This window comes from Bufo bufo, chromosome 2 (assembly GCF_905171765.1).
Source record: "Bufo bufo chromosome 2, aBufBuf1.1, whole genome shotgun sequence".
Classification (NCBI taxonomy): Eukaryota; Metazoa; Chordata; class Amphibia; order Anura; family Bufonidae; genus Bufo; species Bufo bufo.
Window position 1 is genome coordinate 242,653,175 of NC_053390.1, and position 144,179 is coordinate 242,797,353.

The following is a 144,179-nucleotide window of genomic DNA, read 5'->3' on the forward strand; positions in this document are numbered from 1 at the left end:
TGTGATACAGCCTGCTGAGCTGTGTATCTAATCCCATCGTTGACCGTCTGCAGGCTCTTCCCTCACCATCTCCAGAGTGTGAAAAACAGCTTGAATCAGAAAGCGTATCCAATCATATCTGTATCTAATCCTATCCTGTGTGATACAGTCTGCTGAGCGGTGTATCTAATCCCATCACTGACAGTCCACTGGCTCTTCCCTCACTATCTCCAGAGTTTGATAAACAGCTTGAATCAGAAAGCGTATCCAATCACATCTGTATCTAATCCTATCCTGTATGTGTGCCTGATATACACCCTGTTGTGTGCGATACTGCCTGCTGAAGTGTATATCTAATCCCATCTCCTATGACACTGCCTGCTGGTGTGTATCTAATCCCATCTTCTATGATACAGCGTGCTAAAATGTGTATCTAATCCCATTTTGTATGATACAGCCTGCTAAGTGGTGTATCTAATACTATCTTCTTTGATACTGCCTGCTGAGCTGTGTATCTAATCCCATTTTGTATGACCCAGCCTGCCGAGTGGTGTATCTAAGCCTATCTTGTATGATCCTGTCTGCTGAGCTGTTTATCTAAACCCTTATGCACACGACCGTATCCATTTTGCGATCCGCATTTTTTGCAGTCCCATTAAATTCTATGGATTTGAGGTTCTCATTTTGAAGACCAGAATAGGACATGTTCTGTCTTTAGTGGAACTGACATACGGATGTAAAAAACACACTGATGACGTCCCTGTGCTTTTCACATGCGTATGTCAGTTCTGCGAAAGATAGAACATGTCCTATTCTGGTCCTCATAATGCAGATCTAAACCCCATAGCACTCGATGGGACTGCAAAAAAAATGTGAATTGCACACGGACAGTAACCATATTTAGTGGATCCGCGACTTGCAGATCGCAAAACAGATACGGTTCTGTGCACGAGCCTTATCACTTATACTCAGTGCCCATAACAATGACATCCACAGTGCCCCCATAACAGTGACATCCACAGTGCATCCATAACAGTGACGTCCACAGTGCCCCCATAACAGTGAAATCCACATTGCTCCTATAACAATGACATCCACAGTGCCCCCATAACAGTGACATCCACAGTGCTCCCATAACAGTGCCATCCACAGTGCCCCCATAACAGTGACATCCACAGTGCCCCCATAACAGTGCCATCCAGTGCCCCTAGTGCCATCCAATGCCCCTTGTGCCATCCATTGCCCCATTGTGCCAATTATTACCCCCCTTGGGCCACCCAGTGCCTCCTGTTTGTCATACAGTAAACCCTTGTGCCATCCAGTTCCCCTATTGTGCCAACCATTGCCCCCTTGTGCCATTCAGTGCCCCCTTGTGCCATCCAGTGCCCCCTTGTGCCATCCAGTGCCCCACTTGTGCCATCAATTTACCCCCTTGTGTCATCCAGTTCCCCTATTGTGCCAACCATTGCCCAATTGTGCCATCCATTGCCCCTATGTGCCATCCATTGCCCCCATTGTGCCATTCATTACCCCCTTGTGCCATCCAGTTCACCTATTGTGCCAATCATTGCCCCCTTGTGCCATCCAGTGCCCCCCTTGTGCCATCCAGTGCCCCCTGTGACATGCGCAGCATAGCGATAAGCCTCTGTGGCGTCAGTACAGGCTTCACCTAGAAGCCTGTACGATACAGAGAGGCTGATCACGGTCCTGCAGATGCGCACTAGCATTCGGCCTAGTGCAGACTGCCGGCCCATCACTTTCTCCAGCAGGAGGCGGTGACGTCACTCGTGACTATCCATCTCCTGCTGCAGAAAGGAAGAGAAGACAGGAAGATAAGAAGACGGACTTCGGCCGTAAGCACTGAAAAGCTATCTGGAGGACCACGTGACCGGGAGGCAGATCTCAAGAATGGCTGCACTCTGGAAGGTAAGTATGGGACCAATAATCTTTCCTCCACAGGTTAGCATGTATTAGCCAAAAAAAGGTTAAGCCCGGAGAACCCCTTTAAGGAAAAGAGTTAGAGAGCATGTGAGAGATATCGAAAAGGCACGGGAAGAGGAATATTTGAACAACTTAAAAACAATTCCCAAACATTTCAAGGTATTTCATAGAAACAATCCAAATCTTCTGAGATTTAAAGGCATCGATAGAATCCATTTGGGAACAAGAGGAGGAAATAAAGGGAAAAAGTTGGCGCAGTTAGAAAGTAGGTGGATCTTCAGATTGGGCATTTTGGCACCAAAAGGGTTAAACAAAAATTTGGGGTTTGGTTCCTTCCTATGATAGTGGTATCTTTTAATAGGGTATATGGGGCTGTATGATTTTATTCAGATTATTGATATTTTTTATGTTCTCATAGTAATCAATATTGTTTTATACACTGCTCAAAAAAATAAAGGGAACACAAAAATAACACATCCTAGATCTGAATTAATTAAATATTCTTCTGAAATACTTTGTTCTTTACATAGTTGAATGTGCTGACAACAAAATCACACAAAAATTAAAAAATGGAAATCAAATTTTTCAACCAGTGGAGGTCTGGATTTGGAGTCACACTCAAAATTAAAGTGGAAAAACACACTACAGGCTGATCCAAGTTTGATGTAATGTCCTTAAAACAAGTCAAAATGAGGCTCAGTAGTGTGTGTGGCCTCCACGTGCCTGTATGACCTCCCTACAACGCCTGTGCATGCTCCTGATGTGGTGGTGGACGGTCTCCTGAGGGATCTCCTCCCAGATCTGGACTAAAGCATCTGCCAACTCCTGGACAGTCTGTGGTGCAACGTGACGTTGTTGGATAGAGTGAGACATGATGTCTCAGATGTGCTCAATTGGATTCAGGTCTGGGGAACGGGCGGGCCAGTCCATAGCATCAATGCCTTCGTCTTGCAGGAACTGCTGACACACTCCAGCCACATGAGGTCTAGCATTGTCTTGCATTAGGAGGAACCCAGGGCCAATCACACCAGCATATGGTCTGACAAGGGGTCTGAGGATCTCATCTCGGTACCTAATGGCAGTCAGGCCACCTCTGGTGAGCACATGCGGCCCTCCAAAGAAATGCCACCCCACACCATTACTGACCCAATGCCAAACCGGTCATGCTGGAGGATGTTGCAGGCAGCAGAACGTTCTCCACATGTGCTCAGTGTGAACATGCTTTCATCTGTGAAGAGCACAGGGCGCCAGTGGCGAATTTGCCAATCTTGGTGTTCTCTGGCAAATGCCAAACGTCCTGCACGGTGTTGGGCTGTAAGCACAACCCCCACCTGTGGACGTCGGGCCCTCATATCACCCTCATGGAGTCTGTTTCTGACCGTTTGAGCAGACACATGCACATGTGTGGCCTTCTGGAGGTCATTTTGCAGGGCTCTGGCAGTGCTCCTCCTGTTCCTCCTTGCACAAAGGCAGAGGTAGCGGTCCTGCTGCTGGGTTGTTGCCCTCCTACGGCCTCCTCCACGTCTCCTGATGTACTGGCCTGTCTCCTGGTAGCGCCTCCATGCTCTGGACACTACGCTGACAGACTGTCACGGCTGTATGTGAGCAACAAGAGTATACACAGTAAAAAGAGCTACTGACCGGACCCAAACTAGGGAGGATAAAGGGTGACACCTGTCAGACCCTCAAAGCTCTCCCTATGCTGCTAAAGCACATGCCCGGATCCAAATGGCGGAACGAGGCATGCCCGCGTACCTAAGACTGATGACCACTGTAACCCCTACAATAGTGGAAGGGGCACGGCCACCGGTGCCCTGCTCAGTATATGGAGGGAACCGTGGCCACCTCAGATCCAGTCAGAAAATAACCAGGTACACAACAATGTCTGCACACTTAGCTGAAGGAGCTGCAGCCGCAGAGAAGACGGATCCAAGGACAGCTGGCAATATCCGGAGTGCTTGCTGCAGCAGAACACAGGTCCAGTGAACTGATAGCTACAAGTGAAGATACTCAAGCAAGAGCTACAACTGAAATGAGAAATATAATCCACACCCTACAATAGGAGGAGGGGTGATTTAAAGGCAGGGAAATCAAACGCAGGAGGAACAGCTGGGAGGAAGGAAACAGAAAGTAAAGACTTCATCACAGGGGCGGAGAAACAGAGCAGTGAGAACTCCTCCAAGCTCTAGTAGTGACATCATCACAGGGGTGGAGAAACAGAGCTGTGAGAACGTCCCAAAGCTCTGGTAGTGACACAGACACAGCAAACCTTCTTGCCACAGCTCGCATTGATGTGCCATCCTGAATAAGCTGCACTACCTGAGCCACTTGTGTGGGTTGTAGACTCCGTCTCATGCTACCACTAGAGTGAAAGCACCGCCAGTATTCAAAAGTGACCAAAACATCAGCCAGGAAGCATAGGAACTGAGAAGTGGTCTGTTGTCACCACCTGCAGAACCACTCCTTTATTGGGGGTGTCTTGCTAATTGCCTATAATTTCCACCTGTTGTCTATCCCATTTGCACAACAGCATGTGAAATTGATTGTCACTCAGTGTTGCTTCCTAAGTGGACAGTTTGATTTCACAGAAGTGTGATTGACTTGGAGTTACATTGTGTTGTTTAAGTGTTCCCTTTATTTTTTTGAGCAGTGTATATTTTTTAGATAACTAATATGGGTATTAGCGGATGGACACTTCAACGAATATGAAGATATTTGGCAACTATCTGTTCCATTTTAAGCGAGGATTTCATTGAAGGGAAAAATAAGAAGAAAGCAAATAAGGAGGGATTTAAAATCCTCTTTTCTATTTTTTTGCACATTAACACGGAAGTCTAGCTATTAAATCAAGGTATTGGTTTTTAGTACACTCCATATGAACAATTACGTGACAACTGGCCACCGTTTTTATATTGCTCCCAATTTTAAATTTTTGTTATTTTTTAAATTTTTGTTATTTTTTCTTATTTTTTTATTGCACTACTGTTACTTTAATATGTTTATTATGTCTGGCATAATGGTAATAATGTATTTTTCACTTAATTTATTGCACTGAAAGCACTTTTATTGGGTGAATTTATTGCACCACTAGCACTTTAACTATTGACTTATTATTTGTGTATAAGTCAAGTTAGTTATATAGGTTTGCACTGATAGTAATAAGCACAGATTTTTAGCCATTAATAGATTCAATAAGTGTTAAAGTATCTCACTAGTAACTTATATTACAGGATTAATCCCTGTCCTCCTTCTGTACCCTATTCAGTTTATCCTCTGCACGGTACTTTTATTTAAACAGTTGGGAGCGCATGACCATCTCGCGGCCCGTCAGCTTCCATCCATCTCCAAGGAGACCAGGCGCAGGCGATGACAATCCCCGTTATCATTTGGGGATTGCCCTCTCCAGCGTCGGACTTGGGAAAGGGCGGAAGCAGATATAGCGTGGCAGGCTAGGATAGGTCATGCGCCGCGAGTATGACTGTAACGTCTTATCATCACATGATTTTGAATATGGCCCATAATTGGCTAGTTCGCCCCTTTAATTAGATCCTTTGACCTAAGTTAAACCCCTCCTCCTGAAGAAGCGAGGAGAGTTTTCACCATCATCCCCGTTACATTTAGGTAAGATATCATCGCATTTCACAGCGCATTGTTATGTCTACACCACGGACAGTTATAGAGACTACTAGAGCACAATATAGGTTTGAGGTATAACATGCCCTATATCTATTTCGATTAATACAATTGTAACTGATAACTGGTCTGCATCGTATGAATAGGTAGTTCCTGTAGTATCACTAGTGCAGACTGCAGATGTCACATTACAGTATGAATTAGATAGGGGTGTATATGTTGGTGAAATGTATGTGTTTTTCCCAATGATAATATGGTATATGTATCACGACGATATTATAATTATTATTTTTAATCATGTTTAATAAAGAGTATTTATTTCACTCATTTTTTCTGGAGCATTATTAATTATTGAGTGTTCCGGTTAGGCTAACTATTATCGGATTTGGGCCTACTGTGGTGTTAATTATAAATCTTTCTGTTTTATAGCAGAACATTGGTCTGCGAGATGGATATAGGGGCCAGAGAACAAGCATGGCTTACACAAGCAGATAATATATTCAGTAGGGAATCACATTTGGTTTTAAATGATACTACTGTTAAGGTGAAGGAATTACAAAGAAAATATGAAAATCTGTGTCATAAGAAGATCAAGGTCTGATGGAATAAAGCATCCCTAGACAATTATAAAAATAAAAGAATTATTCCCAAAAGGTTAAGAATTCAAAAATTTCCCAATTTTGGATTTGATGATGTGGATTTAAAAGAAAAATGGGAGGAAGTTGCTACAAGGTGTTCCTTTGAGTTTATAGAGATCATAATGGAAGCAAACAGCAGGAAACTCAGAAGTTTAGAAAATGAGGTTGAGGTTTTACAAACAGATGAAGAACTGCAGAAAGTATAAAAAAATTTGAGGAAGAGATAAATAATATTTTTTTAACATGGGACAAAAAATTAAAAAATTCCAACGGGACGTCACAGATTATAATAAAAAAAGTGTATAGATGGCAACAACCAACCGAAGAGTGAGGTTCTCGTTTGCAAATATCCTCTCTCTCCTCAATAAGATCAGCTCTTGAAACAAGTTCCAGATGTGGGGATGAACAATTTTTAAGATCAGGGAGGGTTAAAGCCAATTGGACCCAGAGAAATCAGGGCGAAAAACGCAAGAATGAAAACAAAATGGAAATAAAACCAAAAGGGAAAAGAGGATATGTTGCAGGTAATTAACTTATCGCATATTCAGTTGACATCGGACCAGATTAATGTATTGGGAAAAGGATTAAGTTTTTGTCCTACAACTAATATGGATCTATTCACAGTAACAAAAGATGTACACCTTTTGGCCAGGAAATTGCTTTTAAAGAAATTACATATTCAGGAGAATGATGGGGATTTATTTGGAACAAAGGAGGAAAGAGATACTTTGAAAATATTGGAGTGTCTGGCAAGAGAAAATGAAGAAGATGAAAAAGTAAGTGTGATACCCAAGGAAATTATTAAAAAATCTCAAACCTTTCCCCCTTTTAATATTTGTCCTGCCATAGACATCTTCGTGAAATTGGTATGTGAGGATCTCAGTAAACTGAGAAAAGGATCAGTTAAGAATAATTGCAGTAGGGCTCATTCAGACGGCCGTATGCTGTCCGTTTTTTTTGCAGATTAGATGCTGTCCCATTCACTTCTATGGGGCCTTTTTCTTCCATTACACGGCTCAGCAAAATAATTTAACATGTCCTATACTTGTCAGTGAAAATCTGTTGTTTTGCATGCATTTTACAGTGAAAACAGAAAAAGACATCCCATTGGTTCTTTTCCGTCAGATTTCCATTGCTCTTTCACAGGGAAAACATTGAGCATGCTATACTATTCTATTGAATAAACGGAAACCTGAGGGTCTGTTGTAAGTCAATGGGATAATAAAATACGACATATCCATCATGCCTGATTTGAAAAAAATGCAATGATATCAGTGTGAACAGAGCCTTAATCTACAGATGTAGCCATTTCTAACTTGACTCTTAGCACATTAATTAAACTATTGCAGCAAACTTTAAACTTACAACCAAATAAAAGCCATTGGAAATCAAGTTGAAGCTTGCTGCACCTATTTAAATGCATTATGAATGTGAAGCTAGCTGTGGCTATATCTGTAATTATATTGTTGTGATTAAATCTTGGGTTTTGTTCTATTAACATGGCTCATAGTAGTGCAGTCCTAGAAACTAAATGGTTAGACCAGATATTCCTCCATGAATGCAGTGTCTGATAGCAAAGTTTTTTAATTATAGTAAACAAGAGAGTCGGCCATACTTGAATTAGGCTACTTTCACACTAGCGTTGTTTTAATCCGGCGTTCAATTCCGACACCGGAACTGCCCGCCGGATCCGGAAAAACGTGTGAAAACGGATTACATTTGAATCCTGATCAGGATTTTGATCACAATGAAAAAATTCATTGGAAAAAACGGATCCGCCATTTAGGGACTTTAACTTTTTTTTCACATTTTTCGGGTTTAACATGCAAAAGCCGGATCCGTTTTGACTGAACACACAGTGCCAGATCCGGCGTTAATGCAAGTCAATGGGAAAAAGGCCTGATCCGGCGTTCAGTCAAAGTGTTCAGGCTTTTTGGCCGGAGGTAAAAATACTGCATGCTACGTTTTTCTGAAAAGCCTGATCAGTCAAAAAGACTGAACTGAAGACATCCTGATGCATCCTGAAGGACTGACTCTCCATTCAGAATGCATGGGGATAAAACTGATCAGTTCTTTTCCGGATTTGAGTCCCTAGGACGGAACTCAGCGCCGGAAAAGAAAAACGCTAGTGTGAAAGTACCCTTAGTATTAACCAACAAACCTGACAGAACAACAGATGTGCATGTTGGGGGACACATGGGAAATAGTAACCATAATATAAAACATTTTCATTGGTCATTCAATGGTGTTTTACCGAGAAGGCACGCAAACTCTTAACTTCAGAAAGGCAAATTTTTATCAGCTTAGAGTGGCCATTAACCTTACTACTTTGTATAATGTCCTCAAAAATAAGAATAAAGACACAAAAGGGGATATTTTAAAAAGCATCCTAAAATTTCATTGGGAGGGGTGCACACTTTATGGTAATAAAATGGTTAGGAACAGGGGAAAAAAAACTATGTGGATTGCTAGAAATGTAAAAGGACCAAATAAATAACACAAAGAAAGCACTAAAGCAGAAAGATTTTGAAGATGCACTAAAAAGGAAGCGAAAAGAATATGTAAAAATCAGATAAAGGCAGCCAGGCTGGAGACAGAAAGGCTCATCTCCAAAAAAACTCTAAAATGTACTCTAAGTATATAAATTGTAAAAATGTTAAACCTGAAAGTGCTGGCCATTTAAAGATTGATAAGGGAGAAGTTGTAGAGGGCAATGAGGAGAAAGTGAATTAATTAAATATATTTTTTCTCCATTGTAAAAATGGAGGAAGCTGAAATGTCAGATGAAATGCAGTGTCACACTAAACTCCCATTAAAGGGACTCTGTCATCAAAGTTTCACCTTTTTTTTAACCCTTCCCATAGCTTTCTAGCAGCCTTACAGTTAATAAAAACGTTACCTTTATGAGCAATCCTGGACTTATAAAACCGGCAAAAAACAACTTAGTAGTATATGCAAATGAGGGCTCGCAAGTGCCCAGGGGCGGCGTTACCCTCGTAGGTGCCCAGCTAGCTCAGCCTTATCGTCGCTTCCCCCCGCCCATTCTTTCCCTCTGACCGCCCATCTACTTACTTCTTGTTTCGCCAAGATCCCGCGCCTGCGCACTCAGTCCGTCGGCCGGCGCATGCGCACTGCGATGCCAATTCCTTGTACGGCATCACAGTAATTAATGCACATGCGCCGTTAGCCGGCGCATGCGCATTAATTACTGTGATGCCGTACAAGGAATGGGCATCGCAGTGCGCATGCGCCGGCCGACGGATTGAGTGCGCAGGCGCGGGATCTTGGCGAAACAAGAAGTAAGTAGATGGGCGGTCAGAGGGAAAGGATGGGCGGGCAGAGGGAAAGAATGGGCGGGGGAAGCGACGATAAGGCTGAGCTAGCTGGGCACCTACGAGGGTAACGCCGCCCCTGGGCACTTGTGAGCCCTCATTTGCATATGCTACTAAGTTGTTTTTTGCCGGTCCAGGATTGCTCATAAAGGTAACGTTTTTATTAACTGTAAGGCTGCTAGAAAGCTATGGGAAGGGTTAAAAAGGTGAAACTTTGATGACAGACTCCCTTTAAAGGATCACTAGGATCTTGGAAAATTACCTACAGTAATACATGAGACCATTTCTGATACTTAACCCCTTCACTACCGAGCCACTTTTCACCTTAAATCCCAAGCCGATTTTAAAAAATCTGACATGTGTCACTTTATGTGGTAATAACTTTAAAACACTTTTACTTATCCAGGCCATTCTGAGATTGTTTTCTCATCACATATTGTACTTCATGACAGTGGTAAAATTGAGTCAAAAAATTTACCATAAATTTGGAAAAATTAATTATCTTGTAGAAGGCTTGCACAGTAAAATATACATTTTTGCTGACGATATTAAACTGTGTAAAGTAATTAACATAAAAGAGGACAGTATACTGGTACATACTTGCCAACAATTTAGCTGGTAAAATCGTGGCATATAAGCTCCGCCCTGAGAATGCCCCAGACTCGTCCAGATACACCGATTTGTGGGCAGGGCTTATGTTAGCCCTGCCCATATTTTGATAATTTGCCTGAACTGTCTCTGAAAATCAGGGACAGTCGCAGCAAATTCGGGGCAGTTGGCAGCTATGCTGCTACAGATGGATCTGGATTGATTGGAGGCTTGGGCAAAGAAGTAGCAGATGGGGTTTAATAATGACAAATGTAAGGTTATGCACATGGAAAGGAAAAATACAAGTCTCCAGTACATACTAAACTTAAAGGTAAACTGTCATATTTTTATTTTATTTGCTAGTTTATTAGAGCTAGGCATGTATACCTGAGTTAGTCTGTCAATGATTGCCAAAAGATCTGTAATTACCTTATAATAACAGCTTTCATTAATGTGTCCTTTCCCTTTCCACAGCACCCTTAAAAGACCATTGCTATGGCTCATCTGTCTCCAGCTATGAAGACAGAGGGGTGGTCCTTCACACGGCATGCCTGCATTAGGCTTCAGAGTGAGGAGGCGTGTCTCTCATTAATCCAATCTGATTGACTGGCAGGAAGCTGCTGGCTACAGCAAGTTTGTATGTGACCTGAGGAAATGCAGTTTTGGCCTCAGAGAACTGGCAGAGGAGCCATCTTAAGAAGATCCTCATAATGTAGGATTCAAAACAGCCGAAACTAAGGGGAAAACTCAAGGAAAACAGTGGTAATTGAAGAAACTAAAGATTGCTTTATGCATAATGCTGCTGCAGCAGTAACATATGCTAAAATTGATTTTTGATGAAAATATGACATATATCCTTTAACTGTAGAAACCAGTGTCAGGCAGCTGCTGCCAAGGTCAATAAGATAATGGACTACATCAAAAGGGGCATAGATGCCAGTGATGAGAACATAGTCCTGCCACTTTACACATCACTAGTCAGACCACACATGGAGTACTGTGTACAGTTCTGGGCTCGTGTGAACAAGGCAGACATAGCAGAGCTGGAGAAGGTTCAGAGAAGGGCAACTAAAGTAATAACTGGAATTGATGGACTATACTACTCAGAAAGATTATCAAATTTAGGGTTTTTCACTTTAGAAAAAAAACGACTAAGGGGAGATCTAATAACTATGTATAAATACATTAGGGGTCAGTACAGAGATCTCTCCCATCATCTATTTTTACTCAGGACTGTGAATGTGACGAGGGGACATCCGCTACGTCTAAAGGAAAGAATGTATCTCCATCAGCATAGAAGTTGATTCTTTACTGTAAGAGCAGAGACTATGGAGGTGGTGATGGTGAATCCACTAAAAGATGTATTTCTGGGGTGTAATATTATTACATGTTATAGTAACTAGCAATCTGGAGAAGCGTCATTGATCCAGGGAGTTATTCTGATTGCCTGATTGGAGTTGGGAAATAACTTTTTCCCCTAAAGTGAGAAAATTTGGCTGTTAGCTCATGAGGGTTTTTTCCTTTCCCGTGAATCAACTTTTCTGAATAATATGCTGAACTGGATGGACATACCGTATGTCTTATTTCAGCCTTACAAACTATGTTATTATGCTGTATGGTACTATAAAGATTTATATTTGATCGAATGTTACTCCCATAAAAGCACTGAAGTGTATTGAAAAGTTAATCACAGAGAACAGATTAGGATATGGCCACATGTTCAGGTTTCGTGATTCAGTTTTGGAACCCAAAACCCGAGGTGGATCATAAAAGGAGAGAAAGTATAAAAGACAGCTCTGACTTCTCCACTCATTTGATTTCACTCCCAGTTTTGGCTTCGAAAAACTGAATCAGGAAACCTAAACAAGTGACCGTGCCCTAACTGATAAAGTCAAATTACCAATCTAGTAATCCTAGGTATTCTGTCACTTTTATGAAGTAGGTGACTGCATGTATTCCAAGTTAGCCTTGAGTTATACTGCAATCATGGCTGCGACACCTGTCACATGACCAAAGATCACTGTGTAGCAGTGCAACCATTGCAATGAATGTAATCACTGCACAACTCGCAAGTTACTGTAATTCTGGGAATGTAGTCAAAGCAACATGAAAGTCGCACTACAACCCCAATCAGTTCAATGGCTGTTTGGTCGCTCTACAGGCTTTGCAGCCAAAATTCCTGTGTAGCTCCAGCATTATTGATCAGGAACTATTTTGCAAACAGAAAAAATAGCAGTTAGCAGAGATCTGTGCGTTCACATGAGACTAAAATGTGAATGTAGATTTGCATGCAGCAGATCCACAGCATTTCACAGAACTAGCAAAGTGGATGAGATCTCATCCACATGCTAAATCCACAGCATGTCAATTTTGGCAATGTGAACATTGAGGTGTTGTTTGCACCAGGAGCGTGTCACCAAGGGGCCCGGCCTTGGTGGAGTAAAAGCCCTAGTCCAGGTGTCCACTAAAGTAGTTGGGGAACACCATATAGATAGTGTAGCTGGTTCAGCTATTTCAGGGCGGGCTTTTACTGGGAACAGGCAATGTGTTGGGTGGGTGCCTGTTCCCCATGCTCCAGTCCGGGACTTAGGACATGCTCATGTCCAGGGATCCTATTTAATCCTACTACTGGATCTTGGGTGTGGCTCACTCTGGAGTATCTTGTGAAGCAGGGTCCTGGTGAGGCTCTGTGTGAGTGGTCTCAGCTGGGTGGGCTGAGGGGCCACGAGGCTAGGCGATAGCCTGAACTTTGGGGGACGTGGTGACGCCTGTGAAACAAGGATCACGAGGCCAGAGTCGGGAGGACTACTGGGCCACAATCCCCCAAAAGGTATTGAAGTGTCACAGCCTGGAGGTTGTTATTTTGTGTGAATGTCACACGTGATAAGTTGAAGCTGCGACTTCTTAACCTGTGCTTTGCTAAAGTGTCTGAAATAAAGCAAGAGTTTGGACATTATAATCGGATGTGCGAAGATATCTGTGAGTGTGACCCCCTGAAAAGAGACGATCCCTTACAATTGGTGTCGGATGCGGGCAAGTTGTCCATGAGAGACTAAGGTGGTTACTAGTAGCGACCAGTTATACCTGACGGGACGAGAGCTGACTGGGGAGACGGCAGCCTATTGTCTGAGACCCATACCCAGGCAGGGGTAGATGACCTGACAGGTCAATACAGCTACAAACTTGAAGATGTTTTCCCTCGCTTCGCACAGTCCCTAGATACACTAGAGAAGGGACTAGCGGTAATCGCAGAGAAACTGCAGAAAGCTCCAGAGGAGTCACAGGAAGAGACTCAGAAAGAGATGAATGAACTGAAGGATCTAGAGTCACAAATAAAAGCAGAAATTCTCCAACTTCAAGAGGAACTTATAGCTTCTGACCGATCCAGACGTCATGCAGAGCAGGAAAGGGATGAGCTGGCTGATGAGGTCTTAAACAGCGCCTCCGAAAAATCTGCTCTCTTGGAGGAAAAAAGACCTTTGGAAGCCAGGATGGCTCAACTCGATCAAGGGTTGCGTGATCGGTAGTGATGAGCGGCAGGGGCAATATTCGAATTCACGATATTTCGCGAATATTTGCCATATATTCACGAATTCGCGAATTCATGATCTCTAAGCATTATTTTCTTGATTGCGAAAATTCGCATAAAATTTGCCTAAAGAATTTGCATAAAAATGCATGAACTGGTATTTTTAAAAAAATTGAATATTCGCGATTACAAATATATTTTGCGATATTCTAAATATTCGCGAATTCTCAAAGTGCCGATATTCACGATTAAAATTCGCAATTTGAATATTTGTGATCAACACTAGTGATCGGATGGTGGACCTGGACCACCAGAGACAAACTGTGTCTAGATTGGAGAAGAAACAGAAGAAGTTTGACCAGCTCCTGGTTGAAGAGAAATACATATCGGCTCGATACCGAAGAACGTGACCGAGCGGAGGCTGATGCTCGGGAGAAGGAGACCAAAGCCCTCTCCTTGGCCAGAGCCCTTGGAAAAGTGCTTGAGGAGCGAGATAAATTTGAGAGGCTGAACAGGCAACTCAGAGCAGAGATGAAAAATCTCATGAGCTCAAAAGATGACGTCGGGAAGAACGTCTTTGAGTTGGAGAAATCTAAGTGTGCTCTCGAGCAACAGGTGGAAAATGAGAAACCTGAAGAGGAGAGTCCTCTGAAAGACGTCAAGAAGTCTAAGCCAGAGCCTGTTAAGAATGAGACTGGAGATGGTGGCGCCGTGGTGCCGGCTGATGCAGAGAAGAAGATAGAAGATGTATCTGCTGAACCAGTTGATGGGGCTGATGTGAATGCAGAAGACAAGAGATTCATGGCAGTGTGTGGCCAGGACCTGGTCATGAAAGACATTTCCTCTGTTGTCAATGCCCTCCAGAAAGCCAGTAGTCTTCTGGGGAAGAAATACGGGGAGACGGATGACCAGTATGAGGATCCTGTCTACTACAATGGACTGGCTCTCCTGAATCCTGCCCGAAAGGAGAATAATATCCTGGGTGATGAGCCTATGGAGAAAATACCAGAAGACGACAAGTCTAGTGAAGACCCTGGTGTCCCCAGTACCTCCAACCTTGATGAGAAAGAGGAGGAGGGGTTTAGATTGGAAGTATATGATGCCGTGTCTGAGAAAGATGAGAAAGCTAACAAAGTGAATGAAGACTCCAAAGGAGACTCAAAGGCTGAAGAAGCTAAGGCCGATGAGTTGGAGTGTGAGAAATCCTCAGATGTTCCAAAGACCAAGGATAAGGCTGAAGAGGGGTCTGCCGAAGTGGGGAGAGCCACTGAAGAAGCAGAAGACTCTGATACTGAAGCCAAACCTGAGGTAACCCCTGTGGGGACTAAAGAAAAAAGAGAAGTGCTATCTGGTGATGTAATAAAGAAACAAAGTGAGTGGGAACACCAGGTGACATTAGAGCGGCTGAAGGTGGTTTAAAACTGACCAACCGGATCTCCAACAAAAGGAGGAGGCAGGAGCTCCCCGTGGAAAACGCGGCTGTAAAGGTTGCGGAAGTTAAAGGTTGTGAGCCTAAGAAGAAATCTAGAAAAGAAGCAAGCCAGAAAGCTAAGTTCTCCAGCGAAGAGGAGATGGAGGAGGCCCTTAGACACTGTAGTCTAGGTAGGAAGGCAGTGTTTATGACAAACCAAGCTCTGATGGCCAGGTTCTGGCAAAATAAAGGGAAGCATGTGACGCTGGCCATCTCTTCCAGGGGGGACGTTGAGCCGGAAGATGGCAGTATAATGCGGATGCCCTGTCACAAGCATCCAGTTGGTACATGTGTTCACCCCCACAGGTTTCAACAGAGGGGAGGGATATGTGGCAATGTGAACATTGAGGTGTTGTTTGCACCAGGAGCGTGTCACCAAGGGGCCCGGCCTTGGTGGAGTAAAAGCCCTAGTCCAGGTGTCCACTAAAGTAGTTGGGGGACACCATATAGATAGTGTAGCTAGTTCAGCTATTTCAGGGCGGGCTTTTACTGGAAACAGGCAATGTGTTGGGTGGGTGCCTGTTCCCCATGCTCCAGTCCGGGACTTGCTCATGTCCAGCGATCCTATTTAATCCTGCTACTGGATCTTGGGTGTGGCTCACTCTGGAGTGTCTTGTGAAGAAGAGTCCTGGTGAGGCTCTGTGTGAGTGGTCTCAACCGGGTGGGCTGAGGGGCCACGAGGCTAGGCGATAGCCGGAACTTTGGGGGACGTGGTGACGCCTATGAAACAAGGATCACGAGGCCAGAGTCGGGAGGACTACTGGGCCACAATCCCCCAAAAGGTATTGAAGTGTCACAGCCTGGAGGTTGCTGGACTGAATGGCTGAGGAAAGCCGCGTTTGTGTTCCATGTGTGAACTGGGCTCTCTAGATGAGTCAGGGATATGCTTATGTGTTTAGCTAGAGCCTAGCCGGGCAAGGGTTTGTTATTTTATGTGGATGTCACACGTGATAAGTTGAAGCTGCGACTTCTTAACCTGTGCTTTGCTAAAGTGTCTGAAATAAAGCAAGAGTTTGGACATTATAATCGTGTCTGCGAAGATATCTGTGAGTGTGACCCCCTGAAAAGAGACGATCCCTTACACAATGTATACTGTGGATTTCACCCTTTGCAACGCACAAGGTAAAATCCACGGCAAATCTGGTGAAAAATCCATGACAAATCTGCATATAAATCTCACAGGGTTTGCTTTAGATTGGTTGCAGATTTTGCCATACATTACATCCGCCTTGAGGGTATATTCACACATGGGACATTTCTGTTAAATGCTATCTGTTCCATGTATACTTTGCTTTTTTTCTTAGGTGTTAAAATTGACCTTCTGTGTGGACTTTGAAATCTGCAGCATGTCAATTATTGTTGTATTTTTTGTGCAGATTTCACTTTTTTGAATAGAAGGATGAGATCTGCAGCAAAAATACACCAAATATCACATAAAAACCACACAAACAATGCGCCACAACCACGATAAATAGTGTGGAATTATGTGCTGTTTTTTTTGTGCAGTTTTGGTGGGGATTTCACGCATATACATATACATGTACATAAATCTGCGCTGTGTGCAGCCACCATTAAATATATAAACTTTCATAGCTTATTCAAAAACCATGTGAGTAAAAGCAGGGTTTCAGAAGTCTCTCTAGTTTTGGTTACCATAGATTTCTATTTTATAAAGATTTTACAGCTATAACAGAGATCAGCGAAAACTTTAGATTTTTAAATTGCTAGGTAAGATTTACAGTTTTGCGCATTGCATAGAAAATCTGTCCTAAGTTCTTCAGGATAATGACTGACAATTCTCGGTAATTTGGCAAACATAGTTACTTGCAGTAATCACCTTTCAGCTGACAGTGTAATCACTACACATTATGCAGCAATCAAACAGAAAACAAGAAACAATAGAAAAATGCTCAAAAGGCTCAATTTCCAGCGATTAAGCTTCTTATCCCCTCTCACACTGTTAAAAATAAATGAGCATTTGAGAAATTTCAAATCAGTGTAAATAAATTTTCAGCATTTTTTTTCACTTTAATGTTTTTGGGAGGAGAGAATTCATTATTGGCGACAACTAAACCAGAGGGAAATTTGTAGAGAATTCAGTTCTGATAATCACATAAGCTAAATTTGCTTAAAACGTTCAGAAGTTTTTAAGTGTGAGTTGTTCTTTGTAGTGTTTCTCTGTAAACTTTAAAAATCCCAGTTTATAAAAGTACTCATTCTCATGATTCATTTTATTTATTTTTTTACATCTAATGCTACTTTGTCAGTTGAACCCATACATTTTGAACCATTGTGTTATCGGTATCTGGTCAGGTAATATAAGGTCTGACCACTAGTCCAGTGCATAGTTTCCAGTCTCTCCTGTGTGCCTAATTTCCTGTGAACTAAAGGATTACATCATCACCTCCTGGCAGCTCTCAGACACCTCCCCACCCATCTCTACTCTCCTTATTCTCTGTATGTTATCTCATACATAGATTTCTGCCAATGATATCATTTCTGCAATACCTTAGAGACCAGAGGTGTAAGTTCCTTTTACATGGACCAGTTATCAAGCCCATTCTCATGAATGAATGTTCTTATGTAGGGGCGTAGCTAAACGCTCATGGGCCCTGGTGCAAGAGTTCAGCTTGGGCCCCCCTTCCTTCAGTACTTTGTGGCAAAGGGAAGGGGAGCACATAACCTTCCTGCTGCCTGAGACAAAAATTGAAAAGGGAACCCCCCCTCCCCCTCATGCCACATTCTTGATCCTCCAGTCAGAGGTGTAACTTGAAGATTCTGGGCCCAGTGCAAAATCTATAACACAGCCCTCCCAGTATGCACTTTCTATAATACTGGTGTCTTCTGTTGAGGCACAAGGGTCTTTGGGCCCCCTCAGGCTCCTGGGCCAGGTAGCGTATGCTACACCCCTGTTCATATGAATGCTCGTTCCCAATAATTGCCCTGTGTAAAGATGCTACAATGATCACTCAATGATCGAGGAATTGCTTCTTTATCAAGTGAAAGCATAGTTGATGCTGCAATCAAAATCATTTTTTCTGGGAAGAAGATTATGCTGTGTAGACAAGGATCTGCTGTCCCAAAACAATTAATCTGTATGAGGACAAGTGATTGTAGTAGTGATCGCTCAACCCACTGCATGTAAATACAGCGCTCACCTCCACTCACAATCGAGCAATTATTGGAAATGAAGATTGTGCCAACGTAAGGTGGTCTTAGCTGTCTATATTATCTTTGCATAGACTCTCTAGTATATATAATACTGTCACGATCCCTACTCAATAGGTCACGTCACTGGGGTGAATTATACTAGTGAGCTCATCAAGTTACCACAGAAATTCCCACCCACCTATTCTAGATGACGGAATTATGCTAACTTACTCCCCCAGAGTCTAACACCCCAATATTTTTGATCACAATAGCTGCCACCACCTATACTATAAGGCAATAGGGGCCTATACTCAGATATTCTCTAGACCCAAATTTAACACAGTAACACAGGTTATCTATATGGGACCTAAAATCCTCTGAAACACTACTGGTAACGTTATTCCCTCCGAAAGAGCAAGTTCTATAAGACCACAAGGAAGGGACTTATTAATGTTTAAATTTAATACACAGTAGTGCAGTGCAATACAAAAATAAAGTGTCAGATAAAAGATAAAAACAAAATATACATACAATAACAATGCAGTGAACAGATAAAATAAACTGGATAAAATACAGAATATTGGCTTACTGAGATGCAGCAGTTATATTCCGGCTGTGGGGACAGCTGAGGATACGGGCAGTTACTCCAAACGATGTGGATCCCCAAAATGACTGACAATTACCTGTTCCCAAACACCCATTTTTATCCCCCCTCATCCGAGGGGTGGGCTGTGAGGGAACCTCCCTCCTTTCAGTCTGGCCTTCTGGGACATCTGATATTATTCAGGTTTCTGCCCCACCTTCCCAGAAGACTGACTGAGGTGGCAATATGAATCACGGCGAATCCTCGCCGTATGACATGGACTGCGGGTACAGGTAAGATCCCATAATCTGAGGCGCTTTGTCGCTGTCATACAGACACCAAATATGATTGCGTTATGATTTCCAGAAGGCCAGATCCTGAATACTGAGAAATGCCTCCTGTCCAGTATGACGCGCATAGACTCTGCCCGAAGCCCATGTCAGGCTGAACACAATTATTAGGGTTCTGAGGCTGTGGGTGCCATGAGGTCAAAATTATGGCTTCTGATATTATTTCATTCATCTACTGAATGGGTTAGACCACCCACTGGTCTAGCAGCCAACATGTCTAGGGTGGCTGTGCATTTTAAGTATCCCCCTCCCAGGTCTTCATTAGGATGCCCAAATGGTTTGCAATTAGAAGGCCTGTGCTAAATGGGGGGCTTCCTCTGAGAATGTGGAGATTCTCACCTAGTCTTCAGACGGGCTGGCATCTAGAGGCACCATGTGCATTTGCTGAATAGATCAATTAGCCACTGCTATACAATTAGCTATTGATAATGTAAGTTTAGGAGAATATGAGATCTATCTATCTGTCTATATATCTGTCTGTCTATCTATCTGTCTATTCACCTCAGATTTAGTTACAGATACCCCTTCACATTGCCCTTCTTCTTGTAAAAGCACACAGGGAGAAATCACTCACAAGAAGTAGGCAATGGAGACAGGCCGAAGCTGCTTCACAAAGGATACGCCGAGACTCTGCAGTGTCAGATAGGGGGCAGCAGTTCTATGTCATTGATCAATCACTTGCTTCCCTTAGGGTCCATTCACACGTCCGTTGTTTCTTTCCTGATGTGTTCCGTTTTTTGCGGAACAGATCTGGACCAGATCTGGACCCATTCATTTTCAATGGGTCCTGAAAAAAATCGGACAGCTCAATGTCAGATTTTTTTTCAGGACCCATTGAAAATGAATGGGTCCAGATCTGGTCCAGATCTGTTCCGCAAAAAACGGAACAGATCAGGAAAGAAACAACGGACGTGTGAATGGACCCTTAATGTGATACATCTCTACCTCTTGTGTCTCTGCACAAGGGGTATGGAGTCAGAGGCATGATGTAGAGTGAAGACTGTTTTTGGGAAGCAATATCTGAGGGGAAGAAGAAATCAAGAAGGCAGGTAATCCACAAATGGCACATCAACTAAAACCGGTATACACAAGGCATACACAAGGATCTCTACATTATTGTTTAATAATAGCCTATGCTGGAGTGCTTCTTGAAGGCTGGAATCACTACAGACAAAGCAAGTTTTTATCCTGGTATTTTTTTGTGTTTGCTTGGGCATTGTTATTGTTTGTGGTGTTCTTTCATTTTAATATGTAGTATGCTCTAGATATAGCATTTTTCTGCTTGTTCACCCTTAGGCTTCTCTATAGAACTGGAGAAACACTAGAATAAATGCATGGTTAAATTGTTACAATAAAAAAATGTCATGATATAATTTTACTACCAAAAAAGGTGGAAAAAAAACAATGTGCGAAGGAAGCCTAAAAGAGTTTTCCCATGAAAGACATTTATACCATTTTGCTTATCTCTCAGCGACTGAAAGAGTTTAGTACAGACTATTAGGGCTCATGCACACAAACGTATTTTTGGTCCACAGTTGATCCACATGTTTTGTATGTCGGATGTGGACAAATTCACTTCAATGGGGTCGCAAAAGATGCGGACAGCACACCCAATGTCCGTTTTGCAGCCCTTTAAAAAAATAGAACATATCCTATTTTAGGTAAATAAATGGAATAGACGGCTCCACCACTCAGGTAAATGATAGAGGTGCAGAGCTGCTTAATCTGACTCACCCAGTCAGAAGCATGAAATTATAGATAGGAAAAAGGATAAAGCAGGCACACTCTAATCTGGGTACAATATGTTAATTTATTTGTATTCTAGTGGTTGTGAGATCTGATATGGAGATTGTAAAAATTGTGAGTTGAAAAATGTCCTTTTTAATAAATAGTAAAATGTAAAAGGATGTAAAAAGATGTAGAATAATAGGTGATCACCACTGGGTAGGAGGTGATGGGTATCGTGGAAAAATACCTAGATAAAAAAATATATCTAGATGAAAGTGTTCATAAAAGTCTTTCATAGGCAGTTTTCATGTAATAGTAATCACTGGTCAGCAGATAAAATCGGAAGATAAAATCAAGTAAAAGATGTATAGGATAGTCCTTCATAAAATATAGTCACTGTATAGTGGATGGTGCCCCTTTGTGTGCTTGTGGCTCCGTTTGTGGGGTATATTATAAATATCAATCGCCGCTCCACAGAGGTTAAATAATGCGCCTTTTCAATATATTTGGTAAAAAAGCAGGCAAGTATATGTAGTTGTAATTCAGAGCTAATGACAATATGTAACTAATTATAGTTATATTTCATATGTCAAGCTGTGGAGGAAAGGGATGTTCTGTGCCTGAGTGCGGCGTCCCGCACTGTCTCTGGCTACAGAAGTCACTTACCCTTCCGCTAGTTGTATTGGATCCTCTGATGGTAGTCGGCTGTTCCTGGGAGGCTGTTTCAATCCAGTCCGGTTCTCAGGATTCAGCGGCGTGCCTCGTGTTGCCTAGGACGCTGGGGGTGTGGTTCGCGCGGCTGGGGGGTGACGTAAGCGGTCACGTGATCGCAACCTTTTCCAGGCTTGTTCACAGTGTTTCTCCTGCTCTATTTAGAGTGGTGAAAGTTCAATAATCCTCAGCTTCTTAAACGCATTTCGGGAGTCATTGAAACAGCCTCCCAGGAACAGCCGACTACCATCAGAGGATCCAATACAACTAGCGCCGGGAAGGGTAAGTGACTTCTGTAGCCAGAGACAGTGCGGGACGCCGCACTCAGGCACAGAACATCCCTTTCCTCCACACCTTGACATATGAAATATAACTATAATTAGTTACATATTGTCATTAGCTCTGAATTACAACTACATATACTTGCCTGCTTTTTTACCAAATATATTGAAAAGGCGCATTATTTAACCTCTGTGGAGCGGCGATTGATATTTATAATATACCCCACAAACTGAGCCACAAGCACACAAAGGGGCACCATCCTCTATACAGTGACTATATTTTATGAAGGACTATCCTATACATCTTTTACTTGATTTTATCTTCCGATTTTATCTGCTGACCAGTGATTACTATTACATGAAAACTGCCTATGAAATACTTTTATGAACACTTTCATCTAGATATATTTTTTATCTAGGTATTTTTTCAGGATACCCATCACCTCCTACCCAGTGGTGATCACCTATTATTCTACATCTTTTTACATCCTTTTACATTTTACTATTTATTAAAAAGGACATTTTTCAACTCACAATTTTTACAATCTCCATACCAGATCTCACAACCACTAGAATACAAATAAATTAACATATTGTACCCAGATTAGAGTGTGCCTGCTTTATCCTTTTTCATATCCTATTTTGTCCATTTTAGAACTGTTCTATTAGGGGCCAGCCATTCCATTATGCAAAATGCGGAATGCGGAATGCACACAGCCTGTGTGCATGATCCCTTAGGCTGAATTCAGTTTTCAGTGCAGTGTTTGGTGTACTGTTTAATGCAGCTTTTAGAGCTAAACATAGCAGACAATGTATGCTTGTATATTTTTTCTTTCCTCTTGAAAGAAAATTTTTGCTCCAAAAAAATAGGTAAAAAAAATGACGTCTGATTGACTTACTACACACAGCCAACTCTTTGACAAGAGGAGGATGCTAATTAGACATGTCCTGAATGAGGGAGTCAAGTAAGACTGCCTGCCGTACTTGTCCAAACAAAGATGAAATTAACGTACCAGGACAGAAAGTAGAATACACGGAGTGACTTAAAAAAAATTATATCCAGAAAACCATCCACCCATGTTTCACAAAACAAAGTGAATAAAATATTCATCATATTCAAAATGCAATTTGATAGAATTGCCCTTTTAAGGATGGGCCTAAATGTTTCTGCATATATTTGGATAACCAATGCATTGTACCCATATGTTTAATTTATGAATCATTAAAGACTAGTGTTGAGCGCGAATATTCGAATAGCGAATATTAATCGCGAATATCGCAACTTCGCTAATTCGTGAATATTTCGAATATAGTGCTATATATTCGCTATATCGAATATTCATAATTTTTTAACATCTGAAAACATGATTCCTCCCTGCTTCTTTCTTGTAGGTCAATGAGTCATTGGCCCACAAGCAACTTAAAGAGAACCTGTCACCAGGATTTTGTGCATAGAGCTGGGGACATGGGCTGCTAGATGGCCACTAGCACATCTGCAATACCCAGTCCCCATAGCTCTCTGCGCTTTTATTGTGTTAAAAAACTGTTTTGATCCATATGCAAATGACCTGATATGAGTCCTGTATCCGGAGATGAGTCAAGCGGAAAGGAGCCCAGCACCGCCCCGCGTCCTCCAAATCTCCTCCTTGCTGGCTGACGTCACAGAGCTGGAGCGCCGAAATCTCGCGATGCGCGAGCTAGCGCATGCGCAATGTCGGCATCATGTTAATTCCTTGTACTGGCATCAGCACAGGGAACGAACTACGCATGCGCTAGCTCGCGCATCGCGGGATTTCGGCGCTCCAGCTCTGTGACGTCAGCCAGCAAGGAGGAGATTCGGAGGACGCGGGGCGGTGCTAGGCTCCTTTCTGCTTGACTCATCTCCGGATACAGGACTCATATCAGGTTCATTTGCATATTGATCAAAACGTTTTTTTAACACAATAAAAGCGCAGAGAGCTGTGGGGACTGGGTATTGCAGATGAGCTAGTGGCCATCTAGCAGCCCATGTCCCCAGCTCTATGCACAAAATCCTGGTGGCAGGTTCCATTTAAGCAGGAAGGAATCATGCTTTCATATGGCAAATAAAATGACGAATATTCTAAAAAACTAATATATAGCAATTTAGGGAATATAGTCGTTATTTTGAATATTTACATTTTTTTTCCAATCTGTACAGTTGTTTGCATACTCCTCCCCGACAAGCGTCCCCGTCACCATGGGAACACCTGTGGGTTAGAAAATACCATCGGATCTGAGTTTTCCCTGAGATCGTGAAAACTCAGATCCGATGATATATTCTAACCCACAGGCGTTCCCATGGTGACGGGGATGCTTGTCGGGGAGGAGTATGCCAAAGTGGAATAACAGTACAGATTGAAAAAAAAAAAAGACGAATACTCTAAATAATATATTCGCCATATTGCTATAACTTCGTTTTTTTGAATATTCGTCATATTCTAAAACACAAAGTTATAGCAATATAGCGAATATTCGTGAAATACACATATAGACTGCAATTTAGCTAATATAGTGCTATAGTATTTTTTTTTAATAGTGTACATTTTTTCCAAATCTGAACTTCATAAGAGACAAAAAAATTAGACAATAAAAAAAGATTATAGCACTATATTAGCTAAATTGCAGTCTATATGTGTATTTTACGAATATTCGCTATATTGCTATAACTTAGTTTTTTAGAATATTTGTAATATTCTAAAACAAGAATATATAGCAATATAGCGAATATTCGTAAAATACACATATTAGCCATAGCCATAGCCAACCAGTAGGAAAGTTGCCTTATACAGTTAAAAGAAAATCGCAATACGCAAATTAAATCGCATATTATTCGCGATAAATAGAATAATGACGAATATTCGATTTCAACTAATATAAGATGAATATTCAATCGAATATTCGCGAAATATCGTGAAATCGAATATGGCACCTGCCGCTCATCACTATTAAAGACTGCCTTTCACTTTCCGGTAAGGTAAATAAAATATGTTTCCCCTCCAATGCAATACCTTTCATCAGTTTGCTACTAGGTTTTAACTAGGGAGCACTGAAATGCACAGAGTCTTTATGTACACCTATACATGGGTTATCTTGTCCCTCTGAGGTTAACCATCATCCTAATGAGATCTTTAGAAGGCCAGTGACCGTTAACGTACTATATTAGAGACCAGTAGTTAACTTTAAAAGGGTTGTCTCGCTTCAGCAAATGGTATTTATCATGTAGATAAAGTGAATACAAGGCACTTACTAATGTATTGTCATTGTCATATTGCTAGTTGGCTTAATTCATTTTTCCATCAAATTATACACTGCTCATTTCCAGGGGTTATGACCACCCTGCAATCCAGCAGAGGTGGCTGTGCTTGCATATTCTAGAAAAAAGTGCCAGCCTCTCTGGTGGCTGGCACTGTGGGAGTGTGCATTGGCATGCATGCACAGCAGCTCCTATTCCGACCACCATGTATCTGCACTAGTGGCCATAACCCCTGGATACAAGCAGTGTATAATGTGATGGAAAAATTAATCAAGCCAGTAAAGGAGGCAATATGGACAATCACAATATATTAGTAAGGGCCTTGCATTGACTTGCATGATAAATGCAATTTGTTGAAGTGAGACATCCCCTTTAAGCCCAGAGACTTCAGGAATGTCTGACTTCATTACAAATTCAGTTGGATCATTATGAAACACTGTGGCTTTTCTTTGAAAGTATAGCTTGTACACATTAGAATGCATCCAGAAAGGTACAAATAAGAATTTAAAAACATACAAAAATACAACAGCTGAGATTACTATAGAAGTGAGGATTAAAGGGGTTGTTGTCATGCTCGTGTGTGGGAGGAAAACACCACACTGTGCATAGGAGGGAAAAAGGGATACTGGAATAAGGCCTGGAAACTAGGGAAGGAAAATGGACACCTGTTAGAGAAAACACTAACTCCAGTCCTGACAGACTACTAGTATGAAAAGGCCCCAAAGGTAGGCAAGTTCATACACCAGATACCTAGAATCCTATCTTGCCCTATAGGACCCTGGAACTAATGTCCGGACTGAGTCTACCTGTTCCTCCAAAGGGAAGGACGAACAGGAGTCTCCCTCAGGCCTAATGACAAACAACAGGGAAAGGCAGCACACACATATATAAACAAAATACAAAAGGGAAAGGACACACTTATCTTCAATGAAGCTTTGGTAGCACCAGGAACTCAGGCGAGAACAAACGCAGGCTATCCACAAATCCAACAGAAGCTATAACCACATAGCATAGTGGGAGAAACAACAATAAGTAGAGAAGTTAACCTTCAATAGCCACACCTGGGGAAAGAAGGTGTGGCAAGCACCAGAAACAACACAGACATCATTTGATCCAAAAGGAAAACATGTCAGATCAAACCATGTGTTGCCAGTCTAAAAGATCTACTGCCACCTGTGCCGGGAACGTCCGTATGTCTCGGTACGTCCGTGGTAGTAGTTTCACCTCATACATTGGGGGCATATCGTTAGCATATGCCTCTAATGTCTGACAGGTGCGGGTCCTATCTTTAGAACGGAGCTCACAAAGTAAAGGAGTGCACATGCGCGAACGCCCTCCATTCATTCATATGGGAGTGCTGAAAATAGCCAAGTGGCACGCTCGGCTATTTTCAGCAGTCCCATTGAAATGAATGGGAAGTGCACCATGCAAGTGCGTCTACCACTCTATTCGCTTCTATAGGGCTGACGGAAATAGCTGAGTGAGTGCTCATAAATGAATGTGGGGCAGCTACACATGCGTGGTGCATCCTCCTTCACTTTGCGGGCTCCGTTCTAAAGAAAGGTGAAGGTTACCAGATGTGGCACCTGCACCTATCAGACATTGGGAGCACATACTAATGTCTGAGGTGAGACAACCACTTTAACTATGTCAAAAGAAGGAGATAGAATTCAATAGTGAAGGTCACTAGTCAAGGGTGACGGTAAAAGAGAACAGTATATGGCAGAGTTTGTTCTTGGAAAACTAACTACAGATCTTCTGTGGATGTAGGCTTACTTAAACCCTTCTGTCTCTTTGTGTAATTCCAGACAGACTCGATGTTGAGATCAGGGCTTTGAGGGGACAATATCATCACTTCCAGGCCTCTTGTTCTTCTTTATACTAAAGATAGTTCTTAATTACATTGGCTGCATGTTTGGAGTTGTTGTCCTGCTGAAGAATAAATTTGAAGCCAATCAGACCCCTCAATGATGGTATTGCATGATGGATAAGTATCTGTCTGGTTTATTATCCTTACCAAATCATACAATAAATACAGGGGTGGGACACATGCTCAATGATCTCTCCCTGAACGAGAAGAAATATGGAAGATCCATCAGGCTAATGCAGCAGTCACTGTTAGTACCAGGGGTCTCGTTTCCATGCCAAGTGACAGTGCAGCTATGTGAAGGTCCAGGCAGGTTGTGTGTTTATTAGTGAAGCTGCAAACAGAAGCCCATGATAGTAGCTGCTCCACCAATTAGTGCTCACTCTCTGCAGTGCTGCCAATGAACTGATGCAGGATGTAGTGCTTGCAACTCAAGGCTGAAGGGGGAGGTGGTGGCAGTGCCCATTTCTTGGCTTAGGGGCAAGAGGTTTTCACATGCTGGACTTGTAAGGTAAACCAGCTCACCTGCCACATGTATTGCAGTCCTTGGGTGCACAGGAAACCATGGTGAGACCTCAGGAGTCTATATATATTTTACATGGACTAAAGTTCCACATGGAGTCATGAATAAGAACTGCTTAGTTCGAAACGCGTAGACTGCGAATGACACATATGGAGGTTGTACCATTGTACGAATTTTTATCACCGCAAAAATTTATCCTCAAAAATTTCAGGAGTGCTGGATCGTTTTTCTCTTTTTTCCTAGCCTCAAGAGGATTCACATGTTCCCTGGCTGAGCAAGTCTGGGCCTGTAACCAGTCAGTTGGCATATGAGACCTGAAATCTGATTTAAAGGAAAACTCAACTTTTATGTTACAGTTCACTCTAAAGTATACAGAAACTTTTAGTACTTTGCCTCACTTGTACTGATTTTGTGTTACATAAGGCTCCCTTTTCCATTTACGTCTTTAGCAGAATTAAGGGTATTTCCAGTAACTAAAGCAATGCTTTGTGGTATTTGTTCTTGTGTGCATATTTTTTTTCCTCTGTTCATTGTCTAAGGCCAATTTCCCATGAGCATATTTAGGTAGTCTTTTTCATCACCCAAAAACAGAAGTTAGACCAAAACTTTGAAGCGGTCCTTCTATTATACCTTTTTCTCTGTGTAGGTTACACTCCTGGTTTTGGCATACAAATACTGAGGCAAAATACTGCTAAAAAACACTGCTAAGTGAAAATGAAATACTGTAAGCAGTAATATTTAACAGGGTGTGTATTCAATAATGAAATCCAAAGTAAATTCAGCTTTGGAACCCGCGCTGCCGTACAGAGGAAGAGGTGATACTGCACAGATTGACACTCCGTGGGAGTGCACCGCTACTGGGTCGACAGAGGGTTAATTGCCAAAATAACCTCCAAGTTAGATTAATATCAAAAAGGGTAAAGGGTTCGACCCGCGCTGAAAGGTGCAGTATTATAAAATAAAATTGCTGCAAAGATATAATAATCCCCCTAGAATTGTAGTGTCGCTAGTGATAATAGTAACCACGATAATGCGCTTCAATATTCAGTATACATAAGACTAAGATGCATCACTTGCCTATTTATGTGATTTCTGATGTACCTCACAAGGATAGTAGCGACATCTTGCTGTAGGGTCAGGTCAGTCTTCAGCTTCTACTCTCAGCGCGCGAGGTCCCGGCCGGTGATGCTCGCACGCGAGGGAAGCCTGCAATAGTAATCCAGGAAGGGAATCCTCCAGAATCCTCTGTGTGACGTCACACTAGGTACGGGTACCTGCTTGGACCAAAAATACCAACGCGTTTTGGAACTATCGAGTTCCTTCCTCAGGGTTAGTTTTAGGTTCCGCCTGCTGATGATTAAGTAGGCGTCCGTTTCCATGGTTACTACTCCTGATTACCCCGCCACTCTTAGACGTCAGACTATCTGTTTAGATTCCAATTGTCCCATATGAATTAAGGGGGATCTTCTCACTTTTTATGTCAAGTGTTTAAGTGCCTTTTCGTCCAATACTTCAAGTAAATGTACTGATCCCCTGGGGGACAGAGGGGTAAAACTTAGCATTTAATGTGGGTAATTCTAAAATAAATGGACGCTAGAGGATGGACATCTGTAACATACAACATGAAAAACAGCCCTAGGAGCCTAGACTGAACACACACAAACAGTATGGGAAAGATGGTGTAAATAAACAAGAACGTTCTCACCCGGTTGTAGATGTAGACCGAGGGTTCCCTCAGAGGTTGTTGAGAATGGAGACGGACCTGTGTTGGTGGATCGCCATACTGGAAGGTACCAGGCGTATGTGCCCCGTTGCGTAGTAGGGTGACAGGGTGGGTTAATCCTAGACAACCCTAAGTAAGGGGCAGGGGCTAGTACGCCCTACCTATCTACACGAGGAACTTGCCCCGCAAGGGGCGTCCCCGTCCGGATGCCTGACCCTGTAGGGGCGGAATCCCTAATAAACCCTATGAGGGTGTTCCCTACGTGTCATGTTTCAATTCGTGAAGGAAAATCATCAGGGGAGAAATGGAAATAACAAGGCTGTCCCTATTTAACAATCGCCTGTCCCTATTTAAAATCTGGGAAAGTATTCAGCAGTGCGGCCACAGGCAGGGAATACCGCATACATCATTTTATCAACTGCAGGACTCGCGGTGTCATCTACCTCCTGTCATGCGAGTGTGGCAGGGGTATGTGGGTAAAACCATAAGGGAGCTCCGCAGACGTATTGGGAAAAACCTTAGCGACATAGCAAAGGCTAAAGATATCCCTGTCGCCAATCACGTCCACAGTGAACATAACGGTAAAGCCCGCATCTCTGTGATGGGCATTGACCGTATCTTGCCCCCAAATCGAGGAGGGGACTGGGATCGCGCCATACTGCAGCGAGAATTATGCTGGATTTATTATTTGAAAACCATGGCCCCTATGGGCTTAAATGAACAGCTCAATTTCAGTTGCTTTATTTAGACCCTTTTCTTTTCTTTCTCTTATGCCTTTAATATGCCAGATATATTTCTCCTGCTGCCGGTGTCCTCTGAGAGCCTGCCTCTAATAGTTTGGTCTATCAATGATTATGTGTTACCATGGGATCCCTCTAACTATGGGCCCCATCTGCAATCATGTCGGTCTGCATTCACTTTGCGACAACATTATTGCCTGGTGCTTAATCCCGCCCCCGGTTCACACCAATGACCGCTCCCATTATGATACCTGGGCGGTGGGCGTTCTTTTCTAGGTCTGACGTGCTCCGTGGTCAGCCCTCTGATCATGTGATCCCCCGCATGATGTGTGACGTCACCCGTTGGCGCCGCGCACCACGGACCGCGTCTCCCTGGAACGCATGCCCACTTCCCTGCGTTCCACCGCATATGTGACTTCCTTTTACCTGAGTCACATGACCGGAAGTGGGGCGGTACAGGGCAACTGGCGCGATTTCCTGCATCTTCAAAAGACGCTGACAGGTGAGCACACTCTGCTGACAGCCCCCCCTGGATTTTGACTATCCTGTGGTCTTTTTCTGTCCATTATAGATGTCACCCACTGGTGCACCTATACCCTAAAGAGGAGGTTTTTGTTGCGGTCTTTTTGGGTGTTCTTGTCTGACTGACTCCACACCTATGTCCTATTTTTGACATTTACTGACCCTTACATCCCCTCCTCTACCATCTCCCTTTTTTTGGTTATACAAGCCCCATCCATAGCCTTGTTATTTCCATTTCTCCCCTGATGATTTTCCTTCACGAATTGAAACATGACACGTAGGGAGCACCCTCATAGGGTTTATTAGGGATTCCGCCCCTACAGGGTCAGTCATCCGGACGGGTTCCTCATGTAGATAGGTAGGGCGTACTAGCCCCTGCCCCTTACTTAGGGTTGTCTAGGGTTAATCCACCCCGTCACCCTACTACGCAAAGGGGCACATACGCCTGGTACCTTCCAGTATGGCGATCCACCAACACAGGTCCGTCTCCATTCTCAACAACCTCTGAGAGAACCCTCGGTCTACATCTACAACCGGGTGAAAACGTTCTTGTTTATTTACACCATCTTTCCCATACTGTTTGTGTGTGTTCAGTCTAGGCCCCTAGGGCTGTTTTTCATGTTGTATGTTACAGTGGTCCATCCTCTAGCGTCCATTTATTTTAGAATTACCCACATTAAATGCTAAGTTTTACCCCTCTGTCCCCCAGGGGATCAGTACATTTACCTTAATAATTTTGGGAGTAAATAGGTCCAGTCGTCAAACCCGGCCTCTCTGTGTTTCAATAGTTCAAGTAAATGCAAACAGTTCAATTTCATGGTTGAGGCCTGCAGGTGCCAGCGTATTTAATCTGTAGATCCATCTTGTTTTTTTATTTTTGGACATCAATTTAATGAAGTCCCCTCCTCTGGAATCTGATATAATCTGTTCTAATGCCCCAAATTTTGACCCTTCAAACCTCCCTCTATGTTTTTCTTTGTAATGGCGTGAAAGTGGATGACCATCAAACTTTTTATTTATGTTTCTAATGTGTTCCCCTATTCTGATGACTATTGTCTTTTTTGTCCTCCCCACATAGAGTTTTGAGCATGGGCATTTTATAAAATAAATCACACCCCTGCTTTGGCACGTTAGATGTTGCTCTATTTTGTGGGTGTTGTGTGCAGTCTCTATTGTTTTTAATGGTTCAGTCTGTCTTGACAAATGGCATGCTTTGCATACCTTGCAGGGAAAGAAACCGGCTCTATCATTTCGGCTTTTTTGAGTTTGTGATTCCCTAATCCTATTTTTAATAATGGAAGGAGCGATAAAATTGCCCAGGTTTTGCGCCTTTTTAAATATAAACGTGGGAAGAGGGGGTATTTTATCCCCTATGATTTTATCCTGTTTGAGGATTTCCCAATGTTGTCTCACGATTTTTATTAGGATAAACTCACCCTGGTTGCATTGGGTGATGATAGGGACTCTCCACTCCTTCTCATCTTCCATATTCATTTGGTCTATCTGTTTTTTATTGGATTTATTCAGTAATATTTTTCTGTCTATTATTGTGACTTCCTCTTTGAGTTTTGTCAAAATTGTTTTTTTATATCCTTTCTCCTCAAACTTCTGTTCTAACACTTCCGCCTCTTTACCAAATTGTTCTATTGTGGTGCAGTTACTGCTCAATCTTATAAATTGACTGCGAGGAATATTAGTCAGCCAACCCGGTAAATGGCAACTATCTAGTCATATAAAGCTATTGCTATCGGTTGGTTTAGAGTAGGTCTGGGTCTGAATTTGATTATTTTCAATATTGATTGTTAAATCTAAAAAGTTTACCCTTTCTGAACTGAAGGCTGGAGTGAATTGTAGATAAAATTCGTTTTTATTTATTTAAATTAAAAATTTGAGGAGGGTGTCCTCGCCCCCACTCCATATAAAAACAATGTCATCGATGAATCTCCGCCAGAAGACCAGATTCACACGGATCTCGCCATTGGGATAGATGGTAGACTCTTCCCATCTTCCCATATATAAATTTGCAAAACTCGGTGCGAATCTGGGCCCCATAGCGGTCCCCCACGTCTGTAGGTAAAAATTCTCCTCGAATTTAAAAAAATTATGGTTTAAATTAAATAATATGCATTCACCAATGAAGTCAATTTGCTTCATTGGTAGTTCCCCTCCTTTCTGTAGGAAGTACTCGACTGCTTCTTTGCCTCTGTTTTTTTCAATCACCGTATATAAAGACGTCACATCCAGGGTCCCTAAGATTTCCATTTTATGTTTTTTTTATATTTGTAAAATGTGTTGAGTATCCTTCAAATAGGCCGGTAGTCCTTGTACATACTTCTGAAGGATAACATCAACATATTTTGACAAATTTGATGTAAGGCCACCAATGCCAGATATTATAGGCCTCCCTGGTGGTTGGGTTTCACTTTTGTGAACCTTAAGCAAGTAACAGAAGATTGGTATTCTGGGGGCCTGTATATTTATAAACTTTGCCTCTTCTATGGTGATTATACCTTGATTTTTTTTTCCTTTTTGGACTTTTTGTATGTTTTCTGGTCGTCTAAGATTCTCATAGATTCTTTTAAATATTGTGCATAATCCAATATAACAATGCCACCGCCCTTGTCCGCTGGGGGGATGACAATGTCATTATTCTTTTGTATTCCTTTTATACTTTCTCGTTCCCCCTTACTTAAATTATACTGATATCTTTGCCTTTTCTTTTTCCTGTTATTTTCTATTTTTCTCAGATCTCTTAATATTAATGTTTCAAATGTTTTAAATGCCTCTGAGTACTCATCAATGGGGTTAAAGTTGGATTTTTCCCTCAAGTGTTTGTTAAAAATTGTATTTTTATTCGTAATTTTATTCATAGTATTTTTACTAGAAGTATTGGACAAAAAAGCACTTAAACACTTGACATAAAAAGTGAGAAGATCCCCGATTAATTCAAATGGGACGATTGGAATCTAAACAGATAGTCTGACGTCTGAGAGTAGCGGGGTAATCAGGAGTAGTAACCATGGAAACGGACGCCTACTTAATCATCAGCAGGCGGGACCTAAAACTAACCCTGAGGAAGGAACTCGATAGTTCCGAAACACGTTGGTATTTTTGGTCCAAGCAGGTACCCGTACCTAGTGTGACGTCGCAACGAGGATTCTGGAGCATTCCCTTCCTGGATTACTATTGCAGACTTCCCTCGCGCGCGAGCGTCACCGGCTGGGACCAAGCGCACTGAGAGTAGAAGCTAAAAACTGACCTGACCTACCCTACAGCAAGACGTCGCTACTATCCTTGTGAGGAAGATCAGAAATCACATAAATAGGCAAGTGATGCATCTTAGTCTTATGTATACTGAATATTGAAGCGCATTATCGTGGTTACTATTATCACTAGCGACACTACAATTCTAGGGGGAGCACATATCTTTGCAGCAATTTTATTTTATAATACTGCACCTTTCAGCACGGGTCGAACCTTTTACCCTTTTTGACAATAATGAAATCCAATTTAAAACAATTCCAAAAAGGGAAAATATTGTTTTTGAAATGATGTACTATTATGTTAATTGGAAAGGCAAAAAACATGTATGTGCTTTATTGCTAGGTAAATAGGCCTTGATTTACCAAGACTGGCATGGGATACACCGGTCTTGATATCCCTTGCAACACTAGAGGATTCAATTTGTGATGAGATGCACACTTCATCACAAATGTTTCCCCCAACAGTCCAGTCCGTGCAGCTGATTGAAATCTACACCCGCCAATGACCCCGTCCTTGCCATGCACACTTTCTGGAAACAGGCGAGGGTAGCGGAAAAACTCCAGTTAGAAATAAATTTCTATTCAATAGATGTTTAAAAAGTCGCAAACTTGTGACCTTATAATGCCAAAACACAGGCGTAGGGGGAAGATAAATCTCCCCCATAGTCTGTGAAATATGTTACAGTACAAAGCTGATTTATTTCATAGATAGATAAAACCCGAAATGCCTGTATTCCATTACACCTGAACAGTTTTAAGACTTTACCAGAGTCTTCTTCAGATGTGTTTTCTTGATCCTGACATTGATGAATTCAAAGGAAAGAATCTGTCTTGAGGCAAGTAGATTAATGGTGAAGCCTTTTTCTAAAATGTACTTTGACATGATGGTCACAAGATAATGCAAAGTCTAATTCATAAATGCATACCTCCAGTTCTAGATGTAGTATGCAGGTCGGGCTGCAGTGACCTGACTTTATTTGTTAAATGACAGCCTCACAATCAGGAGCAGATGAATTGTTTTGCAATAATAGCCCTGCTTGGCCAAGCCTACTGAACAAACTAAATCTGTCACTCCAATGGAAAGTACTGACAGAGAAATTTATTACCTTTCATGCATTCAAACAGCAACTCAATTTCCATTACTCCCAGCGGTAGCACTGCTGACAGCCCAATACAATGCTGTGCCTAGCAGGTAAAGCTAAAACATTATTAACACTCTCAGTGCCATTACTGATGACATGTAGTTTAGTCATTGATTATTATCACTGCGGGAATTAAGTCCAACTAAAATGTGATTGATATATTGAAGTGTAACATTGTGTAGCCTTTTAGCATGCTGCATTCCTCATCAATTCAAGTGTTACCTAATCTACATTTCTTTTGTATTTTTTAAAATCAAAATTCATAGAAAAAATTTTTTAAGAATTTTGGGATGCTTTTATTTTTCATTTTGGTAGTACTGTGCCATTGAAAATTAAATGCAAAATATTGTTCTTCTGTACCAGTCAGCACAGAAAGATAAAGATATAAAACTTTTCTATAGTTAGGGAAAGCATTTTCAGTTTACTTCTGCTGTGAGAGGAATATGCTATCTGGAAACTAACAATTGCTTTGTTATTCTCTTAAAAGGCTTAGATAAAGATGTCCACAGAAGAGCATTGTACTTATCAGTGTAATATATGATGCTTTAACTGAGTCACTCATCCTCCTTCCCTTTCTAGCCAAAGTTAATGGTCTGAAAGGGAAAGTCAAGCGAGGATATTTGTCGTGATAAAAGGCCAAACTAAATTATAAGTTACAGTGCCAGGACATGAAGTAGAACTTCAAAAAATGATATCCTGAAAACCAGACACCAGTTTTTTGTAAAGAAAAAAAAATACATAGTGTACAATATTGATATATAGGCTGTTAATCCGCGATAAAAAATGTTGATGCAAGTTTCCCTTTATTGGGCATTTTCTAAGTACTTTTTTTTATTGTAGCAAAGTGTTAGGGAACTTGTTATTTGTGCAACACTGAGGACAGTTATTTGCTTCGGTGGTATATGGGACATTACCGGTACAGCCCAAAAAAATTTCATGGTTACAGCACAGGGAAGAGGACAGTGCATCAGTGCTGCATCAGAGGGAACTTGGGAAGGTAAGGTAAGTTTTGCTATTTTAACAGGCACTCCAGTACTTTGCTACAAAAAAAAAAAGTATTCTAAAACCCCCTGTGACAAAAGCACCTTCGTCACTGAGAGTTAGAGAGGCCTGCTTGCCAGCCTCTTGCCCTGTGACTATGGCCCCTGGGACACTATTTGGGCATATTGGATTTCAAAGGCTCTGTTTCTGCCCCGTGGACTTGTTACTAGAACTATTTGGGGCATGTGACCATGTGCACGGTGGGGCAAAAATAAGACTTCCAGAAAATTCCTGAACCACTGAACCAATCTAGGTGATTTTTGGATAGTTTGTTCACCCAGATCAGGGCTATCAGGGGATGTAACTTTATGGGGATATGTGGTGTTTTTGGGTGTTTTCTGTGGTCAGGAAAAATGTGTATTTTGTGCCTGTGAGTAATTAAGTCCATTGTGTTTGTTAAATATATCACAGGCAGAGGCCTTTGTGTTGTTAATTGTGTCACAGACAATGCCTATTCTGTTATTGATTGCGTCACAGGCAATGCCATTGTGTTTGTTAAATATGTCACAGGCAATGCCATTGTGTTGTTAAAGGTAACCTGTCACCTGTTTTTTTTATAGAGCTGAGGACCTGGGTTGCTAGATGGCCGCTAGCACTTCCGCAATACCCAGTCCCCATAGCTCTCTGTGCTTTTATTGTGTAAAAAAACCGATTTGATACATATGCAAATTAACCTGAGATGAGTCAGAGCTTGAAAATATGACTCTTCTCTGGTCACACAAGTAAGATATGACTCTTTTATGTAAATTTGCATAAAAGGTGGGAAGTACAAAAATGCATAATACTTATTGAATTCATCTGCAAATGAAATTAAAAGTGTGATTTATATGTTTAGGGTAACACAATGAACATTTAGAAACGGTCAGTGAGGGTAGCATAGTAGAGGTGACAGGTTCCCTTTAATTGCGTCATAGGCAATGCCTATTCTGTTATTGATTGCGTCACAGGCAATGCCATTGTGTTTGTTGAATGTATAGTTTTTGTGTTTAAACTGTAAAACTGTAAATGATTGGCTGCTATGTTATGTTCTCAGTTCCCAACCAGGTCCACGGGGGTGGTACCCTTGTTGGAAAATGTGTATAAAAGTCAATGCGTGTGTGGTCAATAAAGAGTTCCTGTTTTACCATCGACATAGAGCCTCGTCTCATGTGTGTGGGGATTGCTATATGCTGTATACTCCCCTGGCTATAACTCCTAGCTCTTGTAAGAGCTGTTCCTGTTCCTTGTTCCTGTGGTGGTTATGGTGTAGAGTGGAGTGCTTGGAGCCCTCGGGAAGCACTAGGAGCATCCATCAATGGAGGTACCCAGTCAGGGTGCCAGGAGATCCGTTATACCCCCTTTAAAGAGGACCTGTCACCACTCCTGACATGCCTGATTTAATAGTTACATGCATTCCCCATGTAATAACAATTCTGGAACATTTATTCTTATGGCTCTTTGTTGTGCCATTCCTTTATTATTTATAGTAGAAGTTATGAATGCATTGCTAGCAGTCTGCAGTAAGGGTACAGAGGAGTGGTAACCGGTTGGGGGTGTGTACCTGCACAGACTCACTCTATCCAATCAGTGCTGCCATTTTCAGACTGTGCAGGTACACACCCTCAACTGGTTATCACCCTTCTGTACCCTTACTGCAGACTGCTAGCAATTCTTTCATAATTTCTAGCAGAAATAATAGAGGAATGGCACAACATAGAGCCATAAGAATAGATGCTCCAGAATTATTATTACATGGGGAATGCATGAAGCTATTAAAACAGGTAGGGAAGAACGAATCGACTTCGGATGAAACATCCGAAGTTGATTCGCATGAAACTTTGTTCCAATACTGTACGGAGCAGGAGCTCTGTACAGTATTAGAATGTATTGGCTCCGATGAGCCAAAGTTATTGCTGGTAACTTGGAACCAAACCCGAGTTCAGGAAATTGTTTTTTACAGTACAAATTAATTAATAAAGTTATTACCCGAAGTCTCGCGAGACTTCGCGAAACAATAACTTTGGCTCATCGGAGCCAATACATTCTAATACTGTACATAACTCCTGCTCCGTACAGTATTGAAACAAAGTTTTATGCAAATCAACTTTGGATGTTTCATCCGAAGTCGATTCGCTCATCCCTAAAAACAGGCATGTCAGGAGTGGTGAAAGGTCCTCTTCAAATGTAGAATATAATACATGTTTATTTCCTACTTGATATGTAAGCACATTTTGTGCTACATTTAATTAGTCTGGGATTGATTTTAGCTATGCATTTATATGTCCCTAGAAATTAAAGGGAATGTGTCATTAGAAATGAACCTTTTGTGTAAATCTTGTTTTTATGTTAAGCCTTATGCACACAACAGTATGCATTTTGAGGTCTGCAAATTGCGAATCTGCAAAATACGGATACCATCAATGTTGCATCTGCATTCAATATGTCCAAAGTCCGCATTTTGCAGCTAAGTATAGGACATGTTCTATATTTTTGCAGATCAGACATGGTGATGTGGAAAGTGTGAGTCAGCATTTGCAAAAAGTCAGAACATGTCCGTAGTCGACAGCTCTGCAAAAAAAAAGGTGACACACAGGCCATATCTGTATTTTACATCTAGATTTACAAACTACAAAACTGAAAGTCGTGTGATGGAGGCCTTAAACATATTTATTTGGACCTGGACCAGGTGATTGTTTATTTTCTAATGGATCAGATAAGGTATATAAATCAGACAATGATATAAAAAGGTAAAAACTGTAACATATTTTTTCTTAGCCTATGTTACATCAATCTACAGCAGAAAAAACATCCACAATTATTTTGTAATAACAGCAGGGTGTCAGATTATTCTGTGCCAATGTAGCATGTAGCCAGTTAAGCATTTTGATGTCATGTAGACACAATAGGATAAGTTGGCTTTAAGCATACCATAAATATGTTAGGCATTTGTAAAACTGGATTCTTGATAGGTGTCGGTTGTCAATCCGAGTCCTGATTTTATCCATTCTCAGTAAGGTCAGAGTCGTCCCAAAAGCACTGCAATAAAAAACTTCTGTCTAGTAATTCAAGACAACCCATTCCCATGCTGTTCAAAATCTCTTTATGAAAGCAGCTTACATGCCTGTGATTCATCACTGACACAAGGTTGATGTGCGGTTCAAAAAGAGTTTACGAAGTTCCAGCACATAAAATAACAGAATCAAGAGCTTTACAAACAACAGCTGCCAGGCAGTCAAGGTCAGATTCGTGATGTAAACCTGGAAATGTGATTTTAATTGAGCTGCATATCATATTATGTAAAAGTGGAACAGAAAAAGTGCAGAATGCATGTATTAAAGCCGTCAGAATCGGATATTAGTGGCCATTATCCATGTAAAGGGATCTTGTATAGACATCAGATTGTTACTGAATGGATTATGTTACTTATGTATGTATACTGTTATCGCAATTCATGCGATTCTCATCTTCTTTGTTTGGTGCCAAATCTATTAGAAGTATAAGTATGTACGTACCATACTACTTTTATAATGAGACCAGACAAACAAGTTGGTTTCATGAAAGCATCTTTTTATCCCCCTGAGCAAGAGAGCTTTATTCAAGTTACATTCACTTAAATAGCAGACATGACATCACAAAAGGGGTGTTCCTTAAGAGAAGACTATTGGCTCCTTTACTTGCTGGGAGTGGTTTCAACAGCTTCAACTCTGAGTTTCATTGGCACATTTAAAAATGGCAACCTAACTCCCCCTCCCCTCCCCCAGTGACCTTAAGACAAAGAAATGCACATGAGGCTCACACATCTGGTTTGCTGCCATCTTGTGGACAGAAAAGAGTAATACAGTACATATATACACTGCGTGCAGAATTATTAGGCAAATGAGTATTTTGACCACATCATCCTCTTTATGCATGTTGTCTTACTCCAAGCTGTATAGGCTCGAAAGCCTACTACCAATTAAGCATATTAGGTGATGTGCATCTCTGTAATGAGAAGGGGTGTGGTCTAATGACATCAACACCCTATATTAGGTGTGCATAATTATTAGGCAACTTCCTTTCCTTTGGCAAAATGGGTCAAAAGAAGGACTTGACAGGCTCAGAAAAGTCCAAAATAGTGAGATATCTTGCAGAGGGATGCAGCACTCTTAAAATTGCAAAGCTTCTGAAGCGTAATCATCGAACAATCAAGAGTTTCATTCAAAATAGTCAACAGGGTCGCAAGAAGCGTGTGGAAAAACCAAGGCGCAAAATAACTGCCCATGAACTGAGAAAAGTCAAGCGTGCAGCTGCCAAGATGCCACTTGCCACCAGTTTGGCCATATTTCAGAGCTGCAACATCACTGGAGTGCCCAAAAGCACAAGGTGTGCAATACTCAGAGACATGGCCAAGGTAAGAAAGGCTGAAAGACGACCACCACTGAACAAGACACACAAGCTGAAACGTCAAGACTGGGCCAAGAAATATCTCAAGACTGATTTTTCTAAGGTTTTATGGACTGATGAAATGAGAGTGAGTCTTGATGGGCCAGATGGATGGGCCGTGGCTGGATTGGTAAAGGGCAGAGAGCTCCAGTCCGACTCAGACGCCAGCAAGGTGGAGGTGGAGTACTGGTTTGGGCTGGTATCATCAAAGATGAGCTTGTGGGGCCTTTTCGGGTTGAGGATGGAGTCAAGCTCAACTCCCAGTCCTACTGCCAGTTTCTGGAAGACACCTTCTTCAAGCAGTGGTACAGGAAGAAGTCTGCATCCTTCAAGAAAAACATGATTTTCATGCAGGACAATGCTCCATCACAAGCGTCCAAGTACTCCACAGCGTGGCTGGCAAGAAAGGGTATAAAAGAAGAAAATCTAATGACATGGCCTCCTTGTTCACCTGATCTGAACCTCATTGAGAACCTGTGGTCCATCATCAAATGTGAGATTTACAAGGAGGGAAAACAGTACACCTCTCTGAACAGTGTCTGGGAGGCTGTGGTTGCTGCTGCACGCAATGTTGATGGTGAACAGATCAAAACACTGACAGAATCCATGGATGGCAGGCTTTTGAGTGTCCTTGCAAAGAAAGGTGGCTATATTGGTCACTGATTTGTTTTTGTTTTGTTTTTGAATGTCAGAAATGTATATTTGTGAATGCTGAGATGTTATATTGGTTTCACTGGTAAAAATAAATAATTGAAATGGGTATATATTTGTTTTTTGTTAAGTTGCCTAATAATTATGCACAGTAATAGTCACCTGCACACACAGATATCCCCCTAAAATAGCTAAAACTAAAAACAAACTAAAAACTACTTCCAAAAATATTCAGCTTTGATATTAATGAGTTTTTTGGGTTCATTGAGAACATGGTTGTTGTTCAATAATAAAATTAATCCTCAAAAATACAACTTGCCTAATAATTCTGCACTCCCTGTATATAGAGAGAGAAATAAAACCTATCTCTCACAAATCCCTCCTTTTGCGGGAAATAGACCAAAGGTGGACAGGCAAAGTGAGGTAATCTCCCAACGCCCTAAATAGCGAAGAGCTGGACTTTCCTTATTGCTTCACCAGGTCCCCTCAACTCCCATTCGGGTTTGTCTTCACCTTGTCCTATTTACCCCTCAACCATCAACAAGGTTTTTTTATTTACTTCAGGATGGAATAATCTTTGTCTTTGACAGGGGCACAGCAAATATACATAGTGTAGGCATGGATGTATTAAATTTTTTTATTTATTTTTAAGAATAATTTTCCTAAAATGGAGAACTATATAACAGCCTGTTAAAATCAAATGCTGAACCAGTTCCCAAAACATTGTTCTGGCAATGATGTGATTAATTTCAGAATTTTTCCCGTCAGTTCATTTGATAAAGTCCAGCAGTTTCTTCAGATCCTTGGTGATCCTTCCATCAGGGGCAGTGTTGTCCGGAGTGTAGATGCAACAGGAACTTCCAACGATCTTGTAGACGCCTCCTTTTTCTGCTGTCAAGGACCAGTCGGTTCTGTAGCGCCATCATCGAAAAAGAGCTTAGTTGTTCCACCATTCCCTTAGCAGCATCACAGGTGTAATTCACAAATCTATGTTGATGACAATAGAGATATTAATCCAATCTACATTTTTTATTTTTTATTATTACTAATCGTGGGAATTAGTGACTCAAATCCTGCAGCTATCTGACTTTTAGCTTTAAATTTGTCAGAAACTCTTCTACAGAATCCTATGGCCTCCGTGTATACATGTGAGTCAAAGGATGTAGGGAGTGACCTCCTTAGCTGTGACCGGACATTGTGTTGCTTACTGATTTGATCTCACTCAGGAGGTGAGAATAGAACAAATAGCATCAGTACTTGATCAGGACTTGATCAGGGTACATTGGCCACTTCATTCTACCTGCATCCTGGGTGGGAGTTTCAAATCTCCACACAATCGGCAGATATCTGCGTTTTGATCATTTTGGTTGATAAACCAACTGTCAGAAACTATCACTACTTGTCTTATTCAGCTGAATTATGTAAGAACAATATCCTGGAGGGAAAACACGAAAGGGCTTTCCTGCATAAAATCCTGTCTCTAAGGCCAGTTTGTCTTCATATTTTTAAATTGGCCATATATTTAATGCCAATTATCGTTAAGACTGTAGGAGACACAGATGCAATTGAAATTTGAGGTTTTTCCTTACCTACATTCTAAATTTGCTTAGGGGATCTTTGTCACTTACACATGCTCCTAAAACATATATCCCCAAATCCTGTTGGATAGAATTTCTAATGGACAGGAACAGAGGATTACACGCATTATGTTTACAACTGTTTGGTGGTGTTCTCTTCAGGGCAGTCATTCTTTGCGACAAACCTTTACTGACTCGAGAGGTAGTTTCCACTGGATTATATTCCCAACACTTCAGACTAGTGTTCGATTCTGTTAATCTGCAATATTCACAGTTGGTATGTTCATATCTAAACCCAATTACCATAGACTGGGTCAGTTTCAGTCACACAGATGTACTTATCAGACCAAAACCAAGTGTCCTATCTGTAATCAGTCTTACAGTCCACTACAGGCTCTCCTTCCAATTCGACAGTAGTAGCAGTGGTTATCAGGACTTGATGTAGATCTTCAAACCGTAGCTCTAGGACTGATTGTAAAAAATAAATTGCTTCTATACAGTCTAGATTCTAGAAAACAACTAAAACTTGGAAATACACATTAGACAATCAATTTGTGCAATAGACAACATAATTTGAAAAACTACTATGCTGCATCAGGTACTCTCACCTCAGTCAGTATCGTTTAGCTATAGCCTTTGCTACAGGCTAAATCTCAGAATATCCTGGAAAGAGATCAATACAGACACAGACATATTCACACTGTTCCACCTTTGTTCTGAATGTAGTCAATCCGCAGTCTCTCAAATGGGTAAGATGACCTTGACATATGCCTTCCTGGAACTACCATAGTTCTCCAACCGTTATTACAGCATTCACCTTCAACTAACCTAGTGGCAGCATTGTTGAACCCAGGAGCCATCCACCACAGAACCCAATCACACCTTCTCTCTCTTCATTTGCCCATGTTCTAAATCCATCCTCTTTAGGTAGAGTGCCCTCTGAAGGAAGAGTTTCTTACCAACCCTCCAGAGTCCATTCTCAATCATCACTTAAAGAGGGCCTTTCACCCATTATGACAATCTGAACTAAGTATACATACATGGAGAGCGGCGCCCGGGGATCTCACTGCACTTACTATTATCCCTGGGCGCCGCTCCGTTCTCCCGTTATGCCCTCCGGTATCTTCGCTCACTAAGTTATGGTAGGCGGAGATTTCAGTCACTAAGTTATGGTAGGCGGAGTCAGCCCTTGTTCTGCTGTAGCGCTGGCCAATCGCAGCGCAGAGCTCACAGCCTGGGAGGTTTTTTTCTCCCAGGCTGTGAGCTCTGCAATGCGACTGGCCAGCGCTACAGCAGAACAAGGGAAGACTCCGCCTACCATAACTTTGTGAACGAAGATACCGGAGGGTATAGCGGGAGAACGGAGCGGCGCCCGGGGATAATAGTAAGTGCAGGGAGATACCCGGGCGCCGCTCTCCATGTCTGTATACTTAGTTCACATTGTCATAATGGGTGAAAGGCCCTCTTTAAGTAGAAACAGCATATCGTGTCTGAGATGATCCATCTTCCAAGAACCTGAAATTATCTACCAAAAACTCAAAAATTTGGTTATTAATTGGAGACAGTCATGTGAATCGGAATTTTTATTTTTAGAGGTGGGAAGTAGTCTGATCTAAATTTGTGCACCTTTTAAGGAGGTGAACAATTGGTGAGAGGAGTAGGAACTGCATTACTATCTACTTCTACACATGTGATACTACCGTTGGCCATGAGAGATCATGGAACATGTTTGCTATGAGGCAATGGAAGCAGATCCTAAGGATCGTATAGATAATAGGGATCCAGCATTTGAGTCTGGATTGTTAATTCCCTATGGGCGTTGCACTTGAGATGGCTGAACATTTGTAGCTCCTCCCATTGGTGAGGAAGTGGGCAAGTACATACAAAGTCTTCCTTCCCCCTTCTTGTGTGGAGGACTGATAGGCAGCCACGCCCGCCTTAGGCCTTTGTTCAATTCAACTTCAACAAAATGGAGGGACAAAATGAAGAACTATAGTGAAATTCACTCAGGCCTAGCTATTACTAGACCTTTCCAGATGATCCTTAAGACCATCCACAAAGGCAGCACTTAAGATATTCTCATGCATATCTAAGGTATGCTCAAAGCCCAAATCCACCCAACTTTTCTGGAGTCTAGTGAAAACTTTATCCACACTTTCTGCCCTATCCTGATGCATATTCAGACAATGTGACAGGATAATCACCTAAATGCTTTCTCCCCCACCCACTGTTGAAGCTACAATCTTGAGAGAAAGAATCCCCAGCTCTTTAGCAGAATAAACTTTCTAAATCTCCCTAACAACATGAGAAAACTCTCCATATTTTAACTAATTCTCTACAAAACAGCATAGTTAAGTCCTCTGAATTGGGAATTCTACTCATAGGGTACAATTGATGTTATTACTGGGGATACTGGGTGCAGCAGACTTCATACATCATAAAATGATGCTAGAAATCTCACATTTTCCTGTAACTGAAATCCACTCATATCTGAATAAGGACTTAGAATGGGTGCAAACTTAGATTGACTGGATTGGTCAGGGACCTATAACATGAATGGAGCCCTGTCTGGAAGATCCATAGATAACACATATGTTCACAGTCTGCATATGCATTACCAATTACCAGCCCCCATGATAAGGGGGTTAAATTCCTGAGGGGGGTTTCACTAGAGCAGCGGTCCCCAACCGCCGGGCCGCGGCCCGGGACCGGGCCGTGGAGGATTGTTAGCCGGGCCGCGGTCTTTAACTCTGTACTAATAAAGCGCTTCCATTATGGAAGCGCTTCATTAGTACAGAAGGACCAGGGAGCGGTGAAGGATCTGTACTCACCACTTTCTGGTCTTCGGCTCGGCTATCGGCTGTGCATGGCTGCACACAGCGTGAGGTCTCTCTGTGACCTCACGCTGTGCGCCGCTATACACAGCCAGCCGACAGCAGAATGAAGAGGATTGCGATGGTGACCAGGAGCAGGAGAGGTAAGTGGTTTTTTTATTTTATTTTATTTGCACTGGGGGCTGATGGCTGACATGAGGGACATGGGGCTGACATGAGGGGCTAATGGGGGCTTATGGCTGACATGAGGGGCTAATGGGGGGCTTATGGCTGACATGAGGGGCTAATGGGGGCTTATGGCTGACATGAGGGGCTAATGGGGGCTTATGGCTGACATGAGGGGCTAATGGGGGGCTTATGGCTGACATGAGGGGCTAATGGGGGGCTTATGGCTGACATGAGGGGCTAATGGGGGGCTTATGGCTGACATGAAGGGCTAATCGGGGGCTTATGGCTGACATGAGGGGCTAATGGCGGGCTTATGGCTGACATTGAGGGGCTAATGGGGGGCTTATGGCTGACATTGAGGGGCTAATGGGGGGCTTATGGCTGACATGAGGGGCTAATGGGGGGCTTATGGCTGACATGAGGGGCTAATGGGGGCTTATGGCTGACATGAAGGGCTAATGGGGGGCTTATGGCTGACATGAAGGGCTAATGGGGGGCTTATGGCTGACCTGAGGGGCTAATGGGGGGCTTATGGCTGACATGAAGGGCTAATGGGGGGGTTATGGCTGACATGAGGGGCTAATGGGGGGCTTATGGCTGACATGAGAGGCTAATGGGGGGCTTATGGCTGACATTGGGGGGCTTATGGCTGACATTGGGGCGTTTATGGCTGACATTGGGGGGTTTATGGCTGACATTGGGGGGTTTATGGCTGACATTGGGGGGGTTGATCTGAGCCATTGGGGGTCTGATCTGAGGTCTGATTAACATTGGGGGTCTGATTGCTGGTCTGACCTGAGGTGTAATAAAAAATATTTTTTTCTTATTGTTCTCCTCTAAAACTAGGTGCATCTTATAGGGCGAAAAATATGGTACAGTGCAGCAGAGACCAGTGCAGCAGAGACCATAGTAAGTTTATATAGTCATTATATGGTGTTATATATTTTAATATGCACCTTGTGTTTTGTTATGCGCGTGAATCAGTCAGCCCCGCCACCCCCTAAGCATAAAGAATTGACCCGTTTTCTTTATAAATATTTTACTAATATTCTTCCTAATAGGGACACACAGTCTTAAAGATATGCAGCTGTTATCAACCCTTCAGGACTCATATAGTCTTAAAAATATATCCAAGCGATACTTATCCTATGGAACACAGTTTTAAAGATATTCGGCTGCTATCTAACCTAATTAGGGTACACACAATACTATTTATCCTTCCTAATTGGGGAAACCACAAAAAATATTTAACCTAGATTCTTCCTAACTGGGAAAACACAATAATATTTTTACCTAGATTCTTCCTAATTGGGAAACCACAAAAAAAAACTAAAATGAAAAAAATTCTAACAAAAATTCTGCCAATTAGGGGAACTCAAAACTATACAATCTAGATTCTTCCGATTAGAGGAACTCAAAAACTACAAAATCTAGATTCTTCCGATTAGGGAATATAATCTCAATCTACCAAGAACTCTCGTCAAAAGTCTGGCTGGAATCCAATTCTACGTTACAGATATCCGACTCAGCTGTCTATCAATTCCTGCTTAGTTCCAGCATGTCCTACCATACAAAGAAGAAATATTCAATCGAGTTCTTTCGTTCTAAAGGACAGATCAACTATAATTTGAACCCTTCTATTGCGATAACTTCAATTCAACTCTTTAGAAACTACTTGGGCAAAAGGCTCAGAGAAGGTATGTAAAAAATAAGCTTTTTTACCTTGCTGCAGCATGTGAGCCTCGTCTAATGGTTTTGCAGAAGTCCTCTCGTTGTGTTTGAATCGGAAGCTATGCAAGCTGTCTACACACCCAGGGATGCCAAATTGTTATCTCAATTCATGCGATTCTCGTATTCTTTGTGTGGTGCCAAATCAATAAGAAGTATAAGTATTTACGTACCATACTACTTTCATAATGAGACCAGACACACAAGTTGGTTTCATGAAAGCATCTTCTCATCCCCCTGAGCAAGAGAGCTTTATTCAGAAATGCACATGAGGCTCACACATCTGGTTTGCTTCGATCTTGTGGACAGAAAAGAGTAATACAGTACATGTATAGAGAGAAATAAAAACTATCTCTCACAATACGTATCTATGCTGCAAATTCTTCAAATAACAAAGGGCCTGAATAATTGCAATAAAATGTTACACAGTGCCACAAAAGGTCAGTTACTCAAAAAAAGAGTTAATTAAAGGGGTATTCCTGTAAAGTAATTACATTTTTGAAAAACTGCATTAAGACTGCAAGCTGTGACCCAACCAGAACCCATACCTATACATATAACCAGAGTTTCAATTTACCTTGCAATCCATTTGTCTAGCTCCTGTGTGAGCCTGAAACACACTGAGAGTATCATGGTGCCTGATCTTCCCTCACAAAACTACAATCCCTAGCTTTCCTGCTGTGAGTGTTGATGTTTATTGATTGACTGCCTGATATACAGTCCAGTCACGCCCCCTCTACTCAGTGATCACCAGCACACTAACACATCCTTTGTTTCACAAGGAATTTAGCTAGAGTATTGATAGCAAGACACTGAGCATGCTCGACCTAAGAAAGGCTCAGAATTACAGGTCGATACCATGGTAATTTGTGAGGAAACCCAGTGGGTAGCAGAAGAAGAAAACTACTTTTATAACTACTGAACGGTAAATATGTGAAATTTACATTATATTCGGTAATTATTGATGATGAATTAGTCTAAAACATAAGTTATATTTATGGTAACCAGAGTACACCTTTAATAGATTTAGCAAACTAAGCAACTCTTTACTTGCATCCCCATGCCGTATTCAAGAAACCAAATCTGGTTATATAGACACTTAACTGAGAATGTAATAGGCAGTTAAAGTACAGTACAATAGTAACAATTTTCAGGTTTGTCCAAATGACACAAATTGTAATGAACTAAATAAGTACAGGGTTGTACAGTGCCTTGCAAAAGTATTCACCCCCCTTGACTTTTTTCGTATTTTGTTCCATTAAAGCCTTAAGTTCAATTTTTTGTTAATCTAAATTTTATGTGATGGATCAGAACACAATAGTCTAAGTTGGTGAAGTGAAATGAGATAAATATATAAATAAAACTATTGTTTAGGGATGAGCGAACCCGAACTGTACCGAATTTTGGGGTGTCCGTGACACGGACCCGAACCCGAACATTTTCGTAAAAGTCCGGGTTCGGGTTCGGTGTTCAGCGCTTTCTTGGCGCTTTTTGAAAGGCTGCAAAGCAGCCAATCAACAAGCATCATACTACTTGCCCCAAGAGGCCATCACAGCCATGCCTACTATTGGCATGGCTGTGATTGGCCAGTGCAGCATGTGACCCAGCCTCTATATAAGCTTGGGTCACGTAGCGCTGCACGTCACTCTGCTGATACAAGTGTAGGGAGAGGTTGCAGCTGCGACGTTAGGGCGAGATTAGGCAGTGATTAACTCCTCCAAAAGACTTCATTCAGTGATCGATCTACAGCTGTGGATCATTGAACTGCTGCTATTCAATTGCTCACTGTTTTTAGGCTGCCCAGAGCGTTTTTCAGTCACTTTTTTCTGGGGTGATCGGCGGCCATTTTGTGGCTTGTGGTGCGCCAGCACAAGCTGCCACCAAGTACATTTAACCATCAATAGTGTGGTTATTTTTTGCTATATCCTACATCAGGGTCAAGCTGTCATCAAGTGCATTTAACCATCAATAGTGTGGTTATTTTTTGGCCATATACTACATCAGGGGCAAGTTGAGCCTGTCACCAAGTGCATTTAACCATCAATAGTGTGGTTATTTTTTGACTATATCCTACATCAGGGTCAAGCTGTCATCAAGTGCATTTAACCATCAATAGTGTGGTTATTTTTTGGCCATATACTACATCAGGGGCAAGCTGAGCCTGTCACCAAGTTATTCTCAATAACTTCACACACACGCTACAGTGCAGATCCAAGTCTAATTCTGTGATTAAACGTATACCTGTCACCCAGCGCCTAAAAAATAGGCCTCACATTTATATTCATCCAAATCTGTCATTACTGCTTTAGCTGGTCAAGTTATTTAGTGTCCGTCAAAGCACAGTTTTTGTTCTGGGTTGAAATACAATTCCCAATTTTGCAATTCTCTAAATTAGTGGTTTCTGCTGTATCAGGCCTACTTTAAATCTATCCCTAAAAGGCTATATTAGATTCAAGGTGCTGATAGGGTAATTCTCAATAACTTCACACACACGCTACAGTGCAGATCCAAGTCTAATTCTGTGATTAAACGTATACCTGTCACCCAGCGCCTAAAAAATAGGCCTCACATTTATATTCATCCAAATCTGTCATTACTGCTTTAGCTGGTCAAGTTATTTAGTGTCCGTCAAAGCACAGTTTTTGTTCTGGGTTGAAATACAATTCCCAATTTTGCAATTCTCTAAATTAGTGGTTTCTGCTGTATCAGGCCTACTTTAAATCTATCCCTAAAAAGGTATATTAGATTCAAGATGCTCATAGGGTAATTCTCAATAACTTCACACACACGCTACAGTGCAGATCCAAGTCTAATTCTGTGATTAAACGTATACCTGTCACCCAGCGCCTAAAAAATAGGCCTCACATTTATATTTATCCAAATCTGTCATTACTGCTTTAGCTGGTCAAGTTATTTAGTGTCCGTCAAAGCACAGTTTTTGTTCTGGGTTGAAATACAATTCCCAATTTTGCAATTCTCTAAATTAGTGGTTTCTGCTGTATCAGGCCTACTTTAAATCTATTCCTAAAAGGGTATATTAGATTCAAGGTGCTGATAGGGTAATTCTCAATAACCTCACACACACGCTACTGTGCAGATCCAAGTCTAATTCTGTCCGTAAACGTATACCTGTCACCCAGCGCCTAAATAATAGGCCTCAAATTTATATTCAGCTAAATCTGTCCTTACTGGTGTGCCTGTATTAGTGTAATACGGTACCTAAATAGATATCCAGATAGTGTTAGGTGTCTGTAAAAAAAAGGCCTGAATTTGAATTCAATACATTGGCCCGAATAATATTTTTCTTATTGTGGTGAACGGTAACAATGAGGAAAACATCTAGTAAGGGACGCGGATGCGGACATGGTCGTGGTGGTGTTAGTGGACCCTCTGGTGCTGGGAGAGGACGTGGCCATTCTGCCACAGCCACACGTCCTAGTGTACCAACTACCTCAGGTCCCAGTAGCCGCCAGAATTTACAGGGATATTTGGTGGGGCCCAATGCCGTTCTAAGGATGGTAAGGCCTGAGCAGGTACAGGCATTAGTCAATTGGGTGGCCGACAGTGCATCCAGCACGTTCACATTATCTCCCACCAAGTCTTCTGCAGAAAGCGCACAGATGGCGCATGAAAACCAAGCCCATCAGTCTGTCACATCACCCCCATGCATATCAGGGAAACTGTCTAAGCCTCAAGTTATGCAGCAGTCTCTTATGCTGTTTGAAGACTCTGCTGGCAGGGTTTCCCAAGGGCATCCACCTAGCCCTTCCCCAGGGGTGGAAGAGATAGAATGCACTAATGCACAACCACTTATGTTTCCTGATGATGAGGACATGGGAATACCACCTCAGCACGTCTCTGATGATGACGAAACACAGGTGCCAACTGCTGCGTCTTTCTGCAGTGCGGTCAGGGATCAAGACTGGGTGGAAGACGATTCAGGGGACGATGAGGTCCTAGACCCCACATGGAATGAAGGTCGTGCCACTGAGTTTCACAGTTCGGAGGAAGAGGCAGTGGTGAGACCGAGCCAACAGCGTAGCAAAAGACAAAGAGGGAGCAGTGGGCAAAAGCAGAACACCCGCCGCCAAGAGACTCCGCCTGCTACTGACCGCCGCCATCTGGGACCGAGCACCCCAAAGGCAGCTTCAAGGAGTTCCCTGGCATGGCACTTCTTCAAACAATGTGCTGACGACAAGACCCGAGTGGTTTGCACGCTGTGCCATCAGAGCCTGAAGCGAGGCATTAACGTTCTGAACCTTAGCACAACCTGCATGACCAGGCACCTGCATGCAAAGCATAAACTGCAGTGGAGTAAACACCTTAAAAACAAGGAAGTCACTCAGGCTCCCCCTGCTACCTCTTCTGCTGCTGCCGCCTCGGCCTCTTCTGCTGCTGCCGCCGCCTCGGCCTCTTCCTCCGCCTCTGGAGGAACGTTGGCACCTGCCGCCCAGCAAACATGGGATGTACCACCAACACCACCACCTGCGTCACCAAGCATCCCAACCATGTCACACGGCAGCGTTCAGCTCTCCATCTCACAAACATTTGAGAGAAAGCGTAAATTCCCACCTAGCCACCCTCGATCCCTGGCCCTGAATGCCAGCATTTCTAAACTACTGGCCTATGAAATGCTGTAATTTAGGCTGGTGGACACAGACAGCTTCAAACAGCTCATGTCGCTTGCTGTCCCACAGTATGTTGTTCCCAGCCGGCACTACTTCTCCAAGAGAGCCGTGCCTTCCCTGCACAACCAAGTATCCGATAAAATCAAGTGTGCACTGCGCAACGCCATCTGTGGCAAGGTCCACCTAACCACAGATACGTGGACCAGTAAGCACGGCCAGGGGCGCTATATCTCCCTAACTGCACACTGGGTAAATGTAGTGGCGGCTGGGCCCCAGGCAGAGAGCTGTTTGGCGCACGTCCTTCCGCCGCCAAGGATCGCAGGGCAACATTCTTTGCCTCCTGTCTCCTCCTACTCAGCTTCCTCCTCCTCTTCTTCCACCTGCTCATCCAGTCAGCCACACACCTTCACCACCAACTTCAGCACAGCCCGGGGTAAACGTCAGCAGGCCGTTCGGAAAATCATATGTTTGGGGGACAGGCCCCACACCGCACAAGAGTTGTGGCGGGGTATAGAACAACAGACCGACGAGTGATTGCTGCCGGTGAGCCTCAAGCCCGGCCTGGTGGTGTGCGATAATGGGCAAAATCTCGTTGCAGCTCTGGGACTAGCCGATTTGACGCACATCCCTTGCCTGGGGCATGTGCTGAATTTTGTGGTGCAGAAGTTCATTCGCAACTACCCCGACATGTCAGAGCTGCTGCATAAAGTGCGGGCCGTCTGTTCGCGCTTCCGGCGTTCACATCCTGCCGCTGCTCGCCTGTCTGCGCTACAGCGTAAATTCGGCCTTCCCGCTCACCGCCTCATATGCGACGTGCCCACCAGGTGGAACTCCACCTTGCACATGCTGGACAGACTGTGCGAGCAGCAGCAGGCCATAGTGGAGTTTCAGCTGCACTACGCACGGGTCAGTCGCACTGCGGAACAGCACCACTTCACCACCAATGACTGGGCCTCCATGCGAGACCTGTGTGCCCTGTTGCGCTGTTTTGAGTACTCCACCAACATGGCCAGTGGCGATGACGCCGTTATCAGCGTTACAATACCACTTCTATGTCTCCTTGAGAAAACACTTAGGGCGATGATGGAAGAAGAGGTGGCCCAGGAGGAGGAGGAGGAAGAGGGGTCATTTTTAGTACTTTCAGGCCAGTCTCTTCGAAGTGACTCAGAGGGAGGTTTTTTGCAACAGCAGAGGCCAGGTACAAATGTGGCCAGACATGGCCCACTACTGGAGGACGAGGAGGACGAGGATGAGGAGGAGGTGGAGGAGGATGAGGATGAAGCATGTTCACAGCGGGGTGGCACCCAACGCAGCTCGGGCCCATCACTGGTGCGTGGCTGGGGGGAAACGCAGGACGATGACGATACGCCTCCCACAGAGGACAGCTTGTCCTTACCTCTGGGCAGCCTGGCACACATGAGCGACTACATGCTGCAGTGCCTGCCCAACGACAGCAGAGTTGCCCACATTTTAACGTGTGCGGACTACTGGGTTGCCACCCTGCTGGATCCACGGTACAAAGACAATGTGCCCACCTTACTTCCTGCACTGGAGCGTGATAGGAAGATGCGCGAGTGCAAGCGCACGTTGGTAGACGCGCTACTGAGAGCATTCCCAAATGTCACAGGGGAACAAGTGGAAGCCCAAGGCGAAGGCAGAGGAGGAGCAAGAGGTCGCCAACGCAGCTGTGTCACGGCCAGCTCCTCTGAGGGCAGGAAAAGCTTTGTCACCACGCCACAGCTAACTGCACCACCACCTGATACGGAACGTGTTAGCAGGGGGCAACATTTCACTAACATGGTGGAACAGTACCTGTGCACACCCCTCCACGTACTGACTGATGGTTCGGCCCCATTCAACTTCTGGGTCTTCAAATTGTCCACGTGGCCAGAGCTAGCCTTTTATGCCTTGGAGGTGCTGGCCTGCCCGGCGGCCAGCGTTTTGTCTGAACGTGTATTCAGCACGGCAGGCGGCGTCATTACAGACAAACGCAGCCGCCTGTCTACAGCCAATGTGGACAAGCTGACGTTCATAAAAATGAACCAGGCATGGATCCCACAGGACCTGTCCATCCCTTGTGCAGATTAGACATTAACTACCTCCCCTTAACCATATATTATTGTACTCCAGGGCACTTCCTCATTCAATCCTATTTTTATTTTCATTTTACCATTATATTGCGGGGCAACCCAAAGTTGAATGAACCTCTCCTCTGTCTGGGTGCCGGGGCCTAAAAATATCTGACAGTGGCCTGTTCCAGTGGTGGGTGACATGAAGCCTGATTCTCTGCTATGACATGAAGACTGATTCTCTGCTGACATGAAGCCAGATTCTCTGCTATGGGACCTCTCTCCTCTGCCTGGGTGCCTGGGCCTAAAAATATCTGACAATGGCCTGTTCCAGAGGTGGGTGACATGAAGCCTGATTCTCTGCTATGACATGAAGACTGATTCTCTGCTGACATGAAGCCTGAATCTCTGTTATGGGACCTCTCTCCTCTGTCTGGGTGCCGGGGCCTAAAAATATCTGACAGTGGCCTGTTCCAGTGGTGGGTGACATGAAGCCTGATTCTCTGCTATGACATGAAGACTGATTCTCTGCTGACATGAAGCCTGAATCTCTGTTATGGGACCTCTCTCCTCTGTCTGGGTGCCGGGGCCTAAAAATATCTGACAGTGGCCTGTTCCAGTGGTGGGTGACATGAAGCCTGATTCTCTGCTATGACATGAAGACTGATTCTCTGCTGAGTCGCTGACATGAAGCCAGATTCTATGTTATGGGACCTCTCTCCTCTGTCTGGGTGCCGGGGCCTAAATTATATGACAATGGACTGTTCCAATGTTGGGTGACGTGAAGCATGATTCTCTGCTATGACATGAATACTGATTCTCTGCTGACATGAAGCCAGATTCTATGTTATGGGACCTCTCTCCTCTGTCTGGGTGCCGGGGCCTAAAAATATCTGACAGTGGCCTGTTCCAGTGGTGGGTGACATGAAGCCTGATTCTCTGCTATGACATGAAGACTGATTCTCTGCTGAGTCGCTGACATGAAGCCAGATTCTCTGCTATGGGACCTCTCTCCTCTGTCTGGGTGCCGGGGCCTAAATATCTGACAATGGACTGTTCCAGTTTTGGGTGACGTGAAGCCTGATTCTCTGCTATGACATGAAGACTGATTCTCTGCTGACATGAAGCCTGATTCTCTGCTATGGGACCTCTCTCCAATTGATATTGGTTAATTTTTATTTATTTTATTTTTATTTTAATTCATTTCCCTATCCACATTTGTTTGCAGGGGATTTAACTACATTTTGCTGCCTTTTGCAGCCCTCTAGCCCTTTCCTGGGCTGTTTTACAGCCTTTTTAGTGCCGAAAAGTTCGGGTCCCCATTGACTTCAATGGGGTTCGGGTTCGGGACGAAGTTCGGGTCGGGTTCGGATCCCGAACCCGAACATTTCCGGGAAGTTCGGCCGAACTTCTCGAACCCGAACATCCAGGTGTTCGCTCAACTCTACTATTGTTTAGAAATAGAAAACAGAAAATTAGCATGTGCGTATTGTGACAATGTGAACATTGAGGTGTTGTTTCCCCAGGTTCCAGTCCGGGACTTAGGGCATCCTCATGTTCAGGGATCCTATTTAATCCTGCTACTGGATCCTGGGTGTGTCTCACTCTTTAGAGTGTGCAGACAGAGGCCTGGTGAGGCTCTGTCAGTGTGGTCTCAGCTAGGCAAGGCTGAGGGGCCATGAGGTTATGCAATAGCCTGGACTTTGAGGGACTCAGTGACACCTGGGAACAAGCATTGAAAGGTCAGAGTCAGGAGGACTGCTAGACCACAACCCCCTCCAAAGGTACTGCATTTGTTGCAGCCTGAGGGCTGGTGGACTGTATGTCTGAGGTAAGCCGCACCTGGTTCCATGTGGGAACGCTATCGTATAGCCGAGTTAGGGATACGATGTTTATTATGTTTAGGTAGAGCCCAGATGAGCAGGCTTTTGTTTTATGCCATGTTGTGTATGAAGAGTGTAAAATAAATTGCACTGTTTGGACCTGAAACCCAGTGGTTATGAAGATCATTGTGAGAATGACCCCCGAATAAGAGGCGATCCCTTACAGTATGTATTCACCACCTTTGTTAGGAAGCCTATAAAAAGCACTGGTGCAACCAATTACCTTCAGTAGTCACATAATTAGTGTCATGATGTCCACCTGTGTGCAATCTAAGTGTCACATGGTCTGTCATTACATATACACACCTTTTTTGAAAGGTCCCAAAGGCTGCAACACCTAAGCAAGAGGCATCACTAACCAAACACTGCCATGAAGACCAAGGAACTCTCCAAACAAGAAAGGGACAATGTTGTTGAGAAGTATAAGTCATGGTTAGGTTATAAAAAAATATCCAAATCTTTGATGATCCCCAGGAGCACCATCAAATCTATAATAACCAAATGGAAAGAACATGGCACAACAGCAAACCTGCCAAGAGACGGCCGACCACCAAAACTCACTGACCGAGGTAAGGAGGGCATTAATCAGAGAGGCAGCACAGAGACCTAAGGTAACCCTGGAGGAGCTGCAGAGTTCCACAGCAGAGACTGGAGTATCTGTACATAGGACGAAGATAAGCCGTACGCTCCATAGAGTTGGGTTTTATGGCAGAGTGGCCAGAAGAAAGCCATTACTTTCAGCTAAAAACAAAAAGGCATGCAAAAAGGCATGTGGGAGACTCCCAAAATGTATGGAGGAAGGTGCTCTGTTCATCAAAGAAAACGCTATGTCTGGCGCAAACCCAACACAACACATCACCCAAAGAACACCATCCCCACAGTGAAACATGGTGGTGGCAGCATCATGCTGTGGGGATGTTTTTTAGCAGCCGGGACTGGGAAACTGGTCAGAGTTGAGGGAAAGAGGGATGGTGCTAAATACAGGGATATTCTTGAGCAAAACCTTTACCACTCTGTGTGTGATTTGAGGCTAGGACGGAGGTTCACCTTCCAACAGGACAATGACCCCAAACATACTGCTAAAGCAACACTTGAGTGGTTTAAGGGGAAACATATAAATGTGTTGGAATGGCCTAGTCAAAGCCCATATCTCAATCCAATAGAAAATCTGTGGTCAGACTTAAAGACTGCTGTTCACAAGCGCAAACCATCCAACTTGAAGGAGCTGGAGCAGTTTTGCAAGGAGGAATGGGCAAAAATCCCAGTGGTAAGATGTGGCAAGCTCATAGAGCTGTGATTGCCGCAAAAGGTGGCTCTACAGAGTATTGACTTTAGGGGGGTGAATAGTTACGCACATTGACCTTTTCTGTTATTTTGTCCTATTTGTTGTTTGCTTCACAATAAAAAAATAAAAAAACATCTTCGAAGTTGTGGGTATGTTCTGTAAATTAAATCATGCAAATCCTCAAACAATCCATGTTAATTCCTGGTTGTGAGGCACCAAAAAAAAGTCAAGGGGGGTGAATACTTTTGCAAGGCACTTGTAAATTTCCTAGGAAAGTCCTTTGAAGACAAGAAAATGCAATCAAATGACACTACCCTATAGCTCCTGCCCATGAGTGGGGTAAACCTGCACCAGATCTTCCTCTCCACAGATGTCACTACACTTACAGATTAGGCTAGGTACATACCTACGTCAGAGGTTCTGCTAGGAGCCTCCATCGGTCATTCAAGCAAAAAAAGGACAGAATACCAGAGTTTATGCATCTTGTCGGTACTCATGACGGAATCTTAGTGGACCCCCTTATAGTGAATGCGATTGGCTGGCCAGGAACAGAATACCAAAATTTAAACAGGTGATGTGAACTTCCTTAAAGAATTAACCAAGGGTTAGAGACAGGTCTCCTCTCTCCAATAAAGGATTGTGACTTTGTAAGTTAGGAGGCAATGCTAGTAGCTATGCTATAATTAAGTTGTAGTAAGGGGCATAGCTTTAAGACAAAAGTGGCAATCACAACAGAACCATGGTGCCTGAGAGTCACAAATTCCCCTCTGCCACGCAAGAATAAACCAGCATAAACCAGCATACCAGGCCCAACAGCTATATAGTCTCTGGAGCTATACCTCAAATACCTGCCTACCTTGTTCTCACTTCCCTCACAAAAAAACATTAAAAGCTTTCCGAGGGTTGGCTATACTGGTAGCACTTCCATGTTGATTTGTTCATGTAGACAGTTTAGCAGTGAAATGAATGGAAGTCAATTGACAGATAAATCAATTATTACAGTCTCTAAAGCCTATCCAAACACTTTTGGCTGAAAAGAAAATACTCCGGAAAGCATGGACTGGAGTTGGAAACAAAAGCTCTGTAGCAATAAACTGAAAACAAAAGTAGAAGAGTCCAGCTTCTCCAAAAGTGAAATTCTTTATTCAAAGATAAAATCCATAATCCAAAAACAGCATCTATGCGTTTTGGACCTCTCTAGTCGGGTCCTTAGTCATGAATATGGACCCGACCAGAGAGGTCTGAAACGCTTCTCTAAAACCTGTATTACACTGACAGATTTTTTAACAAGATGATCAGTAACGAGCTATCGTGGTAAAGCTCATTAGTGATCATCTGGCAGTCTAATACTGCTGCCGATTACATGATGCTGAAAGATCACAATTTGCTGGTGGCAGATCATGCTATCTAATCACAATCTGCTGCTGGCAAATTACCAGACAGCATAGGGACGAGCGATGGCATAGGGATCGTTGCCCCCATGTTGTGGAGGAGATTGCTGCATGTAATAATAGCGGCCTACACCGCTAGGGAGCAGGCGATTGCTGGGAAATAACACTTCCCTCCTGACAATCGCCTTCAGAATCAGGCTATGCAATATAGCCTTTTGAAGGGACTGAGTACAGTCTCCTCTCCATGAGATCAGGGAGTGACAGGAAAACTGCATACAGAGTATTATCTGTGTGTACTGTGTTGTTATCCTGTACTATTCAGACCTTCACCAGTAGATTAGAGCTGTAATTAATGTGTCCACCATTTAATAATAATGAAATGATTCTGCTCACCCATACCAATCTACACAGCAAAGCCAACACATGAGCTACAAAAAATACTAAAAATACCAGCTCTCTATTCAGGATCATTGTCAAATGTACTATACTATATGTTTGAATCACATGATGACTCTCAAACTATTGCTTCTGAAGTCTGATAAAATTAAATGGCATGTCCATAATAAAATGTCTTTAACATTTGCTGGAGCTTTCTTATTATCATGCAGCTAAAGATGATTGAATTTCCTCTTAGATAATGAAGGTTAAATGTATATCAGAGTAAAGATTGAAATATCTGGTGCTCTGTGATCCCGGGTGATCAGCTCTCACTAGCACTTAGTCCAGTAACATTATTCCCTCACCACCTATATGGATCCTGGCGTTATTGGCCACCGGAGGATTTAACATAACCATGTTCTCATCATCTTCTGACATTTTAAAGGCAACTTGAGACTTGTGATATCCTCACTGATCTCATTAGGAGTGTGCTACAGTTATTTCTAGACCTTCACAGCTTCCCCTGACCAGGTTAATCTAAAATCCCATATCACTCTGACAGATTCAGTTGCACAGGGACTATTTAATTCCACTATTTTAGAAATAGCCCTGAAATTGTTAACGTTACCTTTTTTAAAATATATATTCTCTCTTTAACAAAACGTTCATGTAAAGCTAAGTCAACCTTGTGTACAGCAATATGCTCAGCAGGACCATTTAAAACAGTCCCCCCAATCTTTGCTTCATTCAACTCTTTGAGCCTGCTGGCCATAGCTAAATGCTGTACTGGGATATGTCCAGCAGTCTTACAGAGTTGAATGAAACAGCAGAAGACATCTGTGATCATCACTCCATTCAAATGGGGAACACAGGACCTCCATTTTTGTGACTGGTTTGGGTCCCACCAATAAGACATTTATCCCCTAGCTGTAGATATTGTACAAGTATTCTTTATGGAATAACCCCTTTAAATACAAAATACCTCTATGGAACAAATCAGGTATGGCAGATTCAATTGGCTACTTGCATTCCTAAAAGCTATATAGCTACAAGGGAAACCTAAATTTCGCTTCTGGTCAGGGCTTACCAACTTTTTTTAAATATAATATTAAACCTTTTATTCTCCTAAAAACCTTGCTAAAGCAAAGTTCTCTCTCCATTGAAGAGGTATTCTGATTTCAGAATATTGATGGTTATCTTCATGATAGGCCATCAGTATGGACTGGTGGTGGTCTGACTTACGCAACCAATCTTATCAGCTGTTTAAAGGTGATACGGCACTCATGCGAGTGCTATAGCCTTTTCAGTATTTATATGCACGCCATCTACATACTGTAGAAATGTAGATGCATGAAGGCAAACCATGAAGAAGATACAGAGCTCCCACAAGCACCACAGCTCCTTCAAGCTGATCAGAGGAGATGCTGGGAGTTATACCCCCTACCAATCTGATATAGATGGCCTATCCTGAACACCGGCCATCAATATTCCGAAGTTTGAATATCCCTTTAACCACAGCTGGAGTTTGTGGAAGCTTAAACTGCTATTGCTTTCACACGTTCAGAGAAGACAGTAAAAAGGTAATAATTGGGCACCGCATGAGATAATGAATAATTAATTTATTAAAAATAAAATAAAAACAGTTATGGAGATAAAAACATTGCGTTTCAGCACTCGACTGTCCGCTGCTGAAATGTGTTGTTTTTATCCCTATAATTGTTTTTATTTTATTTTTAATAAATTTATTATTCAGTATCCTGTGCAGTGTCCCATTATTTTCTTTTTACTGTCTTCTCCAAATGGTTATTGCAGCTCCTTTGGATTGCCCGGCGGGAGGTCACAGCAGCTTCGAACATTCCTCATCTTGAGGACTACATGTGGTGTCTCTGTTTTGTGCCCAGCTTTGCACAACATATAGTAAGGAACAGTCTGGAGAATCACAGGATGCACATCATCTAAGGGGGCAGCGGTCCCACCTATTTCTTTTGACTGTGTTCACACATAAGGGATAGTGTAGGGTTTGAAATAGCAATATTTTAGTTTTTATACTTGTTATACACCCAAAAGTCATTTTAAGGACTATTGTGTGTGGCAGCAATATATATTTTTAGTGCATCCTGCCCTAAATTGCTGAAACTTGTTAGAGACCCAAAAGTCCTTTTAAGGACTATAGTTGTATATGACAGCAATATATTTTTTTTGCGCAAAATGCGCTAAATAGCTTGCAATTGTTTAGCGACATTATCTGTTACATCTTCTGTGTAATGTGTGCGCAGCCTAAAAATATCTGTGACATCCAGTGTACTTTTTCCATAGACGGTGTCTGCTGCGGACAGTTACATTACCTGCATACATCTCCTGTATAACGTTTGCGTATCCGAAATATCAGTGACATTCAGTCTAATTTTTTTTGCTGCTGGTGGCAGCGACATTACCTGCGCTACATCTCCAGCATAACAATAGTGCATCCGAAATATCAGTGACATTCAGTGTAATTTTTTGGGCCGCTGGTGACAGTGACATTATCTCCGTTACATCTCCCGTGTAACGTGCGCGCAGCCTAAAAATATCTGTGACATCCAGTGTACTTTTCCTGTAGACAATGTCCGCTGCAGACAGGTACATTACCTGCGCTACATCTCCTGTATAATGTTTGCATATACGAAATATCAGTTACATTCAGTCTAATTTTTTTGCTGCTGGTGGCAGAAACATTACCTGCGCTACATCTCCTGTATAACATTTGTCCATCCTAAATATCAGTGACATTAATTCAGTGTAATTTTTTATTAGCTGCTTGTGACAGTGACATTAATTGCACTATACCTCCTGTATAACGTTTGTGCATCCTAAATATCAGTGACATTCATTCAGTGTAATTTTTTATTAGGCGGTGTTGACAGCGACATTACTTGCGCTATACCTCCTGTATAACGTTTGTGCATTCTAAATATCAGTCACATTCATTCAGTGTAATTTTTTATTAGGCGATGGAGCAGCGATGGCCGTGCTGCTGATGGCGCATGCAGAGACCGTGCCCCTCGGCACGGTGAAACTGTGCCTACTGCCAGAGCACAAGAAACACACTCATCCACGATACCTAGCTTCATGTCCCAGTTTGCAGGGCGGTGCAGGAAACCACTCTCGAAGTCAGACCAGTGCGATCAGGTGGTCGGTTGGATTGCAGCAGATAATGCTTCCAGTCGGTTAAGCACCACCCTGTCTTCCACAAAGTCCAGTCTCAGTAGCCAAGAGTATGGTCAACACAATCCTCACCCTGATACTCCTTCCACCCACCATGGAGAGTCTTGGAAAACAAGTGATTCCACACTCGGATATTCCGAGAAGCTGTTTTCATCGCCATTCCTTCATTTGGGCCTTTCGCCAAGCCCGTTCGAAGACGGACATGAGGAGATTTGGTGCCCTGATTCCCAAACTCTGGAGCATCCATAGTCAGAAGATGACGGTGGGGAGCGGAAATTAGTGTTATACGAGGTAGATGATGATGAGACACAGTTGCCAATAAGTCAACGGCAATTAGTGTCTCAAGAGGTTCATGATGAGGATGAGACACAATTGTCAATAACTGAGGTTGTTAGGTCAACAAGTCAGCAGGATGACCAGAGTGAGGAAGTGGAAGAGGAGGTGGTGGACAATGAAGTCACTGACCCAACCTGGGAAGGTGGCAAGCCAAACGATGACAGCAGTACAGAGTGGGAAGGGATCCGCAGCACCGCCAAAGGCTGGAACAGGTAGTGGGGTGTCAAAAGGGAGAAGGCCATGTTATAACGGAAAGCAATAACAGAAAACATAACGCTGATGTGAACCCACCCTTATTTAGGTATTATATGGAGGTGATATTTAGGCACTATATGACATTATTAACTAGGCATATTGAAAAAAATAGGTGACTGAGACTAGCTCTTTGAAGTGGGTGATTGAGTGAATGTGTCACTGAGAGATGGTTAGTGGTGATCACTAGTGTTGATCGAGCACTAAAGTGCTCGGGTGTTCGGGAGCTCGGGTCAATCGGAGAACCCGAGTATTAAACCAGACACCCCTTGCTCTGAAGAGGGGAGGGTGTCTGGTTCATAGGAAAAGGTCAGAAATTGATGAAAACACTACCGAAATGGTTTGGGAATAGCATGGGCAGAATGTCTGGATCCATGTTGGACTCCCAGGTCGCTGCTGGGAACGATGTTGTCCGAGTAGTACGCCACTTTTACAGACTGACAATAATACGCACAAAACCGAAGATAAAATCGATTTCAGAGGAAAAATTGTTAGGAAACATTCTTTCCTGTATATTTACTTGTATGTAAAGTACAAGTGCTGCCAAAAATTACAAGGAAGAGGCACGCCGATACAACCTGTATAATACATAAAGGAGGGCCTCATTCACATTGTGGTACAATTGTTCAGGTAGTGGGACTCCTACTCATAAAGCCTATGAAAGGTCTTCCAAAAATTACAAGGAACCGGCATTCCAATACACCCTTTATTACACATAAAGGAGGGCATCATACACCCTTGAAAAATTATGATTGATGGCCTGCTGGTGACCCTCCAAAAATTAGGAGCAAGGGCCTGCTGGTGACCCTCTAAAATATTACGAGCGAGGGCCTGCTGCTGAGCTGACCATCTAAAACATTAGGAGTGAGGGTCTGCTGCAGAGCTGACTCTCTAAAACATTAGGGGCGAGTACGTGCTGCTGATATGAGTATCGAAAAAATTATGGGCGAGTGCCTGCTGCTTAGCTAACCATTGAAAAAATTATGGGCGAGGGCCTTCTGGTGGGCTGACCCTGTAAAACATTATGGTTAAGGGCCTGCTGGTGAGCTTACCCTCCAAAACATTATATGCGAGGGCCTGCAGGTGAGCTGACCCTCTAAAAGATTGTAGGTGAGGGCCTGCTGGTGAGCTGACACTGTAAAACATTATATGCGAGGGCCTGCAGGTGAGCTGACCCTCTAAAAGATTGTAGGTGAGGGCCTGCTGGTGAGCTGACCATATAAAACATTATATACGAGGGCCTGCAGGTGAGCTGACCCTCTAAAAGATTGTAGGTGAGAGCCTGTTGGTGAGCTGACCCTATAAAACATTATATGCGAGGGCCTGCAGGTGAGCTGACCCTCTAAAAGATTGTAGGTGAGGGCCTGCTGGTGAGCTGACCCTCTAAAACATTATATGCGAGGGCCTGCAGGTGAGCTAACCCTCTAAAAGATTGTAGGTGAGGGCCTGCTGATGAGCTGACCCTCTAAAACATTACATGTGAGGTCCTGCAGGTGAGCTGACCCTCTAAAAGATTGTAGGTGAGGGCCTACTGCTGAGCTGACCCTCTAAGACATTACATGCGAGAGCCTGCAGGTGAGCTGGCCCTCTAAAAGATTGTAGGTGAGCTTCTGCTGGTGAGCTGACCCTCTAAAACATTATATGCGAGGGCCTGCAGGTGGGCTGACCCTCTACAACATTTGGAGCGAGGGCAGTCTAATAAGTATGTTGATATGATGGAAGAGGAGGAGGAGGTCAAGAAAAGGAAGATTGAACCATATACCCTTTTTTGTGGTGGACTGGGTGCATGGGAATAGAGTGAATTCAGTACATTATAAAAAACACATTTAAAGTGCCTTTATGTTCAGCCACTTTCCTCTGGTGAAGTAGAGAAGTCAGGGGAAATCCAGGCCTTGTTCATTTTTATAAGAGTCAACCTGTCAGCATTTTCAGTTGACAGGCGGATGCGCTTATCAGTTATTATGCCCCCAGCAGCACTAAATTCCCACTTTGACAAAACGCTGGCAACAGGGCAGGCCAGCACCTCCAAGGCGTAGAGCGCCAGTTCGTGCCAAGTGTCCAGCTTGGACACCCAATAGTTGTAAGGCACAGAGGGATCATTGAGGACGCTATACGGTCTGCTATGTACTCCTTCACCATCTTCCAAAATTTTTACCTCCTTGTGACACTAGGCCATGCATCAGGGTGAGGGTGCTGGCAGGGTGTCATGAAACTGTCCCAGGCTTTGGAGAGTGTTGCCCTGCCTCTGTTGGAACTGCTGTGTGTTCCCCTCGTCTCCCCTCCTCGGTTGCCCAAGGAACTACGTACTCTGCGTCTTCCCCCATTTCCACCTCTTCCCCAATAGTGGCAGCTGGGGACATCAGGCTGCAGAAGGCCTCAGTGTGCACAAGCCTAAATGGCAACATTTCTAGGGCCAGTAATTTGGAAAGTTGCACATTTAGTGCTATGGCCTGTGGGTGGGTGGCAGGGTATTTGCGCTTGCGTTCAAATGCCTGGAGTAAGGACATTTGTATGCTGCGCTGGGACACAGAAGTGGATGTGGTCGCTGATGATGCTTGCGAAGGTCCAGGTGCAGAGCTGGAGGCAACTGGGCCTGCGCTTTTGACAGGGGATTGGCCACCATGTAACATAGGGGAAGAGAAGGCAGGGGTGTGATCCGCAGACACAGATTGTGGACCCAGGCGTTCAGCCCACCTATAAGGGTGCTTTGATGCCATGTGGCGAATCATGCTGGTGGTGGTGAGGTTGCTAGTGTTCACGCCCCTGCTGATTTTTGTATGGCACAGGTTGCAAATTACAATTCTTTTGTCGTCCGCACTTTCCTCAAAAAAATGCCAGACTGTGGAACACCTACCCCTTGGCAAAGGAGTTTTCCGCAAGGGTGTGCTCCAAGGAACAGTTGTGGGCCTGTTTGGTGTGGCCCGCCTTCTCCCTTTTGCCACCCCAGTGCCTCTTTTAGCCTGTTGCGGTGCTGCGGATACCTCACCCTCTGTACTGCTGTCCTCGCTCAGCTTGGCACCTTCCCAGGTTGGGTCAGTGACTTCATCGTCCACCACCTCCTCTTCCACTTCCTCCCTCATTCTGCTCATCCTCCTGATATTTCACTCCCTACACTATCTTTTCCTTCTTATAGCACCCGATGACTTGTTCCGGCCAGCCAATCACTGTAATGCCAGTAACCAACATGGCTACGGCATTACAGCGAAGGGCAGTACTTACCTGCACGTTTATTGGCTGCGTAGCAGCCAACAAAAGTGCGGGGAGGAGACTCGAGCATTGCGCTCAAGCACATGCGGTATTCGGCCGAGCATGCTCGATCGACACTAGTGAGCACACTACTTGTTAAAGCACTGAAATGAGGGTAATTTATTATTAGGGTATTAATATTAGGCTACTTTCACACAAGTGATTTTAGAGTTAGAACAGACAGCACCTGAACTGAACACTGACACATTACATTCAATTGGCCAATTTACATCCATTTTGTCCTTCATTCACCATCTGTTTGTTTAGAGAAAATCACAGCATGCTCTCTCCATCAAAGTATCACACGGGACTCGTCCATTCAAGTCAAAGGGTGAGTGGAAAAAAAACTGAAACCATTTTCTACTGATGGTAGCTAGAAGACGCTGGATGGTTTATTCTGATGCAACTGATGTCACTGGAAAAAAACTGACAAAATGAAGCAATCACAGAAAAACTGAAGCAAACTCGAGCAAAAGTGAAGGAAAATTTTCAGGCTTTCACTGACAGGACAAGTTCTGCGTGGCTCTTATGAAAGTCTAAATATAGTAGACATAGCACCTTGATAGACATTTCAGTGAATTATCCTTTGAAAAAATACATAAATTGCTCACCATGTATACAGTATATACTATATCTAAAGTCACGACATAAACTGAAAGTGTAAAACTAAATACAGGTTACTATAAACCAGTACTGCACCATATGTCTCTGATTCTGCTTATTAAACTTGCTGCTTTTTATCTTTTTCTAAAGTTCTTGAGATGTTCAGAAGGCAAGTGTAAGTCGTGTACCGGGGTGGGCTCCCCAGGATACAGCGAAGTTACAGACAAGAAAAGCAACACTGACACCAGCTTTATATGCATAAATAGAAACTTTACTTTAACAATAGCAATAACATAACAATACAAGTATGCACAGACTAAGTTATCCCCCAGGCCCACAGTTACCGGCCCCATACTAGGGCAGTAAGATCAGTCTGGGGGTCCTTTTCTAACAAGTCTGGTAGGGGTAATTTCTCTGGGTCATCTGCAGCAGGGGCACACACTGCAGCGACATCCTCCGGTCTCTCCTGATACTCCTTGAGCATGTTCACATGAAAGGATCGCTGGATCCTTTCATCTACACAGCTGGCTATAACGTAGGTAGTATCACATACCTGAGCTAACACTTCATACGGGCCCTGCCAATATGCTTACATCTTATCTTTCTTCACAGGTTTGAGCACCAAAACTTTTTGTCCAACCTGGAAGACACGCTGCTAGGCACCCCGATCGTACCACCTCTTCTGTCTCCCCTGGGCCGCCTGGAGATTCTCCCTTACCATCAGAGATAGTCTCTCCATGCGGTCCCGGAGTTCCAGGACATATGGCACTATGGGGGTTCCCTACTGCTCTGTCTCTCCCTCCCAGTGTCCTCTAATGAGATCGAGGGGTCCACGGACCCTTCTCCCATAGAGTAACTCAAAGGGAGAGAACCCCATAGATTCCTGGGGCACATCTCTGTACGAAAATAACAGATGAGGCAGGAATCTCTCCCAGTCTCTGCAAGCGTCAGTAAAGGTCCTCAGCATCTGCTTGAGGGTGCCGTTAAAGCGCTCGCAGAGACCGTTAGTCTGTGGGTGATAAGGTGAGCTAAGTAGCGGTTTGATGCTGCACACCTTCCACAGCTGCTGGGTGAGCACAGCGGTAAATTGGGTCCCCTGGTCGGAGAGAATCTCCTTAGGGAACCCCACTCTGGTAAAAATCTTAACCAGGGCATCAGCAACCGTCTCTGCCTCTATGTTAGACAGCGCTACTGCCTCTGGATAACGCGTGGCATAGTCTACCATGGTAAGAATATATCTCTTACTGGAGGAACTAGCCCTGGCCAGTGGACCCACAATGTCAATGGCTATGCGGGAAAAGGGTTCCCCAATAATAGGCATAGACATAAGCCTAGCTTTTGGGTGGTCCCCCCGCTTTCCTACCCGTTGACATGTGTCACAAGTACTACAATCCGCACAGCCTGATTAAAATTCGGCCAAAAGAAATTCTGAGTGATCCTATGGGCTGTGTGGCGGGACCCTAGATGTCCAGCTGATTGCACATCATGCCCAATCCGCAGAATCTTCTGCCGGTATTTTGAGGCACAACCAGTTGGCGATTCTGCGGAGGAGCCACACTTTTCTGGGAAGGTTTAGAGGTTCTATATAACCTGTCCCCCACCCACTCATACCGTTCCCCATCTACTCCTTCCTCCCTAGCATCTGCCTTAGCCCTATATTTCTCAAGGGTCAGATCCACCCGCGTCTCCCTCCCAAACTCCTCTGGGGTATCCCAACCTACGGGGGCCTGATCTAGGGTACAAGTCGGGGAGGAAGGTCTTACCTGGGTCTCAGCAGCAGGTGGGCCGGTTCCGGCAGCACGAGTCTGGGCACGGGTAGTCACAAGATTAACTTCTGTGGGACCCATTGGAGCGTAGGCAGAAACAAGGGGGGCCAAGTCATTCCCAAGGAGGACATCAGCAGGTAAATCCTTCATGACCCCCACATCAACGTGTCGAGCCCCCACTCCCCAATCCAAGTGTACCCGGGCAACAGGCAGGCGGAACACAGTACCCCCCTTCTACCCTTATGGCCACAGTGTCTCCTGTGTGTTGCTGCTTAGACACCAAGTTCTTTTGGAGCAAAGTCATAGTGGCACCCGTATCTCGCAAACCGCTGACTTCTCTCCCATTCAGCTTAACTGTTTGTCGGTGCTGCTGTCGATTGTCCTGGTGGGCACCTTGAATGGGGTCTGCATCGTGTAGGATGCCCCAAAATTCCTCCTGCTCAATACAGTGAGCAGCAGGCTGAGGGCTGCATTGGTTTCCCGCCGGCTGGTCTTCTCCACGACTGTGCCTGGTTAGCGGTGTTCAGCGGGCACTCCGGTCTCTTGTGCCCCAGCTGCTTACACCCAAAGCACCGGATAGGTTGCAAATAATCCAGAGAGTTGAACCGGGATTGCTGAGGATAATTATTTGCTGCAGGCAGAGCTGGAGTGCGGTGCGCCGGAGCTTGGTAGGCGGTAGTGGATGTGGGTGCTGCTGGTCTGTACTCCATTCTGGCAGGGGCTCTAGACATAGTATTGTCCAGTTTACGGGCATCCGTATACTCGTCTGCCAGGCGAGCAGCTTCTGGCAGGGTTGAGGGTTTGCGGTCCCGGACCCATTCTCTGACTCCGGCAGGCAACTTGTCAAAGCAGTGTTCCAGCAAGAACACCTGTAATATCTCCTCCCCAGATACAGCTTGGCACCCTGCCATCCAGTGGGCTGCTGTGCGGTGCACCCGGCATGCCCACCACATAGGAGTCATCTGCTTGCTTGGGGGTTTCCCTGAACCTCCGCCGGTATACCTCTAGGGTCACCGCATACCTGGCCAAAAGGGCATCCTTCACTGCCCGGTAACTAGTAATTTCCTCTTCTGGGATGGCACGAAAGGCTTCACTGGCCCGGCCGGATAGTTTCCCAGAGAGGATGGTGACCCATCCGTCCGTGGGCACCCTGTGCAAGGCACACTGCCTTTCAAAATCAGCCAGGAACCCATCAATCTCTCCCTCGGCTTCAATAAAAATTTTAAATGCAGCGAAGGGTACCTTTTTCCTTTCAATATTGTTATTGGGTACCTCCGCTGCTGCAGCTCCTCTTCCTTAGAGTGCCTGGTGTGCCGCTACTGCCGCTTGCACGCGTTACACAATGTCTGCTGTAGGGTTGGGGCCAAAATGTGCCAGCCTTATCTGGACTGCCCGGTTGAATTGTATTTCCTCAGGTGTTAAGTCCAGGATGTTGGGTACATTAGCTCTCACCATTCCTTGCGCTGCATCCATTTCCACTAGTTGAGCAATAATCTCCCTTTTCTTGAGAGTACCTGCTGGCCGTCCTCGGCGTTGTAATATTTTTTTAAGGGTAATCCGTTTTAGTTCCTCATATTGCATTTGTAGCTGTCCTTCTGGGCGGTGGGACTCATCCCGTCGCTTGCCACCAATTGTTACGATCCTCTCGGCAGGAGAGAGTGAAACCGCCATTTAGAAAAACTCCCCCCCCCCCCCCCCCAAAAAAAAACGAGACCAAGCTCTGTGTTGAGGGTAAATCAGAATCTCTTTTACTGAGGGCTACCCGCCCGTATTTATGCAGGTCCCCATCTGGTGGACACTCCCTTAGGGGGACCAGACTGTGACACAGGACAGATAAGCAGCAATTCAGGATACACAGACACAATACATCCCCACAATGCATCCTGGTTTCCTCCTCTCTGCCCTGGAGACAACCGAGGAGTAATTTAATTATCTCTCAGGACAAAGGGACATCGCCATTGTACACGTGGGGACAACAGGACAGAAATCACTATTCAAATATACAATGTCACAACCATTACAGTAAACATAGACATTTAACATATCCCCAGAGCTCAGGTCTGAGTGCATATAATTAGGTGAATGGCACTCAGACTACACAGGCTCCATGGCATAGCTATCTGGGTACCCTCACATAACATACAATACAATTCCAAAGACAGATGGTTCTGTCACATGAACGAATGACGTCACAAATTACGCCCCATTTTTCATCATCTTATTATCTACAGCTCTTTTTTTTTTTTATTGTGTCTCCGAAGTCTCGTTTCAAATCCCGCGCATGCGCGCAGTAACGCCACTCTCCCGGCCTTCTATCTTATACAACGCGCAAGCGCCAGTTATTTTCCTTCCAGAAGCTTCAAGTTGTTGTTTAGTCATGCGAAATAACTCCCGCTTCTACTGGTTTGCCGGAAGTGAGGATAGACCGTGCCAGTATATCCCCGAAGCATGCGCAGTTTAATTTATGATATTTGAATGGGAGTCATTACACTAGTCAAACAGCACGCATGCGCAGGATTTTGGGCGTCTGAACAAATTATTAGGGGAGTGGCTACATAGGGGAGTGGCTACAGTGCTGAATAGAAAAAACGCTGGACTCAAATCAAAGTTATGCGTCACACTGGACTCAAATCAGCTCATTAGCATGCGGCGCATGGCTTCTTTATGTGTATATTATGAGGCTAACCGCTAAGTGAATAAATCTAAGGTACTTTTTAACAGTTAATAATTATATATAATGAGTTATATTATAATCAAATTCCCACATGAAAGGTTTCCTTTAAGAAAAAAATTGCATGCCCATGTATGAAATAGCATAGTCACAAAGGTATACTGAGTGCTGACACATAATGGACCAGCCTATGCCAAAAGAACAAAACTGTGAATAGGGCCATATGGACGTGTTTAGAAAATGCATTCTACTTTATGATATGTTTGGAGTATGCAAAACTATTAAAAATGAAGCGAAAACAGCCTAGGGTATGCACTGGCTATAAAATAACCATTGGCTGTTTTGTCTCTTCGTGCTTACTGGCGAATGAAAACCGTAATATTTTAGGATTTTAATAGAGACAGTCACAACAAAAATTTAAAACAATATAATATAATCATTTTATGATTCCTTTTAAGAGCTGATGTAAAATATAAGAGCATTCATATAGATTTTCTTTTCACACATCATTACAAGCCAGTGGAATTTAAACTGCATTAGCCTTAATCCAGTACCTAATTAGGATGCAGGACACCTCATAGTACATGTCCTATGGGACACTCATTATATAGAGCATATGAATGGGTTTTAATCAGGCACATTTGTTGCTATGAAACAACACAAGCTCAGTCGCCTCTTGGGTGGCACCTTTTTACATTATAGCTTCCATAGCAGTTTTCTTTCTTTTGGCACAATAATATGACAATTTGTGGCTCAGCCTAAAACCTAAGGGGACAGTGATTAATGTAATCATAAGAGAAAAACCAATGCAAACCACACAGTACATGTACATTATACTATTCACTCCTGATGTACCACTTACTCTGAGTTCACATCAGCGTTCAGCCTTTCCGTTCTCCTGCTTGGTTATAGGAGCAGGAGAACGGAAAGGACGGATTCGGCACATAACTGAGCCGAATGGAGCCTATGGACCCCATAGACTATAATGGGGTCCGTTAGGTTTACGCTCAGAAGATGATTTTGGAGTGAAGACAAAAGTTGTGCGCGCAGGACTTTTGTCTCCGCTCCAAAATCATCTTCTGAGCGTAAACATAACGGACACCATTATAGTCTATGGGGTCCGTAGGCTTCGTTCGGCTCAGTTATGTGCCGAATCCGTCCTTTCCGTTCTCCTGCTCCTATAATGGAGCAGGAGAATGGAAAGGCTGAACGCTGATGTGAACTCAGCCTTAGGCCTCATGCACACGACCGTTTTTTTTTTGTGGTCCGCAAAAACGGGTTCCGTTTTTCCGTGATCCGTGACCGTTTTTTCGTCCGTGGGTCTTCCTTGGTTTTTGGAGGATCCACGGATATGAAAAAAAAGTCGTTTTGGTGTTCGCCTGGCCGTGCGGAGCCAAACGGATCCGTCCTGAATTACAATGCAAGTCAATGGGGACGGATCCGTTTGACGTTGACACAATGTGGTGCAATTTCAAACGGATCCGTCCCCCATTGACTTTCAATGTAAAGTCAGGAGTTAATATACCATAAGATCGGAGTTTTCTCCAATCCGATGGTATATTTTAACTTGAAGCGTCCCCATCACCATGGGAACGCCTCTATGTTAGAATATACCATCGGATTTGAGTTACATCGTGAAACTCAGATCCGACAGTATATTCTAACACAGAGGCGTTCCCATGGTGATGGGGACGCTTCTAGTTAGAATATACTACGAACTGTGTACATGACTGCCCCCTGCTGCCTGGCAGCACCCGATCTCTTACAGGGGACTGTGATCAGCACAATTAACCCTTCAGGTGCCGCACCTGAAGGGGTTAATTGTGCGTATCATAGCCCCCTGTAAGAGATCAGGGGCTGCCAGGCAGCAGGGGGCAGACCCCCCTCCCTCCCCAGTTTGAATATCATTGGTGGCCAGTGTGCGGCCCCCCCGCCCCCCCCTATTGTAATATCATTGGTGGCCAGTGTGCGGCCACCCCCCCTCCCTCTATTGTAATATCATTGGTGGCCAGTGTGCAGCCCCCCCCCGGCCCCCCCTCTATTGTATTAATATCATTGGTGGCCAGTGTGCGGCCTCCCCTCCCCCCCCCACCCCCCGATCATTGGTGGCAGCGGAGATTCCGATCGGAGTCCCAGTTTAATCGCTCTGGGGCTCTGATCGGTAACCATGGCAACCAGGACGCTACTGCAGGCCTGGTTGCCATGGTTACTTAGCAACATTACAATATTAGAAGCATCATACTTACCTGCTGGCTGCTGCGCTGTCTGTGTCCGTCTGGGAGCTCCTCCTACTGGTAAGTGACAGATCATTAAGCAATGCGCCGCAGAGACCTGTCACTTACCAGTAGGAGGAGCTCCCGGCCGGACACAGACAGCGCAGCAGCCAGCAGGTAAGTATGATGCTTCTAATATTGTAATATTGCTAAGTAACCATGGCAACCAATGATATTAATACAATAGAGAGGGGGCCGGGGGGGCCGCACACTGGCCACCAATGATATTAATACAATAGAGGGGGGGCCGCACACTGGCCACCAATGATATTACAATAGAGGGAGGGGGGTGGCCGGGGGAGGCAGCACACTGGCCACCAATGATATTACAATAGGGGGGGGCCGCACACTGGCCACCAATGATATTACAATAGAGGGAGGGGGGGCCGGGGGAGGCCGCACACTGGCCACCAATGATATTACAATAGGGGGGGGGCGCACACTGGCCACCAATGATATTCAAACTGTGGAGGGAGGGGGGTCTGCCCCCTGCTGCCTGGCAGCCTCTGATCTCTTATAGGGGGCTATGATATGCACAATTAACCCTTTAGGTGCAGCACCTGAGGGGTTAATTGTGCGGAACACAGCCCCCTGTAAGAGATCGGGTGCTGCCAGGCAGCAGGGGGCAGTCATATACACAGTTCGTAGTATATTCTAACTAGAAGCGTCCCCATCACTATGGGAACGCCTCTGTGTTAGAATATACTGTCGGATCTCTGAAAAAGCTTTTATGCAGACGGATCTTCGGATCCGTCTGTATGAAAGTAACCTACGGCCATGGATCACGGAAGGCGGATGCCAATCTTGTGTGCATCCGTGTTCTTTCACGGACCCATTGACTTGAATGGGTCCGTGAACCGTTGTCCGTCAAAAAAATAGGACAGGTCATATTTTTTGGACGGACAGGAAACACGGATCACGGATGCGGCTGCAAAACGGTGCATTTTCCGATTTTTCCACGGACCCATTGAAAGTCAATGGGTCCGCGAAAAAAAACAGAAAACGGCACAACGGCCACGGATGCACACAACGGTCGTGTGCATGAGGCCTTACTCTGCAGTGTACACATCTGTATTTTTCAGTGTAAAATTTGGATGTCAGATTCTTGTGATGAAAAACGGTTTAGCATGTAGATTTAAACTGGTTATTAGAGTTATAAAAATCCGAGGAACCGCTGCAAAGATGATGTTTCCAAAATAGAGAACAATGGGCTGACAGTTCAGTCTTTGCTGCCTTACATTCTGCTTGGTCACAGATAAGGCTTGTAACGTGTCTAGGACTGAAGTATCACTAGAATTGTAGCAGGGCTGCAGTGCTCAATCATGGCCATAGTGGATGGAGCTGTGTAGTTCCGATGGCTGTTTGTGGTGCTGCAATGCTGCAAACAGATGATCATCAGGTGTGCTGGGAGGTCAGACCTCTTGAATTCCATTGAAAATGGGCAGGAATGAAAATCCTTCCTGAAACCGCACCAAAACCTGCATTTAAAAAAAACTCACGCAAAAGAAAATGTAGATGTTGATTTTGCATCCGTTTTTTTCAGCACTGAAAATACTCCATGTGAACATACCCTAAATCCACTGATGATCTGTGTCACATTCCATATGTGTTGTTGAAGCATTCTGCCTAAAGGGGAAGGTTCCCATCTCAAACATTGATGGCATATTGCTAGGATAAGGCATCACGATTAGATAGGTGTGGGTCCCACCTCTGGGACCCACTACTGTCTCCAGAATGGGTCACCCTTCATTTACTGCTATGGGAATTCCGAAAATAGCCGAGCACTGGTTCGGCTATTTACAGTAGTCCCATAACAGTAAATAGAGAGGTGGCCTTGTATGTGCAGTACTCTCTCCTTTCACCACTATGGTACTTCCAAAATTTGCTGAACTTGATAGCAGTGAATGGAGAGCACACTGTGTATGTGCTGTGTGCTTTTCTTTACTTTGGGAGCCACGTTTTGGAGAGAGGAGTCGGTCCCAGAGTTGGGACCTGTACATATCTGACATTGATGGCATATCCTAGCGGTATGCCATCATTGTCTGAGATGGGCCAATTTATTTAAGCTTTTGCTGTGCATTTTTTACTTTACATTGCAGAGGATTAAATCCACAGTAAAAATCTGCATAATTTCTGTGAAATAAAATACACATTATGCTTATATTTCACATCGATTTTTTCCAAAGCATGGGCATGGGGTTTTTAAAATGCCATCCACAAGTATTACTGTGCACTGTAAATCGTCATGACACTTCCACTGTGCCGGAACTAACCATAAAAAATTGTTTATATATTGGTTGTATCTATATATACCCATGGTATTTTTGTTAATATTCATCCACATTATTTATTTCCATACAATAATTTTTACAGTCCATAAAACATAACATTTTCCCCAAAAAAAATTCTAACTGAAATGAAGCCAAATACAAGGAAATCCCTTAAAGATATTTTTCCTCAATAGAATTGTATGGCATGTCCACAGGATACGTTACCAGTGTGTAATAGGTAGACACCCCAATTCTAGGATACCCACATACTTTATAGGAAGAATCACTGGTGACCATGCTGAACCCTGTTCCACGTGGTAAGGGGGCCATCAGAGATTGAATTGAGAACAGACCATGCTTCTCATATCTATGGCATTTATTGATATGTTTTTTACAAAGATTATCTTCACTGCTGCCCAAAATCATGTTTCATGTTAGTTTTCTATGATTACCGCTAAGTACAGTGCTACCCATAATTATTCATACCCCTGGCAAATTTTGAAATAAAGTTACTTTTTTTCAACCAACAAGTAATTTTTTGACGGGAAATGACATAGGTGTCTCCTAAAAGATAATAAGACGATGTACAAGAGGCATTATTGTGGAAAAAAAAAAAAACATTTCACAGTTTTTATTTACATTTGAGCAAAAAGTGTCCAGTCCAAAATTATTCATACCCTTCTCAATAATCAATAGAAAAGCCTTTATTGGCTATTATAGCAATCAAACGCCTCCTATAATTGCAGACCAGCTTTTTGCATGTCTCCACAGGTATTTTTGCCCATTAATCTTTAGCAATGAGCTCCAAATCTTTCAGGTTGGAGGGTCTTCTCAATTGGATTCAAGTCTGGACTCTGGCTGGGCCACTCCAAAACGTTAATGTTGTTGTCTGCTAACCATTTCTTCACCACTTTGCTGTGTGTTTTGGGTCATTGTCATGCTGAAATGTCCACTGGTGCCCAAGGCCAAGTTTCTCTGCAGACTGCCTGATGTTGTCGTTGAGAATCCTCATGTATTGCTCTTTTTTCATGGTGCCATTTACTGTGATTAGGTTCCCTGGTCCATTGGCTGAAAACACCCCAAAACATTAGGTTCCCACTGCCATGTTTGACAGTGGGGATGGTGTTCTTTGGGTTGAAGGCTTCTCCTTTTTTACGCCAAATGAAGGAAACATCATTGTGACCAAACAATTAAATTTTTGTTTCATCTGACCATAACACAGAAGACCAGAAGTCTTCTTCTTTGTCCAGATGAGCTTTTGCAAAGGCCAAGCGAGCTTTTGAGTGCCTTATCTGGAGAAGTGGCGTCCTCCTTGGTCTGCATTGTGCAGTATTTGTTGGATTTTCTGCCTTGAGACATTGCCACCAGCAGAGCACAGATTCACCAGGATAGTCTTGGTGGTGATCCTTGGATTCTTTTTCACCTCTATAACTATCCTCCTGGCCAGCACAGGTGTCACTTTTGGCTTCCGACCACGTCCTCTGAGATTTTCCACAGTGCGGAACATCTTGTTTTTTTTGCTAAAATGTAAATAAAAGCTGAGAAATTGTTTTTTTTTTCACAATAATGCCTCTTGTACATCGTCTTCTTATCTTTTGGGAGAAAGCAGGTCACAGGTTTTTGGGTATGTGGCAGATAAGGCAATGTAGTGGCAGCATTATGCAACCTGTGTCAGGCCACTGAGAGCATTTGATTTCCACACAAAAGTGGGTATTTATGTTCTGTGGGGAGAATAAAGGTGGCAATGTTAAAGTGTGAGGCTTAATGGGGGTACTATTAGTGAATTTGGTTTAAAAGGGCCACACTTAATGTATGGCACATAAACAGGATTATTTTACTGTGTTTGCCACTATTACGGTCTTGGTCACTATTTGTCTACTAGGATTGTTTTCAGGGGCACTATCATCATGACAGTCTGAACCAGTTAGAGATGATATGGAGATGTGTTTAAAAAAATTGCCTCTAAATAGGTAAGATTGCTTGTATAATTTTCACGGGCAGTGAGTGTGGAACCACTGTGCCAACCAACTGGTTTGACTTTTGGTTAGACCCAAGGGTATTATCCTGGCAGTCCCCTGGTATAAACTTCGCTGCAGGGGAGCAACCAGGCTTCCACCTTTTGAAACAGTCTGATAAGGCACAGAGGGGTAAGTAGATGAGCAACCGCTCATCTTCTCACTCCTTTCCTGTGACAATTAGAAGGCATGTATGCTCTCTGAGGGGGATAGATAACATTTACAGAAGTCCATGTTATCCTTCCCCTGGGGTACTACACAGTTACACTGGGAGAGAGCCTGTCTCTTCTTTGCAGCCTGTCAGCACTCCCCCACTGCCCCCCCCTATCCTCCTCCAGACTGGTTGAGATAACCGGCACCTGAAGTAGAGGGAGAGCTGCTTTAACCATAAACATCTCGGGTGGGCTGCGTATAAACTAGAGATGTCATCATTTTCTTGTCTGACAAGCTACGCTTTAAAACAAGAACAGGATCACAGCATCTGCTCTACATTGGGAGATATGACCTGTAGAAATCTAATTGGGGAGTGAAAGCATCTAAAAGCAGTTGTAACCTGTTGCTTTCACTCCAGACCCGATTTCTAAAGGCTCTATGTATCAAGAGCAGATAATCCCGAACTTGTTTTACAGCTTAGACTTTCAGATTTCAAACAAGAACAGCCTGAGATATTAAGGGCTAAAGCATCCTTATCACCCTCAGCCTGCTACCCCAGTTTTGTTGGGGCTTAACTGTTAGGTCCTTTACCCAAAGCCCAAACAGAGCTCGGGCAAAAATGTTAGGAGGTTATAGAGAAAGCAGTTATAATTGGGGCTAGACTGAGCTGGGGAACAATGAATTCATTAAATCATTGCTTCTATCTCATAAAGTGATGGCATATCACTAGAATATGCAATCAATTTGTGATCACTGAGGTACAAACTTCTGGGACACATAGTAATCTTCGTTCCTGAGAATGAACGGAGTAAAGTGTTTCTCTTTTGTTTTTTCAAGCACAGCAGCACTCACAGCCATTCTCTTTGCAGGAAACTGCAGCACAATTTTATTCATGTGAATATGACCATGCTGTAGTCCCCTGAACAATCAGTGGCCATCACACCTGTTTTGCAGAGAAAACTTAGAAGAAAATGCAGCATTAAATCAGTGCTTTCGGCCCTTCAGTCTCAGGATTGTAGGGGTGCCAGAAGACGGATCCCCACTGATCGCAAATTGATGGCACATCCCAGAAATATGTAATCTCTTTATAAAATCAGAAGATGATAGTATTGAAGTAGATGGGCATGTGAGGTTGTGATTGTTTCAGTTATATTAACATTTCAGACCTGCAAAATTTGGTACGCATTGATTTTCAAAACCATTTGTCATAGAACTCCAGCTATACAGTATATAACTTTACTATATACATGGATTAATATGCCTCCTTGACTGGAGTGTTTTAAGTTTCTCCATTGTGCAGAAGTCTTGTCTCCCATTGTCCTTAACCACTTGACACTGGAACAAAAGCTCTGTAGCACAGAGTAATTTGCAGGGATTATAATAATGGAGCACATTACACCCACGCTTGCTGAATTTTAGATTCTGTTCGAGACGCCGTTCAGTTCCTTAGATCCTAAACCCAGTTTTAATCACATTTGCCTTCCCTTTCTAAGAAAGAAAGATCATAATATAAAATATATAAAGAGATGTGATATAAGCATCTGTTCAATAACACATGATGTACAACTTCTGGACTCAATTTTAGCAGTTATTGTATCAGCTCTATCACCACACTGTTTACAGTTGCATGATTTATTAGGTTAATAGTAATTTGTTTCATAGTTTGAGAACTGTATGTACTACCATTGATTGCTTTGTAATCCAAACACCACCGCAAATATCTAGAGAAATTGTGCCACATATAAATGTAACCTTATACCTCCACAACAACTTTAACAGTTCAACTTTACCTTTATGCAATACTGGTGTGAATGAGGCCCAAGGGTACACTATGTTCACATGGGGTGATACACACTGCCGAATTCTGTGCAGAACATTCAAGGCAAATCTTATCTGCAAACTGCAGAAAAAAAATCCACACATGCGGGATTTAGCAGAATACCATTAAAATCCACAGTGGAAATTCCGCCCAGTGTGGTTGTACCCTTAGGCTGCTTTCACATTAGTAAATTTTTAATCAGTATTTTATCTATTTTTCTTCTACAAAGCTAATGTTAACCCATGATTCTATTCAGTCTGAGCGTATAAAATGTGCACATATTTGAAAAATGCAGCATGTACTGCTTTTATACATTCATTCACAGATGGAAAATGCCTATCAAAGTCTATAGAGAGTGATTCAAATACAGATGCATCCTTATGTAATCAATATTTTGATCATATTGCATCAGTTTGTCATAAATATTTCATTTATATTGCATCCGTTTTGCACAGTGACACAATTCTCACACATGCGTGTTTTGGTCAAAATGTTGCTTCAGCATTTGCACTATGCACAAACTCACTGCTATATACAATAGTGAGTGTGTCCAACGGCATTGCTGCATAGTGCACTTTAGTTAAGGTGCATAGTAGAAGAAAGGAGTCAAATACCCTCCTCTTTCCTGCTATTGATGCATCTTATAAGCTTGTTTTGATATTTTGCGGCTCTACTGCCTCCATTTATAAGCTATTTTCTCAATAAATATATTTTGGGTTTTCATTTTTCTATTCAGTCTGAGATATTAGTTCAGTAAGTGAATGTGTACCTGAGACACTTTATCTATTGTTTGTGTTTAGTCAGTAAGTAGTGGAAAATAACAATAACAAATCGTTTGTTTTAATTTTTCTCTATTTATGTTTTAGATTACAAATACTGATGAAAATACACAATGCAACAGCATGGATAATACATTTTACCAATGCTAAATTCACTATATAAATAAATTTGAGACACTTAAAATGTGCCCATCCACCAAAACAAGGCAACCATAAAGAAGACCCTTCACTCAAATTGACTCGCCTCTGCTTGGGCCCAGGCCTCAAGAAAGGGAAACATCAGAATAATACTAGAGACAATGATTTGTTTCAGCTTTTCTATCTTTCATTTCATTTGCAGTGGCTTGGTGTCAAGATATAGAATCTTCTGAATTTACATAATGTGAGTTGATTGACGGTTTACCTGTGGCAGCATCATGGGCATAAATCCTCCTGTAACAGCCGTAACACTATCAGGGATCCGGGTCGCTAGGCTCGGTTTGGAAACAGAGGCACATCACTAATTAGGCATTGTGAGACAGTGGTCTCAGACAGCGCTGTGCTAGGACAGCAATTTAGGCTCCAGCCCTGCAGACTTCTTTGTGACTGTGTATTTGGGGATTATTGTACATTGCAGTTTTACTGTGGTTTTTACGGCAATTCACAGCAAAAAACGGAACGAAACCACGATGTACAATGACCCATAGGCATAGATCAGCATGCCGGAGTATGAAGGACCTTTAACACACTGATAGTAGGCTAAAGGACCTTTGATGATGTCATCATGTCACATGTTCTCAGGTCCTTTAGCCTCCAAAAGACACCAGAGGAGAAGGAGGAGAGCAGATAACCTACAGCCTGTAAGTAAATAAGTGTGTGCGTGTTTATCTGTGTGTGTGTGTGTGTATCTGTGTGAGTGTGTATCTGTGTCAAGATCTGCTTATTCTGTATATAGGAGATAGCACTAATGTCCTAAATATCTGCATATGAATAGTGTATGTGTGTGTGTATATATATATACATACACACACATAAAGTGGATATAAAAAGTCTACACACACCTGTTAAAATGTCAGGTTTCTGTGATGTAAAAAAATGAGACAAAGATAAATCAGTTCAAAACTTTTTCCATCTTTAATGTGACCTATAAACTCTATAACTCAATTGAAAAACAAACTGAAATCTTTTAGGCAGAGGGAAGAAAAAAAATAATAATAATATGGTTGCATAAGTTTGCACACCCTTAAACTAATACTTTGTTGAAGCACCTTTTGATTTTATTACAGCACTCAGTCTTTTTGGGTATGAGTCATGGCACATTTTGACTTGACAAGATTTGCCCACTTTTCTTTGTAAAAACACTCCAAATCTGCGCACAGCCCTCTTCAGATCACCCCACAGATTTTCAATCTGATTCAGGTCTGGGCTCTGGCTGGGCCATTCCAAAACTTTAATCTTCTTCTGGTGAAGCCATTCCTTTGTTGATTTGGATGTATGCTTTGGGTCGTTGTCATGCTGAAAGATGTAGTTCCTCTTCATGTTCAGCTTTCTAGCAGAAGCCTGAAGGTTTTGTGCCAATATTGACTGGTATTTGGAACTGTTCATAATTCCCTGTAGCTTAACTAAGGCCTCAGTTCCAGCTGAAGAAAATCAGCCCCAAAGCATGATGCTGCCACCACCATGCTTCACTGTGGGTATGGTGTTCTATTGGTGATGTGCAGTGTGGTTTTTGCGCTAAACATATCTTTTCGAATTATGGCCAAAAAGTTCAACCTTGGTTTCATCAGACCATAACACCTTTTCCCACATGCTTTTTTGTAGCCTGGCTTGGATGTTTTTGTTCGTAAGAAAAGGCTTTCATCTTGCCACTCTACCCCATAGCCCAGACATATGAAGAATACGGGAGATTGTTGTCACATGTACCACACAGCCAGTACTTGCCAGATATTCCTGCAGCTCCTTTAATGTTGCTATAGGCCTCTTGGTAGCCTCCCGGACCAGTTTTCTTCTCGTCTTTTCATCAATTTTGGAGGGACGTCCAGTTCTTGGTAATGTCACTGTTGTGCCATATTTTCTCCACTTGATGATGTCTGTCTTCACTGTGTTCCATGGTATATCTAATGCCTTGGAAATTCTTTTCTACCCTTCTCCTGACTGATACCTTTTAACAATGAGATCCCTCTGATGCTTTGGAAGCTCTCTGTGGACCATGGTTTTTGCTGTGGGATGCGACTAAGAAAATTTCAGGAAAGACCAACTAGAGCAGCTGAACTTTATTTGGGGTTAATCAGAGGCACTTTAAATGATGGCAGGTGTATGCTGACTCCTATTTAACATGATTTTGAATGTGATTGCTTAATTCTGAACACAGCTACATCCCCAGTTATAAGAGGGTGTGCACACTTATACAACCACATTATTTAAGTTTTTTTTGTTTTCTTCCCTACACCTAAAAGATTTCAGTTTGTTTTTCAATTGAGTGGTACAGTTTATACGTCACATTAAAGGTGGAAAAATTTCTGAAATGATTTATCTTTGTCTCCTTTTTTTACAGCACAGAAACCTGACATTTTAACAGGGATGTGTAGACTTTTTATATCCACTGTATATATAAGGAATAAGAGCAATACTACTCATATTCAGATATTTAGGATACTAATACTGAGATACTGATACAGACACTTGTAAAAAAAAAAAATCATATATCAGTATAGTATCAGAATCTCAATATTAGTGAGAATATTAGAATATCTGCATATGAGTAGTACTGCTTAAATTTTTTATATATACCTGTATCTAGATAGATAAATAGATACACTATTCATATCCAATACGTTCATTTCAGGGGGCTGCAGGGGGTACGGGGCCCTCGTTCTCGTGATCAGTGGGGGTCCCTGCAGTAAGACCCTCCCAATCTAATAGTCATCCCCAATCCTGTGGACATGTGATAGCTTCAAACAACCAGAATACCCCTTTAAGGACAACAAAGTAAAGGTAATGGAGTGGCCATCACAAAACCCTGACCTCAATCCCGTAGAAAATTTATTGGCAGAACTGCAAAAGCATATGCGAGCAAGGAAGCCTAAAAAACAATCAATCAGGACTACTGATAGCAATACAAATGCAATACTAATGACATAATGATGCACTTTAAGCTGTAATAGATTTGAGTGGCATATTTGCAATTCCACAGATCTGCAGATGTGCTTATGCAAAACAGCTGCTGTGCTCCAGACCAGGGAGTATCTACAATTGTTTGGTTTGTTCCTATTGTTATGTTATGTACAGTACAGACCAAAAGTTTGGACACACCTTCTTATTCAAAGAGTTTTCTTTATTTTCATGACTATGAAGGCATCAAAACTATGAATTAACACATGTGGAATTATATACATAACAAACAAGTGTGAAACAACTGAAAATATGTCATATTCTAGGTTCTTCAAAGTAGCCACCTTTTGCTTTGATTACTGCTTTGTACACTCTTGGCATTCTCTTGATGAGCTTCAAGAGGTAGTCCCCTGAAATGATCTTCCAACAGTCTTGAAGGAGTTCCCAGGGATGCTTAGCACTTGTTGGCCCTTTTGCCTTCACTCTGCGGTCCAGCTCACCCCAAACAATCTCGATTTGGTTCAGGTGCAGTGACTGTGGAGGCCAGGTCATCTGGCGCAGCACCCCATCACTCTCCTTCATGGTCAAATAGCCCTTACTTTTAAAGTTTTCCCAATTTTTTGGCTGACTGACTGACCTTCATTTCTTAAAGTAATGATGGCCACTCGTTTTTCTTTACTTAGCTGCTTTTTTCTTGCCATAATACAAATTCTAACAGTCTATTCAGTAGGACTATCAGCTGTGTATCCACCTGACTTCTCCTCAACGCAACTGATGGTCCCAACCCCATTTATAAGGCAAGAAATCCCACTTATTAAACCTGACAGGGCACACCTGTGAAGTGAAAACCATTTCAGGGGACTACCTCTTGAAGCTCATCAAGAGAATGCCAAGAGTGTGCAAAGCAGTAAACAAAGCAAAAGGTGGCTACTTTGAAGAACCTAGAATATGACATATTTTCAGTTGTTTCACACTTGTTTGTTATGTATATAATTCCACATGTGTTAATTCATAGTTTTGATGCCTTCAGTGTGAATCTATAATTTTCATAGTCATGAAAATAAAGAAAACTCTTTGAATGAGAAGGTGTGTCCAAACTTTTGGTCTGTACTGTATGTGCACCCAGCATGACATAGTATGGTTGGCGAGGACCAGGTTAACCACCCCGTTCCTCCCCTTTTAGTAGGTGTAGGCTTGTCTTGCTTCCTTCCAGGAAAGGGAGTTCTAGTCTAGATAGTGAGGAAGCACGTCCAATTGCTTCTGCTCCAGGGGTGTTAGGGACCAGTCTTTTATCCAGCTCTTCTGTGAGACCACCACCCCAGAGAAATTAACAGAACCAAGACTTCTTTTCCCCTACAAAAGCTATAGTATTTATAGTCAGCAGAGTGAACAGCAAGCTACAGCTTAAAAAACCCTGCTGCAGATGAGCAGATGAGGGACTGCGGCTCAGACACCCATCACTTAGAATACATCCAGCCCAGACCAACTCAAAGCTTACACCTATATTGACAAGTATCTGTATACAGTTGTTAGCCACAAGTTCGATAGAGAGATCAGAAAGATAGCATATCAGAGGTGCCATTATCAGCCAATTTGCCAGACAGCATAACTCATCATCTGGGAATAGAAACGGCATTGTTTACAAACTACTGCTGGATATATTACAATTTATCCTTTAAGTAAAGAGAGACTTTCATTCTTTTACTTCTGGCCTGAGTCTTTGAACCCCCTTTCCACTGCACCGATCCCCAGGGAACAATGGCCAGACAAGATCTTATCAGAGCCACAACCACTCTCATCCTCTGCACTCCGGGGCTCACTGCACAGCCTTAGGGCTCATGCACATGACCGTATGTATTTTGCGGTCCGTAAAAAATGTATCCATAAAAAATATGGATGACGTCCGTGTGCATTCCATATTTTGCGGAACGGAACAGCTGGCCCCTAATAGAACAGTACTATCCTTGTCCGTAATCAGTGGCGTCGCTAGCTTTCAAATTTTGGGGGGGCACACTGGGGGCCAGGACAAAAGTAGGGGGGACAGCTATAGCAACGATACATTTACACAAGTATGCTTAGAAATGCTGCGATACTTTACCAAATACCTAAAACCGCAACAGGGAAGAAAAGTCCTGCTGTCTGTGGTTTAAAAAAAAAAAATAACAATCACTCCGATTTCAACATGTCATTGTTGCCTGTGGATGACACTTTTAAAGGGAGAGGGATCTGTGGATGACACAGCTATGGGGGGGATCTGTGGATGACACATACCGTATATAGAATCTTATGCTATATGTGTCATCCCCATTTCCCCCTCCATAACAGTGTCATCCACAGATCCCCCTCCCTATAACAGTGTCATCCACAGATTCCCCTCCCTATAACAGTGTCATCCACAGATCCCCCTCCCTATAACAGTGTCATCCACAGATCCCCCTCCCTATAACAGTGTCATCCACAGATCCCCCTCCCTATAACAGTGTCATCCACAGATCCGCCTCCCTATAACAGTGTCATCCACAGATCCCCCTCCCTATAACAGTGTCATCCACAGATCCCCCTCACTATAACAGTGTCATCCACAGATCCCCCTCCCTATGAGGCCTCTTTCACACTACCGTATGGCTATTTCAGTGTTTTGCGGTCCGTTTTTCACGGATCCATTGTTCCGTTTTTTTGTTTCCGTTGTGTTTCCGTTTCGTTTTTCCGTATGGCATATACAGTATACAGTAATTACATAGAAAAAATTGGGCTGGGCATAACATTTTCAATAGATGGTTCAGAAAAAAACTGAACGGATACGGAAGACATACGGATGCATTTCCGTATGTGTTCTGTTTTTTTTGCGGACCCATTGACTTGAATGGAGCCACGGAACGTGATTTGCAGGCAATAATGGGACATGTTCTATATTTCAACGGAACGGAAAAACGGAAATACGGAAATTAGTACATTCAGTTTTTTTGCGGAACCATTAAAATGAATGGTTCCATATACGGACCGTATATGTAACGCAAAAAACGGCCCGCAAAACGGAAAAAAAAACGGAAGTGTGAAAGAGGCCTAACAGTGTCATCCACAGATCCCCCTCCCCGCCACTCACAGGAGCGTACATTTGACATTTCTAAACTGTAATCCATATCCTGCAGTAACTTTAACTTTAAATCAGGATTAAGCGGCCGCTCATCTCTACTAGTACCTTAACCTTACACCACTCGGCTAGCTTCGGTAACAGGGCCAGGCTACAGCCTACAGGCCCTGCCTGTTAGTTGCTACCGAGCGAGTGTTGATTTCTGCAGATCAGAGGATACGGATTACAGTTTAGAAGAAATGTACACTCCTGTGAGAGGTCCAGACCAGTGGCGGATCCAGAGCCTGGTCTCGAGAGGGGCACTTCCAGAACAAGGGTGCTTATAGAACAGACTACACAGTGTAGAGGTATACTGTACATTGTGTGGCACAGTGTAGAGGTATACTGTATATTGTGGGGCACAGTGTAGAGGTATACTGTACATTGTGTGGCACAGTGTAGCGGTATACTGTATATTGTGTGGCACAGTGTAGGCTATAGGTGTAAAACAGTTTTGTATATACCTCTTCCGGCCTGTGTCCCGCGCTGTATGGCTCAGGCGGCACGATGACGGCCTCTGATAAGCTGCTGGCCTAGTGCCTGCAGCCTATCATCGGAAGGGAAAGGGACACGCCTCTCCCTCCCGTGCCGCAGCACAGCAGATGACTATGGAGATGAGCGCAATGGAAGCGCTCATCACCCTGTTGTGCCCGGCTGCAGCCGCTCAGTTGGGGGGCACAGCGTGATGTAGGGGGGGGCCGTGGCCCCCTCTGGCCCCCCCCCCCCGGCGACGCCAATGTCCATAATGCGGACGATAATAGGACAAATAATTTTTTTGCGGAACGGAAATATGGACATACGGAAACGGAATGCACATGGAGTAACTTCTGTTTTTTTTGGGAACCCATTAAAATGAATAGTTCCGCATATAGTCCGCAAAAAAAACGGAATGGACACGAAAAAGAAAATACATTTATGTACATGAGCTCTAAGGGTCCATTCACACGTCCGTAATTTGGGTCCGCATTCGTTCCGCAATTTGCGGACCCATTCACTTTCAATAGGGCTGGGACGGATGCGAATCCGCATTTCCGGGATCCGCATCCGTTTTTTCGGGATCTGTTTTTTCAGGATCCGCAATTCCGTTGCTGAAAAAAATAGAACATGTCCTATTCTTGTCCGCAATTGCAGACCAGAAAAGGCATTTTCTATTATAGTGTCTATGATGTGCGGTCCGCAAATTGCAGATCACACATTGCAGGTGTCCGTGTATTGCGGATCCGCAATTTTCAGATCCGCAAAACACTTACAGACGTGTGAATGGACCCTTAGACTGTAATATGCATATGATGTAATTACATCCACAAGATGTAAACCATTGGTGAGCCTCAAAAACAGGAAGGCCAGATTAGAGATGCCAAACGACATCTAAAAAAAGCCTTTTCTGGAACAACATCCTATGGACAGATGAGACCAAGATCAACTTGTACCAGAGTGATGGGAAGAGAAGAGTATGGAGAAGGAAAGGAACTGCTCATGATCCTAAGCATACCACCTCATCAGTGAAGCATGGTGGTGGTAGTGTCATGGCGTGGGCATGTATGGCTGCCAATTGAACTGGTTCTCTTGTATTTATTGATGATGTGACTGCTGACAAAAGCAGCAGGATGAATTCTGAAGCATTTCGGGTAATATTATCTGCTCATATTAAGCCAAATGCTTCAAAACTCATTGGACGGCGCCTCACAGTGCAGATGGACAATGACCAAAGCATACTGCAAAAGCAACCAAAGAGTTTTTTGAGGGAAAGAAGTGGAATGTTATGCAATGGCCAAGTCAATCACCCCACCTGAATCCGATTGAGCATGCATTTCTCTTGCTGAAGACAAAACTGAAGGTAAAATTCCCCAAGAACAAGCAGGAACTGAAGACAGTTGCAGTAGAGGCCTGGCAGAGCATCCCCAGGGATGAAACCCAGTGTCTGGTGATTTCTATGTGTTCCAGACTTCAGGCTGTAATTGACTGAAAAGGATTTGCAACCAAGTATAAAAAAGTGAAAGTTTGATTTATGGTTATTATTTTGTCCCATTACTTTTGGTCACTTAACAAGTGGGAGGCACATATGCAAACTGTTGTAATTCCTACACCGTTCACCTGATTTGGATGTAAATACCCTCAAATTAAAGCTGACAGTCTGCAGTTAAAGCACATCTTGTTCGTTTCATTTCAAATCCATTGTGGTGGCGTATAGAACCAAAAATGTTAGAATTGTGTCGATGTCCCAATATTTATGGACCTGATTGTATATAAATAAATTGATAAATTTGTTGCAGATATTGTCAATGTTGGATTCACCAAAACAGATTTAAAAAAAAAAAAGCACATAATAAATCCTAAGACTATAATGACCAGCGGTGCTTTAGCATGTAAACCGTCATTAATTATATTAGTATAAAAATATAGAAATCTGGATAGGTAGTCTGATAAGTTGAACATTGAAGAATGTATTGCTTTCAGACAACCAGATAACTCTGATGCTCTTTTACTGTAGACTCATAAGCTGGAGGAGGATTCCTTCTCAGGAACATCTCTATTAGCTGTAATGAGGGCTGCATTCAGCCTTTGGACTGATTGTAAGACCACCCTTATTCTCAATTCAAGTGTATGTTCAATTTTAAATCATGTGGAAGGTGTCACAAGGAACAATTAATATCTCATATACATTACTGCTCTGTAAAAACTATTTAATATACAGTTATGATCTTTTCTTAGATGGAGTCTATGACTCCCCAGTGTAAGGCGTTGGAGGAGCTTTACAATTGAAAATACGGAGTAAAAGACAATGTGTGGCTTGTCCTTGATATCCCTCAATGAGAAGTAGAGAGACATAAGCATTCTTCAGTTTTATTAAAACCACATGGGCTCCGGTTTATTCGTTTATTCATTAAGACATCCCACTTTTTACTTAAAATATATGTCTTCCCTTCCACACTGAATTATAGGGACCATATTTCACTACCGCCTGGATGCAATTATGCAATAGCTAGACTCCATCTCTTCAGGGAGGGTAAGATAGCATAGGGACATAATTTTAACTCTCTTTTTCTGCAAAGTGTTCTTAGTAAATCATTATTCATTCATTGCAGACCATAATTTCTACTCCTCCATCAATGCACTAGACAGAAGCTTCTTTTTAAAGGCAATAGCAGAGAATTCACTAAACAGCTTGCAAATATTTCCAGTAGGTTTTCATCCATGTGGCTCATATTAAAATGCCTTTCATTCCCCAATGCGTAAGAAGCCATCCCGTGCTGCTGAAAAATTTCACCACCAGAGGGGCTTCAAACATACCACAAAAATATAAGATCAATCTCCTTAATCCTCTCATTCAGCCTAAGGCAGAGGCAAAATTGTAGGATAATGCAGGTACAGTTCATTAACATTTCATGAGTAGACAACTAACCAGACATGTACACTGAACATTAGAATAATGATTAAAAAATTCTCCAGTAACTGATCTGATTTTAAAAAGAAATATATGAAATGTTAACATAAAACTAGTGTTTAAACTCAGTCACAAATGAAAAGTGTAAGCAAAGATAAGAAACTTTATAATATATCATAACAAAAAAATGCCTCTTTTTCCACTTATCAGACTCCTCTCCTTTACCATCACTGACTCCTGCACACCCACACCTTATTCAGTACTCCTTCATTCTCAGTTCACTACTAAAACCCATCCTCAGTTAAAACAGGTTACCAGCTATAGCCAATAGAGTTCTATGGAGAAGGGGGAAGGCGTGATGAGCAGCTGGAAAGAGAAAGAGAAATGCAGAAAGATACACAGATCTGCTGCAGCATCTAGTAGGTGTTATATCTCACTTCAATGCTGGATTAACAGCAACACTCTTTATTATTGCTGTATAATGTCCTCCTTGATGCTGCTTTTCAGCTATAGATAGATAGAACAGGATCTCTAATTTTCTATGTGTACAGTGCATAGCAGACATCATAGCAGCTATCTCTGACTCCTCGGTAGCTGAGTTATGGGAAAACTGACAATTGAAGATTAAGCCAGCAGAAGGATAAAAATGCTGCTAAATGCTAGATACAAATCATGTATGGTAATGGCCAAACATAGTTTTGCTCTTTATGTGCACATACATGATAGCGGATTCTGAAAAGTCACTTGAAATGACAGTTACATCTTAAGCCAGAATAACTTTATAAATGCTGCAAAGGCAACAGCCAGTGATATCTTTTCCATAGTATAATAATGTTATCAATAATATTATCAATAATATTATCAACTTATTAAAGTACAATAGCAATCATCCAATATAGCTGGTTGGGTTTAGACATGATATCATTAAAGCAGTTTTTGTCCATTTAAAAAAAGGCAAAATAAAATTACAAAATAAACAAAAATGATACCGTATCAATCTGCTCCAGTACAGACACTTACTGGGTCTGTTTCCTTCTTCCTGATCCCTTTCAACATGTAGAAAATGCCTACTCAGGCAATCACTGGCTTAAGCAGGTCACCAGTATTGACCAGTGATTGGTTGAATAAGCATATTCTTTATGTTGAGTGGGACCAGGAAGCAGAGATCAGTGGGGACCTGAACAGCATCAGAATGGGGGCAGCAGGGATCAGTGAGGATATGTTATGCCATTCTGGCCTTTTATTAAAAATAAAAAACAGCCAGACAACCCTATTAAAATAACGCTCTTTACAAACCCAATACACTCTGTTACGACTAGTGCAGGATCAGAGGGTTAGTGCATGACACAGCGATTTCTGTGGTTTGCAACTTTGAAATTATGCTTCATGCACGGTTTATTACTAGTGCTCTATTATAGCCAGAAAATGTGAATTTGTATAATTTGTAAATTGTGCATTTAAGTCAATCGTATATATTGCTTGTGTCATTTTTATGTCATCCATTATCTTGCATTTAGTAGAATCAACCATTCAAAGATAAAAAAAAATGGTTTTAACAAAATGACCCAAGCTATACAGTTAAGTATCACATGCCACAAAGTATTGTGACTACTAAAAGAGTTTAATACAGAGCATGACATCTTGATTGCTTAGGAAAAGTTAAAGGGGTTGTCACACAAAAAATATTCTAGAAGCCAAAAACCAGCTCCTGGATCTGAATATTTTTGTCATTGCATGTAATTTAAATTTTGAATAGCCACTGTGCTATTCAATAAAATGTATCTGTATAGCACCACCTCCTCTTTGTTCTTTTTCTCATTTCTTTGACCTGCTCACTGAGAAGGCTACACATGCTCAGTTTAATCCTTTAACTGCCTCCTGAACTGGGATTGGGAGAGCTGAGACACACCTCCTAAGCTTTGATAGGGAGAGCATGGACACACACCCTTAGCTAAATAAGAAAATACACTCCTCTTGAGCTGTCAGCTTCATATAAATAAAGAAGTGCAACAAATGGGGATATCTACGGATCCATGTGAGGTACAGGGCTGGTTCTAACTAGAAAGAGACTGTCATGTACTATATCATATCTGATTTTCATTTTTTACATTATTGATGGGATAACCCCTTTGAGTGCATTGATATGTTAGTGTGTATTTTTCTTTAACACTATAAAATATTGATTTACCGTATTTTTCACCCTATAAGACGCACCAGCCCATAAGACGCACCTAGGTTTTAGAGGAAGATAATAAGAAAAAAATATTTTCCATTACACCTCAGGTCAGACCAGCAATCAGACCCACAATGTTAATCAGACCTCAGCTCACATCCCCAATCAGACCCCCAAAGTTAATCAAACCTCAGATCAGACCCCAATGCCTCAGATCAGCCCTCATGTCAGCCATCAGCCCCCCATGTCAGCCATAAGCCCCCCCATTTCAGCCATCATGCCCCCATGTCAGCCATCATGCCCTCATGTCAGCCATCATGCCCCCATGTAAGCCATCATGCCCCCATGTAAGCCATCAGCCCCCCATGTCAGCCATCAGCCCCATCCATCATGCCCCCCATTGTCAGCCATCATGCCCCCCCATGTCAGCCATCATGCCCCCACATCAGCCATCATGCCCCAATGTCAGCCACCATGCCCCCCATGTCAGCCATCATGTCCCCCATGTCAGCCATCAGCGCAAATAAAAAATAATAATAAAAAAACTTACCTATCCTGCTCCTGAACGCCGCTCCTCACCACCAGCGCTCTCTCTCTCTTCTTCCTGGTTCTTGGCTGTCATCTGTGAAGGCTGCACACAGTTAAGTCACATGGTGCGAAGCCCTGCACAGCAGACAGCCGAGCAGAGGACCAGGAAGCGGTGAGTACAGATCTTTCACCGGTTCCCGGTCCTCCGGTACAAATGAAGCGCTTCCACAAATTGTGGCACAAATTTTGGCAATTATTGTGGCAACCTATAGTGTAAAGTTTGACAAAATTTTCTAAATTTATCAATCAGCCCAAGCAATAAATTTGGCACATCTTTAAACTGTCTAGTCTAAAGACCCCCATACACATGACCTACCCTAGGAATTGGTTACCAATACTCAATCAGTGGGGTTCCAACTCCCAGCACCCTAACCGATAAGCTGTTGAAAGGGGCCATAGGGCTGTGGCGAGCGTTGCACCCTCTTTCCAGGCCTGTGACAGCATGTCCTTTTGTCACATGGTGTTTCTGCTGCTCAGTCCTATTCACATGAATGAGATTGAGCTGCACTAACAAGCACAGTCGCTATACTACGTATGCAATTGTGCTTGCTATACAATGAAAAGGCTGCAGTGGTCATCCAAACTCCACAGCGCCTTATAACAACTAACAATGGCAGGGGTCAGATATGCACCAATCAGATATTGATGACTTGTCCTGAGGATCAAATGTGAAGACAAGACCGGCACTCACTGGTAAGTTGCGAATTCTTTTGTCTTTATTTGTCAAATAATAATACAATTGTGACGCGTTTCGGCTCAAGGCATGAGCCTTTCTCAAACTCAAATCATCATAACAAAAACTGGATTTAAATAGCCCTCCGGTCACAGGATATGGCGTCTTTCCTCCTAGTGGATGTTTCTACTACATAAACAAGTCCGCATGGACATTTCAAGATATAAATCACAAAGTTGCTATCACATGTGAAATCGGAAATTTCTCACCCGAATGCGGGTGGGTGAAATGTTCCCCCTTGATTACACTGGAACAATGTATACACTGTAAACAAGGAAAAGTGCCCCTCTTGGGTGTCGATAATGTAATCTGTCTCATTGATACTTTGTTGCTACCAATGTCAGCCTTGATTAACATATAGCAGATATTTTTTGTTCTTTTGTAGCATATCATGGGTGGATTCTGGAATTCATTAACATCAGGGTATGCTCTACTAATGATGTTCCAATGTTTCTTAATAACTGATCTACATTTATTTATCCAAGGGTGGTATTTGACAACAAAAGGAATACGTGATTTATTGCCACTCTGTGGTTGTGTGTCTGTTTTAATTTTATCCCTTTCTGTATGTAACAGAGATTTTGGATACCCTCTTTTCGGACTTTGGGACTTTGTCCTGAGGATCATCAGTATTTTAGTCCTGGATGACCTCCAATCCATTTAAGCTTATATGTTTTGTATTTAAACAATGGCAGTATTACCACATGCACAGGCATTATTGGGATCATTTATTAAGACCGGCATTTTAGACACCGGTCTTAATCCCCCATTGCCTGGTGGTGGATCCTCCAAAGTTATACAGAGGTGCCAGCCTCTACAAAACTTCGGGACATCCACCACTGGTCTTAAAGGGAATGTGTCATCAGAAAATGACCTGCTGTTTAAATCCCTTTTTATGTTTAACATATTTTTTAATAATTTTTGATGATGTTATTTTTAATTTTCCATGTCACCTTTTATATTTAAACTAAAACTACAAATTCTGCAGTTTTTGCAGTGGCCACTATGTCTAATAATAGCACCACTTCTTGGTTTGTGCAGATTACTTTACTGCAGTTAACTCATTCTAATCCTGCCTGTAATTATATCATATCTGTGTATAGATAAGACAGGATCCACCATTCCCAATAGGTTATTGTCAAAGCTTATCTATTCTTTCCTTGTACAATGACCTCTGCGCAGGCCACAGAGCATGCATATAAAACTCTCCCATAGAAGTCAATAGGGTCCCCTCCTGCTGTAAAACAATTTTTTTAATGCTGTGTAAATGCTGTTAAGAATAGCTCAGGCAAGATGGCCGCCCACATAATCATGTTCAGAAAATAAAATTTTAAAAATCTACAATCAGAAAATTAAAACAAATTAGAAAAAGTGAGATGTTGTAACGGTTACGTACACACATACACGGGGGGAGGATAGTGACCACTGCGCTCCACCCATGGCCCTGCCTACTGTCCTCACAAGTCCTGATGACAGGGGACAACTGGACGGCAGTCCCTAACTTAGGACAGACAAGAGAAATAACGGAACATGAACGGACCGGGTCAATACCTAGAGAGATACGCAGTACCAAGGAATAAGCAGAGAATAGTCAGGAGAAGCCGAGGTCAAATACCAGGAGAGAGACGAAGTACAACAGGAGTCCGCAAAGAATCGTCAGGTGGAAGCCGGGGTCAGAATACCAGGAGAGATGCGCAGTACAGGAGGAGCCCGCAGAGAAACGTCAGGGAACACAGGATCAGGTAAGTATGCAGGAAACCAAACAAACGCCAGATACTTAATTAACAGGCAACTGTGGCCAGCAGGCTGCCTGTTAAATACTGGCAGGCTGAGGTCATGTGACGTGGCTAGCGCCACATGACCCACACCAGGGAGAACAGCCGAGCACCGAGTGTCCAGCTCGGTGCTCAGACCTCCCCTGGTTACTGGGGGAACTGAGGACGCCGGCCGCGCGGAGGAGACGTGCGCGGCCGGTCCGTCCCGCCCCCTGTTACCTAGGAGACAAGGACGCTGTGCGCGTCCTCTCTCCTGCACAGCAAAGAGACGCAGACGGCGCTGAGGAGAGCGAACGCCTCTGCGTCCCGTGACAGATGTGTTACTATCTGGTTTTAACTGGCAGATACAATTTTTGGTGACAAGTTAAGTTTATACCATTTTCTACGCCTAAGGCCTCTTTCACACTACCGTATGGCTATTTCAGTGTTTTGCGGTCCTTTTTCACCGATCCGTTGTTCCTTTTTTTTTTTTCGTTGTGTTTCCGTTTCCGTTCCGTTTTTCCGTTCCGTTTTTACATTCCGTTTTTCCGTATGGCATATACAGTATACAGTAATTACATAGAAAAAATTGGGCTGGGCATAACATTTTCAATAGACAGTTCCGCAAAAACAGAACGGATACGGAAGACATATGGATGCATTTCCGTATGTGTTCCATTTTTTTTGAGGACCCATTGACTTGAATGGAACCACGGAACGTGATTTGCGGGCAATAATAGGACATGTTCTATCTTTCAACGGAACGGAAAAACGGAAATACGGAAACAGAATGCATACGGAGTACATTCCGTTTTTTTTGCGGAACCATTGAGATGAATGGTTTCGTATACGGACCGTATGCGGAACGCAAAAAACGGCCCGCACAACGGGAAAAAAAACGGTAGTGTGAAAGAGGCCTAAAACAGACGTAGAAAATGATAAATCAGACGGGCCTACCAGCTCGTCCCCTTCCCCGTCCACTTATTTAGACCTGGCATGAGCAGGGAATAGTTGCAGATTGCAGCGCAAATAAACTTTGCACCACAATATATGACAGATATACGCCACAAGTCTGGAAGTTATACATTCTGTGCATACTGTAGCACCTGAAAGTTAAACTATTGTGATAACAGTAATCTCCAGCTTTAAAAGAAGGAACATATTTTCTGATTTTGTAACATTTTGTGGCATTATTTTATTCATCTTTATTTATTTTTAGCATTTTTTAATTTAACTTGAGATTTACCAGTCACTTGATGGGAATGGACCTGTATTGTTTCATATATCTTTTTCATTACTGTAATTACATATTGTGGCATGCATTCCCAAGAGAAATAAAGCTGTCATTAAAGAGGAAAGAGTGAGTTCACTATTACAGTTACAGCAGTATGTGATTGGAAAGAGAGAGATTAGCATGACAGAAATTACTCTAGAAGGGCGTCATTAGAGGGATTACTTATCTGCCTGTCCAGATAGCCTTTGAGCAATGTGCTTTCTTTCTCTAGAGCTTATTTTGTGGCTACAGTGATTGTATAGTTTCACTAGCCAGAAGAAAAATAAGGGGAAAACACAGCTGTCAGAGGTTGTCAACATTTTTAAAGACAAACTCTAGGAAGAATCCATTCCATACAGTAAACATGTATACATTAAGGATATTTCTAATTTCTCATGCCCCCTCTGCATGCCATTAGGCAGGATTTGATTTTGATGTTTGTACTGTATATGAACAAGATCATGTCACATAGCTAATAACATTTTTATAAGGATCTCCTGAAGATCTGAACACAATTTAAATAAAATAGAGTTTTTAGCAGGTTCTTTATGTAAAGCAAGGGGTCATTTTTAAAGCTATCATATCATAATGAGGAAGCTCCCTTCTTCAGCTTCATGCAATTATACAGCTAGAGCGAATCCGTCCCCACTGACTTACATTGTGTGTCAGGACGGATCCGTTTGGCTCAGTTTCATCAGACAGACACCAAAACGCTGCAAGCAGCGTTTTGGTGTCCGTCGCCAAAGCGGAATGGAGACTGAACTGATGCAAACTGATCAGGGGCGTAACTAGAAGTGACTGGGCCCCACAGCAAATATTTGTAAGGGCCCCTCCAGCACGCTTCGCACCTCCCTCCTCCTGTGTAAACCCCACTCCTTTGGCACAGTGTAGCAGTATACTGTATATTGTGTGGCACAGTATAGAGGTAAACTGTATATTGTGTGGCACAGTGGATGCTATATGTGTATAACATAAACATATTTCATATGAAAACTTACAGTTACTTGGCCCTTGGGGATCTTGGACACCACTTCAACACTTTGGTCGGGGGCTCGGTGGAGCTGATGTTGTGCTTTATCATAATGAGAAAGATTTCATAATAAGGATTTGGAGAAGGGGCAGAGGGATAGCAGAGCAGGGAGAGGCTGGTGCTGCTACTAGGGGGTCATACCATGGGGGAGTAATAAAGTCCACTATAATGCCCCCCCAGTAGTAATAATTCTCCTTATAATGTGACAGTGCAAAAATACCCCCTTGTAATGCCCCCAGTTGAGCTAATGTCCCCATAGTGCCCCCATAATGTCCCAGTATAAAATACCCCTATATAGTGCCCCCAGTAAATTCCCCCATAGTGCTCCTCTCCCCCCTTCCTGCTAGTGCCCCCCATAATGTACCAGTATAAAATGCCCCATATATAGTGCCCCAGTAGATGCCCCTCAGTGTCCGGCCTCTGATAGGCTGCCGGCCTAGTGTCCCCCATAATGCCCCCCAATAATGTGCCAGTAAGTGTCCCCATAGATGCCCCCCCATCATGTGCCAGTATCAAGTGCCTTTCTCCTCCCCCCCACATGTCCCAGTATCATAGTGCCATCTCCCCCCCCTCATGTGCCAGTATCAGGTGCCAACCCCCCTCCCCCCCCCAGGTGCCAGTATCAGGTGCCTCTCCCCCCCCCCCCCCCCATGTGCCAGTATCAGGTGCCAACCCCTCTCCCCCCAGGTGTCAGTATCAAGTGCCTCTCTCCCCCCCCATGTGCCAGTATCAGGTGCCAACCCCCCTCCCCCCCCCAGGTGCCAGTATCAGGTGCCTCTCCCCCCCCCCCATGTGCCAGTATCAGGTGCCAACCCCCCCTCACCCCAGGTGTCAGTATCAAGTGCCTCTCTCCTCCCCCCCCATGTCCCAGTATCATAGTGCCATCTCCCCCCCCCACAAAAAAAAAGTGCCAGCATCAAGTGCCTCTCTCCCTCCCCCCCCCCATGTGCCAGTATCAGATGCCTCTCTCCCCCCCAGGTGCCAGTATCAGGTGCCAACCCCTCTTCCCCCCATGTGCCAGTATCAGGTGCCAACCCCCCCTCCCCCCCAGGTGCCAGTATCAGGTGCCAACCCCCCTCCCCATGTGCCAGTATCAGGTGCCAACCCCCCTCCCCATGTGCCAGTATCAAGTGCCTCCTGCTCCCCCCATGGCAGTAACAGTCAGGTATTAAAAAAAAAAAAGCCTCTTCCTGTGTCTCGCCCTGTATGTCCATATATGGAGTCAGTGCTTGTATTTCAGAAAAGTTTCTGCTGGGATTCGAACCCACGACCTTCTGTATCAGAGGCAAAGCACCGAACCACAAGACCATAAGAGGTGCCTTGCTGGTGACTGAAAAAATATGAGACTTCTACTGTTATAGCTGGCTAAGTGTACATCTATACACATGACAGCTGCTCATATATAGAGATATAGCAGAGCTGAGTGTGCTGGGACAGCTGTCATATAGAGATATAGCAGTGCTGGGTGTGTTGGGGCAGCTGTCATGTGTATAGATGTACACTTAGCCAGCTATAACAGTAGAAGTCTCATATTTTTTCAATCAGTTGCAATGCAGACTTTATGGCTGTGAGGGTAAATGCTTTGCCTCAGATACACTGATACATTGGATACACTGGTTGTGGGTTCGAATCCCAGACACATCAGGAGACTTTAGGAGACAGTAAGATTAGATCACATTAGCGAGGGGGCCTGGTCAGCCGCTGCTGCTGTGAAGGGGCCCTGAACATTAAGACAAGAATCGATATTTAACTAACTTGAAAATAAACTGTCACACACACTGCCGGCAGCCCGGGCCCCGAAGCAGCTGCTTCCCCTGCTTCCACGGTAGTTACGCCACTGAAACTGATGCATTCTGAGCGGATCCTTTTACATTCAGAATGCATTAGAATGCAAACTGATCAGTTTTGGGCCGCTTGTGAGAGCCCATGACGGATCTCGCAAACGGAAAGCCAAAACGCCAGTGTGAAAGTAGAATAATGCAAACAAACGCTATATGCGGCAGCACACTGCTTCATGCGCAGACACATGCAAACACTGGAACATGGGTAAATACACTTACTATTACAATTAGAAGCTCTAATTTTATATAGTAAGTATAGCAGTAATACAATTCAGATTTATCAATGTTTACAGTATTTGCATTTGTCTGCGCATGGAGCAGTGTGCTTCCACATATATGGGGTCATTTATCAAACAGATGTAAAGTAGAACTGGCTTAGGTGTCCATGGCAACCAGATTCAGATTCCACCTTTCAAATTTGACAGCTCTTTTGGAAAATAAAAGATGGAATCTGATTGGTTGCTATTGGCAACTAAGCCAGTTCTACTTTACCCCAGTTTGATAAATGACCCCCCATAGTGTTTGTTTGCTTTTGCATTGCAGATGTGGTATAGGTACAGCATGCACCTTCACTTTATTTTATATTGTTTGTGGAGCTGGTCTAATGTTCCTTTTGCATTACACAGTAAGGCTGAGTTCACACGGGCGTGACGTTTTGGCTCAGGATGCGTTAAGGGTGCGTTCAGTAAAAAGCATGCGATTTTGGAGCTAAAACAAGTCAGTTTTCACTGCGATTGCGTTCAGTGTTTGCGTTTTTTCTGCGCGGATAGCATCCGGATGACATGCGTTTTTAACGCGCGTGAAAAAAAACGCAAACATCCTGTTGAGTCACATGTTCACTTGAAACACAATATAAACCCATCCAACATGCTCTTCAGTTTGTGGCAGCTCCATTTTGTGTGGATCTAAAGTGTGTGGATTGTATTTTCAGGTGTTCCTTTTTTGTAAGCAGGATGTCGTCTTTGCCCGCATCAACTCCTGATCTTGTGCTTTTCAACTGGCTGGTGTTTCGTTGTTTCGGAGAGCGGAGAGAAATGCTTGAGGAGGAACCGCGGAGGAAGAGGATGTGGGTTCACCCAATAATTGCACAGAGGGCTTGCAAAGGGCAGTTTCAAACTATGTATGCTGACCTGCGTGAGCACCCTGCCAAATTTGTCCGTTATTGCCGAATGTCCTTCCCTACATTTGATCTGCTTTTGGGGGAGTTGAGGCCTGGCCTAACGTTCATGAACACCAACATGCGGCGTTGTGTTTCAGCTGAGGAACGGCTAATTATAACTCTGAGGTATGTAAATTTTTGAGCAGTCAGGAAAAAAGCAATGTATTTTATGTCCGATATATAACTGATTTAAAGCTGCACAATATCATGAAAAATGTGATGGTGATAGTGTTTATAGCGTTTATCTTTTTTTTTTTTTATGTTTTCACAGATTTTTGGCAACAGGAAACTCATTTGCATCATTACATTTTGAATTCCGCATGGGGACCTCCACAATAGCAGGAATAGTGAGGGCTACCTGTGCCACCATGTGGTTGCGACTGCGAGCTGCTGTGCTGCCACAACCAACAAGGCAGCAGTGGCTTCAGATTGCACAGGGCTTCCAGAAGAGGGCACAATTCCCCAATTGTATAGGTGCCCTTGACGGGAAGCATATACGGGTGAAGAAGCCACCGAACTCAGGGTCCCGATTCTATAATTATAAACAGTTTTTCTCTGTAGTTTTGTTGGCCTTGGCTGACACAAACTACAGGTTTATAATTGTAGATATCGGGGCCTATGGAAGTTTGGCAGATGCTCGCATCTTCCGGGCTTCCAGAATGGGTCGGTGGCTTCAGTCCAACCAACTGGACCTTCCCCAGCCAGGTCCTCTTCCTGGCTCTTCTGGCCCACCAGCGCCATATGTTATAGTTGGTGATGAGGGTTTTGCTCTATCGCCAAACCTGATGCGTCCTTTCCCTAGGCGAGGATTGAATGAGGAAAGGCGCACATTCAACTATCGTTTAAGCAGGGCCAGAAGGTAGGTTGATTGTGCCTTTGGGATTTTAGCCAGCAAATGGCGTATTTTTCATTCAGCTATTCAGCTTGCCCCTGAGAATGTCAATAATGTTATTAAAGCGTGTGTAGTGCTCGCATGCATGAGGCCAGTCCAGATGATGATGCAGAGGTGTTGACTTCAGCAGCCCATGGAGACCCTTCTCTACTTGGAAGAGCTGGTTTAGCAGGACTGAGAGTGAGAGAATTTTTTTCGGACTATTTCATGTCTCCTGCTGGTTCATTTACATTTATTCAACAGCCCTTTTCATCTGGTCAAAGATAATATTGTTTACATAAAGTCAAGATGACTATACATTGTATGTATCCTGGATGGATTTTTTTTTTAGTTAGTTATTATTTATAAAGTTAGGAACTCGCAAAAATATGAGGACCCTTGACGTGGGTTGCGAGCTGACATAATTCACCTGCATAAATAATTTTTAGAAATGCATGTGAAATATCAACTAATCCCTCATAATGTCATCTTTCCTGTACTGTGTATCTTACTAGTAATAAAACAAAAAACAAAGTCAAATTGTGTTGAATTTCTTTTTTGGTTTACTGGAAAAATAATATGAACACAAAATATAGTCATATTTGACATAAATAATCACATTGAAAACAATATATAACTTCCATCAGTTTACAAGTTGTAGTAAGTGAGGGTGTGTGGGGGGGGTTAACATCTGATTGCGATGGCTGGTTACTGCCCTGAGAAGAGGGGGCAAAGTGCTGTGGTGGAGCAGCCTGAGCTGCGGAGGGAGCAGGTGGAGGATATGCTGCCTCTGCACTGTATAGGTGCCCATATTGTTGGGGTGGAGGGAGGAATGGTTGCAGAGGAGGAGGAGGGTAGTGGGGAGCCCTGTTAGGAAACTGCGAAGGAGGCCTAGGTGGTGGCCCATAGATGTTCCCATATAAGCGCCAATTTTCCAGCGCTATAAACAATTCTGTTGGATCTTTCGGCGGAGTGGCTGCCTGAATAATGATCCCAATGGCGCCTTGGGTCCGCAGATAAAGATCCTCTGGAACTTTTTTTCAAAGTGTTCCAAGACTGCGCCCATACAATTCATAATGGTCCTCCTGCCGGACTCTGGATAAGTAGTCCAGTACCCGAGTATTGACCTCCACTTCAGCTGTGGGCATTGACCGTTTCCGACGTGCCCCCAGCTTCAGCCATCTCCTCTGTGTCCAGGGAAGGGGGATTCTCTTCCTCAGCAGCAAAAGAATGCTGCTGGGCAGCCTGCTCTGTCTCTTCCTCCATGTTGTCTTCCGTCCTTCAATAGAGAAAACATTATTAAAATACATGTTTATATAGGGAACCTGTGAGCAACTTTATGCTGGCCATAATCATGCCAGAATAAAGTACAGACCGGTGAGTTGATAACAGCGGTATGTAATTTGGAATAGTCCAAAGGCATTTTTTGCTGAATAGCCACATCACAATCATTGCAGACTGGGGCTGGAAAATTGTCACGATAATAACATGAGAAGAGTCATGGTTTTTACTCAAAAACTCTGCCTCTACATGACCACCTGCTGATTGACAGTCTGTCCATCATTAGCAGATTGGTCGGGGAGAGTAGGAGATTATGAATAACCGTGACTATTCTCAGGGAGATTTGACTCTTTTCAAGGCCTGGGCTGAAATGATTCTGATCCTGGTTCTCAGAACCAACTTACTTTTAGGTCATATAATATAAGTGACAGGCCACTGAAATCAGCATTTGTGTCACTAATTTATGCTGCCCTCAGGGAGGTTAGCATAAACTTGATGACAGGTTCCCTTTAAAAAATACTCAATTTATTTCGGGCCATACAAAAATTATTATTTAGGATTTATTTTCTAGTAAGCATATAGGATTACATATGTACTTACGGGCGCATGTCCATTATGTCTCGTAGGAACATGAGCTGTTCTTTATAAATGTAGGGCCTTTTCTTCAGTGGCCCTGAACCACTGCGGCCGTGATGGGCCATTTCCTTTCGAAATTGGTCCCGGCAATTCCGCCATCTATTCTTTACTTCATCAACTACAAAAAACAAAACAAAAAAAGGAATTAATACATGACATACTGTATGACTACTATGTGGTTTTGTAGGGATATCCTCTATAGCATAGCAAACGGCAAACTATCTTCTCGGATAAAACATGTGCTATGTAAAATGGAGGGCAATGTTACACATGTGCTATGCTACTTTGAACATAAAGTCATTATCACAAATGTGTATATATATATATACAGTACAGACCAAAAGTTTGGACACACCTTCTCATTCAAAGAGTTTTCTTTATTTTCATGACTATGAAAATTGTAGATTCACACTGAAGGCATCAAAACTATGAATTAACACATGTGGAATTATATACATAACAAACAAGTTTGAAACAACTGAAAATATGTCATATTCTAGGTTCTTCAAAGTAGCCACCTTTTCCTTTGATTACTGTTTTGCACACTCTTGGCATTCTCTTGATGAGCTTCAAGAGGTAGTCCCCTGAAATGGTTTTCACTTCACAGGTGTGCCTTGTCAGGTTTAATAAGTGGGATTTCTTGCCTTATAAATGGGGTTGGGACCATCAGTTGCGTTGAGGAGAAGTCAGGTGGATACACAGCTGATAGTCCTACTGAATAGACTGTTAGAATTTGTATTATGGCAAGAAAAAAGCAGCTAAGTAAAGAAAAACGAGTGGCCATCATTACTTTAAGAAATGAAGGTCAGTCAGTCAGCTGAAAAATTGGGAAAACTTTGAAAGTAAGGGCTATTTGACCATGAAGGAGAGTGATGGGGTGGCCTCCACAGTCACCGGACCTGAACCCAATCGAGATTGTTTGGGGTGAGCTGGACCGCAGAGTGAGGGCAAAAGGGCCAACAAGTGCTAAGCATCTCTGGGAACTCCTTCAAGACTGTTGGAAGACCATTTAAGGGGACTACCTCTTGAAGCTCATCAAGAGAATGCCAAGAGTGTGCAAAGCAGTAATCAAAGCAAAAGGTGGCTACTTTATAGAACCTAGAATATGACATATTTTCAGTTGTTTCACACTTGTTTGTTATGTATATAATTCCACATGTGTTAATTCATAGTTTTGATGCCTTCATAGTCATGAAAATAAAGAAAACTCTTTGAATGAGAAGGTGTGTCCAAAGTTTTGGTCTGTACTGTATATGGACAGTGCACTTACTTAAAGTACTGCGCTTTAGTTCAGGTGTTTTGCCCCAAACGTTTGAAAACACCTCCTTGGCTATTTCCTCCCAGGCAGCATCTTTCTTATATCGGTCATGGTAGTCACCAGACCGACTGTCCCACAGACAGGGCCTGTCCTGGACCTCCACAATCAGCTTCTCCACGTCCATGGGTTTGCTGGCTTGTCTTGGCATATTTCCAGGTCCTCAGAACAAGGGCAGCCAAACCAGGTTGGGACATGTAGCTCTGAAAAAACTCACTTCCTGTCTAATCTCTTTCTTTTTCAAGTGCTAAGAAACCTGCGTTAAAAACGGAACGCAACGCATTGCATCCGGATGCAATGCGTTATTAACGCATCCCCATTCATTTCTATGGGGCCTGTACTGCGTGAAAAACATATAGAGCATACTGCGATTTTCACGCAATGCAGAAGTGATGCGTGAAAAACAACGCTCATGTACACTGCCCCATTGAAATGAATGGTGCTGGATTCAGTGCGGGTGCAATGCGTTCACCTCCCGCATTGCACCCACGCGGAAATCTCGCACCGTGTGAACTCAGCATGGCCAGCATGGAGTGAAGCAGGGTGACCTAAGTAGATTGATATATACATTTCTGGAAAAGATTTTAAAAAATGTGTACGATTTTATTTTAATTCCTGCTCATTCTGAGCTTAGGAGTCCAGTGGGCGGCCTTATCAGTATATGGCAGCATTCGTTGTGTAGATGTGCATACAGAGATGGATTAATCAATTACACAGAATATATGTGACATAGTATATTAATAGACTTTAAAGGCAAGTCAAAGTCAATATGTGTTCTGTGAATGAAATCAGTGATATGTCTTCAATAAAGCTCTAGGAATCTGATTTTGTCCGTATTAAAAGACATATCTTATTCAGAACCAGTAGATTAAACACATTTTCTAAAAGCTTTCATGTTCCCCAGAACAAATGAAAAATTGAAGCAGGCCAATTAGCAACTCTGAATTCAATCTATTATGTAACATTTAATCTTTGTAGTTTAAAGGGAATATGTCACTAGCAACTTTACCATCCAACTGTTTGCATAGACACATAGGAAGCACGCCATTGAAGGTGATTATAACGTTTTTTTTTGTGGTTTTTTTGGTTCAACAATAGAAAAAAATTTAATATAAGCAGCTACTATGTTACAGGAAACCTGTAAGAAAAATAGTGAGAAGAAAATGTAGTATAAACATAAGAACTCAAAAAAAAATCTAACTCAGAAAACATAGAGAACAAAGAAAAATACATTATGGATTAATGGTTGAGGACCTACAGTACTTAGGAGCTGTATGTTATAAGTACATAAGTGATGCTAGGATTAGTAGTACCTAGGTACTACTACTTCTAGCATCACCTATGTACTTATACTACCTGCAGTCCCTATGCAAAAGTACATAGGAACTATAGGTAGTATGATTACATAGTGGATGCTAGGAGTAGTAGTCCTAGGTACTGCTACTCCTAGCATCCACTATGTACTTATACTACCTGCAGTCCCTATGTACTTTTGCGTAGGGACTGCAGGTAGTATAAGTACATAGTGGATGCTAGGAGTAGTAGTCCTAGGTACTGCTACTCCTTGCATCCGCTATGTACATATACTACCTGCAGTCCCTATATACTTTTGCATCGGGACTGCAGGTAGTATAAGTACATAGTGGATGCCAGGAGTAGTAGTCTTATGTACAAGATTCTGACTACCACTCCACTTATTAATTTTTTAGAAAAATAAATAAATAAAAACCGGCCAGACAGCCCGCCACCTGGGCACACGACCGCCGGCCTGCCGGATAGCCTTCCCCCATTTTATTTAGGCTGTCCGCCTTATTTTTTCTTCCAAAAATGACAAGTAAGTAAAATTTTCTTGAGTAAAGTGCAAATCTATTTTTATTCTTTTTCTTTATATAGGCATATCTTCTTCTAGTGAGGCCAGGAGCTCTCCTCCTCGACGACGTCACCGACATGCACACGACCGTTGTTTTGGTCCGCAGTATTTGCGGCTTGGATGCAGATCCATTCACTTCAATGGGGCCGTAAAAGATGCGGACATTGTCCTATTCTTGTCCGTTTTGCGGACAAGAATAGGCAGTTATATTAATGGCTGTCCGTGCCGTTCCTCAAATTGCGGAATGCACATGGACGCCATCTGTGTTTTGCGGATCCGCAATTTGCGGACTGCAAAACACACAACGGTCGTGTGCATGAGGCCTAATATTGTGTAATTATTCTAATTTTTTTTTCTCAGTCATCATCTCTGGAGGAGATGCATCTCGGCCATGGAAGTCCGACAGAGGAGGAAGTCGGGGGTGGAGGACAGCAAATGGTATGTGTTTAAAATTTTTCTCAAAGACACATGTTATTGTATGCTAAATTATAATTTTATTTTTATTTTACAGCCATCTCGTCCCGTTGCCTATCAGAGAGGTCGTCGAGCCTCTGCCAGAGGAAGTCGGGAAGCACGCGGTGGTCTGGGTCGTGTGAGTATTTTTAATCAAAGTCTTTGTAATTTTTAAAGTTCATGTTTATGTTCATTTATTATTTTTTTTTTAGGGTTACCGAGTCTCCACCAAAATGGATGAGGAGGACGTCAGCAGTTTTTTTCTATTGACAATGACCTCCTCATCCAGATGGTGGAAGAACGACCACCATTGTGGGACCACACCGACCGCTGCCACGCAGACCACCAAGCAACTCGGTTCCTCTGACACGAGATATGTGAGACCATTGTGCAAATTTGCGGACTGCAAAACACACAACGGTCGTGTGCATGAGGCCTAATATTGTGTAATTATTCTAATATTTTTTTCTCAGTCATCATCTCTGGAGGAGATGCATCTCGGCCATGGAAGTCCGACAGAGGAGGAAGTCGGGGGTGGAGGACAGCAAATGGTATGTGTTTAAAATTTTTCTCAAAGACACATGTTATTGTATGCTAAATTATAATTTTATTTTTATTTTACAGCCATCTCGTCCAGTTGCCTATCAGAGAGGTCGTCGAGCCTCTGCCAGAGGAAGTCGGGGAGCACGCGGTGGTCGGGGTCGTGTGAGTATTTTCAATCAAAGTCTTTGTAATTTTTAAAGTTCATGTTTATGTTCATTTATTATTATTTTTTTAGGGTTACTGAGTCTCCACCAGAATGGATGAGGAGGACGTCGGCAGTTTTTTTCTATTGACAATGACCTCCTCATCCAGATGGTGGAAGAACGACCACCATTGTGGGACCACACCGATCGCTGCCACGCAGACCACCAAGCAACTCGGTTCCTCTGACACGAGATATGTGAGACCATTGTGCCAAATTGGGATGACCTCAGAGACAGGCAACGGGATCAGTGCCTTAAGTATACAGTATTTAATTTGTAGATAGCATACACGTGTGTTTTATTGCTCAAAAGTGGTTTACCATCTAGTTGATGTGGATCACTGCCACCGATAGTTTAACAACAATTTTTTTTTTATTGTTGTTGTGGCTGGTTCAATTAAATAGTAAACCATTTTTGATGTCAACAAATCATGTATTTTAAAGACTAACTTTTTTTTTTTTCCAGGGTCGACAATCGTGGTTTGGTGGCGGTCAATCAGGGACCACTACAAAAAAGACTTTAATGAGGAACTTCGTTGCCCGAGTGCTTCGGGAGGAAACTCAAGGCAGCCATATCGCTATTCTGACGTCTTGGCGTTCCTATGAAGTACCCTAGAGCTGCGAAGGTAAGATATTATGTTTATACAGATTATGAATTATGTTTTCCAATCTATGTGTATGGCCAAGGCAGACTGTCATTTGGCACTCTGTCTTGGACATCCACATAGTATTTTGTGGAGTAGAGATGAGCGAAGCGCGCTTCAGATTATACATCTGAAGTTGCTTTCCCAAAAAAAAAAATACTGTACATAGACACTTCTCTATACACTAATAGAATGCATGGGCTCTTTCTATGTACAGTATTTGTATGAAATTTTTTTTGCAATGCAACTTCCTATGTAGCATCAGAAGTCCCTTTGCTCACCTCTATCCATAGGTTATCCACCGAAATACAATTGCTTGTTCCCCAGGAGGTGGTCCCTGAAGAGCCGGCCACCGCGGGTACCTCTCGTCCAGCTCAAGCAACTGGTCAGGACCTCAATGTTCCCATAACTGTACCCTTTCGCGACGCAACGATGGCCAGATTAGCACCACTATTTGAGGCCCTCAAGCGTCACCAGAGGACAGGTAGGAGCTGTCAGGTGGACTACGAGGATCTCACAAGGCTCGTTTAAGAGTACTTGATGGGATTCACAAATAGAGTTGCCGCTTTGGAGGATAATTTGCTTGTCTTCAGGAGGGGGCGGTGTTCATGTCGCAAATGAGTCCGGTGCATCACTATTTGATATTGTTGCTCCCCATGATGGAACAGTTCACGCCTGACCAGCTGTTTGAGGCCAGAAGACAAGTGGACTGAGTCTTGTGGCAAGTGCAACACCGCCCCACATCCCATCCCCAGCCCTATCCCCCATCCCACACCTATCCCCCATCCCACACTTATCTCCCATCCCATACCTATCCCCCATCCCACACCTATCCCCCATTCCACACCTATCCCCCTTCCCAACATTCCCAACCTCCCCAGCCTTCCTATCCCCCTTCCCAGCCTCCCCATACCACTTCTCATACCCCATCCCAGTCCCAAACCCCCAAGCTATTTTCTCACCACTTTTCTCCCTCTCCTCCTCATTACTATCCTCCAACCTCTTTCACCACTCCCTCTACTCTAGCTCAGGAAACTCCATCTCCTGCCCAATCCTCCACTTTAAATACTCCCTCTGTTGCACTTCCCCCAACACACACTTATTTGTCCACAATGGCAGAAGAACAACAGGACAGAGGGGCACCAAACCGTGCACTGCCCTCCACCCTCCACTGTTCTACTTCCCCAGGCCTTTTTATAGGCCATTGTAAAAAAATATATATATGTTTTTTAATATATTTATTTTATCATAAATGTTATTTATTCTTAATAAATGTTATTTGTTTTTGACTATTTATGTGTTTTGGTTTTTCTTTTTAAAGGGTTTTTTAAACAAGTGGATCCTAAATGGGTTCTTTTGGAACACTTTAAATGTCCCGACACTGGTGGAGCAACACAAGTATTTGTCGCTCCGCCAGCGTGGGGAGATTATTTTGATAAGCAAAAGTGTGTTGAATAGAGGCCTGACATAATCTCCCAGCGCTGGCAGAGTGACACAAGTATTTGTCGCTCCTACAGCTTGGGGAGAGTATGTTGACAATCAGTAGTGTGTAGAATAGAGACCTGACATACTCTCCCAGCACTGGCAGAGCGACACAAGTATTTGTTGCCATTGATGGCCAGTTCGCATTGTTGCCAGTGATGGCCAGTTCGCACCGCGAGCAGGCAGTTCCGAGAACAGCCCGATGAAGGGCAGATGAACAGCCCGATGAACTGCCTGCTCCCGCTGACCGCACTTGTTTTCATACCGGCTCGCGCACAGGCACAGGTAAGGACTTACCTGAGCCTCGCCGGACTTGTGAAAAAGATGGCAGCCCGCATATGTTCGCGGGCGAACAATGCGAACTAGCCATCACTGTTTGTTGCTCCTCTAGCATGGGGAGATTATGTTGACAATCAGTAGTGTGTAGAATAGAGGCCTGACATAGTCTCCCAACACTGGCAGAGCGACACAAGTATTTGTCGCTCATACAGCATGGGCAGGGCCGGACTGGGGATAAAAACCAGCCCTGGAAAAAGTTGCATACCAGCCCCAAAGCGTTACGTCATTATTTACTTGTTTATAAAAGGGGAAAGCATTTATTGTAAACACGTGTGTAAACACGAATATGAACTTTGCCCCACGATAGCTCTTTTGTAGAACCCCATTGTTCATATTACCGTTTTACTGGCTAGGGCAGCGCTAAATCCCGGCCATCAGTGACGGTGACGTCACTGGGCTTCCTGGCAGCCCCATGGAGAGCCCCGGTACGTCACCAGATCTTCAAAAAATGCCTTTGCCCTGCGCGATTTAGCGCAGGGCAAAGGAGAGCATCGGAGCATGAACTGCAGGGGGGCTGCCGGGGGGAAAATGGAGGGACGTCCGGGTTCAGCTCTGAACCCGGACAACCCCTTTAATTTATACTCAGATATAGTCCTCCTGTAAGTACCTGGCCTTCCCCCTCTTCCTTACCCCCCCTTCCCCTTCTGTCCCCCTTGAATGTATGTCAGCAGCAGCACCAGGAGAAGGACTGGAGCTGCAGGCTGCACAGGGACAAATGAGTGACTGGCAACCCCTTCCTGCTGTCACAGAGTTGCTGGATTCTCCTGGAAAAGTTGTTGAAGTGCAGCTGCCTGGAGGTGGTGGGCTCCAAGCTTCTCACAGCCACTCTGACCATCATGCATGGAGTTTCAGCTGCCTGGAAGTGACCTCCAGGCTTCTATGTATGAAGGCACAGTAGACTGCTGGGAGCTGCCTGTGTGGAGGCTGAGCAGCCTGCTGGATGCAGAGAGCTGTGTGATCACTGTCCCCTCCTGTACAGAGAGCAGCAAGGGACTCTCCAGGAGTGGCATCAGCTGGGCAGATCAGCTTCTAGGATATGGGCTCCATGGGCCCTCTGTAGCCCTCACATGCTTCTTTATGCATCACAGCAAGGAGATGATTGGGGCAGTTGACAGCAGGGCTCTGGCTGGAGGTAGCACTTTGTGAAAGGTTGTCACACAGGTTGTCAGGGGCTGGGAGGGGAGAACATCTTGGTGTGTAACCTGGTGTCACTGTGCTGTACCAAGGATCTGCTGGGCATGGTGCCTCCACAGAGGGCAGGGAATCAGATGGACTGAGGAGGGCTTGTACTTTGGAGAAGAATATGTGGCTTCATGTGACAGAGCAGAGGAATCGCACAGAAGAGTGTGTGGATGAGGATACGTCGTGTCTCCAGGAGCTCTGCCCCTGACATCTCCAAGTGACAGACACTGCTGGAGCCCCCTGGCACCCTGCACACAGAGCCTTCCTGTATGTATGGCTGGTGCCAACTTGTGATCAGATCTGACAGTCTGAAGCCAGGAAGCGCTGCCACCCTGTCCCCAGGTCTGCTCTGTGCATGCACCCGGAGCCCTCTGTGCCCACGCCGGTGATGCCATGTCCCGCAACCATAGTGGAGGTGATGTGGGAGGCTCTGGATAAAAAGCAGCTCTGGAGGTAAAGGTAGGGGCAGGGACCGTTACTACGGGTCGGGGCAACAGGGTGCTGTGAAACTCCAGTAGAGGGGACGGGCTGCTTTTCCTGGGCACCAGTGACACTGGCAGGGGCAGCGGTGTGGGACCGGAGGGGGCTTGCAGGAGAGCCGCCGGGGGAAGCAGGGAGCTTGCATGAGCTTATTGGGGAAGCCGCTGTCGTACAACAGCAGCCAGAGCTGCCGGAGGAACGTGAAGTACCGGAGGCTGCATAACTACCTGTGCAACGTGCTGGAGAGACCCCGGGGCTGGGCATTTGTCTACCACGTCTTTGTGTGAGTACCGGACACCGTGCTGCTGTGTATAATGCACCGCCACTTGCCACATGTGGGCATGGCCCTGGCATCCAATACATATCAGGGAAAGCTATACTGTGCATTTATATTGTGTGCAGGGTGCCAGGGGGGTCCAGCAGTGTCTGTCACTTGGAGATGTCAGGGGCAGAGCTCCTGGAGACACGACGTATCCTCATCCACACACTCTTCTGTGCGATTCATCTGCTCTGTCACATAAAGCCACATATTCTTCTCCAAAGTACAAGCCCTCCTCAGTCCATCTGATTCCCTGCCCTCTGTGGAGGCACCATGCCCAGCAGATCCTTGGTACAGCACAGTGACACCAGGTTACACACCAAGATGTTCTCCCCTCCCAGCCCCTGACAACCTGTGTGACAACCTTTCACAAAGTGCTACCTCCAGCCAGAGCCCTGCTGTCAACTGCCCCAATCTCCTTGCTGTGATGCATAAAGAAGCATGTGAGGGCCACAGAGGGCCCATGGAGCCCAGATCTTAGAAGCGGATCTGCCCAGCTGATACAGTCTCCTGCAAACTGGAGACTGTATGTACACTAATATACACTACATAACCCTGACAGCCTGCACAGTCACATGTGGGCACAGCCCTGGCATCCAATACATATCACAGAGAGCTATACTGTGCATTATAAGCTATACTGCACAGTATAGCTCTCTGTGACATGTATTGGATGCCAGGGCTGTGCCCACATGTGACTGTGCAGGCTGTCAGGGTTATGTAGTGTATATTAGTGTGCATACAGTCTTATAAATTATAAGACTGTATGTAAATAATATACACTACATAACCCTGACAGACTGCACAGTCACATGTGGGCACAGCCTGGCCCCTTCTTACCCCCAGGGCTGTTTACATCGGCGGCGACGGCATACACAGGGGTCGGGCTCTGCTTCCGGTCTGCGGCCTGGGCCCGGCATATTTGAATCTGGTAAGGCGGCGGGAGCCTGAGGCCACTTAGGAAGAGAGGGGCGGCCACACACAGTCAGGACAGCCAGCCAGGCCGGGCCAGGAGGATCACGGGCTGCCGCTCACAGCGACACCAGGTGGTCGGAGGGAGCAGTGCCGCTCCCACGGAGGCCGGCCTGCTGTGCTGGCCGGCTCAGCTCCACCCACCTGCCAGTGCGGCCACCACTACAATGCATCAGACTGAGGCTAGCTTTCGGATTCGGCCCGCCGGCCGCAGAAAAAGTGCAGGCACATCTTAAAGCGGCCCCAGGGCCGGCGGCCCACCGGGAAATTTCCCGGTATCCCGGTAGGCCAGTCCGGCCCTGAGCATGGGGACAGTATGTTGACAATCAGTAGTGTGTAGAATAGAGGCCTGACATAATCTCCAGCACTGGCAGTGTGACTCAAGTATTTGTCGCTGTGCCAGTGTGGAGAGAGTATGTTGACAATCAGTAGTGTGTAGAATAGAGGCCTGACATAATCTCCTAGCACTGTCAGTGCGACACAAGTATTTGTCGCTCCGCCAGCGTGGGGAGATTATGTTGACAAGCAAAAGTGTGTAGAAGAGAGGCCTGCCATAATATCACAGCTCTGGAAGAGCGACACAAGTATTTGTCGCTTCCACAGTGTGGGGAGATCAATTTATGCAACTAGACTCAATGAATGGTTTAATAAAAAAATCATGAAACAGACTAATTTTACAAAACAGGTTTTGAAATACAATACACACTAGTGTATCCACCCACCAACATAACCACGCAAACAAACTGCATCAAGAATATATTCAAATTGAATGAAAAAAAATTAAGAACAATTTAAATCATTTGGTCCTGCCAGTCCACTCTTCCTGCATCAGAGGAGAAATATTACGCAAAGGAGTCTCTCATCCTGGAAACTGTCCGTGGGCCAAAGCTTTCAATACTGTTCAACTCGCTGTCTTCAGGAATCTACTGGACATTTAGCGGTTCTTTTATGAGGAGGTAGTTGTGTAACACGACAGCTGCCTTTACTACCTCATCAACAGTTTCTATTTTCAGTTGAATTGGTTTGGTGAAAATCCACCATTTAGCTACCTGAATGCCAAATGTGCATTCCTCCATTCTGCAAGCCCTAGTTAGGCGGTAGTTAAATGCTCGTTTGTTCCGATTTAATCCGCGGCTGGAATAAGGTTTATTGAGATTGCCACAAATCTGGAATGCCTCATCACCAACCAACACAAAGGTCATGGTGGCAGCATCACTAGTTGGTAGAGGTTGAGGTGGTGGAAAATCAAATTGTCTATTGTATACCCTTTGCCCCATGTCAGAATTTTTAAAGACCATGGAATCAATGGTTCGGCCGTAAGCCCAAACATTGTTTGCCACAAAACAGTACTGGGCATCCGCTATGTCCATTAATATAATTGAAAAATATTTTTTGTAGTTAAAGAACTCAGAACCAGTGCTTTTGGGCTAGATAATACGTATGTGTTTCCGGTCTACTGCCCCAAGACAGTTTGGAAACTGGCACACCTCCCAAAATTTTTCAAACATTTCAATCCACTGTTGCCTGTTTGGATGTGAGATGAATTCCGCATGCAACTGCTCCCGCAAAGCACAGCACATGTCCTTAACAATCGAGGAAACTGTGGATATTCCGAGCCGAAACTGATAATGGAGGGACGTAAAACTTTCTACTGTTGCCATAAATCTATCAGAACAAAACTTTAAAAAAAAGAGTGTAAATAAAGATGGGCAAATATAAATTAAAAAATGCCAAAAAAAACATACAAGCTATATTATTTGGCTGCCCTTGTTTGGGACCTTAAACTGGACATACCACTGTTAAATGCTCAAATGCTTTCTTTTGTTCTGTGGTCATTTTCACAGGGCAAAGGACATTGTTTTGGAAATCTAGTGAGGGAACGGGCTCTCATTGGAGAACTATAGGCGCATGCTTCTAGTTAGCATTGCTCACAGTGCTGTCAACGTCTCTAATGGTCGAGATACGGGTAAATCCTGACCATAAGAGCCGGTGAAGTCACAGTGAACAATACTAATGCAGAGCCTCCAAAGCCCTTGGCCTGCACAATCAAGAGCAGCGGTAGGTATAGTACATTATCAAATAAATAAAATTTTAGTACCATGGGGTATGGAAATATGTCAGGTTTCAGCTTTGAACCAAGGAAAGCTTAAAAACGTATACAAAAATAACAGTTGATATCAAAATATAAAAATAAATAAATAAAATAATTTACCTTCTGCAGGTAAAACACTTTGACAGAAAGTGGTGTCCTGTCTTTCGATGCGATGAGACACTCTTTGTAGCAGATCATCAAAACTGTCAACGCTCATCGGGAAACAGAACTTCAAATGCTCCCCTTCTCATTCTGGCGGAAGTAATCGTATGCACCCAATAGCGACGGCGCCGTCTGGCTCAAAGACGTCTTCTCCAGCGGGAAACAAGGATTAGAGTCTGAAATCCAAAGCGAATGTGGTCCGGCATCATCTTTGCTATCTTCTGAGGCAGCATCTGAGGGGCATGTGACCTTTGTTTGTCTTTTATAGCCACTGTATAATTTGCATGACGGATCCGGTAAAAAATTATCTGTGTTTACATATGGTTTGCCGGGTAGTATTTCCGGCAATGGACTAACAGATCCGGGGGTGGGGGGACTCTCCGTTTTCATACGAATTGACGGATCCGGCAGGCATTTCCGGCAACAGAACTGCCTGCCGAAATCCAACAACGCTAGTGTGAAAGTACCCTAAGGCATCTCCTTGTTTTAGCTGGTGGGTCCCCAGTAGAAAAGGAGTGAGGAACAGTGTGGAGTGTGGTAGAGTATATAAAATGGGGAACACCAGTGCAAGGTTGTCATGTTCATATAAGCATCCTGACTTTTTGTGATCTTATTTATTGATTAATTGCATTATACATTATTTTTTCGCATTATGTTTTTCCTGTACTTTCATGATCATTGCTGAGAATTGCTGTTATCTATTTCATTCAGGGGGAAAACAATAGTGGGTGCAGAGGTTGCAATCACATGTGGATAATTGTGCCTAAGGGAGTCTAATGACCGAATTGCATCAGGATCCAGAAATTTTAAGTTACACCTGTGGTCGGCATACACTGTGACAAGAAAGCCCCTGTGTAAATGCATTGTTAATACTTTATTTTTCTGCTGTGTTCATTTTCCAAATTGCACTGTCTGGCCTTTCTTAAGTCTACAAAATGTCTACAGTCATTTATCCAGACAGACAATTACAGAAAGTAGAATATAGGAGTGATAATAACAAGAATGGTGGTAACTTCTGGCACTACCCTGGACTGTGCAGTGATGTGAAGGGCACAGCTTTCTTCCCTTTGGGGCATACCCCGGTCTTAGGGTTATCCTGCCTGATGGTGGTTTGGGGTGCCCTTGATGGTGATGAATTGTGAGGTGCAAGACAGGAGGCAATGGTGAGGAAGTTGTGCAGTAGAACAATTCTTTACTGAAGATTCAAGTTCATCAGTTACAGTTCTCAGCAGGCATGGACTGGCAGATGCTACACAAACACTTTCCACAGATGACTCTTTAAAGCAATTCTAACACTGCACTTCTCTAGCTAAATCTTGCAAATACAATTAGAAATGGGGTGTAACACTTCTCCTCTACATCTCCTCATCTAACAAGCTTTTTGGGCTTTTTTCTGGTCTTTTCTCTTGCACTATTCTGGGGCTGGCTTTACTCTCAGCCCCAAACATGTGCTCCCTCCTCTCTGCTCTTAGCCTCACACACTAATCCCTTCTCTCTATATAGAATGATGACAGCCCCATCTACTGATGGATATGAATACAGTCTATTAACTCCTTGCATAAAAATACAGAAATTCATTTACCACATATAGAAGTGTATTTTTTAACCCCTTTCCAGTATACTGCTGCATTGAAGTGGGGCACTGTACTATTATATCATCTAACAATAACTTGTGATGGGAAAGAATTACGTGGAGTATCAGATTGGAGCCATAGACATGCTTCACTTTAGCACTAAATTTGCTTTAAAGCCACTAAACATAAAAATAAAAAAAAATTGTATATAAATCTGCCTGCATGGATTTCTACAAGCTGCTCTAGAAATCAGTTTTTAGCAGAAACCCTGCAGTGAGAGAAATAGTTCATGCCATCAGCAAGGCAGCGAAAACTATAACGCGGCCCCATTCACCTTTACTGTTTTTTTTAACAGTGTAAATTGCATCAGGTATAATTGGCTCTGCTGCACATCACTGGACTTGCAGCAGCAGTTGTCACAACCAAGCCAGAAGACCTGCAAAACTGTTTGGGTCAAAAACATGATCAGGTTAAGGTCCCCATAAGTTACCAACTTTTAACAATCACTCATTTTTACCAAATATCAGATGATCCCCCTGAAAGTGAAAGGATCTCACAAAGACTAGGCGATATCTATGGCAGGTTTGCACCTTTTGAAGCAGGGAATGGGATACATGCAGGTTCAAGATCACCCAGTAATGTTCCTGTATTACTTTATAAAGATAAGCAGCTGGATCTGAACTCTCTCCTTCTAACAATAGCCTAAGAATAAAGGCTCCATTCGCACTAGTCCATGTTCAATTAGTTATTTGAACTAGGTAAGATTGATCCAGGGCTTCCCTTTATTCCGAACCACAACCCCCCATACTTCTTTTCTATAACATAATCATTGTATTTTACATCTCCAAAGAAAAAAAAGAAAAAAAGTCTTCCCGAGGACGCTATCTGACTCCGGGTCGTACATCACACAAAATACATCATTATTCATGTCAAGAGGGATGATCAAGGTCTTCCTGTTTTATCAACGATTAAGCTGAAGAGGGAGAAAGACTTGGCAGCAAGCCAGAGATGTTCTTTCAATTTCCATACAAGAGAAGTAGCAGGAGCAAGAGCTGCTCTCTAAAGCACATTGATGCTGGATCCTTGAAAATTTATTCTTCTGTTTTAATATTTATTTATAGAGTTTCTATGTGTCTTCAGTTTGGTTACTTATTTTTGCATCTATGTATTCAGCATTTGTTTTATCAAATGGAAATGAACGCTATTTAGTTGCAAAATGTTAAATGTAATTTATCTAATGTGTTTCAAGGAACTTAGGCTTCACAAAAAAACTGTTAAAAAACACAGCTTACAAAAATTACTTAATATACACATTTCTTTCTCTTTCATTACATAGTCACCAAATTGCTAGTTCTATATTTATGCCACTTAGGTTTGTGTCTGAACCTCGATTGGAGCAGAAAGTGCAAAATTGTCATTAGATACAGTACAGACCAAAAGTTTGGACACACCTTCTCATTCAAAGAGTTTTCTTTATTTTGATGACTATGAAAATTGTAGATTCACACTAAAGGCATCAAAACTATGAATTGACACATGTGGAATTATATACATAACAAACAAGTGTGAAACAACTGAAAATATGTCATATTCTAGGTTCTTCAAAGTAGCCACCTTTTGCTTTGATTACTGCTTTGCACACTCTTGGCATTCTCTTGATGAGCTTCAAGAGGTAGTCCCCTGAAATGGTTTTCACTTCACAGGTGTGCCCTGTCAGGTTTAATAAGTGGGATTTCTTGCCTCATAAATGGGGTTGGGACCATCAGTTGCGTTGAGGAGAAAAGAAAAAAGCAGCTAAGTAAAGAAAAACGAGTGGCCATCATTACTTTAAGAAATGAAGGTCAGTCCGTCAGCCGAAAAATTGGGAAAACTTTGAAAGTAAGGGCTATTTGACCATGAAGGAGAGTGATGGGGTGCTGCGCCAGATGACCTGGCCTCCACAGTCACCGGACCTGAACCCAATCGAGATGGTTTGGGGTGAGCTGGACCGCAGAGTGAAGGCAAAAGGGCCAACAAGTGCTAAGCATCTCTGGGAACTCCTTCAAGACTGTTGGAAGACCATTTCAGGTGACTACCTCTTGAAGCTCATCAAGAGAATGCCAAGAGTGTGCAAAGCAGTAATCAAAGCAAAAGGTGGCTACTTTGAAGAACCTAGAATATGAAATATTTTCAGTTGTTTCACACTTGTTTGTTATGTATATAATTCCACATGTGTTAATTCATAGTTTTGATGCCTTCATAGTCATGAAAATAAAGAAAACTCTTTGAATGAGAAGGTGTGTCCAAACTTTTGGTCTGTACTGTATGTCCAACTCAGGCATAAAACAAATGATAAAATTTAAATAGTATTGGACCGGCACTCAAACATATGGGTTCACACAGAGAACCAGTATAGTATGGTAAAATAGTGTAATTTAATAAAACATAAAATACATAAAAGCATACATACACATAATAGTGAGATGAATGAGGTAATAGATAGATTGACTCATATAAAGTCCATACAATGCAAGTTGTTGAGGGGAATTAATAATGTCCCATATTTGTGCGAATAATGTCTAGTAAGCAAAATCGATTGCAAACACTATCAAGTGATGAATAGGAAAAATCAATAGGAAAAAATCGATAGCAAACAGTCTTCAACTGTGATGAGTAGGGTACTCACTTTTGGATTATTATCAGTAGCCAGCCGTTAATAAAATCGACCACCAGTCGGTTTGCTTACATTCATTTCAGAGGATAATTTCCTAGGTCTCTTTCAGTATTGCATGGCCATGGTTAAAATTTCGGACTCTTTATGAATATCCCATCGATCCCAGACGCGTTTCGAAATAGATCCCTATTTCTTCCTCAGTGGGTTCTGAGGAAGAAATAGGGATCGATGGGGAAGAAATAGGGATGTATTTCGAAACGCGTCTGGGATCGATGGTATATTCATAAAGAGTCCGAAATTTTAAGCATGGCCATGCAATACTGAAAGAGACCTAGGAAATTATCCTTTGAAACGAATGTAAGCAAACCGACTGGTGGTCCATTTTATTAACGGCTGGCTACTGATAATAATCCATGATCACAAGATTGAAGCTTCACCACGATTTTAGCCACGATTGACAGAGTCTGTATTATACGAAAGAGAAAGAAAAAGAAACAGCTCATCTCGCTATAATTGAAGCGATCTTACGGAGATCCGATTTTATGACGTCAGTTAAGCAATTACACTTTGCCGTTTGCATTTGACTAAACCGACACCAATGTAAGCGCTCTTACACGTGGGACGCCACAGAGCTGCGCAAAAGTGAGTACCCTACTCATCACAGTTGAAGACTGTTTGCTATCAATTTTTTCCTATCGATTTTTCCTATTCATCACTTTGATAGTGTTTGCAATCGATTTTGCTTACTAGACATTATTCGCACAAATATGGGACATTATTAATTTCCCTCAACAACTTGCATTGTATGGACTTTATATGAGTCAATCTATCTATTACTTCATCCATCCCACTATTATGTGTATGTATGCTTTTATGCATTTTATGTTTTATTAAATTGCACTATTTTACAATACTATACTGGTTCTCTGCGTGAACCCATATGTTTGAGTGCCGGTCCAATACTATTTAAATTTTACTGTTTTGAAGGGGTGATTCTATTTTGGACATTGGCACCAATCCGTGTATTTAGTGAGTGAGCCGTCCCATTTCTATTCATAAAACAAATGATGTATGTTAACCAAGCTTCTTTCTTAATTCCATGAACAAGGGATAAATGCATAGGATATTCTATATGCTGCTTTTAAAAAAACAAGATCAGATTTTTAGAATAACACTCAATACATTTTGTATGTTTAAGCACACATTTTCCATGATTGCACTCAAAATTCTGCAAAGAGTTTAACCCCTAAGTAACCGCAAATCCATCTCTTTGCAGCAGTCAGTAAAGGGCCCTAGGCTAGGCTGGCACATTTTACAGAGGTCTAGTCTAAGATCTGCATGGGTTTCTCATGCAGTAGAGAGCAAGCGCACAGCTCTCACATAACAGCCAGGCTCCTGCTCTAACAGCCCAGAATGGCAGAAGCTCTAATTCCAGTTGTTTAACCCCTTAGATGCCACAGTCAATAGCAACTGCAGCATAAAAGTGGTTTCAGAGGGAGGGAGGCTCCCTCTGTTACGCACACCACCACCGCAAATTAGATTGTAGGGTGCCAATGTCTTCACATGGCAGCCAGGGATGTAATTAAAGGGGTTCTGCAGTTTGATTTAACTGATGATCTATCCTCTGGATAGATCATCAGCATCTGATCGGCGGTGGTCCAGGAGCGCCTCGGCAGCGGTGCACCAAGAGCGCCTCGGCCTTGTCACGACTAGTATCAATGGCTTGGGCGGGGCTAAACTCTGTTCACTTGAATGGAGCTTAGCCCCACCCAGGCCAGTTGATACTAGTCGTGACGTCACTGGGCCAGCAGTAAGGTAACTTTCACACCTGCGTTCGGGTGTCCGCTTGTGAGCTCCGTTTGAAGGGACTCACAAGCGGCCCCGAACGCATCCGTACTGCCCTAATGCATTCTGAGTGGACGCGGATCCACTCAGAATGCATCAGTCTGGCAGCGTTCAGCCTCCGCTCAGCAAGCGGACACCTGAACGCTGCTTGCAGCGTTCGGGTGGCCGCCTGGCCGTGCGGAGGCAAGTGGATCCATCCAGACTTACAATGTAAGTCAATGGGGACGGATCCGTTTGAAGATGACACCATATGGCTCAATCTTCAAACGAATCCGTCCCCCATTGACTTTCAATGTAAAGTCTGGACGGATCCATTCAGGCTACTTTCACACTTAGAAAATTTTTGCAACTATAATGCAGACGGATCCGTTCTGAACGGATCCAAATGTCTGCATTATAGGAGCGGATCCGTCTGAGCAGACATCAGACGGACCCGCTCTGAACGGTAGTGTGAAAGTAGCCTAAACAGTCAGATGCTGATGATCTATCCAGAGGATAGATAATCAGTTAAAACAAACTGTAGAACCCCTTTAAGGCACAATACACATAGACAAAATGCACTACATAAGAAGTACAGTGAATTATAGAAGCAATCAGATAATAGCATGTAAAGTCCACTTGTGGGAAAAATATGTGGGAAAAATAAGAGTTAAATAAAGTTTTAGTAAAAAAAAATCTCAAGTGTAAAATATATAACCTTTTCCATTGAAAAATGCCCTTCAAAATAAAAAATCCCCTTCACAAAAAAATTATGGCAGGGTTGCTGTTTTATAAAAGGTTATCAATGAGCTATGTTTACCCAAAAATAGTGCTATTAAAAACAAGACCTCATACAGCTACATCGACAGAAACTAGTTGTCACTAAGGCCCAAAACAGAGTTTATCCACAGATCTAGAAGGGTGAACCTCTGAATATCATTTTCAAGGCCTAAAACAGGCTGGTCACTAATGGGTTAATGACAAGGAGACACCTTTCTAAATGTCCTAGAAGATATGGGCGCAACATCAATTTGCAGGCCTTAGTATTACAGCTCTGGCAGGGGCATTGTGCCATATAGATAGTGCTCCCAAAAGTCCCACCAATGGTAATTATTCTCTCCCACAGTTATAATGCTGCCAATAGTGCCCCAGTAGTTATAATGCTCCGTATGGTGCTCCAGTAGATATAATGTCCCCTGTAGTGCCCCAGTAGTTTGATACCCTCCTCTAGTGCCCCCACTAATTATAGTGCCCCCTATAGTTCCCCCAGTAGCTATGACCCGTATAGTGCCCCAAGTACATATATCGACCCCTGTAGTGCCCAATGTAGGTATAATGCCCCCAATAATTATAATGCTCCCCATTAATCCCCAGTAGTTATAAGCCCCCCTACATAGTGTCCACAGTAGGTATAACGTCCCTCTGTAGTGCCCCCCTTATAGTTATAATGCCCCTTATTTAGTGGCACCAAAATAAAAAACATAATATTTGATTCTCAGCAGCCATCTGCGATGCAGGCCACAGGCCTCTTCTGGCCTGCGGCTAGATTGCCAGCTTCTCAGCTCACACGGTTTTGGTTAGTTCAGTGCACCACCTGCGCCAAGACACGATGATCTCATTGTGCCATCTAAGTGGTTACAATGATGTCATTAATTTGGCTGCTGCCTACTGGTCTAAGGCCTATGAGAGGGAACAACAGAGCAAGGAGCCATTGGTTCTTTTTCCCACAACATAAATTCAACTGTATTGCCATCCTGGGGATGGCGATACAGTTTTATAGTCAGCAGTGAATACTGGATGTTTTGACCTAGCAACGCCCCTGAGCTCTCGCCCCACTTTGTGTCACAGGGTCATTCATTTGAATGGCTGGCATGTAATACTACAGTTCTCCTGCAAAGAGAAGGGAAATGTATGGCTGGCTAGAACTTCTGAATCTGGGTGTTTATTTTTTAACATTTATATTATGGCACATATTCTAAAACAACATACACAAATGTTCTAGTACCCCCATCCTTAGTAGCTCAAGAAAAAAGTGAATTTATAATGCAAAATACCATTATTTGTGAAGAATGAATACATTTAGAAATAATACTTTATCTTATGGGGTGAAAGAATATTATTCAGGATTAAAAATCCCAAATATTAAAGACTTTCCTGTATTTGCACATTGACCCTTTTACCCATTTATAACAGTAGATGTAATATTCCCAAATTACTATACATCATTTAAAGAAAATTTCCTTTCACAGTGTTTTTTGTCAATACATGCTATAAAATCACTAAACAGTAGGGAGGTACCAGGAGAATGACCAGGAAAATGATTTATCAGCAATTGAAATTTTCAGCTGTAGGTATATTATTTTTCTATATATTTACCACATGATAACATAACAGTTCCTTCAAAGTGAGTCTGTCAGCAATCTTAACCATGCTAGACTTCTAACAGTAGGGGCTGGGGAAAGCAGTACAAACATCAGTCATGTGGAGCTTTTCTCATCAGTAGTGTGAATATGGCTTTTTATTCTGCCAGTTTTGGCTCCTGGAAGTCCCCAGGATGGTGCTTCACTGTGAGTGCTCTCTGGATGTAGCTGCTGCACCACCCCTTTACTGTTGTGGTCTACTGGTTGGATTCTACAGCTGAGCAGAGGAGAGGGTCTATGAAGCTGCTCAATGCAGACAGCACTTTACAGTGAAGAAATCTGGCAGAATAAAACGTCATACTAAGGGTCCATTTACACGTCCATAGTGTATTGCGGATCCGCAATACACCCGGCCGGCACCCCCATAGAACTGCCTATTCTTGTCTGTAATTGTGGACAAGAATAGGACATGTTCTATTTTTTCCTGAACCACGGACCGGAAAATCGGGGCCGCGCTCCGGAAATTTGAATGCGGACAGCACACTGTGTGTTGTCCGCATCCATTCCCGGCCGATAGAGAATGAATGCCAATTTGCGGAACGGGTGCGGACACATTCGCGGACCTGTGAATGGACCCTAATCCTGATAATAAAAGCTGCACCTAGTGCTATTAGCAGTTTAGCATGGTCAAAACTGCTAACAGACTCCCTATTAGAAGTTTTTTTATTGCAGTACTCAAAATATGTGGAACTGCTAAACTTTTCTTGAAAGCTCAATTTGTGCTGTAAAATAAAAGTTGCCTTAAAGGGAGTTGGTCATTATTATCATTTTTTACTAATATAACGAACAGTTATGGCAATCAGCACATTGGATAAGCATTGTTAACATGCCTATATGTAATTTGTGTATTAATGCAATCTTCAGAAAAAGTAGTTTTATTCTTTTGGAAAACAGCTTGCAAGTGCCCAGGTAGGCAGGCTTTCTTGTACAAAGTGCCCAAAACTGTCCGCCTTCCCAGACGTCTGCTTCTCCCTATAGCCTCCCAATGCTTCCTTCCCTCCCCTGACGTCAGATGATACAGCTCCATATCTCCAGTGCCTGCACATTACATTCCCTACTGTGACAAAAATCTGCATAACTAATCATATGCTAAATAGTTGAAAGTCCAATTTATGTATGAGATAGCCAAGATGGCTGTCTATAACATGATGGTAGTCTTCATTGGAAGTTCTATTGGATGGTGAGATATGGAGCCTGAAAGTTAAAAGTTCAAAACATTGTTACCCTTTTGCTCGTCAGTGTATATGCTGGGTAAAGAATAAATGAGCCCCAATATTATTCTTTTCAAAGCTGTGACTCCATATTTGAATCCTGAAAGATCGCGTTGACTTACAATGGGTAGATTTCTTTTAATGCATTGTATAGAATAGGCAGCAAGCATAATTTATTGTTCTGGCCCTCAGAGAGAAAAAGAAGCCTGACGGAACAGTATGGACATGTGAACAGAGTATTAAGGGGCATACCTAGAGGGTATGCCGGGGCATGTGTCCCAGGTGCTGAGCCACTTTGCCTTGAGCAGAGTACATATTATGCTAGGGCAGCAAACTAAATCTTTTTGCAGTATAAAAATTGCTCTTATTTTGAGAAATAACTACTGTTATTTTGTCTGTGGACCTTTTTTATTAGTTACACACATTTTGTGTAAATGTCTCCCATTCCTACTTCTGCTAAAGCTTTACCTCAGGTGCCCTGTAAGGATGAAAAATTTCTGCTCACGTAATAAAGTAGCTTCCAGGAAAATGGGAGCAAAGTATCATAGGACATTGGGGGTTCTTAGATTGCACACTTCCTGTGATCAGGGCATCGTTACTCAATGATTAAACCATGATTTGATCTAAAGACATTAATAGCATCCTCCTAATAGCTCCTGGTAGTCGGCTGCTATTAGCTATGTTGCTAGGGCTGCCAGGCACTGCCAAGCACAGCTTATGACGTAGGCTACATTATCCATTTCACATTTAGAGATGGAATTACATGTTACATTCAGCAAATTCTGTAACCATAACTTACCTAGCTTCATATAATTACTGGACATGAAGGAAGACGTTTATATTGACTGAAGAAACGAGCCATGCTTAATTCACACCGTCAATGCTAATAATGACATCTTTGAGTATCCCAACGTCTAAAGTCAATACAGTAAGTTTGTTAAGGTCCCTTTACACAGGCTGACACAGCAGGCAATTCATTTATGATAATTGCTTACTTGTCAACGGAGGTGAGAGCTGCATTTACACGTAGTAATTATTTCCTCTGTATATGGATGAGCATTTACTACTGCAATCAATTGTCCCTATATAGAATTATTGTTTCTGGGCAGCAATGTAGTCTGCACATGTGTGGAAAGGCTGGCGAACCTCACGTCAAGTTATTAGGACACATGCCTTGGTATCCTCACTACGCAAGGTTCGTCACCCTTTCCTCTCTGCCAGAGAGGGACCACTATAGGATTTTGGGGTATCTTAATTACGTGATTTAGGTTACGTACAGTACAGGCACTTTTGTCATTTCCAGTATGCGGTGCCTTCTGCCCCAACACAAGAAGTGCCATACAACATTTCTTATGTCACTTAGGGTTGCATTTGAGTGCTTTGGTATCTAAGTATATTTTTGAACACTGTTGCATTATTTTGACGGTTTTATGCATGACCTTCTTGCTTTGTCACAATTAGGATGTCACATACATTATTGTATATATACTTGCACTGTCACTTTAGATGCATGCTGGAAAAGGGCTTGTAGTTAGCTGAAATGTTGCATCACTGGATTTTATTATGGATTAAAGCTCTCTTCGTTCTATTAATCGAGTATGTGTGCTGCCTTTTTTTTAATTAAGAGAAATTATTAATGTCTGTATCCCTGGTAGTCTAGGGCAGTAAAATGTATTAGAATCCCTGGTGGTCTAGGCCTGTGAAAGGATTAATGTCAGCATTAATTATGGTCTAGAGCAGGGAAATGGTTAATGCCTGTATGCCAGCGGGTCTATGACAGAGCACCATTCAGGATTGTTCTGCACCATTATCAGGATGGAAGCTCAGGGAGTCGGCACAGAAGCAGACTTTCCTTGGATGAGGATAACTTCTGGAGAGGCAATATGCCACTCCTAGCTGCAATCCAAGATATATCCGGAATGTTGATTCATGAAATTAATTTAAAAAGGGATTCGATATTTCACCAGAAAGCCATCATATTACAGGGTATGTGCAATAGGCTGCTGAGAACAGTAAGTAACCAAGGGAATGATTAATATGTATATTCATAGTAGAATAGGATTTTCCCCCTAAATGAGTACAAAATGAGGTTGTTTCACCTTTCTCTGGAATACACTTCAGGACAGCTATATAAAAAGAAGTCTACCTCTTGACTATAATATAGTGTATATCAGTGGCGACTCTAGGAACAATATATAGGGGGGGGGGGGGCACAAAGATACCACAGTCAAAAATGGGGGGCAAAAACAAAATAAGTATATATAAATAATATTACAAAATCCGAGAGAATTGCGGTATGCAGGGATACATTTATAATAAAACAATTTACTTACAAAAGAAGCTATTCAGTCGTCTGCTGTGCCGTCCTCTGCTTGCTTCCGCAGGCGCACTGTTATGGTGGATCTGTGGAAGACACACTGTTATGGGGGCATCTGTTGATGACACATTATGCCTCTCATTAGCCCTCATTATGCCTCTCATATCAGCCCTTATGCCTCATTAGCCCCATTATAAGCCCTTATGCCTGATTAGACCCCATTATTCCTCTTATTAGCCCCCATTATGCCTCATTAGCCCCCATTATAAGCCATTATGCCTCTTATTAGCCCACATTATGCCTCTTATTAGCCCCCATATGCCTAATTCGCGCCCATATGCCTCATTAGCCCCCATATGCCTCTAACAGTCTAATTAGCCCCTATTGTGTCTCTAATTAGCCCCCATTATGCATAATTATCCCCCATATGCCTCCAATTAGCCCCCATATGCCTCCAATTAGCCCCCATATGCCTCCAATTAGCCCCCATATGCCTTCAATTAGCCCCCATATGCCTCCTATTAGCCCCCATATGCCTCCTATTAGCCCCCATATGCCTCCAATTAGCCCCCATATGCCTCCAATTAGCCCCCATATGCCTCCTATTAGCCCCATATGCCTCCTATTAGCCCCCATAACCCCCATATGCCTCCAATTAGCCACCATATGCCTCCAATTAGCCCCCATATGCCTCCTATTAGCCCCCATATGCCTCCAATTAGCCCCCATAGCCCCCATATGCCTCCAATTAGCCCCCATATGCCTCCTATTAGCCCCCATATGCCTCCAATTAGCCCCATATGCCTCCAATTAGCCCCCATATGGCTCCAATTAGCCCCCATTATGCCCCCAGCAGCCACATTTTTTATAAAATAAAAAAACCACTTACCTCTCCTGCTCCTGGACGGACGCCGCCTGCAATTTTCTCCCTCCTCAGTCGACTGTGCTCTAAACTGGCGCGCACAGCGTGAGGTCACAGAGCGTCCTCACGCTGTGCGCAGCCCTGCACAGCCGACAGCCGAGGACCAGGAAGTGGTGAGTACAGAGCGTTCACCACTTCCTGGTCCTTCAGTACTAATGAGCGCTTCCATAATGGAAGCGCTCATTAGATAGTATTCACCTGGGGGAATCAGCGGGGGGGCAACCGGGGGGGCAAAGAACAACATAGGGGGGGCGATTGCCCCCCCTCGCCCCCTCTAGCGACGCCACTAGTGTATATTGTAGCAACATAACCTTATCTATTACAACTTTATTTCTACTTTGTACTATTTTTCTAGGATTGTATATTCTGTAGCTGAAGGGGCTGTTCCATTTCGACAAGCCGTTTTGTAAACTAAGACTGAGTGCTCATTGCTGCAGGTCCAGCAGCAGTTATTATGGCTGAGGATAGGCGCCTAAGGCTGCAGCAGCAAACATAATACATGGGAGTAATGCAACCGCTTATTGCAGTGGTTCTGGTTAATAGGAGGTATTCCCCTCTAAGAAGTCCGTGTACTGTATTTAAATCATGACTTGAAGCCTTTAAATTATGGCAAACTAATGTAGTAGTAGATAAACAGAGAGATTCTGCTAAAGTAGTGAACTTGACGTGACACAACACAGTACAGAAAGCAAGCGCAGCAAACAGAACAATATGCATGAATGGATACTGCAAGTCAGTAGTTATAACATGTATAATGTTACTGTGTGCCATGAACTACATAATACAATACCTGCTCACTCACCCAGAAGGGTCCCTAGGTAACTAAGTTACTTACAGTTTGGGAATGAGAACTGGAAACAAAAAATCCACAGTTAAGAGTCAAAATGCCATACTTCTCCATTAGCAGATTTAAAACTGACGTCCCTGAAATGCCTTAGAGGCAGAATCAGCTAGTTCATTCATTATTCATCTTATTGTTATTCTCCTTGGTCATTCACTTGTGAAACAAGAATACTGGTGAATACAATACACACTAAATGAAATATAAATACTATGACACAGTCAGTGACATGGTGACAGGTAACGTATAGGGTAAATTTGGAAAAACTGCCAATTTTTGAATGCAAACGTTATAAACTAAATAGAACCCCTATGACAAATATTGGCTTAAACAGCCAGGATAGCATGTATCAACAGACTGAACACACATTGCCTATAGGTTTCTGTTTGTCATCACTAACACAAGTTATATATCCAGGTACAAGAAAAATGCCTCACACAGATGCTTAAAAGACAGGATTGTCCTGAAGATTTGGATTAATACGTTGCATGATTATTCTCCTAAAAAAATTACGTATAACATGAGAATTGTTAATGAATTGCTAAGGGCTCTTTCACACTTGCGTTGTTCTGTTCCGGCATAGAGTTCCGTCGTCGGGGCTCTATGCCGGAAAAATCCTGATCAGGATTATCCCCATGCATTCTAAATGGAGAGAAATCCGTTCAGTATGCATCAGGATGCCTTCAGTTCAGGACCGGAACGTTTTTTGGCCGGAGAAAATACTGCAGCATGCTGCGCTTTTTGCTCCGGCCAAAAATCCTGAACACTTGCCGCAAGATCGAGTCACGTGCAGCAACTCTGACAGATCTCCTCAGAACACCCACAGGGCAGGGTGTGACAATAACATGTATAGGTTTGAGAGAATGGGACGACTATGGTGATGGTTTCTCTTAATGACTGCATTTTAAATGTATTTTTTTTATTTGTATTTTTTTTTACTTATTTTAATTTCTTTTTGGCATATAATATGTCCCCCAGGAGGTCATTAAAAGACCTCTGGAGGACACTAACTTTTTTTTTCTTTTTACCCATTTTTTACTGTTTCCACTGTAACTGGGGCATCCACAGGAGCCCCAGTTACAGCGGAAAACAGCCCCCTGTCGGGGCATAACACTGTCGGGGCCTGATCAGGGTCTCCTTAGACCCTGCAGCCCTGCTCCTTCCCCTGCTCTGCCACTTCCTTCTCCCTCCACCACGCGCTGGTTCAGTGCTCTCCTGCCGGTAATAAACTGCTCCTGTCTTCTCCTCAGGGTCCCAGCTGTGTCTGTAAGCTGGGACCCGACCTGTTCCTGCTGGATTGCAGGAGCTTTAATCCCAGCGGATTAAAGCGCTGCCTGCACGTGTATATACGTGCTATCTGCACGGGGCATGTGCAGATAGGATGTATATACACAGTGGGCAGTCGGGAAGTAGTTAATTTAGGGAGGAGTTTATGACAGGTTAGCCTTCCTTGAATCATCAGAGCTTCTGTGTTTCTTTGCTGGGTATATCGAAAGTTGTGTCAATCTGTTTCCAGAGTCTTGTATTATAGTCTAGGCTATTGCTATTACATAGTAACATAGTACATAAGGCCGAAAAAAAAGACATTTGTCCATCCAGTTCGCCCTGTCATCCTGCAAGTTGATCCAGAGGAAGGCAAAAAAAAAAACTGTGAGGTAGAAGCCAATTTTCCCCACTTTAGGGGAATAAAAAATTCCTTCCCGACTTCAGTCAGGCAATCAGAATAACTCCCTGGATCAACGACCCCTCTCTAGTAGCTATAGCCTGTAATATTATTACGCTCCAGAAATACATCCAGGCCCCTCTTGAATTCTTTTATTGTACTCCCCATCACCACCTCCTCAGGCAGAGAGTTCCATAGTCTTACTGCTCCTCCTGTAAAGAATCCTCTTCTATGTTTGTGTAGAAACCTTCTTTCCTCCAGATGCAGAGGATGTCCCCTCGTCACAGTGACAGTCCTGGGGATAAATAGATGATGGGATAGATCTCTGTACTGACCCCTGATATATTTATACATAGTAATTAGATCTCTCCTTAGTTGTCTTTTTTCTAAAGTGAATAACCCTAATTTTGATAATCTTTCAGGGTACTGTAGTTTGCCCATTCCAGTTATTACTTTAGTTGCCCTCCTCTGGACCCTCTTCAGCTCTGCTATGTCTGCCTTGTTCACAGGAGCCCAGAACTGTACACAGTACTCCATGTGTGGTCTGACTAGCGATTTGTAAAGTGGTAGGACTATGTTCTTATCACGGGCATCTACACTCACCTAAAGAATTATTAGGAACACCTGTTCTATTTCTCATTAATGCAATTATCTACTCAACCAATCACATGGCAGGCTTCAATGCATTTAGGGGTGTGGTCCTGGTCAAGACAATCTCCTAAACTCCAAACTGAATGTCAGAATGGGAAAGAAAGGTGATTTAAGCAATTTTGAGCGTGGCATGGTTGTTGGTGCCAGACGGGCCGGTCTGAGTATTTCGCAATCTGCTCAGTTACTGGGATTTTTACGCACAACCATTTCTAGGGTTTACAAAGAATTGTGTGAAAAGGGAAAAACATCCAGTATGCGGCAGTCCTGTGGGCAAAAATGCCTTGTGGATGCTAGAGGTCAAAGGAGAATGGGCCGACTGATTCAAGCTGATAGAAGAGCAACGTTGACTGAAATAACCACTTGTTACAACCGAGGTATGCAGCAAAGCATTTGTGAAGCCACAACACGCACAACCTTGAGGCGGATGGGCTACAACAGCAGAAGACCCCACCGGGTACCACTCATCTCCACTACAAATAGGAAAAAGAGGCTACAATTTGCACGAGATCACCAAAATTGGACTGTTGAAGACTGGAAAAATGTTGCCTGGTCTGATGAGTCTCGATTTCTGTTGAGACATTCAAATGGTAGAGTCCGAATTTGGCGTAAACAGAATGAGAACATGTATCCATCATGCCCTGTTACCACTGTGCAGGCTGGTGGTGGTGGTGTAATGGTGTGGGGGATGTTTTCTGGGCAGACTTTAGGCCCCTTAGTGCCAATTGGGCATCGTTTAAATGCCACGGGTTACCTGAGCATTGTTTCTGACCATGTCCATCCCTTCATGACCACCATGTACCCATTCTCTGATGGCTACTTCCAGCAGGATAATGCACCATGTCACAAAGCTCGAATCATTTCAAATTGGTTTCTTGAACATGACAATAAGTTCACTGTACTAAAATGGCCCCCACAGTCACCAGATCTCAACCCAATAGAGCATCTTTGGGATGTGGTGGAACGAGAGCTTCGTGCCCTGGATGTGCATCCCTCAAATCTCCATCAACTGCAAGATGCTATCCTATCAATATGGGCCAACTTTTCTAAAGAATGCTATCAGCACCTTGTTGAATCAATGCCACATAGAATTAAGGCAGTTCTGAAGGCAAAAGGGGGTCCAACACCGTATTAGTATGGAGTTCCTAATAATTCTTTAGGTGAGTGTATGCCCCTTTTGATGCAACCCATTATCTTATTGGCCTTGGCAGCAGCTGCCTGACACTGGTTTTTGCAGCTTAGTTTGCTGTTTATTAAAATTCCAAGATCGTTTTCCATGTCAGTGTTACCGAGTGTTTTACCATTTAGTATGTACGGGTGACTTGCATTATTCCTTCCTATGTGCATAACTTTACATTTGTCAGTGTTAAACCTGATCTGCCACTTATCTGCCCAAGCCTCCAATCTATCCAGATCCCTCTGTAGTAGTATACTGTCCTCTTCAGTGTTAATTACTTTACACAGTTTAGTGTCATCTGCGAAAATTTTCATTTTACTATGCAAGCCTTCTACAAGATCATTAATAAATATATTGAAGAGAATAGGGCCCAATACTGACCCCTGAGGTACCACACTAGTGACAGTGACCCAGTCTGAGTGGGTACCATTAATAACCACCCTCTGTTTTTTATCACTCAGCCTGTTACTTACCCACATACAGACATTTTCTCCCAGTCCGAGCATTCTCATTTTATACACTAATACATGACATGGTCAGAAACAATGCTCGGGTAGCCTGTGGCATTTAAACGATGCCCAATTGGCACTAAGGGGCCTAAAGTCTGCCCAGAAAACATCCCCCACACCTTTTATGTGGTACAGTGTCAAATGCTTTGGAGAAGTCCATGTATACGACATCCATTGATTCGCCGCTGTCAAGTCTAGAACTTACCTCCTCATAGGAGCTGATTAAATTAGTTTGGCATGACCGATCCCTCATGAAGCCATGCTATGCGTTATTTGCTTATTTCCGTTGAGATGCTCTAACATAGCATCTCTTAGAAAACCTTCAAACAGTTTACCCACAACAGATGTTAAACTTACCGGCCTATAGTTTCCAGTCTCTGTTTTTGGACCCTTTTTGAATATTGGCACCACATTTGCTATGCGCCATTCCTGTGGGACATTCCCTGTCAGTATAGAGTCTGCAAATATCAGAAATAAGGGTCTGGCTATGACATTACTTACCGTATTCTTCGTTTTATAAGACGCACTTTTTTCCCCTCCAAAGTGGAGGGGAAAAGTCACTGCGTCTTATAAAACGAATATAACTAAAATTAGTTGGCTCAGGAGCTCTCACTAACAACTCCTGAGCCTGCCATTAAACTGTTGGGCGGGCTGGCGGCTTCACTAAAGGCTTCTGCCGCTAGCCCGCGCTTCCTTTACAAGACTGCACCAGGGATTGTCGGGCCGGCGGCTTCACTTATTGTGCTCCGCTGCTGCCAGCCCGCCCGCTATTATAGTAAACTGAACAGAATTTTCTCCTGGTACGGAGATTTCAGAGACTTCCACTTCTGTTTTACCTCTTGAATCAGTAACTCTGGGCTTGTCTCCTCCCTTTTGACAATGTCCGCTTCTTGTATGAATTCAGGAAAGAAGTGCAGAACTTGCAGCTGGCTGCACAGCATCTAATGCTTTCTGCGTCGCTCCATGGAATCATCCAACAGGACTGGCTGGGATCTCGCCATCACCTTCTTCTTTACGACGCACGTCCAGACAAGGGCGGTTAGAGAGGGAATCCAAAAGCCCTCCGCCATCCTGTCACTGCTTCCTGCTCCCGAACTACTTGTCTGGACGTGCGGTGTAAAGAAGAAGGTGATGGCGAGATCCCAGCCAAAGTCCTGGTGGATGATTCCATGGAGCGACGCAGAAAGCAGAAGATGCTGTGCAGCCAGCTGCAGGTCCTGAGCTTCCTTCCTGAATTCATACAAGAAGCGGACATTGTCAAAACGGAGGAGACAAGCCCAGAGTTACTGATTCAAGAGGTAGAAGAGGTAAAACAGAAGTGGAAGTCTCTGAAATCTCCGTACCAGGAGAAGGGGAATGAACCGTTGGGCGGGCTGGCAGCTTCAATGTATGCGCTCTGCTGCCGTCAGCCCGCACCTCTTTAGTCCTGCTGATTAGTGGTGAGCGCAGTGGTGCTGCCCTCACCTCCATCAGCTTCCTTCCAATTTCCCGCTGTACCCAGCTCTGCTCCTGCTGTGTACAGCGGTTTTGTGTACCCAGTCCCCGGGTGAGTGGAGCTCAGGGCAATATAAAAATGACTGCAAATGTGTCTATGACTACAACCCCCCCCCCCCCTTCCCCCCTCATCCATAGGTATCCACCCAGATACTGCAGTATATGAGTGGATTCCTATGGATGAGGGGGGTTATAGTCATATTTAATATAAGCACTGTCCAGGGACTGTTCTGTAATTGTCATGTGTTTATATTAAATATGACTATAACCCTCCTCATCCATAGGAATCCACGCATGTGCTGCAGTATATGAGTGGATTTCTATGGATGAGGGGGGTTATAGTCATATTTAATATAAACACATGCCAATTACAGATCCCTGGATAGTGTTTCTATTTAATCTGACTATAACTCCCCTCATCCTTGAGAATACACCAATGTACAGTACCTACAGTACATCAGTGTATTCTCTAGGATGATGAAGGTATTATCACATAAGTGTCATCCATAGATCCCTCATAACAGTGCGTCATCCACAGATCCCCTCCATAGAAGTGTTATCCACAGATCACCCATAATAGTGTCATCCACAGACCACCATTAGTTTAAAACCCACCAAAAGTACACCTTTTGGTTAAAAATATTTATTTTCTAATTTTCCTCCTCAAAAACCTAGGTGCGTCTTATAAACAGGTGCGTCTTATAAAGCGAAAAATACGGTAATTCCCTTAGGATACGGGGGTGCATGCCATTCGGTCCTGGCGATTTGTCTATTTTAATCTTTTTAGGTCGCTGTTGCACTTCTTCCTGGGTCAGATAGGACACTTTTAATGGGGAATTTATTTTTACATTCAGAATTTCATCTGACAGTTTATTTTCCTCAGTGAATACCTTGGAGAAAAAAATACTTAACAGCTTTGCTTTCTCCTCGTCGCTCTCTGCAACTCCCCCCTCATTACTCTTTAAAGGGCCAACACCTTCAGATTTATACTTTTTAACATTTATATAATTGAAGAACATTTTAGGGTTAGTTTTACTCTCTTTGGCAATTAATCTCTCGGTCTCTAGTTTGGCCACTTTTATTTGTTTTTTACATGTTCTATTTTTTTTTCCTTATAGTTTTTCAGTGCTTCCGTGCTACTCTCCTGTTTTAGTGAATTATATGCTTTCTTTTTGTCATTTATTGCTTTCTTTACAGTTCTATTGATCCACATTGGTTTCTTATTGTTCCTTAACCTTTTATTCCCATACGGTATGTACCTCTCACAATAAGATTTTAGGATGCTTTTAAAGATATCCCATTTTGTGGCTGTATTTTTATTTTTAAGGACTTTGCCCCAATTAGTTAGGCCTATGGCCTTTCTTATTGTATTAGTATGTCCTGATACCTATGGTCTCTGCTGTTTTCATTGCTACTAGCATAGTAGTTGTGTTTGGTGTAGATCCTCTTTATTTGCTGTTTGATTTGTCTTGGCTGTCTTGTTTAGTTATTATTATAAGCAGGGTCCGTTCTGCTTTATCTTTATTTCTTCTCACTGCCCTCTACCTAAAGACCATAACCATCTTCCACCTCTATTTCCGGATTTCTCTCTTCTTCATCCGTTGCAAACATCATTCGGTGCCTGTCATCTATCAGTGAGTTACTTTTGTGTTTATCTTGCCTTTCAGTGTTGATACTTTTTTCTTGTGACTGTTCAGTTGTTACACAATTCTACCCTGCTGTCCTGGGGGCATATGAATACGAAGACACAATGTAAGTAGTTGAGAAAGGCAACTGCTATAGGTGAAGTCCAGTTTTGCAGCTTTGTGAACAACCAATTCATGTTTCCTGTGTGGTAAAATCAGCAATAATACAGGTTCCCTATAAGGCACAAGGGGATTTGAAACAACAACAAAAAAACAGAACAAAGGAACTCCCACTGATATAAAATTCATCAGCTACAATCAGCTAGAATTTTGGACTATTTTAATTTAAAAAATAATGGTAAACTTTAAAGGGGTTATCCGAGACTATAAAATGCCCCCCCCCCCCCCCCATATGCCTGGGCCCCTCACATTGAATATACTTACCTGGCTCTCCGCAACCTGTGCCGCTTCTGGTCCCTGCACCGCCACTGTTGGAGAAGAGCATCCAATGGCAGGCGTTGATGGGGACGAGTGACGGTAGAGAGGCTCGTCCCCTTACCCGCCTGCCATTGGGTGCTCGTCCCCGTATTTCATCCACGTATGGGGAGAAGCAGCAGTGGCGGTGCAGGGACCAGGAGCGGCGCAGGGAGCGGGGAGTCAGGTAAGTATATTAAATGTGAGGGGCCCGGCATATGGGGCAGCTTTTTATACTCTTGGATAACTTAATTAATGCTTAGATATAATTTCTAAGTAAGTTACATTGCATTAATAAAATGTCAAGAAATGATACAGTAAATAGTTAACAGCACAGAACTTTGGCTTTATTGCTTTTTAGAACATAGTCAGGAAAAGTCTGTTCTCTGACTGCCTTCTGAAATGGACTGCTGCCAAAATCTCGTTCACAAAGCCTCACTTTGTACCTTGACAGGATGCATCTAAGTGGGGCAGGAAATGAAGCCATCACTTTAGGGGAATGAGCTTAGGTCCAGAGGAACTCTACAAACTGTGTATGTTTCTTGCACATTACATAAATGCAGGCCAGGGCCTGCTGCATGTCCTTTCTGAATTGGGAGGTTTGCAAAGTGCTGCCAAATAATAGAGTTCCCAAACTATATTTCCGACAACACAACCTCTGCAATGTCAATGATCATATCCAGACTATCGCATCTTCTATAATGATGTAGTTAATGAACTACTACTTTGTTTAGTTAAAGTAATACATGTAAATGAAGTATAAGTAAACAGTGGTAATAAAACACATTCCATCCAAAAAAAATAACCCTTTAAATTAGTTGAATTAAAATTCTGCTAAAGTAAACTTGCTGAGTTCCTATGCAAATGTTGACATGAGTGTATTTTTTCAGAACTAGACTGAAGCGGAGTCCAGTCCACCTGCTCTTCTATTCTCAAATTCACACAAATTTGGCTACTGCTTGCTACTGCAAGGTTTCTGCTCGCAGTTTTGGAAGCCAAAGCCAGGACTGAATTAAAAAAAGAGAAGTGGTATCCGTTCTTTATACTTTATCCCCTTTTATTGTTCCCTTCTGATTTTGCATTCCAAAACTGCATAAGGAAACCTAACCATGTGGCCATACCCTTAGGTGTGTAGCACAAGATAACAGGTGCTCTGGATAGACCTCTATGCATTTTTCTGCATAGGCTTCTGTACAAAGTTTCAAAAACAGCAAAACATTTTTAGTAGTCTGATACCATTTCTGTCATTAGATGATACAATGTACAAGTCATACGAGGATCACAAAGCCTTCACTGTATCTAGATAAGAACATATATAATGACGTTTATATGAAACGGTTGTTCATTTCTGGCTGGAATTCTTAATACATAGTGGAAAAACTGTAATGCCCTGAATGTACATGGCATTCTTTTTCTTCACATGATGGATGTCAGATTAGTCAAAGTGCTTAATAAGCAACTTTCCTTAATCTTTGGGCACACAATTTAATCTACATACCACAGCCTTTTGAAGATTTACTTGTCAATAAAAAAAACTAATGTAAAAACCTACTTTTCAATAGGGTCTGACACAATTTAAAAAGTTATATTTTTTTTCTTTTTTGAGCAAGGATGTTTCAGATACTGCAGGACATGATTTTAGTGTCTTGGCTGCCGGCAGATGAGGTGGTGGCCTATTTGAAGGGTCGAACATTGATTTATAGGATAGCTGCCTTACATCTGGTGGCATAGAGAGGAAGAGCTTGTTAAGAGATCATTTGCATCCCTTTCTTCACAGAATTCTAGAGGAGCATGTATGACCTATAAGTCTCCTCACATCATTTAAGGCTCTCTTTCCCCAAGGAGAGATTGTACCCCCCAGATCTTAACTGACAAAAGTAACATTCTGTAAAATCAGAGGAATTCATTGCCAAAGGATGGAGTGATGGCAAGTATAAGATGGCAGCAAAGAATCCGATGTTATAGTAATAGATAAAATTTGGTAATTATATTTAATTTATGTATTAAGACATTGGCATTTTTAGGTCTTGTTGTAGCCCTTTTAACAAAAGTGGCCACAGGACCTGCAGCCATATTGCTTGTTAACTTTGAATTATCTTCTATAACATAATGCCAATTTACCAAGAGGATAAATAAAATATGACAACCAATATGGCTGAACATGTTGTTATATACAAAAATGATTGTCTACTAACTATTGATTCTAGTATGGCACACCCACATATTGCACATATGCAGCGAGCCCCTGAGGAGGCAGTGCAGAGGATGGGAGGTGTAGTGGCCCTAATGAGATGCAGTTGTGTTTTGTCACAATGTATTTCCTCAGACTGCTACTCCCTGTGGTTCAGTGCAGTGAATAAGTGATGTGAAAGAACCAGGCAGAGATTATAGCACAAAGAACATCTTTCTTTACTGACTGCAAAAAAACTAATAACAGCACATCCAGCAGCAGTTCATACAAAGTACAATTTCTCCTCCAGATAATGGGGTATGGCGGCTGACAATGTTGCAGAAGATGACACGCATAACATTGCTAGCTGACAATGTGTCTCCCCTGATTCCATTCCCTATGGCTTTACCCTGGCACCTGTGGCAGTAGGTGTCCACTGTGTGATGCAGGCTTCTAGCTATGCCTGCTCTGAACTGTGGTGGTGGTGTCTTAACCGGTTTTCCCTTATCTTGCAGCAGAGTCTTTATAGCTTGAATGCTTGATCACTCTTGTGACAACAATACACCACATTTTACAGACCTTCTGTAGCTTGGGACCCTGCAGGATCTCTGGAGTAGTGGTCCTCCCAGATGAGCTAGCTTTGAGGTCCTCATGGCCCAGAGGAGTGGGAGCTGGATTACAGGCTCCCTCATCCCTCTCTTCCACACTCCCCTCAAATTAAGTTTGACCAGCCCACATGTACAAAGAGGGGAGGAATCGTAAGTCCCATTCCTGTTGCCAACCACTGCCAACTGTACCCGAGCTGCTGGTGTACAAAGTGTATTGCATGAAGTGTGGCATAACATGAACATTGCAAAAGCATTACATTACAAACCATTGCAGTTACCCCCTGGTCTGGGGTATTACACACAGAGGTTTCATCTATTGAGTCAATGTTTTTTTGTAGCAGAATTAGGGTTACCACTTGCCCTGTAAACCACTGGCCTAGCTGGTATTACCAACATCAATTTTTACCGATATAAAAAAGGGCCGGAAATTTTCAGGTATAAGATATTATTTCCTGCTAATTGTTATATCTCAGGTAGTATAGCACCTAGAGATATGAGACATATCATGTTTTAGAACTTAGATAAAACAAGACAAGAAAAAAATCGTAGAAAAATTAAGAGTTATATCTCAGACTGTGTGTGGTGGATAGCACTGTAATCTTTGTAATTTTAAATCTAATATTCTCAGCTTTAAAACAAGATTTGACATATGTTAGGCTGCTATACAGCCTGAGGTATTCCAGCTTCAATCAGCCCCTCCTCAGCTAGCATGAGAGAAGGGACAGTGGGGGATATGCTGACAGGCTGCAGGGAGAGGAGAAGAGGTAGATGTCTTCCTCCCCGTGTCTGCCACTGTCCCTGCCTCTTTCCCAATCTGTGTGCATTGGGACTAGTGCTCAGTGAACTTCTCTACAGCGCTGCTAAAGTTAATCCTTGCCTTTTGCTCTCTGTCCAGCTGCTGACTAAGGTGCTGGTCAGTCTTCCTCTTTAGCTGGGCTGGTTGTCCAACCTCCTTGCCTGAGCTTTGAGGTTTTCTAGTGTCTAGTGACCAACAAAGGTGTGGTATCTTGTCTGATGTACCATACCTAGCCTTATTACATATTCTGCCTTGGACTGTGTCACATTTTGCTCCTTGCCAGTTGCCCCAACCTTGGAAATTGCTATCTGAATTACACATGTACTCAGCCTGTCCTGACCTTGTACTGTATTCAGACTACACTTTTTGCCTGATTCCTTGGTGCTTCACACCAGTGTCCCTGGCCCCCATGTGTCAGCAGCAAACTACACAAAGACTACTCCAGGAGGTAGCAGCCTGGTTGGTACCCTGCAGTGAGGTCCAGATCCCTGTATAGGGGTTAATGGTTTAATGTAAAGTCAAACTGGTTAGTTGGCACAGTGGGTCAAAACCCACTGTCTGTTACAAAAGTGATCTGGTTTCCATTAGAAAACAAAGCATTTTACTGCACAAAAAAAGCTCTGCATGCTGCTCTCTTTTGCCCATTATTTTTGATGGAATGTGCAGGCTCCTTCCCATCTAATCACCCATCTGTGACTAATTAGACCATTATATTGGCACCACCACTGAGATATTTACCACCAGTATTTACTGTTTTGAGACCTACAGAAATCAAAATTTGTGTATATTACTGTAGCAAACACTGTAATTAATAATTTATATATTAAAGCTAATATGCTGCAAAGGCAGCAAGACATTTATCATGACCCCCATGCCAGTTCTTGCTATTAAATAAATCGCAAGACGCTGTTTTGCGACTTTTATATGATTGCGTGTCTAAATTTTGGTGCATGCAATGTTTTTACTCTACCCTCGCAACTGAGGAGTGGTGGGAACGGTGTGGGGGCATAGTGGAGACAAGGCCATTGGCCCCGCAAATTCACTAACATTTATGCCCGCTTCCAGGCATAAATGGCAATTGAAATCTACTCCAGCTGGAGCAGATTTCAATCTAGGTGCCTCCACATAAATTAGGCGCATCCTCCAGCAGCGCAGGGGCTATCAAAGTCCGGCATAAAACGCCAGTCTTTGATAAATGGCTCCCAATATGTAAAGAAAGTGAAATGTGTATAGTGGGAATACAAATGAATTATAACAAGTTAATGAGCTCTATGCACTTTGCATTTTTAACAATTGATATATGGTAATAAGAGATGACCAAGACACGTATTTAAGGACTATCAGCGCACAACTGGGCTGCAGCAAGGCCAGCACTGTGGCCAGAATGCCAGCACATATGTTTGTGTTGTACTATCCCATCTCATCTATTCAGCTATTGCCTGGGGTTTGTGTTCATCCTTTTTTGAATGTTTTGAAGTCTGTTCACAGTGAACAGTACCTGTCTGCCAGTTTCAGTCTGTTAGCAGTTCATGCTAATGATTTGTTTCTTTGGCCTTTTCCTTGTGCCTGGAGAAAGAGCCTCAGAAATCATGCTGGGCTGAATCCAGAGGCAGCTCACTGAGCCAAAATCTTGTAGCATCCATAATGGAAAGGATGCCTGTCCATAAAAACAACAAAACTTACAGGCATTAGGAACATAAAGAGATCATTTGAACCGAGAAGTAAAATACAAATGTAGCAGAGCAAGGTAGCAAAGCTAAGTTTTTCTTTTCAATATACATAGCTGCATTGTTTGTTTATCAGATAAATCCATGAGTTAAAGGTGTTGGCCAGCTTTAAGACAATTTTCGCAAAATTCACATCCTTTCCCAAGTAACCCCCATCCCAGAATCTGTGAAGGAAAGGATACTTACCTGCTTCCTGCATCTCCTTTGGTTTGGTTTGCCGTTGCTGAGAATGACTGGCCTCTGTGGTGATATGCTCCCCAACTGGCACGTCACTGGGTCACATGCCGCTTGAGGGACAAATGAATGCTGCAGCCAGTCATTGGCTGCAGTGGTCAATATGACACCCATCCACTCCAGAAGTTAACAAGGAGGGAACTGAAGTGCAGCAAACCAAAGGAGCCAGAACCCAGTGGTGGGGAGCAGGTAAGCATCCTTTCCTCTTCAGGTCCGGTAGAGGGGGGAGGCTGACAAAAATTATTTCAAGCTGGACAATCCCTTTAAGCTGATGCTGTAATTTTAACAGCAGTTATTTTAAAGGGAACCTGTCACCTGCATTTAATGCATAGAGCTGGGGACATGGGCTGCTAGATGGCCGCTAGCACATCTGCAATACCCAGTCCCCACAGCTCTCTGCGCTTTTATTGTGTTAAAAAACAGTTTTGATCCATATGCAAATGACCTGATATGAGTCCTGTATCCGGAGATGAGTCAAGCGGAAAGGAGCCCAGAACCCCCCGCGTCCTCCGAATCTCCTCCTTGCTGGTTGACGTCACAGAGCTGGAGCGCCAAAATCTCGTGATGCGCGAGCTAGCGCATGTGTAGTTCGTTCCCTGTGCTGATGCCTGCCAGTACAGGGAATGAACATGATGCCGACACTGCGCATGCGCTAGCTCGCGCATCGCGAGATTTCGGCGCTCCAGCTCTGTGATGTCAGCCAGCAAGGAGGAGATTCGGAGGACGCGGGGCGGTGCTGGGCTCCTTTCCGCTTGACTCATCTCCGGATACAGGACTCATATCAGGTCATTTGCATATGGATCAAAACTGTTTTTTTAACACAATAAAAGCGCAGAGAGCTGTGGGGACTGGGTATTGCAGATGTGCTAGCGGCCATCTAGCAGCCCATGTCCCCAGCTCTATGCACAAAATCCTGGTGACAGGTTCTCTTTAACAACTATAATATCACAATGGATTGTGTCAAACAAACTCAGTTTTTTCACTTTTGTAAACTATTGTTTCTTAGAGGTTATGTATTAATTATTAAGCTAGAGGTGACTGTATGAGAATTTTACACTGGTATGCACAAGTTGTTCCTCTTCCAGAAAGCAGAATAATCAGACCTCCTCAGCAAACATCAACCAGACGTTATGAGTGCTGACAAACAGCACTGTATGGTTCACATTAATGCCTTTTACAAAAATTGCTTTAGGGACAGTACGTGAACAACTTCATACTGAAAATGTGGTCTTCAAAACAGCAATATGTACAAAGTCTCCTCATGACCTACAGGCAAACAAAACAAGCAATAGTGAAGATGAATGGAGGAAAGACCTTACATACAGTACATTAATTTGGGACTGGCCTTTTAATTAAAAACAGCCTTGGAAAGATGGGTGGCTAGTGTGCAAGACCTAAAGGGTCACCTTGCTGTGGTGGATGGGCTTTTATTTTGATCAAAATATTTGTTAAGACTTCCTATTCACTTACTGTATATAGTGAATACAGCATTTATAAAATGTATTCTCCATATATTCAATATTTGTAGAGTGCTATTGTACATTGTGTTTTCCTTTGCATTGCAGCCGCAGCATATGTGCATTTATTTAGTTTTATAGCATGTGCATACTTTGTTTTTTTGGCAACGTTATAGAGCAGGAGGAACTGAGCATATTGAAAAATATTTTTGGGGAAAAAGATTCAGTATAGCTTATATTTTATTCCTTTAAATCTCTGATTATTCTGAGTTTAGAAGTCCACCAGACATTCCTTTTCAGTGGTAAAAAAAAATGTTCTCTGTATGCACAGTTATAGAGGGAAGGCTCTTTAGGATCAAACTGTGAACTCCTAAGTATAGAATAAAGCAAATATGTAAATCAATAAAACAAAAGTTAGGCCTTATTCACACATGAGTGTTTGGTGAG

General features: G+C 43.1%; 1 protein-coding gene across 1 annotated transcript; it reads left to right on the plus strand.

Moving 5' to 3' along the window:
* Nucleotides 1-14,441: 14,441 nt before the first annotated feature.
* LOC120990767 lies at nt 14,442-101,704 on the plus strand. The gene is made up of 4 exons (XM_040419669.1): nt 14,442-14,884; nt 100,339-100,671; nt 100,817-101,404; nt 101,503-101,704. The coding sequence occupies exons 1-4, from the start codon at nt 14,442-14,444 to the stop codon at nt 101,702-101,704; spliced, it is 1,566 nt and encodes a 521-aa protein (XP_040275603.1).
* The last annotated feature ends 42,475 nt before the right edge of the window (nt 101,705-144,179 follow it).

Coding starts and splice junctions, on each gene's coding strand:
- LOC120990767 (XM_040419669.1), top strand. CDS start 14,442: ATGGCAGTGTGTGGCCAGGACCTGGTCATGAAAGACATTTCCTCTGTT. Junction 100,672..100,816: donor CGGCTAATTATAACTCTGAG/GTATGTAAATTT, acceptor ATGTTTTCACAG/ATTTTTGGCAACAGGAAACT. Junction 101,405..101,502: donor CGTTTAAGCAGGGCCAGAAG/GTAGGTTGATTG, acceptor ATGTTATTAAAG/CGTGTGTAGTGCTCGCATGC.